Raw genomic sequence first — 121896 nt, 5'->3', positions numbered from 1 at the left:
TGGAATCTTTTTCAAAATATGTCTTATGTAAATTCTGTTTTACAAATTACAAGCAGTATTCATTGTTTTTAGTCCAAAAGTGCTGGGTGTAGAATTAATAATCATTCAATATAGTCCTAGTCATTTTCTATAATGATCTATTCTCTCTCAATTACGTCATTTTATTGAAATGCAATAGGAATAGGGAAATTATGAAGACTACTCTTCTTAGAATAGATGAAAATTTTGATTTTCAAACTTTCCTCCATAATTATTTCTCATACATTACATGTAGTGTACTGATGTATTTATAATAGTAGAGTTTATTAATTATTGAAATGAGAAATGATCTAATTGTGAGTAAATGGAACGAACGATTATCATCCATTATATTTTGACCAATACAAATATCAAACACAACTTTTTCTTATAGATTAATAATTCTATTGATAATTTTCATATAATTATAGAACTAGTTCATTCTCACCGGTGTATCACAGAGGCACTCCTTCTAGTTATGATACAAGTTATTTATAACTGTTTAAAACTTTAAATTATTTTAAGAAAGGTCAATGGAACATATTTGTGTGGGTTGTGTTGTGACACATAGAGCAGCTGCTGTTTTGTATCCCACGGCAGACCAAAAGCGAAGGGAAAAAGGGCGGGAAGGTGGGACCCACCCTGCACTTTTCTCGTGTAAGTCCTCGTTACTCTTTCTCAGTCTCTCCTAATTCTAATTGCATGCAAACTAATTCATTTATCATTGTTCATTATTCATTATTCAATTCACATGACTCCTTCACCAACAACAAATTAATATCAATAGTAATGACAACAAGAACCTATCAAAAATGGGGATGATTGCATCTCAATATTAAAGAATAGCTTTTCAACAACTATTTTCTTAATTAACATCCAATTTAAATATAAATTGGCATAGTACCGTCTAAGTAATATAGACCAATTTAATGACGTAATCATCATTTACACTCCTATTAATAGTTAATATTTTCTTAATCGGATTTGAAATCTATTCTTATTAGTTATTAACACAAACATCATGTGAATACTACAGCACGAATATTGAATAATTTTTTTTATACAAAAATTGCTATACTAAATATTCATTTTTTTTTTGTATTTGATATCCGTTGCTTTTAAAACAATGGTGGCATAAATTTATTTTTAGTATTTTTAAAAGTTAAATTAATATAAGCAAAATTCTACAATAATTAATCAATTATATATATATATATATATATATATATATATACATATTTATACTATTAAAAATATACACATATTTATCAATGAAATTAAACTAAAAATATCAATATTTTTTTATTTAAATTTAATTTATGCACATTATATTATATTAATCACAATCTCAAATATAAGGAGAAAAAAGAGATAATAATTAACAGTTGGAGAGAGTAACGTAATCTAGAGTGCCAATAAGGTAAGCAAAAGCTTTATACTTTTTTAACACTTGCACAAATTCCCTCCAAACCCAATCTATCACCTCATCTCTTCCAAAAACGAAATCCAGATAACATTAGAATCCACTCTCCGAACCAATCACAGCCCTCCACGTGTCGTACGGGCAACACGTCACATCATCCCTTGATGTTTCCGCGAAAAGTCGTCACCTTTTTGCTCACTTTTTCTTTCAGCCAGAAACTGAAACTCCAACAAAAAGACCCAAAGAGTGTGTTTTTGCGCATTCATTCATTTGGTGATGTGCAACAAGAACAGTCCTTCTTCTTCGGACATTCAAGCAACCTCTATTATGAAGAGGACGCGGAAGCCGAATAGAAGGTATCATCATAATACCACTTCTTCCTCTTCCTCTTCTTCTTCTTCTTCTTCTTCTTCTTCTTCCTCCACGACGTCGTTTAAGCCGCACCGGCGCGGGAACAGAACCAAGACGCGGAAGCCCAAGTTTGTCAGCCTGCGGCTTCAGTTATCCGATCCTAAGAAAAAGATGAAAACAACCCAGCCCAAGCCCAAGCCCAAGCCCAAGCCCAAGCCCAAGCCCAAGCCCAAGCCTAAGGCCCAACAACAAGAACAGCAGCAGCAACAGCCGCAGCTGAATCTCTTCCCTCTCCATCCGGACCACCATGACATGCACGAGGAGCAGAACGTGGCGCTTCTCTTTAGCTCCGATGGTGGGGCCACACTCAACGGCCTACTGGAGGAGGAGACGACTACGACGGAGGAAGGGTCGATGTCGGTGCTGACGTGTCCGGCGGAGGACACCGGGAACTGGCTGGTACGGAAGGCGATGCGGCGGAGGGAGAGCGAGGAGGGGAGTGAAGAGCGGTGGGTGTGCTACTCGGAGGTGGTGGAGGAGAAGAAGGAGGCCATGGAGGAGGTCACGAGTTATTGCGTCACGGGGGAAACGAAGACGAAGACGAAGACGAAAACGCCGTCGTTTGGATTGTTGTCGTTGAAGCTGGATCACCAGGGGATATTGAATGCATGGTCTGATAAAGGCTCTCTCTACGTCGCGGCGGAGGAGGAGGAGGAGGGGGGCCCACAGACTGTCCCTGACATATTCAATGGTTTCCTTTTTCATAATGTAAGTTTTTTCACTTCACTCAATCATTATTTCATGGGTTAATTGTTTTGTTATAAAATAATTATTTTAGAAATCATAATATTTGTTATGTATGTCCCAGGATTGTGATATGCCGAAGGATTGTGTTGGGAAAAATGTGTAAAAATTTTTATATTGTCCATGTGCATAACTTTTTTCATTTTTTTTATAATTTGGCAATTATTGATTTTTGTCCTTACGCTTTTAAATTAAAACCCTCACTTTTTGTTTTGCATTTTTTTAAATACCCAAACTTTCATCACATGGGTTTTGCCCCTTGTTGGACAAAGGCTATGTTTGGTTTCCTTCAACTTATTCAGGGTTGTGATATGTTTGATTTTCTTCAAAAGTAAATTTGCACAAAAAAATTTGGCTTGAAAGTTTGCTTCCAACAAGTTTGAAGTTTCAGTTGAAAGGTAATATCAAGACTGCTTTTGCAAAATTAATTCATTCAAATTTAAGTTTACAAATTTTAATTTAAACATGCACTGAGTAATTATACATAGATTTACTTGGATTGGCCTGATGGTGAGGGTTGAATAGATGCATGAGGAATTAAATTCGATCTTTATTGCTGTCAAAAACAGTAATTATACTGAAACTTAGTAGAGTAAGACTCATCAAAGTTTGAGCATTTAAAAATTATAGGGACAAAAAGTAGAACTTTCAATTTCGCGGGAATGAAAAAACATGATTAACCCTTTTTTAATTTGTGTGAATATTTTATCAATCATGTTATATGTTGGATCGCTAGATATGGAGAGATTACATAGACGGAGAGTAAAAAAATGAGGATGAGTCACGGTAGATTGTCACTGATTTGCTTTTAAGATTTGGTGGGCGCGTGTGAAGTACAGTTAGTTTATTTATTTATTTGTGTGTCGGATTGCGCCTTAGTTGAATTTTATAATGATGAGGGATCGATTTGGTATTCATAACTTTTTTGGGTCAACTTTGCGGTAAAGGGTGTGCTTCTATTATGATTTTTATTGGGGTACATTGTAGAGCTTTTCTTTTTTTGATTTTTTTACCTGGTTTGGAAGCATTGGCCTGAGGTAGATGAGCATGACCCAATTAAGTTACTCTCTCTGTTCACACCTAATTACTTAATTCATCAAATTAAAAAAAAATAATTAATTTAAATGATAATAAGAAATTTATCTTAAATTTATAATTTTTTTAAAAACTATCTTAGTCATTAATATTTCTCTCTCTTCTATTGATTTAATGTGGGATGTTTTAAATCTAAAAATAATTAATACAAGTAATATTATATATTAAATCTTTTAAAAATAAACAATCACTATTTCAAACTTGTCTTATAAATATAAATGATGAGAGTAGTTGTGGTGAGAGGGGTTGGGCACTGTGCACATATGTATCGATCATAATTAATGAATAATAATTAACCGTCAGAAAGGTAGATGCATGTTGGAGGGTTACCAGAAATTGATAGCTAGCTTTCAATGGAATGGCTAGATACTAGAGAATTTTATTTTTAGGTTGGGGTAGTATGCATGGACACATAAATATGTGATGTGAATGTGATGCTCTCACTCTCTGTTAATGGGTTAGTTGGTTTTAAAACAGGTTGCATGGGACGGGTTGGGGAGTGGTGGTGTTGTTGGGAATGCATGGAATGTTCCTGAAAATTGTGGGGCTAACAAGACTAATGTGAAGGAAGAAATGGGTTGGAAGTTGGGGCAGAGAGAGGCAAGTTTGCAGAGATACAAGGAGAAGAGGCAAAGCAGGCTCTTCTATAAGAAAATCCGTTATGAAGTTCGCAAGCTGAATGCTGAGAAACGGCCCAGGATGAAGGTACTATTCCCTATTTTTATTGTTACTTTGCAAGAGTTTGGTTGCTTCTATTCTTTTTGATCCGTAGGAATTGAATACGGTAACATTCACAACAAACTGAGATAGACTCTCTTGGTTGGTTGCTTCTATTCTATTGTTATGTAACTTCATCAGAAAGTGTTACTTTTTTTTTTGAAAAAAAATAGAAAGACGTTATGACCCTATATTAAAAGTTGTTTTAACAACAGAATAAATGAGTTTTTAGTTTAACCAATGGTAGTAATAATATGAAGGATGTTAACATACACATGAATAGGTGGAGGTTAGAAATCCCTGTGTGTGTATGTATTGGCTACAAATTCTTGATGTAGGACATTTGATGTTGGAAAAAAACATCTTCATGCCCTCGGTTATATTGATTGCAAAGATATATAATAAATTTAATCTATGTTTTGTCCATTAGGCATTAGGAATTCCTCTTTGGCCTAGGGTATATAAGACACAGTTACTTCATAATTGACTAATTTAGTGTGTTTGAACTAAGCTATTTTGTATTCAATATAGAAAATCAAAATCTTGCAAAGAGATTGAAGAAAGAAAAAAAGTAGGTATCTTCTAAACTTTAGCAAATCCAAACACACATGCATACTCATAAATTGTCAAAGTTTCAACATTTGCTTCATGAAACAATTGCTTATTTAATGACATACAAAACTATATTAATCTTTAACAGACACTCTAATTTATTTATAAAGATACATAAAAATGCATCTTTTTCTTGAGACAAATTTTGATGAAAGCTTTTGTATTGAGCTTATGGGTTGCCTAACATCCATTAATTCTATACCAAGAAAAAAAAGCTCATTTGATTTCTCTCTTTAGACGAATGGAAAAAATTCTTAACATATGAAAATCATACTATTGAAAGATTTTCAGATTCAAGAATTTACCTTACACAGTGTAAACATATTTTATAAAGTCATATGTGCCAATTTCCCTACCCTATAGACTTCTATGTACTAATGCTAGGTAGTTCTAGTTGCTATTAAGCAAATAGGGAAAATGTATCAAATACTTACTATGTATGTATTCCATACTATTGAGTATGACTAGATGGAGCATATAGGGGAAAATAAGGAGGGGGAAGTGTTAAATTAAAATTGTTCTGTTCAAGCTCCTGGGATTTAGGCTCACCTGATCCTAACTCCTAAGGTAGAGATCGAGAGAACTACAAGAGTTGCAGTGAGTAATGAGTTGAAAGTGGTATTTGCAATGCTACTTTAATGCTCAAATCAATAATATGTACAAGGAAAACATGTTTCTGGGATTTGATTGTTACTTGTGTTTGTCCATATTCATAGTACGACCTTCAACCACATGATCCATTTATCGATAAGTGAGACCTAAAACAAATTTTAAAATATATTTTTTACTTTGAATGTGTTGGACCTTTTTACTAACATATTTGACCTTTTTATCAACATATGAGATCTTTTTTATTTTATAAATACTAATAACAAATATTTTTTTGCTGGTGGGCCCAAAGCATAAGTTTTAGTTGTTTTGTCCTTGGGTCGACTCTTATCAATCATGGTCTTGTGATGATAGGATAGGGATATAATGTTACTCATGATTGATGGGAGGGAGGAATGCTTAGTGGTGAAGGTAACGATTTTGAGAATGTGGTCCTATCTTGTTTGGGCCAATTGGCATGTCCCCATGTGATGAGAGGTGGGCATGGTCTAGTTCCTAAGATTAGAAATATGTTGCTGACAGTAGCCTATAAGTCGTAACAGTACCAGCATTAGAGATCTCATGTAGTAGTGCAGTAATTTTTTTTTTTAATATAAATGCAAATTTGATCAAGTGGAAATTAACTAGCATACCTAGCTTGTTTCCATCAACCCGGTTAAGAATGCATTTATTTATTTATTGAGACTGTTTGGAAAGAATTTCATTATATGGCTTTCTGTTTTTGATATAATTTATTACTTTCTTCGGTACAGTCAAGAGTGAATTTTAATAATTTTTTTATAAGTGAAGGTGGACTACTAAAAAAAATGAGAAATTCTAGCAACATTTTATTTCTTACACATTTTCTTATTGGATGAAAACCATGTCGGTTTAATTTTTCATTTGGTGAGTCCTATTCTGAAACTAGTGATACTCACATGAATTCTAATTCTAAACCAATAAAATATAGTGTATTGTAAAAAGAGGATTAGAGAATGTGTTGATAGCATTATTATAAAGGATTAGAGGATTAGAGAATGTGTTGCTAGCAGTATTAAAACAAGATTTTGGGTGCTATACTTATTTGCTCGTTTGTCTAATTAAAAATGGGTTTAAAACATATGAAACTACTCATTCCTATTCTGGACATGCTGAACAACTTGGTCTCCCTGAACACTTCTGAAATGAATTTCTTTTTGTTACATTTTGCAGGGACGATTTGTGAAGAGGGAATGACAAGTGTAGAAGGATAGACACGGTTGATAATAAGAATGTTGTCATATTACAGCGTTGGAATAGAAGTTTTCGTGCCTTTGGTTTTGGGTAGTGCTGGGAAGCTTTTTCTTGATGGATACGATATAATTAATTATGCAATGTAAAATCCCAGTGGTACAAATATGAACACCCCGGGAAAATCTATATTCAGCTGCTGTGCGACACAACATGTAAGGGGCAGTTTCTAGACCTTTGATTGAATGAGTTTGACAAAGTTTTCACATGTGTTTTGATCTCAATCCAAGGCTTTAGAAACAGTCAAAAGCATGTTGTACAAGTACAACTACCAAAAAAATGTATAGGTTGTTCTAAAGACTTGTACAAATTCTCTCACAAAATTTAAATATTTGGAACATCAAACGAACTGGAAATTGAAACATTAGTCAGATCGTCAACACTAGGGGAGTGATCTCTAGGAGGAAGTGTTGTGTGACTACAACCTCCCACTGATATATCTTGGCATAAAATGAAATAAAAATAATGAGTGCATGAATGAATATTCTTTACTGTCATGTTTCATTGTAAATGAAGTTTTATTTTCAGTCAAATTTTTAGTTGAATTCGGTGTTTATGAAATTAAAGAGTAGAAGGGGAAGCAATAATATGCAACTAGATTGTTCTGTTGATTTTAACAGCTATTTTTTTAATATTAAACAATATCTGATTAAAGGAAATAATATTTATATAAAGGTGAATGTGAAATTTACCATTATATTGTACACGACAGAAATGTAAGAACTAAAAAATTGTCTTTTTCTTCTAAAGTAATTTTATATCTCTATTATTGTTTAATTTTTTTTCTTTCCATATTTGACATTTGAAGTTTGTTTGTTAACATTCTTTTTTACAGTTTATTCGTTCTAAGATGATCAATAGATTTATGAAGAGAATTTCGTTAAATGAGAGAATTCTACTGTTCTAAAAAAAAGTAACATTACTCAAATTTTTGGTCTGGCATCAAGCATTAGTCTTTGTTTTTTTTCTAAAGATGTTGATTTAAATATTTTTGATCTCTGTTAAATATATTGTTTTTTGTTTTTGCTTATTTTGATTGTTATAATGGCACGCTGTTCTGAAAGTATATTGTTTCATTAATCCATCAAGATGTCACAATTATAACAGCTGATTACATTGTTCAATTTATTTATTTATTAGTACATAGAACAATTGCATAAACAATAAACTATAAACTAATTTTTATTGTTTACCAAAAGAGGTGAAAACTGTTTTAAAATGATGTAAAAAACCAAATCAGTCCAATTTTTGTAAAACACGTTTTCATTTAGAAATTACATTTTAAAATGAATACTAGAAATTGACAATCACCCGAACAGGACCTTAATTAACATGGTTGGATTATTCTTCAAATAGTGCTTTGAGATTGTATGGGCCAGTAATTCTTTGGTTTCCACTCCACATAAGCTGGGAAATAATCTGATCAACCCTTTCAGTGGGATGAATGGAGTAAAAAAAAAACATAATTGCTAGGATTCTCACATAACTCGTAATCATTCACTGTTCTTTTACCTCCGCAACTGTAATCTCTCCTTCGAGGGTGAGGAGAATCCCAAAGCTATCTAAATACACGGGATTTATGATTCGGGATCAAATAGTCAAAGGATATCATTCAACAAATGGTAACAGTCATTCTAATTGTTGAAGACTCAAACAAATTTAAAGGTTCATATCAAATATTTTTTTATTTTTGTAATTTTATTTAAATAAATTAGTACCTTTTCAGCTACACCTCAATTACACTATAAATATTGAATTTATTTTGAAGAAAATGAACTTTTGACATATTAAAAAAATACGTGTGTATTTCGTAAGAGATTCAAACCAATTTCGGATTTATTAAGATTGAACCCGCTCCTAATATAATACAGATCACATCAAAGGGTCACTGCCACAGCATGTCACACCGCCTTCTTTTAACCCTTTACAACAAATTAAGGCACTAAAATCAGAACAGAGATATGAGATTAAATTTTCACTTACTGTAAATATCCGCAGTTACATAACATTACACCTACCATATTTTGAAGGGTTGTTTATAAGATCAAATGATAAGTTAAAAAAATCAACATATGAATATTAATATCCTTTTAGGTGTTTCTTTAACTTCTCAAGTTCCACTCCACATAAGCTGGGAAATAATCTGATCAACCCTTTCATTGGGATGAATGGAGTAAAAAAAAAAACATAATTGCTAGGATTCTCACATAACTCGTAATGTTTCCCTGTTCTTTTACCTCCGAAACTGTAATCTCTCCTTCGAGGGTGAGGAGAATCCCAAAACTGTCTAAATACACCGGATCTATAATTAGGAGTAGAATCAAATAGTTAAAGGATACCATTCAACAAATGCTAACACTGATATTTGACAAGACCCAAGTGAAAAAGAACAAAAACTTATAAACACTCTCAAGAATCTTAATTGCTGAATACTTAAACTAATTTAAAGATCCATATCAAATATTTTTTTATTTTTGTAATTTTAATTAAATAAATTGATACATTTTCAGTTACACCTCAGCTATACTATAAGTATTGAATTCATTTTGAAAAAAATGAACTTTTGGCCTATTGAAAAAATATTTATTTCGTGAGAAATTCTCTTTAGATTTCTTGTTGAACCAATTTTGGACTTATCAAGACCTGCTCCTAATATAATAAAGATCACATCAAAGGGCCACTGCCACAGCATGTCACACCGCCTTCTTTTAACTCTTTACAACAAATTAAGGCACTAAAATCAGAACAGAGATATGAGATTAAATTTTCACTTACTGTAAATATCCGCAGTTACATAACATTACACCTACCATATTTTGAAGGGTTGTTTATAAGATCAAATGATAAGTTAAAAAAATCAACGTATGAATATTAATATCCTTTTAGGTGTTTCTTTAACTTCTCAAGTTCCACAGAAAGCACACTGTTATGTAGTTTGGCTAGTGCTGAAGCTTCTTCCACGCAGGAACCTTCAGATCCATTTACTAGTGCCTTGACCAATGGAATACAACCCAAAACTGACTGGTTAAGAACCCCAAATTTCCTCCCTCCTGTCTTGTGAATCCCCTAATGTAATTAATGTTTCCGATTATATAAATCAATATTTAGAATTGTATAATTAATTTATATCAAGTTGAACATCTGATACTTGAATGTAGAAGTTTAGGGTATGTTCCGGTAATCTTATCTAGAAATACTTTTAAAAAAAGAAAATAAGAAGAAAAAAATAAAATAAATTTTTTCATAAATTTAAATTTACTTAATTATACATAGGTTAATTTATAGAAATTCTCTCATCTTTTAGAAGTTATACTAGAAAATTTCTACAAATTAGTTTATACATAAACTAATTTTAGTTTATGAAAAAACTCATTATTTTTTCATTTTTTTAGAAGTGTTTTTGGATAGGTTTATCCAAACAAACCTTTAAGTAGCCTCTAATATATACCTTGATCATAGTTGTAAGGTTACCAACAACCATGTCGACATATTTCTCAGCAGTAAAGACACTCGAATTTTCTGTAAGAGAGACTAAATATCATTGGTTCCAATGTTAATCAAGTAAACAGCTTTGGCCAGAAGAGTTGTGGTTTCTGCATCTCCTAGTTCCTGCCTCAATACCTAGCTGACTTTCTTGAAATAACTTAGTTGAGTTCTCAGATCTATCACCTGGAAATTAAATACCAAAACATATAGATGCCATAGGCTTATGCATGCACTTGGAAATAAATTAGTTAATGCCTAAGTCAAAAGAGTACAACAATATTCAATTTCATCCTTAATTAATTAATAATATAGTTCTGCTCCTATTTATATGATTAAGTTTGAAATGATATATATCTCTTTTTATAAGACTCAATCTATAATATTTTTTGTATTAATTATTTTTAGACTAAAAATACCTCTAATTTAAAGAAGAGATAAAATATAATGATAAATAATTAGAAGAGAAAAAAAATATTAATTAACTACCGATATAGTTCTGAAAAAAAATATTAATTTAAGATAAATTTATTATTATCAATTAATTAATCATTTTTTTTAATCTTAACAAGTTAGATAATTGAGTCTTATATAAAAGAATAAGAGTAAGAGTAATATACAACAGACCACTCCTTGATGAGTTTCAACCAAAGGCCCAGCTCCAGCTGATGCAAAAATGACTCCATGAACGTATCCTTGAAAACCAGGAAATAGATATGGTGGGCTTAGAGGCAACTTAGCATACTTACCTGCAATAAAGTTCTGATATTATTAGTATGGTATTGCTAGGTGCTAATTAATTAAGCTCATAGAACAAAAACTATTATATATATACCTATGAAATCTGGAATCACCCGACCATCAGAAAATCTACCACTTGAATAATTGAGGAAGGTTTATGTTAGAAAATTAATTATAGAGATTAAATATGATTTGGATTTAAAAGTTCTTACTAATTCTCTTGATAAATTAGAAATGTATGACATTCATGTACTTTAATAATTTTTTTGACAAGTTAGAAATGTGTAATATTAATAAAAATTATCATATTCTATTTTCTTAACAGTTTTTTCATATGGAGAGTAATTTGCCTGATTATCAGCAGTGGTATTGCTGTAATTATTGTTTCCAACATCAAATAATGAATCTCCAAAAACAAATAATGCTGCAGCGTGTTCTTTTGGGTGGCGTATATCACTTAGGCAGCAAGTTATGCCATAGCTGCTTACGAAAAGAACTAGGAAACAGAAACTGATGAATTTTGGGCTTGCCATCTGAGTTTCACTTCAATTTTCCAATGAACTCAATGATAATTAAGCAACTTGTGTTTATATAGGACATTTGTGACCACATGCAAAATGAAAACCAAATTTCCTGCATTATCTTAATAATTTAATTATTAAAAATGTATTGTGGAAATTTCTTCTGCATGTGAGACTTTTAAGACAAGAATACAGTGTACAAATCGTATATATTAACATTAGCATAGTTGAACAACGACGAGATATATCAAGCCTATGAAGACTAAATATCAAACCATATCTCTAATGAGAAATAAGAAATCATATATAGTTAAGGTATATTTAATAATAACCATCACTGCTTAAATAACATAATTATTTTTTTTATTCAGTGAAAAAAAAATAACAAATAAATTTAAAACACATGAAAAACGCAATTTAATTAATCTAAAAGTTTGATGCAGTAAAAAGAATTAATCTAAAAGTTTGATAAACATCAAAATTTTAAATTCAGTAATAGCATTGACTTTAGGCGACAACATTACCTCTCTGCCCCCTTCTTTTTTTTATTTTTTATTTTTATTTGTTAGAGCTCGAATTTCTATTTCAACGATGTTAGTTTTTAAAATTGATTTTATTTTTAAATATATATTTCCAGATCAAATATACATAACACTTTTTAAATTTAATTCTTAACAGCGTGTTTTCTTTATTTTTTTTAAAAAAGTAATTACCTATTTATATAAGTTATTTTAAAAGAATTTTAAAAAAAGTGATTTATCCAAATTTAAATGTTACAGCATGCATTAAGTGTCCATTTTTTAAACCAATAGAACAACTTATTAGATAACGATGACGAATGGGGTATGGTAAATTGGCAATTGCAAGCTCAGATAGAAAGTTTCGATAAATGATATTCTCCTCTTCCTGATTTAAACCCAGTTTGGAAAGCCAATCCAAAAGTTCATTCCTGATTTAAAACATTACTTTGACAAGAGTAGAAGAGTTCTACGCAATGTTCAGAAGAAAAAAAAAAGTGTCCTACGAATATCAGCAAAAGATTTCACAAATTGCTGAATATAGACATGTCTTGTCCTCCATGTTGCGGTGAAGAAAACATAAATCAAAATGATTTGATTAATTCCAGATTTTTAAAACTCATATTAATATACGAATTTTGAAAAAAAAATATTAAATATACGTGGATTAGCAACTACTATCGCCTATGACTATTGACTAGCTTTATACAATGAACTAAGTTTGAAAATTGAAAATACAAAATAAAAGATAGCATAGTCAATCAACCAAAATTTAAAAGATAGTTATACAAAAAAAAAAAAAAAACCAAAACAATAGAAAAAAAGATAGGATAGGTGACATTTACATGTCTTTCTTTTCAACATACAATATATGTTGACATTTGTTTCGTACAGATAATATATGTTGATATAAAAAATATAAAATGCAATATATCTAATATAATTTCATTACCTCTAATACCAATACTCTTTCAGACACTTTCTTTTCAATATTTTATGTGATTAAATTAAGAGATAAAATCATTAATAATAAATAAGACCTATCAAATCATCAAGCAAGTAGTGAAAAGAAAATGTGAGAGAGAGATAGAGTTTTGTTGACATTTCTCTAATTTAAAATGTTAATGTAATTTTAGATAAATTGTTGATCGGGTTAAATCTAAATTCCCCTACTTGATTTCATAAAATAATAAAAAATATTCATCCCAATATTTCATTTTATATACTGCGTATATAATATAGTTTATATATACAAAAAATTTAAATTTATTTAGATATAAAAGAAAAACTTGTAATAATTTACTTCAGTGAGAGTATAATAAAAAATAATAATAATTAATGAAAGATTCACTTATTTTAAGAGTAACTCTTTAAGAGTTATTTTTCATTTTCATCATTTTTTTTTTAAGATATAATAATTATAATAAGTAATTAATCCTAATCATTAAATAATGATAGAACGTGTAACCATAAGTTTTATTTTATATATATATATATATATATATATATATATATATATATATATATATATATATAATTCCATAAATAGAGATTGAATAATATTTTGCTTAAAAATTGGTTTCAAACATTAATTTTACTAATACTTCCTATAAACCAAATATTCAATAATAAGTTAAATGATAGTAAGCAAGAAAACAAATACACTAAATGAAAATTATTATAACAATAAATTAAAAAATATTTTTTAATAATTTAATATAACTTCAAGTTAGTTGTTCATTTCAATGAATTAAAGTGTAAATTAGAATTCAAGAAAATGAATGATGAATATGAAAAAATAATTCTAAAAGAATTATTCTTTCATAACTTGATTTCTTGTCATATACTTTTATTTTTACTTTTTTAAAAAATGTTTTAGCAGGTCACACTTTTAGATACAGTGTATTTTAATAAATCCAAAATTAGAGATTGATAACATATTATTTTTTGAAGAAAAAACATGTCTCTCTCTCTATATATGAATGAAAGGAGAGGCTGGTAGTAAATTTACCTATAAATTAAAACTGCAGGTTAAGGGAAATAGAGGAGAACTTAAGCCTGCTGCCATGCATGCTAATTTTTTTTTTCAAGAATTAAGTTTAGTTTGGAGAGTTCAGTGAGTGTTTCCAACCGGCAAGGAACTGATATGTTGATAGAAGAAAAGAGAGAACAACTGCTCATACACAAAGCCCTGTTGGGTATGTTCAGCTATGCTCTCTATCTTCTGTCAGCAGGCTCTATCTTATGCATGTGCTTGATCCTTCACTCTCTCTGCATAAAATACGAAAGAATATTATGCATTAGGATTGTCATCATATTATGATCATGAACCCCATATAACTAGAAGAGAAAAAAGCAATTAACAATATATATAAGATTTATAAGATTGGTTGGGTGGATAAGAAGGAAGAAAAGGTAAAAAAAGTCAGAGTTGCACTTGCTCCTATTAAAAAAAGAAACTAACAAAATTAACCTCTTCCGATAAAATATAAGTACCTCTACACAAGTTGTGGCATATGAACAATTAACATTTGTCGAGAAAATATAAATACCTTTACACAACTTGTGGCATATGGTGGATGTTCAATCTCACGGCAAGAGAAACCCAAGAGAAGATTGAGAAGAGGAAAATTACAAATTAAGTGTTTTTGGGTTTGGGAAATGGAAGTAATAAGAAATTAAGAAACCACGAAGAGGGTCTATTTATGGTATTATTGCAGGAGGCAACATGGAGAAGAATCAGGTTAACTGTTGAAAAAGTAGTTAAACAAAGTCTTGTCTGCTGAGATTTAAAAACAGTACGTAATTTCTAGACCTGTAGAAAACACGTGCTATGCCCAATTTTTTATATGGCTCATACGATTATAGGATTAAAATCATCTGTTTTTTTTAAATCATATTAAAAGTGCAAAATATTTACTTAAAAAAATTAAAATTCATTTAAACCAATATTATATTGATGAATTTATTTGTTTTTTTATTTTGTGTTAATTTTTCTGCTTTAAATTAAAAAATATTTTTTATTTTTGTGATTAATTTTTTCATTTATGTTTTTCCTAATATGTAAGTATTTTAAGATGGTCAACAATTTTTTTTAAATTAATTATCACTAAAATTAATATATTTACCGTACTTATATATATATATATATATATATATATATATATATAAAGAAAATACCATAATTATAAAAATAATATTTTTTATTCTAAAATAAGTGTGATTTTACATAAAATAAGAAAAATTAATAAATAGATAAAAAATAATAATATTAATATTAGATTTAAAAATTAAAATAATATTTATTAGAAATGTTGATAAAATATAATCATTAATCTTAGATTGAAAAGTTTAGTAAAAATTTATTTTGGGATGATTATAATAGTATCTTTTAATCAATTTAAGGGTCTACACCACAAAAAGCAAAGTGGTGAATTTAATGACAAGGATAGCAATGAAAGATTTAAAAGTTTTCTAAAGCTTTCCTTTTCTTGATTGTAGTACCTAAATGATAGATCAGACCATTATTACATTACAGTGACTAATATTATGGTAGTCAAACTGAATTTAAATATCTTAAACAGTAAAGGTTTAGGTTTGAGTTTTACCGAAAAATAATTAATATAGATGAGGGAGAGATTATATTGCGATAGGTCATCAAGTAAGTTATTAACGAAGATTAAAATTAGAGAATAATTCACACCTATATATAATATATAATATGATTAAAAAAATTCTATCATGTGTATCATAGGAAAAAAAAAGACTTATGTATCATCAAATTTTTATTATTTTATAAATTTTATTATTCAAGTTTTATTTTCGTAAATTTTATCATCCTATTTTTATAATTTTATACTTTTAAGAATTTGCAAATTTTATTATTTAATTTTTGTATTTTGTGCATTTTTATCATCATATTGATAATAAAACAATGGAAGGGATTTTCTAGATTTTTTATATATCAGATGTACTTATAATCGATATAGAAAAATGACTTTTTACATCGATTATAATTACAACTAATATTAAAAGTCAAAATTATCTATTTTTCATAAATAATTTTTAAAAACTCTTAATTTGATATATAGTTTTATAAAATCATCTAATTTGAGTAAAGTAAAAAATTCATCTACAATGATAAAATACAGAAAAATAAAAAAAAATTGATGATAAAATTCAAAAAATAAAATTTTAAAATAATAAAAATTAAGTGATAAATTTTATACCACTTTCATTTTCACACATTAAAAACTAACTTGAACTACCTTCATCATATCCTTCAACGTGTGTCTTCATCAATCCATTATCCATGTGACACAATGGAAGGGCTTATCTATTATCTACTGTAGATTTAGGTGCTAGTAATTGGTACCAATTAACGGACCCAAATTCCGGAATTTCAAAACCAAAGGCATCCTAAGGTCCCACCATTGTTTGATTCTGAAGGAGAAAACAAGCTAGTCAAACTGGCTTGGATATGGTTACGCTAAAGTACAAAGTTGGGGAAAAAAACTATTGAGTTTTCCCTTCTTTCAACATCTGTAGCTGATGAATGTCACTGTTAGGTTACTTAGAGACTTGCTACGTTTCGCAATTCTACGGGACAAACCGGAGTAGAAGGAGAGACTTGCTACGTTTCGAAAAATCAATGGGTGCCAACTAGTTATATTTTTTATCTTACTGCAGTCTGACAAGGGTAATTGCGTGGGATTTTATTAAACGTGAACATTAAAAAACACAATACTATTTGGCACCCATTGATTTTTCTTAACGGGGCAATATCATAGGGCCTGTTTTTAATTGGGTTAGTGAACCAATTCTACTTATCGAGTTTGATGATGATTAATATCTATCATGAAATTTGATTAATTATTTTTAATATTTTTTTTATTAAAGTATAAGTATGAGATAAAATCTTATAACAAAATAAAAAATGATTCATAAATCTGAATCTTAAGGTTCTGTGTTAAGATGTGATGTCAAGTTTACTTAATATTTATGTGAAAGTTATAATTATTAATTTTTCAAAAAATATAATTAAAAAATAATATTTGAAATGTGAAACCAAATATATAAATTAAATGATCTGATATAATATAGGAGGTTATTTTTTTTTCACTTATAAATAATTTAAAGAATTGGATCGGTCATTATAGTCAAAGTATTTGACCCGCACAAATTGGTATAAGTAATATAAGTATATATATTAATTTTGTCGTAAGTTTAATAATTAATCATGATAATTTGATAGTAAATTGATCTCCTAAATAAATTTTAAGTCTTTGATTCAATTTTTTAAGTGTACCATATTTTTTGTATTTTCATTAAATTATATTTAAAAAAATAATTAATTTTGATCGAACTGATTTAACCAAACTAGATCACTAGTTTAAGATAGAACTGGGGTCAGAGTCAATTATTGAAAGCATAATTAGCATAATGACGATCCTAAAATGCTGTAACAAGAGCTCCCCTTGTTCTAAGAAGAGTCTTTTCAATACAACAAACATATTCCTTGGATGGTGGGGGATTATAAACTTCAACTGCAAGAGTATTTGGATCAGCTTCAGCTTCTGCATCAGAATCCAATTCTTCAATAATGGGTTACACGTGACGAGTGAAGATGAAGAGGTAGTTGAACCATGAAAGAGAAGTTGCAATCAAACTCAGCAACAAAATCTCTCTTCCAAGGGAAGACTCTGTTGAAAGGAGTTTCAATGGTGAATAGGTATGATTCAGAGTCCTCATAGTGACACCCCACTTCATGTTGCCCTCCATATGGCGGCAACTTTTCATTAGGTTCAAGACTAGAGTAATGAGCTCTCAGTTTGTAGTATCACTTCAGAGCATACCAGTCTCCAACCGGTCATTATTGAATTAAATTTTTAGTTCTAAAAAAACATTTTTTTAACCATGTTATTGATACAAAGTTTTCACCGATTTTACTGATAACTAATCTCCATTCGAGAATCTTTAGTGAATTTTTTCTTTTCAATCATATTTTTTTTTCATCCACAAAGCTCAAATCTAAGATTCTTAGTAAAAAAATCGAATCTAATACCACTTAAACCAACGATTTGCTGGTAAAAAAAGTACACTCTCACTACAACCACCATAATTATTGGCACTAACATTGTTTCATTGTCACCACCACTTCTACAACCTTCATCATTAGCACCATAACTACTAGCATCGCTACCGCTAGACGCTAGTGTCACCGCCATGGTCATCGGTACCGGCCGACATCAACACCATCAACCACCACTACTAGAACCACCACCATCGACACTAGTATCGCCACCGTCACCATAGATACCACTATTGCTATCATCACTACCAATATTGTTATTATTGTCATCATCGTTGTTAAGCTAATTTAATGGGATTTAATAAACTTTCAAAACGAATTAATTTTGAAACTAAAAAATTGAGGGGGAAAAGGCTATAACTAAATTTTAACATCGGGTTTTAAAAAAAATTTAAACTAAAATTAGAAACTTGCTTTTAAAATTTTGGAAACTTAAAATTCTAGTTTTGAAACTTCCCTGTTTTCTGGTCTTCTAGTCATACTATCAGCTATATAAATCCTGCTATCGTGTCGAACTTCCATGCTTCAAAACCAAGAAAAATTAATCACAATTCCTGATCCTCGTCTGACTTTTTTTATATCAGCAAAAATATAATGATCAGTTGGTGTCCAAAAAAGTTTTATGCAATTGTGCTGCTTTTATGGTATGCAGCAGGATCCATTCATGGATTCTCAATGGTGCAGAAATAAAGTGCATAGAGAGGGAGAGAATAGCACTCCTCAACTTCAAAGAAGGCCTCATAGATGTCTATGGCATGCTGTCTACATGGAGTGGCGATGAAACTAATAGAGATTGCTGCAAATGGAAAGGAATAGATGCAACAATGAAACAGCTCTTGTACAAAAGCTTCGTCTTCGTGGTCAGTATACACAATATTTGAGAGGTGCAATCAATATCACTTCTTTGATTGACTTGCAAAATGTTAAACATTTGGATCTAAGCTATAATGATTTGTTCTTCAGTCACATTCCAAAAGTCATTGGCTCGTTCACCCACTTAAGATATCTCAATCTCTCATTTTCTTATTTTGGTGGGAGCATTCCTTGTGAACTCGGAAAGCTTACACATTTACACTATCTTGGTCTTGGTAGCAATGAATTTCGTGGAGAAATCCCTTATCAACTTGGAAATCTCTCACAGTTGATGCATCTTGATCTTGGGGGAAATTCACTTTTTGGAGCAATACCTTTTCACGTTGGGAATCTTCCTATGTTGCACACTCTGAGACTTGGTGGGAATTTTGATGTCAAATCTACGGATGCAGAATGGTTGTCTAATCTCAATTTCTTAACAAATATTGAGTTTAGTTCATTCCATAATCTTGGCTCCTCTCATCACTTCAAATGATTCGTAAGCTTATTCCAAACTTAAGAGAGTTGAGCCTAGTTGATTGTTCTGTGTCAGACAATGATATCCCATCTTTGTTTTATTACCATTCCAAGTTTTCCACTTCCCTTATCATTCTTGATCTTTCTTCTAATAAGTTGACATCCTCAACCTTTCAATTGTTGTTAAACTTTATCCTTAATCTCCAAGAGCTTTATCTTTCCCACATTAACATAGTCTTGTCATCTCTCGGTTCAAGTTTTCCTTCTCTTGTGATCCTTGACCTTTCTTATAATAATATGACATCATTAGTATTTCAAGGTAGTTTCAACTTCAGCTCAAAACTTCAAAATCTTTATCTAGAAAATTGTAGTCTAATGGATGCACGTTTCCTATGTCATTTACTTTCATTATCAATTCTTCATTTTCTCTTTTCTCCCTTGATCTCTGCTCAAATTTGTTGAAATCAGTGGCTATATTTAACTGGATTTCCAACTTCGCCGCCAATCTTCATAGCCTTTCCCTTGATGGTAACTTGTTAGAAGGTCCCATTCCAGATGGATTTGAGAAAGCAATGAACTCTCTTGAAGATCTTTATCTCTGCAATAACAATCTGAAAGGTGAGAGATTCCATCTCTCTTTGGGAACATGTGCACATTGCAGAGGCTATTCCTCTCACATAACAAGCTGAATGGGGAACTTTCTAGCTTCATTGAAAATTCTTCATGGTGCAACAGACACATATTTAAGATTTCGTATTTACCTTATAACCGGATTACTGGCATGCTACCTAAGAGCATTGGGTTGTTTTCTGAGTTGGAGAACCTTGCTTTGACAGGAAATTTTTTGGAGGGTGAGGTCACTGAATCACATCTTTCTACTTTTTCCAAATTAGAATCCTTATCCTTATCAAAGAACTCATTGTCTCTAAAATTTGACCCTAGTTGGGTTCCTCCTTTCCAATTACAATCCTTGGGACTAAGATCTTGCAAGTTGGGCCCCACTTTTCCTAGTTGGCTCCAGACTCAAAGTTCTTGATATTTCTGATAATGGGGTTAATGATTCCGTACCAGAAGGCTTTTGGAAAATCTTGCAAAATACGACAACGTTAAATATGTCTCACAATAATCTCTTTGGAGCAATTCCTAATAAATCATTTAAGCTTCGTAACAGACCGTCTATAATTCTGAATTCAAATCAATTTGAAGCAAAAGTTCAGTCTTTTTTGCAAAAAGCTTCGGAGCTGAAGCTCTCCAACAATAAATTTTCAGATTTGTTTTCATTTTTATGTGAGGGAAGGCCACTTTGGATTTACGGTTTAGGGCATCAAAATTCAGAAGTGACAGTGTATCATGTCTATCGGTTCAATAACACTTACTTTGAAGTTTATGGTACTTTCAGTTTGGGTGATTATATGCTTGACATAACATGGTTATGGAAAGGTGTGGAACGGGGATTCAAAAATCCAGAATTGTTACTTAAGAGCATTGATCTCTCGTGTAATAATTTAATTGGGGAAATACCAAAGGAGATTGGATATTTGGTTGGATTAGTTTCTTTGAATTTATCAAGAAACAATCTGAGTGGAGAAATTCCATATGAGATTGGGAATTTAAGTTCACTGGATTCCCTTGACTTATCAAGAAATCATTTCACTGGGAGAATTCCTTCTTCTCTTACTCAAATTGATGGTCTAGGCAAACTAGACTTGTCACAAAACTCTCTTTCTACCTTTGATGCCTTTAGTTTAGAAGGAAATGTTGATCTTTGTGGTGAGCAACTTAACAAAAGTTGTCCTGCAGATGGAGATCCGACAACAGTGAAGCCTCAAGAACCTGCAGTCCATGGTGATGATTCTGTTTTCTAAGGGATTATACATGAGCTTAGGGCTAGGATTCTTCACTGAATTTTGGGGCTTATTGGGGCCAATACTACTTTGGCTTCCTTGGAGAATTGCTTACATGAGGTTCCTGAACAGATTCACAGACTATATATATATATATGTATGGTTATAGTGAATCAGCTGGCAAAGTGTTGCTGATGGCTCAAAGGCAAAAGAAGATATGTTGTAGCTTCTATTTTTCAAATCCATGGTTTATCTTCTGCCCTAGTTGTATATATCACGAATTGCTTCACATATGAAAAAATGGTAATAGGTATTTTGAACAGAAAGCTCATATTAACAGTATTCTAATTGTTAGAAGTTTCCAAATTATTTGTTCATCGAACTTAATCAACAAATTGAAAACATTGTGTTTTTATTCGCTCTATTTTCAGTCAATCGTGATCGATGTCCTTATACTTTCATACTGCTAAATTTAGCAGTCAAACTTTATAAAAAATATGGGCATTTCAAATTTCAGAAAACAAGATAAATTCTTAGAGAAAAAAAAGACTAAATTCACATGTTTTTAAAAGTTTGAGAATCAAATTCATGAACGTGGAAATACATTAATCACATTTGACAAAAATTATAGACAACCTTATTACCCCTAACTATTTATTATTGCTTTCACTGGAGTGTAACTTTGAGAGGGGAAAATAAGAGAAAAAGAAAAACAGTTCATATTGTTGAAATGTTATTTTATTTTAATAATTCATCGATGCAATATTTGTAACATATTTTATTCAGGTGCATGTTTTGATGTCTTTAGATGTCTTTATTAATCATGTATCAAATTTTGTGAACAAAATATTGATCAGAGTTTAGAAATAAAAATTCCAGTCAACTCGGTCATAGGCCATACTTATATCTATCTTCACCGCTACATCCTTCTTCCACCTTTCCTTTTCCATTTTAAGTAGTGGATAATCTCCGTAGCCATAAGTGCATTGTCTATTATGGATGGACCTTGAATGAAGGCTGATTGTTCTTCTGCTACACATTTGTCGATGAATACCTTCAACTTGTTACTTAATGTCTTCGAAACAATCCTGTAAATAATATTGTAAAAAATTATTTTTATAGTCATATTCATGTATTTGATTTCAGTAAAACAAAATGATTCATTTAAAAAATAGGCAAGAATTTGTATGAGTTCTTGAAATGTAATGACTAAAATAGCTACTGATAATAATGATTAGCATAAAAGAGTTGCATAACTCAATACCATCATACTTACGTGTATCATTAACCAATGGGATTGTAAAGAAGGTACTAATATTAAGGTTTCAAAGGGGAATGGGGCGAAAGTCCCTTATCGAATTTGGGTGATCACACTTAGGAATAAGAACTATATTTGTATCATTAACCATGTTAGGATATTTATCTTCTTCAAGCCATTTGGAAGCAGCTTTGCAAACATCCTTGCAACATAGATCCCAGAATTTATGATAAAATGCCGCATTCCTCCCATCAGGGCTTGGAGATTTTTCTGGGTGCATATGAAAAAGTTCACATTTAAATTCTGCTTCAGTAAAAAGGGCTGTCAGCCTTTTGTTATCCTCCTTTGACACACAAGGTTGAACAAAATTAATAACATCACAATCACTATTCTGAGATGCATATAACTGGAAAAAATAGTTAAGAACTATCCGCTTTAAGTCTCCCTGCTCAGCTGCTCTTCGACTTCAATCCCTTGATCATCAACCAACTTTTCAGTTTTGTTCCTCCTCCTTTAATTTTGTTCCTCACAAGACTTACCAAAAGCAATACTATGTTTTTGTTTTTATTTTTATTTTGAAGATGCAGAACTACTTTGTTTTAATGTAACAATAAAGCAACTTTATGCTTTCCTAAATAATTAATTTTTTTATTAACAAATGTTGGTTTTGTTAACATAAAATATCAAATCAATAATTTTTTTTATTTCTTTTTTTCATTAACCATCTAACTCACCTTATATTTATATTTTCATCAATAGTTATGATTTGAGTTAAATCAAGCTTTTAAACTGGATAATTCATTTTAATCATGTAATTGAAATATTTCAAGATAAAATTACACGTTTGGATAAATCATTTAAAGAGAAATTGAATTCGGTCATTTTAATAAGGAATTTTTTTCAACAGAAAACAACGAAAGAATTGAAATTCTTTGCAAAAATGAGAGAATTTTAATTTCTTAGCAACTCCTCTCTACATGCTGGTCTCCTTCATCACTCTCCACCTACACCTCACTTGCTTTCATTCATTCCTCTCCACCCACATGCACTCCCTTGCGACCCTACTCGACTCTGACTACTTTGAATCAAACACAACGTCGATATCCGGCATCAAATCCATCAAGGCATCATGCAAATCGCCTCGGTGAAGTTGAAGAGTTGAATCGCGAGACCTTTCACCGTCTCCATGAAGCAAGTGTCGTCGATGAAAGTTCCGCGTTGTCGAAGATTTTCTCACAGAGCTTCTTCTCGCTCACGAAGAGAGTTCTGACGCAGACCTTGGCGGCTTTTATCTAGCGTCTGATTTTGTTCTCGAGCTACTCCCACTCGAGGCACTGAACTTCTTCGATGCTGAGCTTTTCAATGTGGAGCTTGCGGAAGCTCACGTCTACGGAGGATTTTCACACACTACCGTAGACCTGGATGTACTCGCGGAGGTAGCCAAAGGGGAGCATGCACTCGACGATGTAGCGGAGGTCGTAGATGGCGTCGGAGGGGATCAGATCGATCTCGCTGATGCTGCTAGTGGAACGGTAATTGCTGCTGTTAACGGAATTGAATGAAGGTAATATAAGAATTAAAAAATATAAGGAATTTAAAATTGTTTATCCAAACAATTAGTTTTAAAAATCCAACAATTTTAATTGATGCATTTTAATTTTTGTGAATCTTAAACTCCTTGAAATTTTAAAATACTCCATTCAAACATACAGTAAGTGTTGTTTGAAACAGAATTTAGCCTAATTTGAGGCATAATACTTGGAGATGCATTCAACCATATATGTTTGCTGAAATTGGTTGTTTACCAAAACCTTTAAATGAGGAGAGCCTTGGTTCAATCCATATTGTTAGCATTAAAAAAAAACCATTCGTATGTTCCGGAATAAATTAAAATTAAATCTCACATATTTTGTGGTATTTGACTATTTATGTATTTAGAGTACATAGATTTGCAGACAATTATTCAGAATGTAGGGCTGGTTACGAATAAAAAAAAGTATGTATACGTAGGGCTAGTTATTAATATCGCAAGGATGACGTATCTCTTTCAATTTTGGTCTCCTTCATGTTTTTATGTTTAGAGAGAATACTACAACACAACACATGGAATCTTTAATAACATTTTTAATAAGTGTGAGAAAAAAAATGTTGGCTAAAAATTATGTGTAATTGTGAAAATATAATAGTTGGCATAATGCAAGCAGGATTGGAAAATGTGTTAAGAACAGGATTCTCCCTCAACACAAAAATATACAAGCGCAGCGGAGTTTATAATCAACTTTGCAGATTGCTAGTTAGTTTTTTTTTTTTTTTGGGTGAAGAGATTGGTAGTTAGCTTGTAGTATATTTTGTCATACAAATCATTCATAAAGGACAAGTTTACATGTTCCTTTAGAATAACGCAACACAAAAAAAAACTATATTTTGGCATAATTTATTTTAATTCAATCATTGGTTCATTTATCGACACAGTCAATAAAGCATGGTTTTCCTGTTTTATATATAAATTGGACCAGGTATGGTCTATTCTTTTTTAGTAATGCCAATTTTTCGTGGAAAATTGCACTTTCCTTTTTAAAGTATTCAAATTACCCTTCTCTGTATTTTGATTCATTTTAATATAAATGACCGATTTTGCAGAGGAAAACAAATATGAATTAAATTATTAAGAGCATTTTTCCTCTCTTAGTAACTTTCATTCTTAAGATAACTATTTTCTGATAAGTCTTATTATTCACTTTAACATTTTATAAAATGAAATAAATTTTATAAATTTTTTTACTATTAACTTTGTGATTTTTTTCTTTAAAAAAACATGTAATTTAACGTACCATAAATATTGATTTTATTCTCTAAAGTCTCGGAGTTTATAATAGTGATGCAATATTGGTGTTTAATAACTTTGAGGGTCACATATTGAGAAAAAATATCTCTGACTCTGACAGTAGAACAAACTAATTAATGAAATAAAGTAACAAATTAAGTTAAAAGCGAGATGTAAATGCTTTAAAGAAAAATAAAATAACAAATTAAAATAATATAAAGACGGTGTACTCTTATTTAATAAAGAATTAACAAGTCTCATAAGGATATTTTAATGAATTAAAAATAAAAACAATTTTATAAATTAGAACATTTAATGCATTAAAAAATATTTTTAATTATTATTTTTTAACAAATACCATTTATAAGATTTACTTGTTTTAAAACTAGCTAGTGATTTGTTTTAATAAGAAAAATAAGTAAAATCAATTATTGTTAAGAAATAATTTTAATAAATTCATAATTATTCGGGTGATTGAGATTTCTTCTTTTTCTATCCAAAGTGGATAATACTTTAGAGGAATCCCAGTCCTTAGAAGTATCATTTTCCTTAACTAAAAATTTCCATTTCAATAGAAAAGTACGTAGACTAGCTAGTACTTATTGATATCTCACGAGTTTGTAATTAATAACACTTATATAAATAAAAGTGATTTATGTCTTTTAATTAAGTAGTTTAAAGTTGAAATTAGAAAGAAAAAAAAAATACTCATCTTAATCATTCAATTCCTTTCAACAGGAACAACGACATAAGCAACTTACCAATCGAAAAAGAAATTAATAGGAAAAAAAATGTTGAGTTTGGTCCACTAATCAAGCAAGCGTGTTCTCAGGTACCCACCACCCATGTGCCATAGTCATTCACAAAATCAGCAGAAAAAACAATGCCTCACTTGTCTTCCATGTGTTCCGAACTCATTGGCTTTTCCCGTTCTCTTAAGTCTTGCTTTTTAGCAACACAAGGGCATAACTTAATATTTTATTCGTGGTTTTCTTCGTCCTTATGCACGCTTTCTAGTATTATATATCTGCCCCAACTACTTCAACTCCTCTTACTACACTTTCAGTTCTTCCAAGAAAAGGAGATTCAGAAAGCAATTAAGATGATTAAGTTGAGGTCAATGAGGTTTAGCCGAAGCAGCTCCAAGCTTGGAAATGGTGGGCACAAAGCAACAACACCCACTGAAAAGGATTGCAGAAGCATTGGTGAAATCCAATGGGAACTTAGGCCTGGTGGCATGCTTGTTCAGAAAAGGGAGAGCAACCAAAGCGCTGGGGAGGGAATGATCACAATTATAGTGTCAACTGTTTCACAATCGCATGAAATTTCTATCGAGGCCACATCAACTTTTGGTAAGTCACACCCCTTTAATTTCTCTCATAATCACTCTCTAATTTCGCCAAAATAGCATGTATGTGATCACATAAACTTAAATTCTAACATAATATCATAACATATTTTAGTAATTATTGTTAGGTTTACGAAAGTGTTATTAGATCACTTGCAAATTTCGGTCATCAACATGAGGTGTGTTAGAAATCTGACTAATAAATATGATATGTTCTCCTGTATCATTTATAAGAAAAAAAAATTTACACTCATTAGAAAAATTAGTTAAGTTTATTAAATTGTGTGAATCTCAATTAAATCTTTTTTTTCTAAACTACCTTGCATTGGAATTTGATATCAAGCATAAATTTTCTATTGAATGAAGAATATTTTAAAAATAATCACATTAAACAAAACAAAAATAATTAAAACTTTCTTATATTTAAGATAAAGATAAAATAATTTTTTTTATATTTAAGACAAAAGTAGTATATAACTGGGGTAGTTCTCACCTTAAGTGTTAACTTTAGGGTTTAAGTTAGGTGAAAATTGAAATAAAATAAAAATAAAATGTTTATTTTCTTTCTAAGCTGCTCAATGCTTATTTATCACCCAAATTTTTTATTTTTTCAATTAATAGAGATAAACCTCATGTGGGGTATATGCAAGACAAAAGTTGTGAACAACTAATTATTTGCAGGAGAATTGAAAATGATTCTGTCACTGGCAACAAGTTTTGAGCCCCGAGAGCAAAGGCTTCTCTTCAAGGGTAAAGAGAGAGAGGATGATGAATATCTACATATGGTTGGGGTTAGAGACAAGGACAAGGTTCTTCTGTTTGAGGATCCAGCTATAAAGGAGAAGAAACTGCTTGGCTTAAGAAACCAACCCATTAACAATCCTAGTCGTACCATCAGTGTATGACTAATTAACCGAACTCGTTAATTAATTTTAATTAGTATTAATTAACCACAATGAAAGTTTGAGAAATTTAATGTAGTGATGAACCTTTTTTCTTTTTGCAATAGATTAGGATCTTAATTATGTCCCTATCTGTTGTTTGGAGCCTTCGCTCAATTAAAAATGTTGAGTTGATGAAATGCCAAGTCATTCTGCTTAGTATGATTACTTATATGTCTTTTAAGTGTTGAATATTCCTTTTATTATTTTAACATTTTCTTATTATGATGGTTTATGTACTATGTTCAAATATATAAACCCACGCGTGCCAGCCGACAAAAAGTAGATTAACAATGATAAAGGTAAAGTGCGAAGCTTTGATAAGGTTGGGACAATTTTTTCAGAAAAGATGGCAGATTATGTGTTTTAAAGTTCAGTTTGTGGGATCCAAAAGGCTATAGTTCAATCAAGCGTATACGATTAATTTTATGAAATAGAGTATAAAAAGAATTGGGGAAAAGTATTTACAGATGATGGGTTGAGATGGTAAAGTAATCTGCATGTTTAATTTGAGACGTGAATGTTAGTTCAAATCTAGAAAACATTTTTTTAAATGAAAATTGCATAACCGTCAAATGAAAATTAGTCCTAATCATGATTCAGAACTATTCAATTTTTCCCTTAAAAAAACTATTCGATTTTTTATCAGTAGAACTATTCGAATTTATATGTATGTGTAATAATAATAATAATAATAATAATTCGAAGCTTTATTATGGTCAGTCATAGAAGGGGCCCATCACAGACAAGGGGGCCTCTTTACTGGGAAGCAACTTGAATGGAATTTTGGATCTTGTTGGCTACCAGAATCAATTTCAAAATCCGTCAAATATTTTATTAATTTGTTCGGTTTAATGATCCTGTTCGCGTCCAGAGAACAAATTAGGCCATATGTTTTCTGTTTTTATTTTTATATTTTCAAGATTTAAAAAATATGTTTATTTTGACTTTTTTTTTTATATTCTGAAAATAAAAACATAAAATGTATTTGGTTTAATCAATTTTCATAAGAAATTGATAAAAAAAAATTGTGCATTTAATTTAACATAATAATAATATATTTTAAAAAAACTATTAAACATTTTATTATATATCATAATTAAAACAAAAAATATAATTATTTATTCTATAATATTTTTTTTGTAAATAATAAACATAATTAAAATGTTAATGAAAAAAATATAAAACCATATTGCATGATTATAAAACGATAAAGTGTATGATCTATCTTCCATCTGGATACCAAAAGTTTATTACAATCCACATAACAGTCTAAAAATACATTTCACTCTTAGCAATGTATTAAGACCTACAATAATTCTCCCACACAAGTAAAAATAAAATAAAATTATTATACTTTGATAAATCATGAAGCTGACGTATCAATGCTCTTACTATAAGATATAAAATATAGAGCAATAGTTCAAGGGCTTCATGGCATGCACACAACTAACATGGGTTTAAAATTGTTGCTTGAATCAAAGTCATGCATCACAAAAAGAATTTACATGGGTTCTTCCAATCACAGTCGTCATAAACCAAGTTCTATAACAACATGACAGAAACAAAACTTCATCAAGATACATGTGATGTCCCTGTAGGGTCAGATTTCTAATACCAGATTATTATAGTGTCAGATGAACCAAAAAGCCCCATTCTCTACACATGTCCTATTTCTTTTTTAATTATTTATCAATTTTGTAAAAACTTGTAATGGTAGACCTCACATTTCAAACTAATAAGATATAGCCTATACACTTTAACATGACAAATAAAACATCACAAAATAAGGTAAAAAAACGTACAGAACAAAAGAGAGAAGAGAAGCGACACCTACTCAAGTTCATGCGAATGCTCGAAATCGAAAATCAAATGAACCTTATTGGATTTCTGAAATTAAACAAAGAGATAAAAAAATAAAAACAAAAAATCTCAACATACATGAGTGAAGAGAATGGGATTACAACACAGGAGAAGAAAGGACTTCAGTTTAGAAACGATGTTGCTACTCAGCGAAACGATGTTGAAGGAAACCGAGAGTGACTCTTGTGTGAGCATAACAAGCTTCAATGTTGAGGAAGAGAGATTGATGATTTGTTGCTCTCATAGAACACAGAAGAACGGAAAACAGAAGTTGTAGTGCTCTAGAGAAAGAGGAAACGAAAGAGAGTGAGAGATGTCGTCGATACGGTTACGAATATTTTTCATGTCAATTATGGATATGCCACTAAATTTTCAATGTTTTCATTTTCAAAACGTACCAAAGAAAACACTGAAAACAACTCCACACCATTTTCAAAAAATGGGCTCAAATAGGAAACATTTTCTTAAAAAACATTTCCTAAAACCAAACCAAACATGTTTTAAGTTCTTGAAAATGAAAAAAAAAAAATACACCAACCAAACACCACCTAACGATTAATTTTGATTTTGGTTTAAATATTTTTTTTCATATATCTAGCATATTTCTTTTTCAGTTTCAGTTGCTATTTCAGATGACATACCATCCCCTTAGTACCCCTTCCTAGGACCTAACACTAGACTCTAGGATTAGCATGCCTCTAGCTTTATGTCTCTGCTTGTTAATGTCTTTTTTTTGCATTTCCTTTTCTGCAGAGTAATGGACTATGTCTCTTTGTTAATCATCTATCAATAAACTATCTTTTTGCTTACATGATTTGTTTGCGTAACATATGTTTGATTAGTTGATTGGATTTGGATTCTACTTGTTATTTTATGTCTTTCTGGCCTTCAAATGCCAAAAGGGGGAGAAAAGCATGATTAAGTATATGTGTTAATTGTTTGTACCTAAGGATTGTGTTACTAAAAGGTTTATGTTGTGGTTTAGAAACAGGTACAATTAAAGGAAAACATCAATACACATCATTTTGATTTGGCATTCTCAAAAACCAAAAAGAGGGAGATTGTAGATTGAAAATTTAGTCTTAGGAGTTTCATTTATGTAATTTTACAATATCAAACATGTTTTCATATATGTGACATTTTATATTGATTGTTTTTAGATCTAAGCATGTGTTCTCATAATTTACTTTATTTTGTATCAAGTTTAGACTGATGCATAAGTGATTCTGAATGCTAAAATCACTAAGTTTTTATGAACATAGGTGTTTAACATAGGGTAATTGATTAGATAATTTTTGTAATCAATTACCACATGTTTAAACCTTGGCTAGACTTAAATTCAGTTGAAACAAGGTTGTTCCTATCAAGATGATCAATTACAAGATATTGTCAATTGATTACCAAACTTGTTTTCAAGAGAAAGAAGTCACTATGATCCATATAATCGATTATCATAGGTTTGTAATTAACTACAAGTGTTCTTAAAAATTTGATTTGCTTTCTATGTGTAAATTAACCGATTACAATTTTATTGTAATCGATTACAGCAACATATGGAAGGCAAATATGACAAATTGCAAGCGGGGTAATCGGTTACCTATTACTTGTAATCGATTATATCTTATTGCAATTGGAAGATTGTTCTTTGTGATAAAACATAATTTATTACCTCTTTATTGTAATTGATTACCACGATTTGAAAGTGCATAACAAAGGATATATAATAATCACCAAATATGCCTTAATTCTACACATGATTTGAGGCGATTATATAACATTTTTTTATACATTGAACCTTCTTTTGACTCAAAGTTAGGATAAAATAAGGGATTACACGTAGATACTTTGGGTTTTTAAACTGTTAGGATTTTTTAATGTTTTATGGAGTTTTCTAAGAATTGAGTCAAAAATCACAAGTAGGGATTTGCTTGCTTAAAGGAGGCTTCTTGTGCTCTTAAGCGAGCCAAGACAAATGGATTTTGAGGAGCCACTGACATACCTCACTCAAGTGAGAGGATTTAGAAGTTGATTAATGAAGCTTGGCTCACTTAAGCATGACATGTTATGCACTTAAGTGAGCTCAGGCAAAGAGCACACTTGAAACCATTGAAGGCCTTCGCTTAAGCCTACCTTAGGGCACTTAAGCAAGCGAAACTAAAGCTAGGAAATTCATGAAGGCCTCACTTAAGGGAGGCTATACCCACGCTTAAGCGAGGGAGTCGTGTTAGGCCCAAAGCCCACAATAGTTTATAAAAACTTGGTTTGTGAAGGAAGAATCATCTTAGCACAAATTGAAGTTGCGATTCTTTAAGAGAGAAAGAGTATTATTTCTAGGTTGTTAGACTAAATTCATTTTGTATGATTTCTCTGAGCTATTGTACTCAAATTATGAGCAATCAATCTCCTCATTTGTTGAGGTTGAAAACGACAGAACCTAATCTCATGTAACTCCCCTTTTAATACAATTGTTTATGCTTTTATTACTCTTCTTCTATTCTTAATGTTTGTTCTAGAATGATCACCCATTGCTTGATCATAAGAATTGATAGTTTAGTTGACATACACTTTTTTGGTTCTTGAAATTGAGAAGAGTACCTAATTGAGATTGTCGCTAGACATAGGTCAATACCAAATAGGCTATAACTAATTCTTAATCGATAATTATAATCATTTAGATTAATTTGCCAAGACATTGAGAATCAATCTAAATAATTTAGGCTTTTTCACCTAAGACATTAAGATTAGAATATATTCGTGAATTGGGGATAAATTGCATGAATAATTAGATTAATTGTGTTTATTATATTGAAATAAAGGGAAACCAAGCTCAACCTTGCCTATTCAAACCTTTTAACTCTCACAATAATAATGTGATCAATCTTGCTACCTCATTTCTCATTACTCGTATTCTTGCAATCTTTCTTCATTTATTTATTTAAAAGTTGTGGAATCTATTCAACTCCTTCATTCTACATTCTCGGTCCAATTAACAAACCTGACAAGCTTTACTCACTTCATCACTATCTTTGTGTCTTCTAACTTCAGAAACCAACTTAATAATCTTCAAGGAAGGATGTCTCAATCATTTGTGCCATAGGTCCATGGAAAGCATTCCATTAATTTTGTAGGCTTTAACTTTTATATCTCCTCTGAAGAAATAGAACACATTTCTCCGTTCACCCGCTCCAATCAGCTGATAGGATGGGCTCTAGGATCAAAATTAAATGATCCAAGGATTATATAGAATGGAGTTAAATATGTTATTTTTAGTCATAAAATTTTGTTTTCATTCTTCATAATAATAGGTGAAAAAGGGTACATTTATATAGTTATAAGATTGTCAATCGATGGATAATAATTATTCAAGTGTCAACATTATATTATTATAAAATAAACTAAAATTATAAAATACATGTTTAACTCCATCCTATATAGTTATTGGTCCACTTAATTTTGGGCCTAGAGCTCATCCTATCATTACTATCCCCTTCAAATACAAACTTGTGATGCATGTTGAAGACTTCACACAATGGGCTAGTGTAATGCAATGATGTTGTGAAAAGTTTAATGATTTGAGGAAATTGAAATAAAGGGAAATTAAGAAGACGTGTAGGGGCATGAGTAAAGTTTGGATAAAATAAGAAAATGTTGGATGGCTTAGATAAAGTGTGTCCATGTGAAGTGACAGAAGGTGAGTGAGAATTGAGGGAAAAGGTGGAGGCATGGTGCAATAAGGAGGGGACGCATAATGTTTTTGTCTTGTTGTGGTGAACTTTTGGAAGCCAAAAGTGGCGTGGTTGGTATAAGTTGGACCGTTTATGATTTAAGGGTTGGTGATGCAACTAAGCAAGGGAGAATGAGAGCGAGGTGTTTTATGGGGAGTTGAAATGGGTAGTAATTGCATAGTATTAGGATTTTTGCTGGGGAAAATCAGAGATTGTGCAAAGAAGAAAGGTTGGACACATGGACGGTTGAGATTCTCAGTGATGTGATCTAATGTTAGTTGTGTTAATGAATGAGATTGAGGGTTTCCTAGATTAATGGTAACAAATGGTCTAGATGAAGTATGGAAAATTGGGTGGGAATCAAGTGATGGTGAGATGTTTGGAGGCAAAGTATGACTAAATGCAATAGAAGCACAATAATGAAACAAGGTCGTTGTGAACGAGAAATAAGTAGAGTGATATGGAGAGAGAACCAAGGGATTCATCTCCATCTTTGCAAAAGCCATGTGTGACGACCTTGAAACACTTCCATTGGTGATAGTGTGGGAGAACCAAGTAGTTGCGATGTAATTAGAGGATGGCAGCTAATGTGGTTGTAGGCTGGATGATGGTAAGGGTTGTTGCAATTGAATGGACGGTAACATCAGTGACGATTATGATTTTAAAGGCAAATGTTGACAGTACGATGAATGATAGTAATGGGATTGGGGTTGTGTGGTAGCATGTGGATGCAAAAGCAATTGTTAAAGGTTAGGTGGAGTAGGGGAAAGAACTGATGTTGAAGGCCATTGTGGCGGCGAGAGTGGTTGTTGCGGCGACGGGTGATGTGATTGTTGTTACCACTTAAACAATTAGGAAGGGTTTTGGGGAGAGGAATACCACCAAGGGGGTTGTTGATGGTGAGAACTTGTTATGTATGACGACGATTATGGTGGCAGGGACAACGACAACGACGAATGTTGTGGTTGCGGAGGTGGTGGCAGAAGGTCAAAATGGTAGATCACATTTTCGTGGACAAGCTAGGCATATCCAGATATGTTTGTGGAATTTGTTGGATAATTATAATGGGTGTTATGGGTGGTGGTTGATGAAATGGAAGGGCAGTAAAAATGGTCAAATACGGTGAATATAAGAGGGGAGTGAGCCGATGAAAGCACCGCTTGATAGGCATCAAGATGATAATCTTCCATAATTCAAGAGCAGGAAGAACTCTCTAAGAAACAAAGAAAAAGTAAACAAAAGTAACAAAAGATAAAAGAGATAAAATTCTGATTTCATTCCTTCGTATCAATAGGTGAAGAGAGGTATATTTATATAGTCCTAAAAATATCAGGATAATAACTATTCAAGTGTCAACATCATATTATTCTAAAATAAATAAAATAAAACTATAATTATAAAACACATATTTAATTTCATCTTATATAGTCGTTGGACCATTTAATTTTTGGCATACAATTCAATCTATCATCAACATCCTCGAAGCACAGTCCTGCATAACGCATAACTTATCAATGAGTTGAATAACACATTTTAATTCACCCATCATTTGTGAAATAAATATCAAATTGTAGTTTAATTTTGGCACATAAAGAACATTAATATGTTTAAGCCTCCATCTAACACTACACTTCCTTCTTTGATCACATATGTATGTTGTCCGTTAGGAAGTTTAACACAACAATTTTTAATATCATGTAGTTCGCTCAAGTAATCAAACTTCAAGGATTTCATTAGAATTCAAATCATAAAGTGATGGAGTCTTCTTCACCTTATGAGTCTCCTCTTCAAGACCAACCATATCCTCACAATTTCAAACAAAGCCTATAGGCTCTAATACCATAAAAGATTCTTTGACAGAATAATTTATGTTCTTTTATTCATGCTTTGCATATGTACAAATATATACACGAAAGTTACAACAAGGCAAAATCTCTAAGGGTGTGTTTGGTTTGCATTTTCATTTTCTGTTTTCATTTCCTGTTTTCATTTTCTGAAAACTGTTTTCATTTTCAAAAAATTTGAATTCTGAAAACATGTTTGGTTTGATTTCTTATTTTCTGTTTTCATGAAATAAAAATACTGAAAATTTATGATATATTGATTTATTGTCTTTTTGTATTTTTAGATTTGCTTAAAACTACATTCATTGTCACCACAATTTCATTTTAACCAAAATGAGGTTTCTGTAGTCAACTGAAAACGAAAATTTATTGTTTTCATTTTCTAGTTGTTTCCTGTTTTCATTTTCACTGAAAATGTTTTCAGAAATCAAACCAAACACATTTTCATCATCGTTTTCTGTTTTCAGTGAAAATGAAAATAGAAAACAACCAAACCAAACACCCCCTAAGTTTTGGCTATATAGATTGATTCCAAAAATAAACATATACAAATTGATTCTCAAAATAAAACTTCTAAAATTATATATACTAATATTATGGATTGATTCTACTATAATTTGATTATGAATGTCTTGATATCTCATATGATCTTGTTAGTTAGTTTTTTTCTTTCTGACCATGATATTGATATAAAATAATTTCTATTAAAAATAGTGATTAATCTTCATTAAGGATTGTGAGCATACCCAATGTGAGTATTTTTCTTCTAACACAGTTTATTTTATATCTAGAGATCAATCAGAATTCAACCCTTGAACCACTTAATTAAGAAATACAAGTCACTATCACTTGATCTCATTAGTTATCGATATAAAACTTTTTACTGAGCATAAAAATTAACTCTTAGTATATATTGTTATCATGTATCAATATATATGCATTCAATGTATGATAAACTAATACAAACAAGTATAATCCATTTTGTAGAACGGAAACAAAATTTATTACTCAATGTATTGGTTATCACATTATCAACTTAGAGGATTAATTTAAGAAGCATGATTTTTCTGGGGACAAGCTTGCGATGTCGTTGTTTTCAGTTGCTCCTCATAAATGCCAGCATTGCACATGTTAGCAAAGGCTCTTGTGTATTTTCTTCCATAGCTTGATAAGGTACCGCACTGGCTCTCATATGTTTTTACCTGCGTAAAATTTATTGCAAATGTATATCATCTACCATCCATATATACCATAGTATACAAACACTTTGTATGAAGTTCCTAAAATTCACTTAACTAAACTTTTAGTTTCTAAATTTTTTGAAATTTGATTTTTAGTCCTTAAAAATTTATTTGATTGATAATGGTTTTTTTCAATTTTTTTCTATTAAGATTTTTAGTTTTCTAAATTTTTGTTTGACCAGTCAATATTTTTCAATTTTTTTCTATTAAGATTTTTAGTTCCAAAACTTTTTAAAATATTAATTTTTTGTTTTTGAAATCTCATTAAATAAATATAAATAATGAATTCAGGAATTAAAAATTAAAATTTCTAAAAGTTGAGGAACATTCATCAATCAAACAAAAATTTATGAACTAAATCAAATTGTAAAAAAATTTAGACACTAAAAATTTAGTTCATTCTCTAAAATGTTATGATCAAAGAATGATTTCTTTCCATAAACAAAAAAGTGGAAATAATTAATCAACAATCTCATATTATGCACTTACAAGGGTCTTAAAACAATCCCAATCATCAACAAGAGGCTTGCCAGCTGGACGAACATGGAACATCATAGCAGAGCTATTCTCTTCTCCAAACAAGAGATCCCCTATGAGATGGACAACATTATCTACATGTTCCCTATGTGCAATTTCATCAGCTAACTCTTTCTGAGCTTTCAACTTCTCAGAACCATCTTGAGCCTTTTGCAACTGAAACAATTAATAAACAAACAATTAATACTTCTCTCCTAATTTTTAAAATTCTTATGGTCAAATTCAATGACATAAAGCAGGGAGAGAAAAAGAAGAAAATCTTTCCATTTCTCTCTATAATTAACATGAACCAATAAATGGGTACTTCACAAAAACATAAATATCCAACCAAGAATTACCTCGAGCCTGAGATGGAGTAAACGGGTATCTCGTTGGCTAATAAGTTTAGTTTGAGTAGTAGATTGTTCAAAGGAATGTGCATTTTCATTAAGACTTAGACTGGGGGCTAGTGCACCAATGTAGATAGCTAGAGAATCATTGTTCAACTCTTTATCTCCATATTGCATCACATGGGAAGTGGCATTAATATGACTAACTAACGTTCTTCGACGAACCTATACATAGCTCACAACAATATTTTGCATTAGATCAACATTTTAAATGTGTACAGTACAATATACATGTATAAGTGTTCGAATTTGATGGCTTACTGTTTCATACTGTTGTTGCAGAGTTTCATTTACCATATCATTTTTGTCACTGATCCATAAACAATTTCAAAACAATTAAGGCAGTTAATATATGAATAATGAATAAGAATCGACTTATGCATCTCTTCTATTATTTTTATATGAGAATCATCAAACAAACAATATTTTTATAGGTTTGGAGCTCTCAAACTCAATCCTACAAAATGACAAAATAAGTTTATATTATATTTTATTTATATATTTTATTTGACATTATTTTAATTAATATCTTAAATTTTTTTCAATAAAAATAAATAATCAAATAGAAGAACTTATATAATAAGCTTAACTTATTATAAAGAACTCATACATAATAATAATAATGAACAAATATTTCATTTATTAATTGAAGAGACGAAAAAGTCAAAAAAATATAATTATACCAAGAAAAAATAAACTGTGAATTAATTGTGTCCAAGTGTTTTACATTCAACATAATCATTAGACTATTGTATTAATACTAAGGATTTTTATTTTAACTAAGTTGATTAACAAGGATATGTGACTGATATAAACCTTTTAATATTGAATTCTCACATGTAAAAAATGATGATTATTTGAACAAATGCATACCTGTCTTCTAACCATGAAATGCTGTACTCATCTCCCAAACAAGTAGTGTACTCAGGCGGTGGAGTAGGGTAGAGATCAGGACAATAAAAACCATAACTATCCTCATCTGTGTTGGCAGCGGTGGTCGCATATACGTCTATGTTATTCGGAAGAATACCTTCAAACATGCTCCCAGATTCACATGCTTCCATGTATATCACCTTTTGTTTTCCGTTAATGAAAAATATGTGCATCAATTTAAATATCTATGTGAGGACATGAACTTTTTACATAAATTTAATTATAGGACTAAATAACTATTATTGCTAATTAAGTATCTTTATTTTATATTAAGAAATATATATATATATATATATATATATATATATATATATATATGTATATGAATAAAAATTGACTCAACTATATTTGTGAATAAATTATAACAATCAAAATAAATATGTAAATGATTTGGATTTTTCTCTTCATAATACTATATTCGTTCTTAAATATAAAGTTTTTTTTAATTTGATTTATCTTTTTTCATAATATTTTTTTTCAAGTTGTCATTTGCATTAATTATTTTTAGATCAAAATACTCTTAATTACTTTATAATTATTTCTCTTATAAAGATTGGAGAAAAAGACTACCATACATTAATTCATTAGATAGAAACTAATTAAATGGAAAGATAAATATGATGAGTTCTAATAATTTTAAGTATAATTTTGTAAAATATATATTATTCATAAATTTAATATTATTAATTAAATTAATTAACTTTCTTAAATGTGTGAATTAGTTTAAAGTATCTAAATGTTTTTATTAAAGTTGATGCCCTTAATTTAGAGGTTATTAATACGGACATGAAGATTTTACACGGGATATCAAATTTTGTACTCACTGTGTAATATTTTTTTATATAATACGAAATTAATAAATCCAACTATTGAATTGAAAACTACAATAAAATATATTAGATTTATAAATTTTCATTTAAATAACAATTAATTGCTACTCCATCATACTGTACTATTTTATTTCAATAAATAATATATTATTTAAAATATTAATAAATATGATCTGTTGTACGTTAGTTAAATAGCATATCAGCAAATATTTAATTTATTTTAAATTTTATATACAAAATTAAAAATATAATATCAAATCATTCAGCAGTTAAATTCCTTAATTTTGTATGTAAAAAAAAGTTATTAGATATATAGTGTAAGTATGAAACTTTAGCACGGTCTCAATTTTTCCTATCCTATTGTAAGATTATATATAATGGTAATTGTAAAATACTAATATACTAATGTTCTCAACAAAGTAACGTTCTATGTATGAGTGAGCTAGATAATTTAAGTTTATCGTTCTAGCAAACATGTAACATATATAACAACAAACAACATTAACGAAAAACTCACCATCTTTTTGTAAGATTTAGCTGCATGTTTCTTCTTCAACACATCTACGAAATCGTTGGCCATCACAAAATCCCCAACTGGCATGCCTGATTAGATAATATTTTACCAAATTAAATATTTGGGTTTCAAAAATGTATCAATATATACACACACATATTGTTTTTCTATCACCTCACACACTTTACACATCAAAGTGACATGAAACGTTAATTAGGAAGTATGGAATGAATAACTTACCAATGACACCGGTAGCACCATGGTCCGCATAATAAATGAAAATGGTGTCATTCGGACCACTGTCCACAACCTTGCCACTACCTCCAGAGAGAGCACTTCGGTTACCACTAATTACAGCATAAAAGTTTTCTGAAGTGGTGGCATTTCCAGTATAATCCTAAAAAAGTATACTATTAAGTTTTCCACAACATCAAAATGGTAATCTACTATGATTTATAAATTAGACTTAAATAAACTTTTAGTTCTTTTGGTTGGTTTAGATCATGTATGATTTTGGTCTTAAATTATTTTGGAGCTATAATTAAGTTTTTTTTTTAAATTAAGTAAATATGCTTCTATGTTTTTCTTTTTTCTATCTATAACTCTCAAAATGCTATTTTCAATACAAATATTTGAATGGTTATAATTGATTTGGCACATGAAGTGATTTCAAAAGTTTATAAAAAAAATAATAAATTTGGTAAACACTTAATTAATAAAATTAGAAGGTTTTATAACATGTGACTTAGGAATTTTAAAAAAGAAATATTTCATGTGAAATTTGAAGTTTTAATTTTTAAGTAAAAGATAATTTACTAAGTTTAATATGGGAAGATTCTATGTCAAAAATGAGAATTTAAAGATTTTATAACTAAATTTACTCAATTTTATAAATTAAAAGACTTAATTGCCTAGAAAAAAAAAACCTTAAAAGACCAAAATGTCAGTGAATATAAATATCAACTCGGGGTATTATGACACCATTTTTATGAGAGTGAAGAGTCAAATTTGATGTTCCTTTGATTTTATCGTAAATATTTAAAAGCTTGGTAGTTTTTCTCTTTTGTCTCTCAAACATTCTAAAAATACTCAAACTTTAATTAGTAAAACTATCATTTTTCTTCATGTACTCAAGGTTTGAGTATAAGGACTAAAACAAATGGTTTAAAAGTAAGAAACAAAAACCAAAATTTGGAATTTTTTTAAAGAAAAATGTATTAATCCATATTTAAAAAAAATATGAAATGTAATACAATAACAAATAAATTACTTGACAACTTATATGAATATAAGTATTTCGAACAACAAATCCAAGATTATCTCAAAAGGAGTTTTGATAGGCTTGCTTCTTCTGTAAAAAAAAAAAACAAAATAAAAATAAAAATACTAGGGTTGTTTCTATGGCGGCTTCTACGGTAGTTCATGGGTACACCACCAATGTTAGCTATTGAATTTATTATTAAAATATTTTAATGACTGATATTAAAATTAAATAATTCTTTAAGAATTAAAATAAAATAAAAATGTAAAATTGATAACTTAATCATTATCTTCTTCCATCAACCCCAACCCCAACCCCACCATCCATCAAATAGTTAGGAACATCGTCGTGCAACCTCTCACGGTGGCCTACATGGCCATTAACATTGACGACTCACATGTTATCGGAGCACCGGTGGTGCAGGCGTTCTCTCGGTCGGCGACACATTATTTTTGTCGTGCCGACAAACTCAAACAACACCACAATAGAAGGAGAAGGTGAAACCGGTCTCGACTCCGCCAATCACCGCCGTTAAGTTACAAATCTAGAATCAAAGCACAATTTTTCACCAACTTTAGATCTGAAAACAAAAAACTTAGATCTAAAAAGCACTCGAATCCGTTGATGGGTAGTGCAATTAGGCGATGAACTTAGTATTAATTAAAGTAAATTGTGCACCATTTACTTCGAACACAAACAACAAAGCTTGCGTGCTCGTTAATTTGTGTTCCGCCTTTCAATCTCTTAACTTTGAAGGATCTTGGTCCCGGTAGCTTCTCCTAAGTCAAGGTAAATTAAGGGTAAAATTAACTTTTAACTAAAAAAAAAAAAATTGGATGTGAACCACACTTATTTAATTGGTGCACGGTAGAAGCCTATACAAGACTTAAAGAACCAAATTTAACGAGGAATTCTAGAAACGAACTAAAATCTTAACTTTGTGAGAATAGCAAGAAGGCTAATCAGATTCAGAGGCATGCATACCTTGGGAACTCCTTTATAAACATCTGGACCATTTGGTTTATTGATTACAGTGCCAAGCCTAGGGTTTAGAGTATGGTTGGCAATGTCATCATACATGAAAACAATGATGTTTTCATCTTTAAGACCACCCTTCTTTAGTACTTGGTAGGCATGGCAAACATCTGCTTGGTGCCTATAATTATCATAACCCTTTGAACCAGCAACAAGAACGGCCCATCTTTTTGCCGTTGCATGCTTAACGTGCCCATGTGCCTCTATTAATGGATTAGGTAAAGGACGCACACCTTCCATTACACTCACTGTGAAGCTCATCCACACTGAGGCTATTAGTGTAACCCAATTTCTAATGTTGAACTTCATCTTGCGTATAATATGAGAAAGAGGAAAAACTTGCTAAGAAATCACACTAGAACTATCTATGCCAACATTGTATTAAGCAAGAGTGATAGTCCATCCAACCAAGTCAATAATATTTGTATATATATTGTAATTTAGTGTTTTTTATTTTTGTTTTTTTTTCATTTTAGTGCTTGAAAATATATTCATTTTATTTTTTACTTTAAATTATTTTAAATAATATTTTTTTATTGTTTAAAAGATTATATAAAGCATTTTAAAGATAAAAAAATAAAACAGATATATTTTGTAAGGATTAAAATGGAAAAAAATTATAAAAATAAAAATAAAAAAAATACTAAATTACAAGTAATAAAAATATATTTTAACTATATTTATATATACTGGTCAACTGAATTAGTCAAAATCACATTTGATGTGTATAAATTACTTATATTAATTAATGGGAATGCTTAACTGTACTTTAAAAATTTATTATGGAAACATATAATATTTATTGAAGAAAAATATACTTTTTTTGTTTACTTTGAAGAAAAATATTTGTTACTATCTCCTTTATTCTATATTTTAAGATGTTTAATGTTAATGCATATATATTAATAAATATTTAATGAAATATTTAATATTGTTTTAAAACTATTCCTGTGAATATTTTATTTCTTTTTTATAAGATATTATTTTTAAATTAAAGAATCAAATTGAATCAATGTTAAAAATTAGAAGATTAAATTTAATCCAGAAAGAATAGAAAATCAAATCAAACTTAAATAATTAATTAGATAAAAAAAATAATTTAAACTAAAAATAATAACAATAAATATGTATATTCAATGTCCGTTAAAAACGTCAAAGTAAAAATATAAAAATAAAAATTTAAACAAGTTATAAGTTAAAAATTCAAAAATCATTTAATGCCTTTATTAATTTGACGGTTTCACATTTATCCAATAGTACACATTATTTAATGATGCAACAAAAAAAGTCAAATCCTCTTAAAGAGAATCATAAAGAAATTATAAACTAAAGAACATTTATTATACTTTATTAAATACTACTCCGTTTCTTTTTAGATTTTTTATAATAGTTGTCCCTTTTTATAATTTTTTAAAATTATTTATTGCATTAATTATTTTTTAAGATACCCATAATTATTAATTAACAAAAATTATTGTCAAAAAAATAATAAATGCTAAAAATTATTGAGATAACAACCTCTTTCTCTCCTATATTAGGATGGGAGAACTGAGTAGCAATTAGGTTAGAAGAAATTCAATGAAAAGTGGAATGTTTAATTTTAAAAATAAAATTAAGGGTAATTTTAAAAAAATACTTACAAATTGATAAATTTAATTTCATTAACTAAATTAATCAATATTTTTAATACATGTGAATTAGTTAAAAGAATTTTATAAAAAGAAGCAAATCAAGAATTTCTTTTAAGGAAGAAAAAAATATTTTAGTCTCTATATTTTATAAAGTTGTTGATTTTAGACGATATATTTCATCTTCCAATGTTTTGTTCCTCAAATTTAAAAAATAAGTGTTTTTAGTTCCTCGCGCAAACATTGTTGAAATTGTTTATAAAGTATATATTATTTATAAAGTATAGGGCATTTCCTATTTTTTATTACTCACAAATTAGTTTTAAATACTTTTTCATACCATAATAATTGTTATGTAAAAAAGAAAAAAAATAGCTTCAGAATAAGTTAATAAAAAATTCAAAAATCATTTAATTCATTTACTATTTTTATTGTCTCATGTTTCTCAAATAGTACACATTAATTAACAAGGTAACAAAATGCCAAGGACTCTTAGTGAATATCTTAAATGTATTATTACTATTATAATTAAGCAACATTTATTATTATACTTTATCTTAAATGTGTGCAATGGAGTAAATACTATTTTGAATAAATGACAATAATTATTAAATACTCTCTCTATCCCATCATAAGTGTGTTGTGTAAAGATGAAGAGTTAGTTCTAAAATAAGTGTAAAAATATTATTTTTCACTAATATTCTTAATAAGTGTTACTTACTTTTTAATTTATATAATTAATAATAAAATTAATTTTATAAAATTATTATTTTCTTTTATCTATTTATTAACTTTTTTTTATTTGTGTAAAAAAACCAAAGAATTGAAAACACTTGTTATGAGACAAATGGATCAATTATAATGTACTATAATGAATATGTTGGTATTAACTTGACAAAGTGAGCCAACTTGACTTATCTTGATTGTTCATCTCAGTTGCTCAAAAAGTGAGTTGGTTCAACTTACCCACCCATCCACACACACATGCATGAACGCATTCAGATCCAAAATCTTAAGTCAATGGGGAGAATTTATTTAAAAATAATAAATTATTAATTATTTAAATTGTAATTTTGGTTTCTTTTTAATTATTGAATTGCAATTTTGGTTGATATAAGTTTTTGTCATTTTCGTCCAAATCTCAATTTTACATACATTTACTTATTTTCTTTCTTTATTTAATTAAATAAATTATTTTTTTAGGGCTACTTAAGTGAATATGTTACGCCTAAAATTCAACTACTCATGAACTAAAAGCATGATTCTGAAGGTATTTTATGTCAAGGGATGAATATCAAAAATTACACATGACTTAAGAATCATCCGATGTAATATTGAGTTAACAAGAGAAAACAAATGTGTTTACATAGTCAAGAAGCATGCATCATGTAGCAATGCACTACCTCCATGAAGCTCTATTTATGCACGGGATCTATTTGAAAAAAAGAGTGTATAGGACAACATTATTTTTTTAATAATTCAGTTCCATTGAATTATAATAATCAATTATTAATTAAAGGTAATAATCAATTCTCCTAATAGAATACATTTAATATTAAAATTAATATCTTTTACAATATAATGAATGATATTGGAGTGAATGATTTTTGGGTTGTCACGCGACAAAACCCAAAAAATCAAATACTCTTTTATATATACTAGTTTAGCGACTCATTTTTGCATGATGTTAAATTCACTTTATATAATTTATGAGTAATTTTTTATATTATTTAAAATTTTTAAAATATTATTAATTATTTAGTTTAAATTTTAATAAATATATATTAATAAATATGTCAATAAATATTTAAATATATACACACATACTCTACAAAATTATTATTATTAGAGTGTTATCCTAAGTAAGATCTTTTTTACTTTGATGATGTCTTACATGTTTCCTTTTGATTTTCTTAAAAAAAAAAACAAAATTTGATTCACTTTTTTTAACCATATTATTGGTAGGATGTATCTAATGACTTTGTTCATGGGGGTAAAACCTTCATCAAAGTAAACATTATAAATATTTTATACAATGTTATGTAAATATAAAGGAAAAATGTTGGAATTTTAATAAATCATATAAAACACCAAATGAGCCAAATATATTACGTCGGGTTATCAAGATAAGGGTTTAAGGAATACTTGAATCTATAAAATTTGATTAAACAAATGCAGTGAAACAATTGGTTTTATGATTTTCTTCTATCAAATTACCTTATTTCTTATGAAAGTGTCATTTTTTCTTCAAATGAGGAGAAAAGAAATTGTTTTGATTCGATATATTGAAGATCATATTTGTTTCTCAGTTTTAATCTATTAAGATTTTCATTATTTCCAAATTGGTTTATGCTCATTAAGTTCATGTCAATTTTTGTTGGTAGTTTAATGAGCTCACTAAATTAAATTATTTATATTGAACTCATATAAATCTAAATGTAAATAAGTAATATAAATGATAATATTATAAGTAGCTCATATTAACTAATTAGTAATTATAAAATTCTTAACAATCTCACACTTAAACTTTATATTAGCCTTAGACATTTATATCATAAAACTATTTACACTTACAACCGTATATTATTTACTTTTCAACCTCTCTTTAAATAATTTGATTCATATCATATAACAACAAATAACCATTATAGTTTTCATCACAACCTAACTTAATGATCATCATTATTATTTAACATAAATTTATTTAAGATTTGAATCAATCAGTCATTAATTTAAGATTTAATGGAATAATTAAATTAATTTAATATAACAAATATAAAATTTATATTAATTAATTGAATTATTGAAAGCAAATAAATATGAGATTATCATGTGACATCTTATAAAATTAAATCTTCCTATATATATATTATTTAACTTTCTTCTCGTTTTTTTTTTCATTTCTCTTTCTGTTTTTTTAACTCTCTCTCAAACTAAACATACTATAAGTGACACGAATTTTTTTTAAAGGATTTAATAACAAGAAAAGTACAAAAGTATTTAAAAAATGTAAAGTTATAAGAAAATAAAATATGATTTACCCAAAAATTATTTAATGAGAACAATTATAAATTTCATTCAATAATGAAAATAAAATAATAAAACTAAGTGAGCATTTTTTGTATAAATAAATAAATGCATTATTAAAAGTATCATTTTGAATGTAAAAAAATTAAAATACAATATTTGGTTTCTTATTTTTTCCCCAGTAAACTTTCAATCACAATTATTTTCCCGCAAATTATAACCATCCAAAAGATCAGATGATTCACACACTAATCAGTGCCTCGTTGCTTCGACTAAAAAATTGGGTCCTATTCTGGCAAATAAATAAGAAAAGAAAAGAAAAGAAAATCACACCTAACATAACAGCATTAATACTTCACATAAAGCAGAGACAGAAACTTTCGACTTGCTTTTGCTTTAGCCTAACCATAAAACAACAAAAATAATTTGTACACACTATCTTCAATAAGGGAAAGGTGTAAATGAATCGGAATATGAGGATTTGGCTAAGCATATTTATGTGATACTGATTCTTTTTCTGTGATATAAACTGCTTCATTTAGATTCCTCTGATTTTTAAGACTTGCAGATTTTCAACGGTGCCAGAAAAGTCACATTCCCCTTGTACCCTCGTCGACAAAGTTGATTTTTTTTTTTTTTTTTTTACCGTTATTAAGTTGGAGAAACCAACAGGAAGATCCACCACTTGTTTCTGTGCCCATTATCAAAAGCACAGTAAAGGGCAAGTTTGAGTCTTTATGCATGTTTATCGCTATGTGCTTGTAGAAAATTCGATTTTTGGCTTCTGGGTTTGGTTGAAACCTTTCTTATGTGCTGAGTGAAGGTTGAAGGGGGCAAAGATTGGATCTTTTCTACTTGAGGGTGGTGAGTGGGGAACTGAAAGTGTGATGAGTTTGTAGTGTTCTTTTGCAGAGATCTGAGTGAATGGAGCCTCCTACGGGGTTTTCTGCTTCATTGTTGAGTTTCATCCGGTTTCTTCCTTTTTTCATTGGGCTTCTGCTTCTAGGCACCACCAAAGGTAAAATGGCAATGGATCTGTTCTTTGTTCTTTTGGAATTTTTTTTTTTGTTTTTGTGAGTTTCTTGGTATGCTTTAGTTGGGAATTTACTAATAGAAGTTAAACAATAAACATCATGGAGGCAATTTCTAGGCTCTTTGGACCACCTTTGCATGTAGTTTTTTGCTATTTATAATTTGTTAAATATTCAGTGATTTTGAAGTTGAATATCATGAAGTCAATTTCTAGGATGTTATTTCAGGAAATGAAATACTAATGGACCACCTTTGCATATACTTTTTTGCTATTTATAATTTGTTAAATATTCAGTGATTTTGATGTAAAATTTATTGAATTTACTTTTCCTAAACCAGTGGTGGGGAGTTGGGGTGGAGCCTGATGTGGGGTTTTACACGTGTTCCTTTGTGACCTATGTTTGTTAACAAATTATTCGTTTTTATTAAATTAATTGCTGTCAAGCACGCCTTCAATCATGCTTCAAGTATCTTATTATGGGAAATAATTGAATTTTGTATGTTTTGTTACTGATTAATCTTATGGATTTGTATGTAATATCATAGGAACTTAGAAGAAAGTTGAAAGTAAAAAGGAACAAATTTAAATGACAACCAACTATATAATAGTTTAAGATCAACTTTGACATATTTCTAGGCAAAACCAAGGATTTTAAACAGTTTGTGTACTTGTTTCATTTTCAAGTTTCCACCATGGAATATATAATAGCTTCTTGTATGCCATGCTTTACTGTACTAGAGAAGAATTAAGGGTAGGGTTTTATGTGAGGAGTATGATTGTAAACCTTACTTACCATTGCTCAAACTGTGAAATGCCAATCAATTCAGGTATCCTTTTCTGCCCTTTGATATGCTTAATAATTGCAACTGGGAACACTGCTATCATACTTGGACTTTGGATAGTGCATGCTGTTTGGACATATTACTGCGTTGTGAGGTGCTTTCCTTGACTGCCACTCTTTCAAGTTTTCGCTCACTTTTCTATCCCTGTATTATGAAATTGTGATTACTTTCTCATAGTGATTTCCCTAACGGACAGAGCTAAACAGTTTGGGCCTATTCTGAAGCTTGTTATTGGCCTATGTGTACTACCAGTGCTGTTGGTTGTGTATCCGATTGTTGGTATTCTTGGAAGTATTGTTGGTGGAGCAGCCTATGGATTTCTTTCACCCATATTTGCTACTTTGGAAGCTGTAGAGGAAGGAAAAGATGACAAATTTTACCACTGTTTCATTGTATGTGTACTATGCTTCATTTCTTCTTGTTAAAATGCTTGTTATATCTGTTTTACTGTTATTAATTACAGAAACTTTATAATAAATCATCAGGATGGTACATGGAGCACTGTTGAAAAGAGCTGCATGGTTGTCAGGGATGTAAATGATGTTTGTTTTCTTTCATACTTCTCGGTTATGGATGACCTGCGACAAAAAGGACCTCCAAATGCAAAATACTATGAGATCAGGTTTTGTCATTGTATGCCTTACTATTTTGTTTATTTTTATGTTGTGTCTCTAAAGTGCGGGCAAGCATTGGTGCAAAACTTGTGACCTGGGAGGTCACTGGTTCAAAACTTGGAAACAGTCTCTACAGACTACACTTTCTGGGGGTCAGGCTGCATACACTTACCCTCCCTTGACCCTACTCAGTTGGAGCCTTGTGTTGGACACTCTTATGTCTTTAAAGCATTTCTCTGATTATTTTTGTATTTATATCCAGATCCAAAGTTTCATGTTGGTAAAGATGTTTTTGATTGAAAGGGTCACTCTAGTAATGCCAAATTGCCAATCATGTCTTTTGGGAGTTAATAGTGGTTTAGTTCCTTCTTTTGGTTCAGGCTCCATTTTTTTCCTGTTTTTGAAGAGAGACTATGTTTGTATTGTAGGTCAAACTTTTACGCTTTAAAGCTTTTCAAATTTTAAACCTTAGTTGTGTAGACATATGGTATCAACTTGAATACTAGTTATTTAACTTTGAAATTAAAGGAGCTGTGGATTGTGAATGCTAAATTGAAACAAATTAAAAAAAATATCAATTTTCCCTCAAGTTGAGAAGGCAGATTAGTTTCACAAACTATAGTTCAGTTGGACTTCTCGTAGATTGCTATCTTTTGAAAACATAACTATTGAAATCACAGAGGGAATATCTCTTCTGTATTTCATTCTTACTGAACTGTGTTGGTCGGGTTATTTAAATCTTGTATCATTTGCATGCCAAACTTATTAGCAAGCTTGAGCATATTATTGAAAATTTTGGCAGAAGACATTGGTCTTGGATAGAATCTTAAAGAATGGCAATTCTTTTTGTGGGATATCTTCTGGCTTTGGTGACATTTCAGTAAAAAGTAGGAACCAAACTATAGAAACTTTAGTAACCAAAATGATTCTCAGTTAATTGTTCTTCCAAATTTTTCTCTGGTTTTTGGTTCTACCAACATATGGTGAAGCAGATAACACTAATTGTTTAACTAAGTTCTTCTTTCTTATGCATTTTGTGTGCTAGTTGTACTTGTATCTTTAGTTTGTGATAGATTTACATCACATGCGAATATTCAACTGTACTTTGAAAGAAAAATAAGAATTGTTGTTTTTGGGAACATAAAAGCACGACAAAATGTGACTGTGAAGAATGAATTTTAGATAAACACCAGTCATAATGTGCCCAATATGATGTTGTTAGACGACTCTGACACAGGATTTGTGCTATATGACTTACTTTGATTTTTTTTTTCTGCTTTAGTGCAGGCTGCTTTATATTCCTGGTGCTTTAATAGCTGCAGTTATTGGAATCATTGTTGATCTGCCAATTATATCATTTGTTGCCCTATGCAAAGGTCCATACATGCTATTTAAGGGGTGGCATCGATTGTTTCATGACCTTGTTGGCCGTGAAGGCCCTTTCCTGGAGACCATATGTGTACCTTTCGCGGGTCTTGCTATCCTTCTGTGGCCATTGGCGGTTGCTGGGGCAATTCTGGCATCCATGTTAACAAGTTTCTTTCTTGGTGCCTATGCAGGCATTGTTGCTTATCAGGTCAATCCTCATATCTTTTCACTCCCTAGTTATTTTATACTACTATTGTTATTATAACCAATTATGATATACTTGGGTTAGACTATTACAAATATATACAAGTTTGATCGTAGGCTTTCTATTACTTGACTGCCCAATGCTTTTCTAGACTGGTTGCTATTAACAAGAAGGCCAATGCTAAATTGTGGAAGCAACACTGGGGATTTGGATGACAAACTAAATAAGTTTCAACATCTATTGTTGGTTGACATATCACAGCATCCAAGGTTCATATTAGGCAATGTGCCATGTATTTGGATGATTCATGTAAAAGGTGAAGGCCTATACTCAGTATTTGGTGTCCAACTGTACCCCTATACAAATATCAACCTTGGTCTGTTGAGACTTTGCCATTTCAAGCATACATTGTTGATGGATATGATCATAAATAGTGTTTGATAGATAGAACTTGAAAATTGCATTTGAAACATCCAACTAATAAAAATTAGCACTGCCATTTCTGCTTGGTTGGTGGAAACAATAGAATAACACAAGAACCTGAATCACAGTTCAACTTTTGTTTTGTCGACTGTTTGTTGGTCAATGCACAGCACAAGCAGTTGCAGATGGTATGTTGTTTCGTAAGCCATGATCAACGTTATTACTGGGGACTTGGGAGAGAAGATGCAGGTTGACCATTTCCTAAGAGAGACGTGTGGTGGTATATATCTTGTAAGGGCCCAAAATTGTCCTTCATCACCATCCAGAAATGGTTTGGAGATGGAAAATTGGAAATCACAGAGAAATAGTTGATCGATATTCTTCTTAATGGTGGGTGAAGGGGGCTCAAGGAAGTTCATGTTAATTTGCAAGAGACTAGCTGAGTCTATCAAGAAATAAGTTTTAAAGCGAGTTAACTAAATTTCTCTACCAAAAATCTTAAATTCATCTCATACCTACCATCCTCAAGAAGTTGTGTACTACTTGTGTGTGTGCGCATTTGTGGTATTTTAAAGTTACTAGGGGCTGTTCTTTGTGTTGCAGTAAAGCAAAATCAATTCAGCAATACAAAAAAGGAATGCATCAAGCAGGAAACAAATTAAGGAAGCATAGACACCTGTCCACTTGATAGGAAATTTTATTGAAACTATAGATCATAAGAGGATTGCTGACATTTTGTATTGGGAAGGCATGAAGGGTAATATTAAAAACTATGTTGCTTTCCTGCTGACACTTGCCTGAGGAGCATGTACCAAGGTTTATCTCCTGCTCATCTTTAGTACCGGCTCTATCTCGTGCCGGTCTTTTTGCTGCCTTTTCCAATACTGCATAGTTATGCTGTGACGTTTACATTGCTTTCCTGGATGGATACCATTTTGGTGGCAGTGGATCAACTTAACAAAGTATGGTCATTTTTTTCTTACCCATTGCCACCCATTTTCTGCTAAAGAGGTTGCTGACTTATTAAAGAAGTTTCAAGGCTTCATGGATTTCTTTTCATCATAGTTTCAGAAAAGAGATCACACTTTTACTAGAGAATTTTGGACTGAGCTATTTAAACAGGCAGGAACCATTCTAAAACTCAGCTCTGCCTATCATTCACTGTTGGATGGACAATTGGACATACAGAAATTGTCAAGGTATCTAGATGCTTTACAGGTTCTAAACCTAATCAGTGGCCCTGCTGGCTTAGTTAGTTGGGTTGAGTTCTAGTACAATGCTAACCTCCACATTTCTGCTAAATGTCTACTTTTAGGACCTTATATGAAAGAGACCCTCTAATGTTGCTCAAATGTACAGAAGATTTATCAACAGTAGAAGTTAAACAGTCTATGGCTAAAACGAATGTAGTGTTAGATGAGCTCAAATTATATTTGGTCCTGGCTCATAACAAAATGAAGCAGTACCCTGATAACGGATAGAAGGGATGTGAGGTGCCTGGAGACTTAGTCTACTTAAAGTTTTAATCATATATAAAGTCAGGATTTTGGCTAATAATAACGAGAAGCTAAATCTAAGATTTTACCTGTTTTTAGAGGTGATGATGATTGAGGATAGAGCAGGTTGCTTATAGGCTGAAACTTCTAGAATGCTGTCATTCTGATTTGGTCTTCCATTTTTCATTTTAAAGTAGTAGCTATAATTGTCAGAGCATCAACCATTACCATCTGCACTTTAACAGAAGTGGGAGCTAAAAGTACATCTTGCAATTTGCTGCAACTGAAACAGGACATGATGGTAAATGGGGGGTGCTCAATCAGTGCAACATCTATCAGTCTATGGGACAATATCTTCAAATTTCACCTTGAGGACACGGTGAAAGTGTTTGGCAGAGAATATTGATAGACACCCATTACTCAAGTATAGCACTAGGAAGAAGAAGCATGTGAGCAAGGAGAGGTAGAGTGAGAAAAGATGTCGTATATTTGTAGTAACAGAATGCTTTTAAATGGCAAGGAAGAGGGAGAGATAAAATGGGAGTTTCTTATGGATTACTGGGCTGAATGTAGTAGGAAGGCTAAGAGGTTGGTGTCAGTAAGTGTGTACTAACTTAGTCCTCCTAAGTGATTTGGGTGGTACAGAAATTGCATCTACTTGATCTATCAGACTTTTCCATTTTCTGGTTATAATTTCCTATAGTATTGATATCCTTCTGTTGTTTTGTTTTATTAACCTATAATAGTGGAAGGTGACCCCTGTGTGATTGCGTGAATAAACTAAACTCTGTTTCCTGTCCACACCTGGGTGCTGGTTGTTTATTTGTTCTTTTAAATGCAGGAGTCTTCTTTCTTGTTTGGCCTTTCGTACGTTGTTGCAGCTTTGGCCATTTATGATGAATACAGCAATGATATTCTTGACATGCCAGAAGGATCCTGCTTCCCTAGGTTTTTTTCTGCTCCCATGTGTTTATCACTATGACTTGCAATTAATGCTTTTATACTATGTTCTTATGCATTCGATTTCTGAATTCTAATAGGCCTCAGTTTCGAAAAGAGGTTGATACATCACAAAGAACTTCTAATTCAAATTCCGTATTAAGACCCAGCTCCTTCCGAAAGGCTCCTTCTCGCACATCTTCAATGAAGAACAACAACATTGCTGAGTTGAAATCATTTGAGGTATTATTTGTGGTATTTTGTGTTGAACAACACGACTCAAAATATCACCTTTATCTTCCTTGGATGTTCATGTTTTGAGACTTTTACGGTCTGTACTAAATAAATAATTGTTCATGAATTGTGTAGCTGTTGGATGCCTTATTCAAGGAATGTTTCCGTGTTGGAGAAAAATTGGTTTCTGAAGGTATAATTACAAGAAAAGACATAAAAGAAGCCAATTCTGGTAACGGGAGTAGAGTTATTAGTATTGGTTTGCCAGCATATTGCTTAGTCCAGGGACTCTTGCGCTCTGCAAAATTAAATTCCGTTGGTATAATGATTAGTAAGTGGAACCTTTCAACTTTTTTTGAGATTATTTTCTATTAGCCGTTTTGAAGAAACCATTTTGGTAACTTCCTCAATGTAGGTGATGAAACTGAACTAACTACCTCAAACAGACCAAGGGAGACATTTTTTGACTGGTTCGTTAATCCTCTTTTGATCATTAAGGAGCAAATCAAAGCTGAAAATCTTTCTGTCTCAGAAGAGGACTACCTCTGCAAATTAGTTCTCTTGAGTGGTGATGCAGACAGACTGAAAAATTCTAGCGTTGGCCCTGCACCAGAATCCGAGGTCAAACGTGCGGAACTTGAGGCATTGGCTAGAAGGTACTGAATAGACCAAACCTTGCTTAGTGTGTGTATTTGGGAAAACACTTTTAAACTTGATTTTGCAAAAAAATGATTTTGGTTATGACGTGAAATTGTTTATGATGGGAAAAATCAAGTTTGCAGTAACACTTAGAGCTATAGTTCACATAAATTTCTCAACAAATACTTGAAAAAAAATAAATCAAACTTTTCACATGTCCTAAAATCAAATTTATGAACCTCAACCTTTTCAAATACTACTCCCCCGTCCAACTTTTCCATAAACACCTATAAACTTACACGTATAAGGGTAAGGGCTTTTATTGTAACTTAGGAATCAAGTACTTATCTCAAAGGAAAAACTTTCATATGCCTAGAAGCTAATCCTAATTGGGGCTTAATATACCCAATTTACTTTTTGCCCTTTTTTTCCGAACATGCTTTCACTTCGAATAGGTTTTGTTCTGATTTTCCATTTTAAGGTTTGTTTTGTCTCATTTTGTTTTCATTTGTATACAGGCTGCAAGGAATCACCAAATCCATGTCAAGGTTCCCAACCTTCAAGCGACGCTTCGACGATCTTGTAAGATCGTTATCCGACGATCTGACGGAGATACATGGAGGTCCAATAATGACCAGATCAAAGAGTGCCTTTGCTCGGTTGATTAGTTTAAAATCTTTCAAGGGGACAAGAGCTAACGGATCTGCTCAAGGGTCACAACATGTTGCAAAAGACTTAGAAAATTCATGATGAGAATATCATGTAATTTACAAATCTTATGTCATAGGTGTAATCTCCAGTCCATTTTGGATGGAAAATTGAGGTGTTATTGACAATATAGTTAGAGTTTTGATTTCAATGTATTATCGGTGTAAATTTTTTTTGTACTGTTAACCAATTGGAAATTATAATTGGTATGACAGTTATTGTAAAAATAAAATAAATATATCATATATGTTAATTTTTTTAGATGATAGTGTAAAAAAATTATTATGTTGATATCTAGACTATTTTTTTCGAACTATAACATTGATAGTGTTATCTCCGCATAACATTGTAGTCATATCTTGTTATACTTCTCACGAGATCAATGAGTTTATTGGGAAACCTACCTAGAATTGAACATTCTCCCTCAGGCTTGTTCAACTTTTTAGTAGATTTCAAAGGGATTTGGTGTTGCTTGAGTAATAGTTTCACATTATTTTTAAATGCAACAAAATGGATCACCACAAAGTATTATTTTAATAAAAATAATTTTCGATGTATTCAGAGAGAATAGAGGATTGACAGTATATTTTATTAATATTATTTGAGAAAAACAATAAGTTTTGAAAGTTAATGAACTATATATTTTGAATATTAAAGTATCAAGAACCCGTTTTTGATAAACAATTTGATTGAGTTCTTATTGAATAGATACTTATTATATAAGTAATCATGTATAGACTTTTTCTATAATCAAGGGAGAAATAAGGTTAAATTATTTTTATGTAAATTATAAGTCGTTTTCAGAAGTTATCGTAAAGAACCTATTGAAATAAGTTGAAAGCAACTTATAAATATATCATAAACTATTTCATAAGCTCTTTAGACACTTTCAGAAGTACATAAGTTAAAATAACTTGTAAATATTTTTTTTCCAAACAAGACCCAAATGTAAGTGTTTTAAGTTATTGATATAAAATAATTCATACATTATGTAGGTATATTTATAATTTTAAAAGAGCTTATTTAAACATAAAAGTTGCCAAAATATATATTTTTTGTCAAAAAATAAAAAATCATACCATGGTAAAATACATTTAATCATTTATAATTTATTTACATGATTTAGAAGAGAGTATTATATATATATATATATATATATATATATATATATATATATATATATATATAAAACGCAAATACTGTAATAAAGAAACAAAATTAAATCAACTCATATAATCACTAAACTTCGAATGAGACTTTTTTATTATCTTTTTAAAATCATAAGTATATTTGTATTTAAAATAATTGCATTAAAATATTTTTAGAGTATTTTATCAGTTTTTATTAAAAAAAAGCTTAATAATAATAATAATTAAGGAAAGGTACTGTAAAAATCCATTTAATGGTTGTCATAAAAAAAACGGTTTATGATACTAGTACACCACGTTATTACACTATTTTTTTACACTTTTCTTGTTTGGCTAAAAGAGTTATATATATATTGCCTACTATACTATTAATTATTATCGAGGAGTATAAAAATGATTAATGAAAAGGATTTTTTTAAGAGAAAATGGAAAATTTTATCACAGTAAAACATGTAAATTATATAGATCATAGAAAGAAAAAAAAACTTATTGGAAACCTCAACCAAGATTCTCTCTCTACTAATGAAAGTAGTCTAGTAACATCCAAGATTGGTGATATATATTAAGAGTCTAGTAAATAGATCACTGGAAGCACAGAAAATGGGTCTTATTTCTGACTAAAGCATTGAGAAACCAAAACATTGGGCAGAAGAAGTCTATGGTGATGATCAATTTATCCTTCTGCTTAGTGATGTGGATATAAGCATTGCAATTAACTGATTCCCCTTCATAGTTTGAGTTGTGCTTTTGATGGCACATTTGAGCTAACAATTCTGTCAAATAAGGTGTAAAACTTCTGACCAAACAAGAAAGTGTGAAAAAATTACACTGCCCATAAATGATTCCTTATCATGAAGGAAAAACACAAAAGCACCAATTGGAAAAACCAGCAAAGGTTAATATGATACTAAAAACAATAATTGAACAAAGTGACTTAAAAGATTGCTAAATGTAAACTATAAGTCAGTTGCAAAAACTAAATTAATATGTAAAGGATTCAATTATTATCCTCTGATTAACAAATTTAGAAAGCAAGACAAACATCCTGTCATCACTTTTAAACAGTTGTTTTGACTTTAAAGTCAATAAGAGAAAACACATTGAAAAACAAAAATTCTTAAGAGGAACAAAGTTCTATGTCCTTCCAAATATTTGAGAATAAAAGTTCCGCAAAAAAGGGTTGCTAACAAAAGTAGAAGAAAACATATGACTGATTCTTTTACCTTCTTGGCCTACGGATACAAAAAATCTCCAGCTATGACAGAGCAGAATGTACAGAGGTTACATAATATTTGACTATGCTAATTTCAATGTATTAATTATTTATGGACTTTCTTCTGTCTGTGAGTGATAAATTTCATTTCTATCAAACGGTTGACTTCTTTTGGGAACACCAGCTAAGTTGTAGAATTCATTCAATGTTTTTCTAATTTGCACTTTCTTCTTTTTATCAACAGGGCGAGGTCCTAAAAGACCTAATTCAATGGTTGCATTATTAGCCTGAGAGGATTGGACAACTGCGTCGTAAGCTTTCGAAGAGAGGGTAAGGCCTTCGTTTTTAGCTCTCGTATATAACTGATATGCCAGCCTTGGCTTTCCATCATTTGCAAGGGCTACAATCAGCATTTCATAAGTTATCTCATTGGGAGAGATGTTCTGAACTTTCATTCGGTGAAACCATTCATACGCCACACTGCTCATACCATTATGTGCACAGCCAGTGATTATTGCATTGTATGTCACTACTGTTACCTCGATTCCTAATGTTACCATCTCCTGAATGATGGCGTCAACCCTATTAAAATTTCCTTGGGCAGTATGAATCGAAGCCATAATTGTGTAGGCATATGCATTTGGTTCAACCCCAACCTTGATCATATGGTTCCACACACGAAGAGCATCATCGTAGAGTTTTCCCTTTTCAAGAGCACTCAACAAAGCCCCATATGATATTATAGTGGGTTTTTCACCATTTTCCACCATTCTCTTGAATATTTGCACAGCTGCAGTAGTTTCTGAAGCCTTAGAACAGGCCACAAGAACTGCATTCCATTCCCTACATCCAGGTTTTAGGCCTTTATCCTCCATCTTGTTCAACAACTTAACACCCCATCTCCAAATTCCTTTCCTCTTGGCTGCACTGAGAAGAAAATTGAAGTGAGAGACAATCAGTTCATATGACAAGTTATTTGGTTTTGGCCCTTTGTCCAATAAATCTTCATATATCTCCAAAGCTGCCCACCATTTCTTTGCTTTTCCCATCAACCAAATTGCATGGTTGCAGACAGACAAGCTGATCTTATCATACCTTTCTCTTATCCGGTTGTACAGCTCTTTCACAACAATGTAGTGATCTTCACGGGTACAAGCCCACGCAAGCCGCTCAAGATCAGCCCGCGGTAGTGGAATCCCAACATTATCCATATCAACAAGAAACTTCAACACATTTTTGCTCAAGTTATCACGACTGACAAGCCAACAACGCATTACTTGATAGCAAACACGGATTGTGAACTTCTCTAGCTTCAAGCATTCTTTCTCCCAATCTTCTCCATCATCATCTTTTCCTATTTCACCTTGACGGTATTTTTCCCTAAACTCAACAAAGAAATTTAGAGCTCCGTAGCCATCTTCCATCCTCCGATATGCCAACAAGGCTTGTGAATAGGATACTGGAGATGGGGTAAGGCCATTCCTACGAATCTCCTCAAGCATATTGAGAGCTTTGTCACATTCTCCTTTCTCAATGTAAATTGCCATCAAGGTGTTATATGTCACCACATTGTAGGCAATTCCATCTTCAGCCATTTCATTCAAAATGACTTCCATCTCTGCAAATTGTCCAGATTGTTTGACAACACCTAATAGACCGTTATAAATGAAAAGGTTAGGGCCAAAAGAGCCATTAGTTTCTATCTTCCTCTTCTTCATCCAGTTGAAAAGAATCAAAGCAGAATCCATCCTCTTCTCTTTACCAAAACCACTGATTATTGTCGAAAACACCTGGAGGGGCAAGTCCCCCTTGTCCTTAAGAATACCCCCCACGTCCTCCACTGTCTTCACGGTCTGCAATGACAAGGCAAGTGCTCTCACATCAACCTTACCATCACTTTCTTCTTCACCACCTTCCTTGCTATTGTCATCACCACACATTTTTCCTTCACAATCACTGTCCTTAACTTGGTCCAAATTCAAAGACTTTACACCCTCCAAGTCACCGTTAACCAATGCATCATTAGAATCAGTCTGCTCCTCAACCAATTCATTGCCACCACTTTCCTTACTATCGTCATCATAACCACGAATTTGTCCTTCAAAGTCACTGTCCTGAACTTGATCCAAATTCAAAGACTTTACACCCTCTGACTCACGGTTTACCGATGCATCATTAGAATCAATCTGCTCATCAACCAATTCACTCCCAACACCATCCTCCTCCAATGCCCACCCTAAGGGTGGAGCTAAGTCTCCAACATGACTCTTGTGTGGCTTCAAAATGATACCCAATTTGGGTCTAGAGCATCCCAACAAAAACCCACATCTCAAATCCAACTTTGCATGTCCAGAAAAGACCACAGTCCCATACCCTCTTGAAAATTGAAAAACACTAACTTTTTCACTATGAGAAACGGAAAAAGCAAAACCCAGTTTCACCCTCCTTCTCCTATTCTGATCAGTAACACCAGAAGGGCCTATTTCAAAGCGAGGAACCACCAAGTGGTTAACTTTGGAGGGCCAAGTGCTAATCATTTCTTAGAAATTTCGAAGCCAGAGAGCAAAAACCCACTTTCAAATAATCGATGCTCAAAATAAATTAGTCACGGGAATAATTGAGGAAGCAGCATAAGATGGATGAGTTATTAGTTCTTACCTTCTTCCACTGAGGCTCGTTCGAATCAGTTGAAGAAGAATGGTGACTAAGGGCAAGCTCGCTTTGTCACAGCCATTCGTTTTTCAGCGAATCAAATGGATAAACTGAGTGTAGAAATAAAAATTATTAAAATTATATAAATAGAGCACAGTTACTGAGTAAACCGAAAAGAGGAGAGTATTATCATATAGGATAAATTGCTAATACAATTTTGGTAATTTCAAATCTTCAATTTTATTCGCCTATTTCTAAATTAAGTTCCTTTATTTTGTTACAATAAATATTTTTATATCTTTTTTGACCCAACACTTTATTAGTCAAGATTTATATAAAATGATATAAAATAAAATAAAAAAGTTTCTACGTCAATTATTTTTTTAGATTTATAAATCTTGTTAATTCGAAAAAATTAATAATGTGTTGGACTGAGTTAAAAAAAACTGTTATTTAACCTGTATATAATCATTATACATATCATATAATTAAATTTATTATTATATATAAATTAATTATTAAATAAAAACACATTAATTTTAACACACATAATTTATTAAATTCGACCACCTATATTTTTTATTTAATTTATTATTTTTATCTTATATTTATGCTTTTTCATGCTAATATAATATTTTATTTATATATAAAATAAAAATATTATATTAACATTAAAATTATTAATTTTATTAATTAAATATTATTATAATTTGATCTTTTTTTAATCTATTTAATCATTATATACTTACAAAACTTTAAATAAAAACAAATTATTATATTAAAAATTTAATTTTTACAAAATAAAAAATAATTTCTAAATATTTAAACCTCATTAATTCAACCCGATCCAATTCATTTATGATCGGGCTGGATTGAATCAAATATGTAAACAAAATTGAACAAATTCAACCCATAAAATTTTGATCGATCGAGTTGGATGATTGATTTAATCAAACCTAATATATAAATACGCTACATGTCAACACTAATATGTGACGTCAAAATCAATATTTAATTTTAAATAATCAATTAAAATTATTGATTTTGAAAAATAGAGAAACCAAATGTCTTAATTTAGAAATATGAGGACCAAAATCATGGATTTCAAGATATAAAAGAATCAAAATTACAATTTAACCTATTATATATTACCTTAAAAAAACTTTTTTTTAAATATCGTTAATTTATGAAGAGAATTATTATTCAGTTTTTAAAATTTAACATATTCATCTAACTAAATTATAATTTTGATCTCTCTTTAATTTTTAATCCATTATTTTGATTTCTTTATTTTTTCACAATTTTAATCCTTACATTTAAAAAAAATTATAATTTTGATTTAATCCTTGGTGGTGTTTCAGGATTCCAATGTACTACATCCAATTTATATTTTACATTTTAATTAATACAATTATTTCTTAATAATACATTTTAAATGAATTTGTTAGATATAGGATTTAATTGGATCAAATTAAATAAATAAAAAAGTATGTAAAATTGACGATTGAATTTAAATCAAAATTATTAACCAAAATTGATGAAAAAGCTAAAATTGATAACCAAACACAACCATGGATAAATCGTGGTAGACATGGTGACCATGAGGTTGATAATAAAGAATTTAAAATTTGGTTTTTCTATTTTTGTTTGGTTGGGCTTAGATGTAAGAACATGTCTTGTTGGAGCTAAAAGTAAACTTTTGAGAATCCTTCTTAAGGAATTTGTACAACTTAGAGGAAGAGTTTAGGAAAATAGTGGGTTTTTTTTTTTTGGTATAGAAAATAAGGATGTTTGTTTTTAAAGGTTTAATTCAAATTTCCCGTGAAAGGCTTGAAAAATGTGGTAATGTTAAAATAAAATCAAATGGATAAATGAAATAACTGCAGTGGCAAGTTTTGAAAGTGGATAAGTTGTCAACAGGTACATGTTCAACAATGGTATATAAATTGTTTAGAAATCAAGTAAACCAATAGTGTAAATAAAACTTGCTCAAGGCTTCAGCCTATGTGACCCTCGGGTACCCACTGAGTAGTTGTAGCTAAAGGCCTAAGAATAAAAATCAAAGTAAAGGCATATACCATTACAAAATCCTAGTATATATTTAGCCTAAAGCTCAATGTGGTATAATTTAATGCGTAAAATAAAGTAGCTCAGAAGTCACATGGTAACAAGGCAATGCAAGTGTTATCACCAAAAAACAAACATACTTAATAATAAGTGCCTATAGGTATGACAAACTGTACACTCTCACCTATAATAACTTGAGTTGACCGAACATAGGGACGAGTATTTTTAATACCTGAGTTTTATTTTCGGGGATGGGGATGTATAACCATTTTTTCCCGTATCCGTACTTGTTACCCGTCCCCTTAAGTCACAACTATATAAAATTAAGTATGTAGTCTCATTAGGGTTACACAAGTAAAGAGAATAAATATTGTCTAAATTGTTGAATATATCATTTTGTTCGACTAAATTTTTGTTACAGACCTTTAGTTTTATTTCTTTATGAATCTTGTTATCACAATGTCACTCACTTGACAAAGTATTTTATCTGCACATTGGTATCTTGAATGTTGTTTGTAGTGTCAATGATTGATCAAGTATGTTATTTGCACTGATATTTACTTAAAACAGTGTCATTACTGTGTAGCTTGTATATATATATAATTATGAACCACTTATTATCTTTGTATTACATTTGAATATGATAATTCTATAAAATTTATTATATATTTTTTTTAAAAAATATTTTGGACTAGGAACGAGAATACCTAATCCCAAATGGGGATGGGGATGAGAATGGATGTAAAGAATTAATCTCGTCAAGAATCAAGAAATATCAAACTCGTTCTTGTCCCGTCTCACTTCATTGTCATGAGAGAGGGTCTTTGACAAGGCTGTATCCCTACAAAGTATTATAATTGAGATGGAGAATAGAGAAGGAGGGGAAATCCCCAAGGTAGTACAATTGCCTCTTGCTCTAGCATTCTCATACTCCATTTGGCTGCATCTCTTGGTACTTGCCACCTTTGTCTACTATTCGTCATAAGATAAACCAAAACACAGAGAAAGGAGGAGTGAGGTTTTGTACTAAAGTACCATAGATGCGGGAGAGTAAATACACATGTTATCAAAGTCCTTTAACACATACACGTATATCAAATTGTACATCCAAACTATAAGATTGACAAAAACATCCAAATATATCACAAACAAATATATTAATAATCATAATAAAGTAGATTAATATCTCTCAAACACAGATAGTTATACTTACACTAATCATCACATAAACTCACTACAATCCACATATATCAATCACACATAAAACTCACAAAGTTAGAAGTCTAGTATGAATGCGATGCATGTTCCTAAGCTAGTTTTTATTACTCTTTCATATATGATGTCATACAAGAGGTACCCAAATAATATTTATATGGTGACCTTGACACTAAGCAGTGGAATAACCCAAAAACTTGGAGTGACACTAAGCTTGGTACGTAGTGGCACTAAGCCTGGGATATCACCATATTTGGGGAGACAATAAGCCGGACGAACACTAAGTCCTAGATGCCTTGATGCATGGTTTATTTTAGTTTCTTTCTCTTGGCATTAGAAATGAGATGGATGGGTAAATTTTCAAGAAAACACCCCTCATTTGTAAATCTATCTCTTTTAATTTGACAAGCCTTTTTCTCACCCATAAAACAAAATCATTAGTCTTTAAAAGAATAAGTGTTTAGTACTAGTTAAAACATCAAATATCAATTTTAAAAGTAAAGGATTTGGGATTTATACTAAGTAATATGATTATAGGTTCATATAAATCTAGATATAAATGTAGATAGTTAGTACTGAAGGAACTAAGTATGAAATTTTCTAAAACCAAAAAGCTGCAGATAAGAACCATACATTAGCTTGAAAACAATCTAAATCAATAAAAGGTAGTTGGGTGGGAAAATCTATAAAAAAAAAAGCAGAAAAAAATATTATTTGGGGCTAAGAATTTACAGAAAATCTCCCAATTATAAAGAAAGCACTGGAATTTTTTCAATAATTTTTCAACTACCATAGCTTCCTTAAATCAAATCTCATTCCATCTCTAAAGAAGAACAAATTGCAAAATTTTATTCCATCTCATATTCATCTTATAAAATTCATAATCAATTCTCAAAAAATGAACAATCAGAAATTTCAAAAAGACATAAAACCCTTATGACGTCTATTTCCCACTAAAAATACATAGCAAGTATCATGTCAAACACTACAGTTTATTGCTTTTATCACACAGCTATACGGCATGTGCTGAAAGGGCCTATGGAAACATATGAGAATGTGCCGGTGGTGAATCCTTGGTGCTCCAAAATTTGCATTTAGAAAGTTTAAGAATAGAAGAAGTTAAAGGGGTTGATGTAAGGTGGGGGTTTTGCTACATGGAAGAAAGACATAAGGATATTGTATTATTATAAATAAATTTGGAGAAGGAATTAAAAGAATTGGATGGCACGTTGCTGGCTGGAGGCATAAGGTTGCTAATTAATATAAATCTAAAATGAAATTGGGTTAGAAATTTAAGATGGTAGAAATAAAATTGGTATGTTTAGTTAAATAAAAAGACTAATTTAAGATGTAATTTAGGACACAATGGAATGACCACAATTAAAATTTGGATACAAAGGTAGTTATCTAAAATATTATGAACAGCTATAACAATTGAGTTTTGAGAAAGGAATTAGTAAAACAAACAATAGGAATTGTTATAGCAATAATTGGTTTCTTTAGAATTTATTTTGGATATACTAAGAGAACAAAAATAAAATTTAGATTTTATTGAGATTGTATAAAAATCCTGATACAGTTATTTTTTAACCTAGATCATTTTAAAAGATATAAATTGTGTTCTTTTTGCATGATTGATCATTTTGATTCTAAAAGAGCTCCAAAGTATTCAGTCCTTTACGCGACTAATTAGTGATTATCACTAACTGTGGCTATAAGCTAATCCGTCTAAGCTACAGGAATATGCATGTATGTTAATTAATAAAATACTCATAAAAGAGAACTTTATTTTAATAAAACTCTTTATTTGATAAACTTCAACATTTAATTATACAAAATAATTCACTATAAAGATCAATAGATTTAAACAATATTGCATAAAACACTTGAGATATAATTATCTCAATTTTAGAAACTTCAAATTACTTTGTTTAACCAATACGAGAAAATATTGCTATGAACTCATATTATGTTATCCTTTTTATGTTTTAGATGATATAATATACAAAAATAAAAATATATAAACATCTAATTGATTTTCTTGTGTTATCATCCTTAGGTAAAACTGAATATATCAATACACATCAATGTCATCAAAAGGAATTTAATACTACTATCATGTAAATAAGGCTCATAATATCCTAAAGAAATACTAGTATAATATGCTTTTCTTAAAATCATGAAAACTACTACTGCAAGTAATAACTTTTAATTTATAAAGAGCTTTCAACTATAAACATTTGTTATAACGCATTCATAGAATGAATATGATACTTTAGAAATAAGTATGCAACTTAGAAATAAAACAAATACTTCTAAATAACTTATTTTATAACTCTTAACAAATATAAATATAAGTATGCCTCTTAAATTAAATATGTATGCGAACGAATGAATTTATATACACGTGTGAGAATACAAGTTTGTCAACATTAAGTATCTATCCTTTAGGAAGGACATAAAGTACTTAATTGGGACTCTTATCCAAGGTCCTAAAATTAGGATGTTACATTAGACCCTAATTGTACCCTAACTTTCAAAATAGAGTTTTGAAACAGTGCGTATTGTCGGCTTAGGGAGTGAAGTGGATGTTTTTCTTGTCCTTGTTTTTAGTTTCTATGAGCTATACGTGAATAGCTTCCTTTATTTTAGGATTGAGGCATAACTATTGACCCTTATTGATGTTAATCTAATTGTTTTGGTGTTCTCTAAATTTCATTTTATTCTTCTCTTAACGCTTACTGTCATTTTCTATAATAGGGAAGTCCCAAGTGAACCTTAACTCCTTAAGTGGTTTTTTTTAGAGAAGTGAACCTTAAGTGTTGAATATATAAGAGAGGAACTTATGTTCTAAGTCATGACTATAGATTTAATCATAAGAGGGTAAATATAAATTAGCAAGAAACATAAATAGTCTAATTAAATTAAACATAGTTATACAGAGGACAAAAATCACCTTATATCAATTTGTCTTCAAATATAATTGACAAGAATATTGAAATAAGAAGTCTTGATGTGTAATATATTCCTAATCCGAGAAGCCTTTTAAATTTGAATTCATCCAATTTAATTTTTTTTTATTGTAATCTGATCCTTAATTATTTTTCCTTAAATCAATTCCATTTCAACTTTTTTCCCTTGTTAAATTTTGTTTAAATTGTGATAATTACAAAGTTAAATGCGCAGTTATTGTGGAGAGAACAATAATCTATCAAAAGAGCACGTGTACTTGTGGTATACTTAATTTATGAGAATCTTTTTGTATACTTAATTTTTGTTCTCTTTGCTCTTTGCTCTTTGTTTTTCCTCACTCTCTTAAACCAATTTTAACCTAAAAATGAAAAATCGTCAGATAATTTTTTCTTTATTCATTAACTTTTATTCTAAACTTTACTTTTAAAACAATTGTAAATTTTAAAAAATAGACATACCCGTGGTTTTATTTAGACAAACGTTTCTCTGAGCATAGTCTCACTTTTACGCTTAATTCTACTTTATCTCCTGTTTTTTTATTAAATGATTGCAAATTTTACCTTCACCTCTAGCATAATTACATTTTTTATTTTCAATTTTTTTACAAATTTTGCACCTATTTTTATTTTATTTTATAGCAAATTTTATTCTTAACTTTTATTTTTATTAATGAACAAATATAACGAAAGATAAAATTTTAATTTATTTTAAAAATAGAAGATAAAATAGTTAAATTAAATTAATTTATTAAAAATAAAAATTTCCCACAATTAATGAACCGAAAATAAAAAATATAATTAAACTTTGATTTTAAGATTTCATACACAACAAGAAGACCGAACAGGCTTATGGTGAACACGCACCTTCATGGCTTCATTTGTTAGAAAAATAAAATGCAGCACAAAACTTCCCACGTAACACCAATACACGAACGCTTCCCCTCCTGCCACGTCACCCATCACAAGTACTTTCCGTAATCAACATGAACTTCCCAATCTACCCCCACTCCCCCTCCAAATTCACCAACCCACCCTCCCCTCATATAAAAAAGATAAAACGCAGAACGCACAACACTCCCGAGGGACCCTAATACCCATTTCGGTAATAACACAATCGCAATCCGTTACTCACTCTCTTCCATGGCGACGGGGTTACTGAAGAGGGCGGCGCAGCGTGTCCCCTCCTCGCCGGCGTTCAAGCTGGCCCTTCTCCGGGCCCACGCGTCGGAGGCGCAGGCCCAGCAGGTGGAGCCCAAGGCCCGTGAAACCCCGACCCTCAAAACCTTCCAAATCTACCGCTGGAACCCCGAAAACCCCTCAAAGCCCGAGCTCAAGGACTACCAGATCAACCTAAAGGAGTGTGGGCCCATGGTCCTCGACGCGCTCATCAAGATCAAGAACGAGATCGACCCGAGCCTCACGTTCCGCCGCTCGTGCCGCGAGGGGATCTGCGGCTCCTGCGCAATGAACATCGACGGCTGCAACGGCCTGGCGTGCCTCACCAAGATCCCCTCGGAAAAAAACTCCGCCGCCACGACGATCACTCCTCTGCCGCACATGTTCGTGATCAAGGACCTGGTCGTGGACATGACGAACTTCTACAATCAGTATAAGAGTATCGAGCCCTGGCTGAAGAGGAAGAACCCACCGGTGCCGGGAAAAGAGATTCTGCAGAGCAAGAAGGAGAGGGAGAAGCTCGACGGGATGTACGAGTGCATTCTCTGCGCCTGCTGTAGCACCTCTTGCCCCAGCTACTGGTGGAACCCCGAGTCCTATCTCGGTCCCGCTGCGTTGCTCCACGCTAATAGGTAACTAACGCTTCTCCACACACACATACCCACTTCTCTTGTTGTCACCAAGTTTTTAAAAATCGGTCCGCCACCGTGATTTGGGCCACAACATCAAGGTATTTTAACCATCCGCCACCGCAATTTTGACCACATCGGCCGCATTTGTCCGCCATATCAACCGCAACGCAACCGCCGCCGATAATTTTGGTCCAGTTAGTAAGGACCAGACTCATATCTAATGGGTTCGATTCCCCGCTACTTTCCATGTGAGGACGCTGTTGGTGGGTAAATTGTGAGTAGCACTGGTTCTGATGAGCCCCTAGGACCCAACTCACTTAAACTTTTGGTTCAAAGAATAAATCACGTAATTGGGATATGCTGTCCTGTTCGGTTCTGAGTGTTTTTGTTAATTGGATTGGAATGTAGGATTTTTTAATCATAATTATTACAGTTTTATCGTGTTTTGTGATTTGGGGCGTATTGTGTGATACGGTGGCAACAATGAAAGTTTTTTGTTTTTGTTTTTCCTACATGTGTGTGAAGTTGGTTAAACGAGACAACGATGTTGTGAAAATCGTTTGTTGAGTTTTTATGAAAATTTGAAAATGATTTGTTGACTTTTTTTTATATATTTTCTTGTGTGATACTTCTACATCTGGCGAGGTAAAAAGTTAGTGTTTGTTTCCATGAACACCATTTTTTTTGCCTTGGTGGTACCACTTGAAGAGTAGTCTATTCAAACTGACTCTTGACTGCCATATTTTCCGGCTCTTGTCTTTTTTTATCCTTTTGTTTTATGTAAGTGACCAACTTTATGAAATTTCCGTTTGACTCTAACCTTCTCCTGAAAGCTAGTGGCCCACCACCAAGATTCTAGTAGTATGCATGCTGTTGCATTGATTTTCTTGGTTGAAATTGAGGGTGTGAGAGGAAATTGGTTTTGGAGTATGTGACTATGTGAGCATGTGTTTTTAGCTTTGTTTGTCAGTTAGTTGGTTTGCGCTAACTGAGTACGCTATTTGGTGGATTCTATCTGTTTGTTGTATTGTTATGATAATTCAATTTGAAGCTTGGGTTGAGAAAGGATTATATAGTTCACACCTGCCATGATATATGCATGGTGTTTTGTTGATTTACTTGTTAATACTAGCATAATATCTCAGCTGCTGTTCTTGGTGCTATGCTTTGTACTTCAGCTAGTATAAGAGAGCTCTTTGCTGAATTCTATGTTTGTCATTGTATTGTTAATACATTCTTTGATGCTATTCGCTGAATTCTCTGTTTATAATTATATCATTATGCTTTGCTTTTCAGATTGCTATTTTATTATACTCCAGTGACATTTTCCATGTGTCATATAATGGTTGGTGTTTTAGTAGTTCCATAAGCTTTTTTTATCTTGAATATTCTTCATTGAAAAAATTGTGAGGGTGTTGTTGACTTGAAGAATCTTCTGTTAGTGACTCCATTTGTTGATTCTCAATATATTTCTGTTATGCATGTTTCAAGATTTTATTTGGTAACTAATTTTAATTTTTGTCATTGATAATGGTTCTTTAGTTCTGCAAACATAGGAAGGTTTTCAATTTAGTTCTTTAAGAAAATGAGTGAGGCAAATGAGTTAGGAAATTCTGTACATTTCTTTTGGTAATAAGGAATTTCTGTACTTAAACTGAATACAATCTTCTAGATATGGGGCTTAGTTTGCCTCTTGTTTGTTTTAATGAATTCTTTTATCATCTTTTTTAGTTTTCTCCTTTCTATGTTTTATTTTATATGCTTGGGGATCTATCAGAATTCGCAAGTATTAAAATCTGTCCATTGTTATGCCACTTGTGCGTGACTTATTTTGGTTGATTAACATCATGGTGTTTCTCGTAAGAATGTGGTAAACGAATGATACCTGTACTGTTCTTGAAAGTGCAATACCTCTGCATTCTAAGTGTGTCTCTTTTAACCAACATGGCTGGTATTTACTGAATTATGTAGGGAAGTCAGTAATTACTTCAGATCTTGTCCTCCATATGTATTACCTTTTTTGGGATTAGTCATTTGGTATGATTATGTATACACTCACTGTTCTTCTGGCCTCAGGCATTATTAACTTTGAACTTCCCTGTCTTGTTTGTGTGGTTATATTTGTAGGAAATACAGTTTTAGTGAATGATAGGATAGGAGCGCATATCTTGATCATTAAGATCATGCTTGGTCAGGATTAGGAATGAATGAGTTCAAGTCTTCTTATTAGAAGATACTTTTTTTATTGAACTCGTTACATAAAATCTGCTGCATGCGGTGTGTTTCTGTTACAGATTGGTTATTCAAAGCTTTGAGATATTGTTTGTGATGGTATTTGCAGGTGGATAAGCGACAGCCGTGATGAGTACACTAAGGAGAGATTGGATGCCATTAATGATGAATTCAAGCTCTATCGCTGCCACACCATATTGAACTGTGCTCGTGCCTGCCCAAAGGGGTTGAACCCAGGAAAGCAAATCTCACATATCAAGTCACTTCAGCCTAAAGCTTAAAATTCTATTTTTAGAGGCATGATGATGTTTGCATTTGATCATTTGTGTTGGAACTTTGTATTTCTTCAAAGTTGGGGATGATTTAGCTATATTCTTGATTAATAAAACCTGAGCCCCTTTTGTAAAACTTGGGTTTTAAGTTTTTATTGACTTTGTGTTTCTGAAATAAATGTCAATAGCAAACAGAACCCCATCTCATAAAATTGGCTGTAGCTATGTTGGATTTAGATATACAAGCTAAATACACTCCCTGGATTTTCCCCCCCAAAAGATTTGCACTGGAAATTGGGAGGCACGCTTGTTTCTTTTTGTCTAAAATAAAAATTCTAAAGTTTTATTTTGTGTTAACTGTCCCTTTAGGTAATATGCATGTAAATGTATTGGGAACTTGAACCACGCCTCATGCTACCTAAACAGCCATTTTTGTTGCTTTAATGCTTTCCAATTGTGTTAAATCCTCGATCAAGATGATGATCAATATGGAGCTTAGAGTTGGACCCTCCTAAATTGTTACTCCCTCCCATCTCAAATATTAGAAGAAAAAGAAAACCTATTTTTTGTTTCAAATATAGGAAAATTTTAATTACCATTATCTTATTTAATATTATTATTGCTAAAATACTTTTCATTTAATTGAGATTGAGATGTTAGTTTTAATAATTCTTTTTGATTCTTAATACCATTGAAGGGTAAGTTAGAAAAAAATGTTTTTTAATTGAAATTGATGTAATTAAATGTAATTAATTATTTGTTTAATTAGCATGAATCTCTTTTATATATAGAGAAAGAGACTGGAGGGAGGGAGGGAGTATAAATTAGGGAATTGCGTTTAATTTGATCAAAGTTTTAAATTTTATTAGTATCAAATCATGAATTGACATAAACAAAAATGTGTTAAAATAAAAATCATGATTGTTGTTCTTATATGTTAGGAGTATGGTAGTTGAGTGCATTACATTAAGAGATTTGATCAAACTAAAAATATTGAATTTGAAACGCCTGATTCATAGAATTGTCATGAGGAATCTTCAATTTAGATAGGGTTGCAATATAATCAAAATCAGAAAATGTGTACTCACAATTAACACAACTTTAGAATGATCATTACTTCTAATCACAGCTTATATAAAAAGTATGAACATGTGAAAGAGATTTAATGATTTACATACATCAAAACTCTAGTTCTCTTATTAAAGAGTTTCAGTTGAGAACCATATATAACACACTCTATTGAGAAAAACTTCACATGCTATCACCATCACAATCATGAAGTCGTTGGCAGTAGCTTGGTTTATGGTTTTCATGATTTCTTCTGAGCATGGCATTAATGTTCAAGGTAGCACTCGCCTTTCAATTCTCAGGATTTCTCAGGGTATCCAACCATCTCAATATGTGACTATAACAGGTATTGCAGTAAAAAGTATAAGCTTGTAATACACATTTCATGCTACTTTATTTAGCAATGATAAGTAGTTTGGTCCAAATAATTAGGGTGACAATTACAGAATTTGCATATTTCCTAAATCCTTACAAGGTAGACAAATTAATGTTTCTACAGGATGCAACAATGACTGCGACACAGCATGTTGTAACTGTGACATCACTAAACAGCCTCCACTTTGTGTTCTATGCTGTCAGGAAGATCCTTAAAAGCCACAGGTATACTTGCCACTTGCAGTAAGGGATACAGTGTTAATCAAGTCTCTTATATTCAATTTAACTTGATGGTTATTTCTTCAGTTTTAATGAATCTTTAGCGCTTACTGGCGTGATATATTCACATAATCAAAAGGACTGCATCCGTCAAAGTAGTTATTCTCATGAATCTCATCCAAAGTATTCAGAGGATCTCCAGTGACTTTGATTCTCTTAGAACAATACCAGCTCTTTAGCCAATACGAAGAAAGGAAAAGGAATTCTATTTTCATTCAACCAAAGTTTCAATACATGAAACCAAGTATAAAATCATAAAAAAATGTTGTAAGTAATTATTCATATTGTACCGAGAAATTTCCAACTATAATATCAATTCAATCTCAAAAATCATGCTCGGAATATTTCAAATCTCAACAAGAACACTGCATATTTCGTAATCATCTTCCAATTCACACAACCCACAAATTTGTTTCCTATGAATAATGAAGCTGAAAGAAAACACTTGTACAAAGAATTTTACCTGTTATTCCAGTACAAATCAGGCCCTTTTAAAGCCATGTTTATAATGTTTCAACCCATGACAAAACTGTAACCATAAATAAAACTCTACAAAGCAAATTATGCGTACCCAAGAATATTTATTGTCTCTGGAAAGATCTGGATATGACAACAACCCCTGGTTTCCTATTCTAGTCTAGCCTGATAGCTAGTTCCTAGGATGGTAACGTAAACATGAAAGGATGTTAAAAGCCTATATGCATCTTGATAAACCAAGAAATACAATTGCTGACGAAACCTGCACCCTTAGATCAGCAATATCCACATCATGGCCACCTTCTACGAGGCCCCACCTGTCCACCTGAAACAGAGAATCAAGACTTTTATTTCACAAATCATGTCAAGATTATGTCCTGTACTTCAATATTTAAGCACAATATAGAGAGAAGATTTTGAATCAGGTTACGGTTATAGTAAGTACCTGAGAATCTTCTTCAAGTCTAATAAGTTCAATTGCTTCCTCAATTTGCAATTTCCCCTGAACCATTCCAATAGCTATAATTAACGAATGTGCTGATGCTGCAATAGCATCAATTGCTGCCAATTCGCAATCATCTGTTTTCTTTAGAAGGTTCTCAATAGCCATTACAAGACCATCTTCCTGCTTTCCACCAAAAAAGCTGGTGTAAAGAACTGGCTTAAAGCCAAATTCTGACTCCACCCAACGAAGCAATGGATCAATTTTCTCCACCTGACGAGCTGCAAAGATGAATTTTCAAATTCAAATCCATACATCTTATTACTCAAAAATCAATGAGATGTTTCTTAACCTAACCCAGATGACTTTGATCAACAAAAACATTCATGTTTGGGGTTTCAACAAGTTATGTGTTGGGTGTCAAGGGCCTATTACAACCATCCCCCTTTACCCGGACTGGGACCAACTATGAGACCACAGGTGGAGTTAACAAGAACATTGCAAGAAAAAAAAAATAACAATCATTCTAGGTAAGTAAAGCTAAAATATACTCTAAATGATGCACTATGTCTCGGATCAGCTTGCCAAACATATATAATCACAACAATACCAACCCAATGAGAAAGTGAAAAAGAAATGCTCACAGTAAAAAATTTAGTTACATACTGACCTAAACTGTGACACTGTATAAGAAAAAAAATGCTTACATTTATGCTTGCATTAAAGAAAATCATTCCCACAACTATGATAAAGCAGATTATTCACCAGACTTGAAGTTCATGATCATATTAGGCAATCATTATTATTTATTTTCATTGCAATAACTGCTGCCTAAGTTATAAATTTCAAATGGTTGCTACAGAAAAATCCACACTCCGAAAACCATCAATTAAAAGAGCTATACGAAAATGCTTTTTACAATTTAAGATGATGACTTCAATTCAACTCACAAAATCCTAATGTACTCATCATGTATTTATATGAGGCAATCATAATTTTATTAACTGAGATCTGACATGTAAAGACATACCACGCTATCAATTAATACCATACCATGTACATAGCTTGTCAGCTCATCGTCATCAGGTGCACGGCAAAATACTAAATCTTGATTAAATTTCTTCATCAAATTCTCAATAACTTTGCTCCTTGTGAGTGGAACTCTTTCCAAGGCAGTGCAAGCAAGTCTCATAAGAGGCATTGTGAAGGGCCTTATGCCATCCGTTTGCTACAACAAATCAAACTTCATTAGCAGCCCACTTTAAATGACACTCCTAAGCATCCATAACTATATTAAACTGAATATGCAGCTTCAAATGGAGATTATTTAAGTATTTTGAATGGCAATTTATGGGGCATATAATCATATTGAAGGGGAGGCTTGCATTAGCTATATCACCGCACCAAGAGACTTTAAATTATTTTAACCCTATTCAGAGGAAAATTTATGAAACAAAATTCACAGCTTTTATGAAAGCAGGAAATAAGCATCTTTCTTTGCAATGATGATGAGGGATACTAGGCAGCCCTGGCATTCAGGATAGTGAAAATTATGACAAAAACATCCATAAACTAACATTGAAGGGCAAAAGTGAGCTATAAATTTTCAAAAAGTGGACATTTTTCTGCCATCAGCTAGGCCTGCCAATCCTTTAGCAGTTCAAATAACAATATCCTCTACTTTGGATGACAATACAGATAGTCATGATCAAATGATCAATTAACGTGGACAACATCTGGACCAACCCTTTCCCATTGTTATCAGTGCATGGCAAATAATAAAGTCAAAATCCTAATCATGTCTCTATTTTATGAAAATGAAGATCTTTAAGTTAAAAGTTTCACAACAAGGTCATATTCAAATATTGTTTCTCTCCCTCTTTCTCCCTCAATGGACACTAAATAGGTCTCACCTATCTCTCTACACAGAAAAGAGACAGACAAAAAATTTGAACATAACCTTATTTCATGATAGATGATAGAATCCATTCCCCCCACTTGACTATATCTCCTCAGGGAAACTGAAAAAACACTTGCATTGTGCCTCGGTATTAACTCTTTATTTGGTGACCATCATATTGATATGAAATAGTCTCTACCAAAAGTAGTGACTCATCTTCGTCAGGGACCTCGAGCGCACACAAGGTGGGTATTCCCCTCACAATACGATTTATTCCATACCTAAGGGCCAACTGGGATTTGACCCATGGACCACTTGGTTAAGAGAGGGACCCAAGCCGCTACCACTTGTGTCAGTTAATTTAAAGCAATTGCCAACTAATCGTCAACAACACAACACGACACTCTGTAGCCATACATCAACAAAAGACACGCCTTTTCCCACTAGCTGGACTCTACATAATCAAACAACCTCACAATGTTCATTCATAAACCATGCCCAATTCATACATTCCTAATCCTACCACTCATCCAACAAAATATTTTAGTCCTGTTTGTATAAACTTCTACATTATCACTTAATAAGAGGGTATATTATTATTCATGAGATCCTCTAATAATTAAAATCAATTTATGAGCTTTAACTTTTAGAGAAGTTAAATGACAAAATTTTTATAAACTGGTTTTAACTTACAAGAGAAGCTCAAATTTTTTCACTAAAAGCCATATAAAAAAAAAGAGGGACAAAAAAACACGAAAATAAAACATAATTAACCACCAAGAAGAGAAGGGGATTATAATCAAGAGCAAAACCTGGTATTCCCATTCAGCAGCAATGGCTTTAGCAAGAGGAAGAGAGGGAAGCTTGAGGGGTCTCTTGGAAGGAGTCTTTAGGGTTCGGTAATCGAGCATAACCGTCCAGCCGTTCCCGTCATCGGCTTCGCGAGTCTTCACCTCCTTGTAGAAGCGCTTCCCCACGATGGACCCCGTCATGAACGACATCGGCATCGTCACCGTCGACGACGGCGACGGCTTCCACTTCCCCGCCGGCGGCTTCACGTACACCTTCTCCCCCTCCGACGAGAAAGTGAACGACGACGGCGATTGCGGAGGGTCCTCGTCCGCCGCTGCCGCCACCGACGCTAGCCGCCGCCGAATCTCAGGGACTGCGAGTGGTGTCAGGAAGTTGAGGGTTGCAGGTTTTATGCATTTTCTTATCAACGAGTGAGCCATTTTGAAGAAGTGAAAGTAGTTCGATTCTCAGTTCTTCGAGCTATGATTGGTTTTCAGAAGGGTTTTATCAGATTCTGAGAGAGAGAAAAGCAGTTGGAAGAGAGAAAGAAGAGAAACGAGGATCATGGGCCTTAAGGTCCATTGAAGGGGATTCCTGGGCTTAGATTTGTTTGTTTCTTACCATACAATTATTTAATACAACCCATTTTTGCTTGGTGCACCCATGAATTTCTAATATTTCCTTTCTATCCTTCTTCTTCCTCTCTCCCACCACCTCCATCAATCACACTGATCCACCACCACTCATCTCAGAATCACCGCAAGCCAAGATTGCCATCATCCATGACGTCCCCTCTCCCTCCATGCCTTGCCTTACCTACCTCATCTCTGGCTCTTTCGGCAAAGCCGCCACCCTTGTCCGCTACATCATCTACCTTGATCCCAACTCCTCACCACCCACATCATCGTCCTGAAATTCCACAATGTGAGGGTCGTCACCAAGGCAAACCTCATCACTACTATTGCCTTGACCGAGAGTGATGACTAGGATTGGTTGATTAATATCAATGCCCCTTGTGATATATTATAAATTGATCAATTTGTAATACGACTTGCTCAATTTATAATCCAAATGTATTATGGATTGATCAATTCACAATACAAATACATATGAATTATTTAATTTATAATATATTTTATTTTATTACTGATCGGTCAATCCATAATAAAAAAAAATACATTACAAAATGATTAATTCTTACTACAAAATACATTATAGATTAAACAATGTCTAATGTATATGCGGTTACATCTTTATGGTATGAGGTGGGCTTGAAAAGGGACGTACACAATGGGGTGTTAGGATTCGTAGGGGGTGTTTCAATACAGGAAGCAAGGACATTTGCATCTAATTGGGTCATAATTTTTAATTATACATGTTCCAAACATAGTTGGATATGCGGTTACATCTTTATGGTATGATAATTGTCTTTTTACTTCTTTTTTGCTTTTTGCATAGTTGGATATATTTTTTTAATTTTTTTACAAACATATCTTTCACCAAAACTAGTTTTCTTAATATAAAATTATAACAAAACTAGTTTTTATTATTTATATTAGTTGAAACGGAAAACTTAGTGGACAAATTATTTTATCCGTTCAAGATTGGTTGGTTGCTGTTCCCTATGCCTCTGATATGTCTCTCCCACCCTAGCAACAGAAGCTTTCAGACCTTCTTTATTTTTAACAGCTGCAACGTGTTGTGTTGTAAGGTCTGAAGGCAAAAAGGCTTCCGGATCATCGCAGCTAATAGAAGGATGAATGAGAATATAAAAAAGATTATGGATTCATGGGAAAGATAATTGGGAAATCAAGGTACCTCACTAATTAAAATTAATATTTAATCTCAACTATTAATTTTTTTAATAATGATTCAAGGATTAAAATTAATTATTCTTATTTTTTATTATAAAAATTATACATATGTGAGAGTGTGAGGGTGAAAGGATTTAATCTTAACCTTTAAATTAAAATAAATGAGTAGGATTTAAAGATTTATCAAACACCTCACAAGTCATCACTTTACACTTGAGTTTCCAATTCTCACACAAGTAATAATATTATTTTATGTAAAAATATGAGAATAAGTAATAATAATTATGTGATCAAAATTAAAAATAATAAAAAATTAAAATATTTAAAATTTTAAATCAAAATTTAATATATCATTAAATTTCTAAAAGATTAATTAAATAACTAAATATTTATATATATGAGGCAGCCTCTGGTGCAAACTAGCCAAGTCTGAGATTTTCTATAATAGAAATGTTTTCAGAGGAGGTTAGAGCTAATATCACTTTGAGTTTGAGGGTTGCAGGGCCCTAGTCGATATTTGGGGTATCTTCCTTAATTGGTTGGATCAAGAAAGCAATATTAGGGTATATCAGAGATCGTATGTGGAAAAGGATCCAATCCTGGAGTGAGAGATGGCACTCTAGAGCAGGGAAAAAGGTGATGATAAAGTTTTTGCTTTAAGCTTGCTATCCCAATGTATTGTATGAGCATCTATATATTACCTGATACTCTTATAGATGAGATTCATGGGATGCTCCATTCAATTTGGTGGGGAAGTAAAAGGGAGGGCAGAATGGGCGTGAATTGGCTCCGTTGGGACAAGCTAACCTTGAGGAAGGATCAAGGAGGAATGGTTTTTCAAGATCTAAAGGGTTTTAATTTGGCCCTTCTTGGAAATCAGGCATGGAGTTTTTGTGAGTAACCCTAGTTGCTCTTTAGCAGCAAGGGTGTTGAAAGCAAGATATTTGCCCAGCTGTGATTTTATGCATGCAACACTTGGACATCATCATCCCAGTTATTCTTGGCGAATGAAGGTTTTGGTCCTCTAGACATTTGTTGAAAGAGTGGATGAAATGGCGTGTGGGGAAGGGTGATAGTATTAATGTGTGGAAGGATAGTTGGCTTCGAGGGAGGAACATTGCCTTGCATGATCATGCTGGGGCTCGAGTAGCACTTGATTTGATAGTGCATGATCTTATAGACCAGGAGAAGGGAGTATGGAATGCATGAGTTCTAGCTAGCTAGAGTTCATGTTTAATGAGGAAGAGGTTTTAGCAATTCTGGAAATCCCCCTTGTTGATATAGGTTTGAATGATAAACTGATTGAGATCTTAGTAAGGATGGTTTTTGCACCAAGTAGTCCCACACTCAGTTAGTTGTTTCTGGTGAATGGTCCAACATCTGGAAGCTTAAAGTTTTCGTCCAAGGTCAAGTCATTTGTAGAGAATGCTTACCATATATCTAGGCTAGGGGCCCCTTTTGTTTAGAAAACCTGGAAAATTCGTGGCATGCATTGGTGGGTTGTGAGCATGAGGGAAGCAAGTATATGGGCACAATTGGAGAGCTTGATCTTAAGGTGATGGTTTCGCTCATCTTTCTTTGTTTTTTGATTTGCAGCACTTTCCTGAAAAAATTCGTCCCTAATTTATAGAATCTGATTGTCACAATCCTCACACTCGTTCAGAGTTTGGTTCGATTATTTTACTGTTTTTTATCATTTATATTTTAATTTTTTTAATGATTTTTTTATTTTTATAATTTCTATTTTAATTCTCTTTTATTCGGTATAATTTGAAAATAATTTTTTTAATTCCTATAATTTGAATTTTAATTACCTTTAAATTCTTACTAAAAAAGTATATAAAAATAATTAGCTAAAAAAATTATCAATTATTTTTTTATTATAAATTATTTTACGATAAATTAATTATGAATTACTTGTTAATATTTTTATAGTTAATTATAATTGATAATATTACTAATATTTTAATGACACTAAAACACTGCTAAAAAAAAGTCTTTTACATTGGTCCTAATCGACGTTCAACGATGGTGCTCGCCCGTCTTTGAATACGACGTCCTAGTAGATCTCGCCCCAATCTACGACGGTCGCAACACACCGTTTTAGAAAGCACTGAATCCTGCGACGGGGTCAGCCACGACAGTAATTGAATGTCAGCTTTCAAAGACGTTGTTGACATGAGCAACGACGTCAATACTTGTTCTTTCTATGTCGTGCTTAGGTTAGTACCGTAGTTGAAACCCCCGCTTTCTACGTCGTGCTTATGACAATACCAATGTAGTAATAGACGATTTCAACGACAATGTTTACTTAAGCACCGACTTTGAAATCCAGCATTATTATGTCGGTGTTGACGTAAGCATCGACCTAGTAAGAAAATTATTATTATTTTTTTATAAATTAGCTTTAATTTACTAATAAACTATTTAAAATATTGGTTTTTATATTAAAAATTTAAAATAAATGTAATAATATAATATTGCGTTAACTAAAACCTATGTATAAGATGAAAATTTATAAATTATTATTGTCAACTAATTAATATTATAAGTAAATATAATTTTTGTACTATATATTATGGTTTTACTTAATTTAATATTATATAAATAAGCAACATAATGATAAATAATTATCAACCAGTATTTCAAATATAACTTAATTACATTAATAAATAATAATAATTAAACATAATATAATATAATAATAAATAAAGTAAAAGATACTAATAAGCTGAAACTATAAAAATTTGTGTAGTATATATTATTGTTTTACTTAATTTAAATTTATATTCTTAAGCAACAAAATGATAAATAATGATTATGAATACAAATCATTTAATAATTATTAAAATATTGTAACTTAATTATATTAACAATTAACAATAAACATAATTATATTTAACACATAACTATTATCACAGAACCTGAAGAAAGATTAAGTTAATTGGTACAATACATGCATGCCATGTCTAGCTAGTCTAAAAATTGCCATGTCTAGCTAGTCTAGAAACTCATTAATTAACGAAAACCATTTTGTAGCCATCATATAGATTATATCTCGTGCAAGAATTATGTATCTACCGGAATATAGCTTCCTCAACCTTTCAGCAGCTGAAGCTGCCCTTTTGTTGGTTGGCTCAAGTACAAGGGCATGTTTTAAATCTGCAATGCAAGATCTTTGTTAGCAAACACTGGAAAATTTTTAAATGTTACGAAACTCAGAACAAAGCCAATACTAACATAAAAAGATGAACCGCGTTAATATGTACTTGTTTAATTAGAAAGAACAACCCAAATTTCATACTACATACACTGGGGAACAGTCCAATATGCACAAACATAGCACAAACCAGAAATCAAGTAAATATGGGCATTGGGACAAATTTAATTCCTAATATACCCAGTATGTGACTAAGAGTGTGTTTGATAGTACATGTTTTTCGTGGTTCATCCCAAACACTCCTGTGGGTTGGCATAGAAATAATTCTCTTCTTTTGGCTTGTCAGGGATTACAAACCTCTTGGTTTGGCTACCCATGCGATTGGCATGGGCTTCCTTCACCGCTGAAGAGAATTCATCCCAGTTCAGCACTCCATTATTGTATTCATCTATCAATTCGACTAGGAGATCGAGCTTTCTGTTCAACTAAATCGTTTTCTTGAACCCACTTGCATCGTAGCCCAATGTCCTTTTCACCCCCATTAATATCGTTATCAGAACTTCGTCTCTCTCTCTCTCACATATGTCCTACTTTGTTCCTGAATTTTTATTTTCTTTTGTTTTTTCTTTTAAAGTTAATGGAGCTTAATTCTAATTGTTATTCCAGGTTTATCCTTCCTATTTGATTCATCGCCAATGTATGCCACTAAACCAGTGCGGGTACAGGGATAAAAAAGAAAAAAAAAAGAAAAAAAAAGGACAAAGAAAAGTAAATAAAATATAAATATGGCACATGATGGATATAGTTTCTGATGCATAAACCACTATGGATGAAAGGTGGTATATACATATATATATGCTCAGCTTTATGAATTTTCTTCTTAATTTCTGTTGACATTTTCTTCCCTTCTCAGAACTCTTTTAGCTTAATTTTGTGTTACCCCCCACCCAGTTTTTTGTTTTGTGAAGTTGATTAGAAAGATGATCAGTTTTGGTTCTCTTTGGGGCCTTTTGGGTTTAGATTTTTGGCTTCTGTAAATAGATCTTTTGAAGGATTTGATCACAAAGAACAATCATTTTTGTCATGCAGTTGAGATAGAGGTTTTCCTTTTTTTATCTCTGTTTACTGCAACCAAGGATCACTTGTCTTTCTTTACTTCTATTTTGGCCTTTTCCTTCTATGAGCTTTTTTTTTCTGTTCTTTGTCTTCCCTTGTGTGTGTATATATGCATGTATGGCACACTTTTGGCAAGTAAAAACAGAGAATATGAAAATGCATGTATTTACCCGGAGAGGCAAGTAAGCAATGAATGTACAGAACAGAACCACTATTGGCAAGAATTTTTATACCCGGAGCGAATGTAGGCACACTTTTAGACAGTGAGCTAAGAATGAAATTGCTTCCTCCTATTTAACTGCAGGTCTACCTAGTAGGATATTGCTTTGGCATATATGAGCAATAGTTAAATCTTATCCATATCAGGTCAAAGTATCAGTAAGGATATTGGTACAGTGATATCAATTAATATTAATCATTCGCGTACCACAAAAAATTCAATTAATCCAATGTTTCTACTTTCTGTTTGAGACATTTGACAAATCCAATGAACCCTGTGTAGGGTCGAACCCTGTGTAGCCGGTGCTGATCACAGCAACCTGTACCTAAATGTTATATGTGATGCACCTAATTAATTGTTGAATTATGTCCCATGCTGTCTATGCTCTGTTGGTTAATTTTGAAAATCGAGATAATCCTGGATAAATCTGAAGTCGTGTATAAACACTTTCAGATTGAATCAAATTTCGGGGTTCAACCAAAATTGTTCAACCGGATAAAATCAGAAGATTATAATTCAAGAGTTTTGTTTTGGTCTTGTGAGTTTTTCACATGTTATGCTTTCTGAACCAGGATGATTATTTATAATCAAAGAACAGGTGGTTTTTGGCGGTTGAAGGAAGTTATGGAAGTTTTATCCTTTGAAAAAAAAACGGTTGACGGTTGATGGAAGTTTATCTTTTTAAAAAACTGTCTTTTCTTGAAAAATAACTTCCATGTAACTTCCAAAATTTGACTTCCATGTAACTTCCAAAATTTACCTAAACCGAGCATCTCGTTATTACATTAAAACAAGCGTGCACTCTTATTTTAACATAATAAAGAGATCAATTACACTAAAATGTCCAACAGACCTCCCCCATTTTAGTGTAATTACCGATCAAATCACCAAAGTCATAACATACAACAAACTACTGCATAGATGAAATATCGTGACGATTGAATTTCATCTTAGCAAATTACACGTTTCAAATATTCGAATATCAGGGTGTCACTAAGGATTGAACCCTTTCTATTCATAATGAATACATGAAGATAATCTGCACAATAGTTTATAACATTACTCTTGCTCGACACTAGTTTTACTAGCCTGTGTCCCTATCCTTCATAAGCATATCAAAGCCAAGTCCCAACTTCTTGAAGCGACTAAACTTCATGCTTATATAGGTAGTCCTTTTCTTTCTTGCACCTGTAAATGCAATTTTTCAAAAGAACCATTGAGAAGTTATACTTCAACCTCCTTAACTTACAGAACCGAACACATTCCTTTTGGGATACTTTCGATGATGTGTTCCAATCTCTACATGTTAAGCTTTCCACATTGAATTCAGCACCTAATGTCATATTAGATGGGAATTGGGTATCTTAACATAAGAGATTTCAGATGGACTTTAATCCTAATCCCACAGCCGACCTTTTTACGAGATCTCTACTTAACCCTTTGGTTAAATGATCGGCCAAATTATGCTGAGTTCTCACAAACTCCACTGATATCACACCATGCATGATTAACTCCCGAACCATGTTGTGTCTAACACCCAAGTGTCTAGACTTCCCATTATACACTTGACTATATGCCATAGCCAAAGTTGCCTGACTATTACACCTGATAGACATGGGAGGTATAGGTTTGGGCCACAATGGAATCTCATAGATTAGATTTCTTAGCCACTCAGCTTCTTTACCAGCTGCTGCTAAAGCTACAAATTCAGATTCCATTGTTGAATTTGTAATGCAGGTCTGTTTCTTGGATGCCCAAGAGATAGCACCTCCTCCAAGGAGGAATACCCAACCACTTGTGGATGAATAATCCTCCATATTGGTTATCCAACTTGCATCAGAGTAACCTTCAATAACCGAAGGAAATCCAGTATATGTCAAACCATAGTCAATGGTTCCCTTTAAGTACTTGAATACTCTATTCATAGCTTGCCAATGATGAGAACTAGGATTACTTGTAAACCTACTGAGTTTAGCAACAGCATAAGCTATATCAGGCCTAGTACTAATCATTGCATACATGAGTGATCCTATCGCCCTTGAGTATTCAAGTTGAGACACTGCTACACCTTTATTAGGTAATAGCTTCAGGTTAGGATCAATGGGAGTACTTACCGGAGAACAATCTTTAAAATTAAATTTCTCCAATATCTTCTCAATATAATGTGATTGAGAGATGGAAATACCATTGTTTCCACGTTTGATCTTTATTCCTAAGATCACATCCGCCTCCCCCATATCTTTCATATCAAACTTAGAAGACAAAAATGCCTTAGTTTCATCAACTTGATCTTGGTCGGTACCAAAGATCAACATGTCGTCTACATACAGACAAATGATAACTCCTTTGCCATGAGTATCAAACTTGCTGTATAGACATTTATCTGCTTGGTTTATAACAAAACCACTAGACAACACAACCTCATCAAATTTTTGATGTCATTGCTTAGGCGCTTGTTTCAAGCCATAAAGAGATTTCATCAGTTTACACACCTTATTTTCATTTCCTGGCATAACAAACCCTTCAGGTTGTTTCATGTATATCTCTTCATCCAATTCACCATTTAAGAATGCAGTTTTCACATCCATTTGGTGAATCATCAGATTGTGGATAGCAGCAAGTGCTAACAACAGTCTAATAGTGGATATCCTAGCAACAGGAGCATATGTATCGAAAAAATCAATACCCTCCTTTTGCCTAAAGCCTTGGATAACCAATCTGGCTTTGTACTTGTCAACAGTACCATCCACTTTCATCTTTCTCCTAAAGATCATCTTACATCCTAATGGCTTACATCCAGGAGGTAAGTCAACCAATTTCCATGTATTATTTTGCATGATGGAATCCATCTCACTTTGGATTGCTTCTTTCCAGAATACAGCATCCCTTGAAGCCATTGCTTCACTAAAAGTCTTTGGGTCTTCCTCAACATTAAGGCAATATTGATATTGAAATTCAATATCATTCCTTGACCCTTCAACCAAATAGAGTTGAAAGTCATCACCAAATGACTTAGCTTTTCTTACTCTCGTACTCTTTCTAGTTTCAGTACTAGTTAAAGGTATATCCTCAATATTAACTGAGACTTTCGACATGGAATTCATGTCCTTTGGCCTAGGTATAGATGTAAACCTTTGTTCATCAAAGATAGCATCCCGTGACTCTATAACCGAGTTCACAGCAACAGAATCATTAGATTCTAGCACATAGAATCTATATACTTTAGAATGTTCAGCATATCCAATAAATATGCAATCTATACCTCTTTCACCTATGGTTTTCCTTTTAGGTTCTGTAAGCCTGACTACAGCCCTACATCCCCAAATTTTGAGATAACTCAAATTTGGTGTCTTTTTGTGCCAAAGTTCATATGGGGTAACCTTATTCCTTTTGTTAGGAATTCGGTTCAACAAGTAACAGGCTGTCAACATAGCCTCACCCCAAAATCCTTCACTTAAACCCGAATAGGATAACATGGAATTCACCATTTCTTTCAAGGTTCTATTCTTCCTTTCGGCTACACCATTCTGTTGTGGTGTATAGGGAGCTGTAGTTTGATGTATTATTCCAGTAGATTGAAAATAAACCGGATCATAATACTCACCTCCCCTATCCGTACGAAGAGTTTTGATTAGCCCATTTTGATGAAGTTCTACCTCTTTCTTATAAATTTTAAATTTATCAAGAGCTTCATCTTTTGTATTTAATAAATATACATAACAATACCTTGATGCATCATCAATAAAAGTAACAAGATATTTTTTATGACCTAATGATGGAGTAGCATGCAAATCACACAAATCACTATGAATAAGGTCTAAGACTTTAGTCTCACTTTTAACATCCTTAAAAGGTTTCCTAGTGATCTTGGTCAACATGCAAGTTTTGCATTTTTCAATGTTCATATCAAAAGGAGGAATCATACTTGTTTTTGACATATCTTTTAATCTTTTGTAATGAACATGTCCTAATCTAGCATGCCAAATTTCTGATTTTGTCATATTAGTTATAGAACTACACGAGGCCATACAAACAGATTCATGAACAAAAGGAACATCAATGTTTAATTTAAACATTCCATTACAACGATAACCAAATCCAACAAACGAACCATGTCTTGACAAGATGTACTTGTCACTTTCAAGTACTTGCTTGAAACCACAATTATTTAAAACCATACCAGACAATAAGTTCTTACGAATACCAGGTACAAATAAGACATTATCCAAATACAAACTTTTTCCGGAAGTAAAAACTAAATTCACACAACCTAATCCTAGGATTGGTTCAGTTGCAACATTGCCTATCTTCACAATAGAGCCATCATCGATTGGTCTAAATTCCTTGAACCAACGACGATCTTTGCACACATGGCTTGTTGCTCCCGAATCAAACCACCAAGCAACGTCATCATCCTGCACATAGAATGCATCAGATATTAGTGATACATAATTTGAATTCGTATTCGAATTAAAATTATTCACTACAATCTGACCTTGTTGCTTTTCAGGATCATTAGACCCACTTGGACCAGCCTTGTTCTTTCCTTTGAACACCCGGCAATCCCTCTTTAAATGACCAGGTTTCCCACACTTCCAACATGACAATTTTGTCTGTTTGTTTGGACCTTTGTTCTTATTTCCTTGAAATTTTCGTTTGTTACCTTTAGCATTGTAATTTTGCTTAACTGTTCCACTTTCCTCTACCATATTAACGGAAGAGGAACCTGCTACGGTTTTATTATTGACTTTGTCAATTTCCTGAGCCCTCAGCGACTCCTCAATCATGAAATGACTGCCGAGTTGAACCAGAGTCAACTCTTCCTTCATATGTTTCAAGGTATGCTTGAAGTCTTTCCAAGAAGAAGGCAGTTTATCAATTATAGATGAAACTGCAATGGATTCATCCATTTTCAAATCATGTTGAGTAAACTGACCCAAAATCCGCAGCAGTTCATTATATTGCTCCATAACAGGCCTCGAATCAATCATTTTGTAATTAAAGAAATTACTAACTAAGAATTTGTTACTTGAGGCATCTTCTGCCATATACTTGGATTCAAGAGAGTCCCATAATTCCTTAGCAGACTCAACATTTTGATAAATATCAAAGAGAGAGTCAGACATACCGTTCAGAATGTGTCCACGACAAATGTAATCGTCGTTCTCCCATTTCGAACGCTTCCTTGTTTGATCCAGAGTTTCGCCTTCCATATACACCGGCATCGGTGTACTCAGCACATACACCACATTCAATGTTGTCAAGAGAAAGTGCATCTTCTTCTGCCATCTTCTGAAATCCTGCCCTTCAAACTTGTCCAACTTCGCAAACTTGCTTGTCATCTTCGAACGATCGTTCGTCATCTCGAAAGATTTGATTCAATCTTTTGTTGGTTAATTTTGAAAATCGAGATAATCCTGGATAAATCTGAAGTCGTGTATAAACACTTTCAGATTGAATCAAATTTCGGGGTTCAACCAAAATTGTTCAATCGGATAAAATCAGAAGATTATAATTCAAGAGTTTTGTTTTGGTCTTGTGAGTTTTTCACATGTTGTGCTTTCTGAACCAGGATGATTATTTATAATCAAAGAACAGGTGGTTTTTGGCGGTTGAAGGAAGTTATGGAAGTTTTATCCTTTGAAAAAAAAACGGTTGGCGGTTGATGGAAGTTTATCTTTTTAAAAAACTGTCTTTTCTTGAAAAATAACTTCCATGTAACTTCCAAAATTTGACTTCCATGTAACTTCCAAAATTTACCTAAACCGAGCATCTCGTTATTACATTAAAACAAGCGTGCACTCTTATTTTAACATAATAAAGAGATCAATTACACTAAAATGTCTAACATGCTCTCCATCAGGCCCCAAAGGGGCAGCAGGACCAGCGCCCCTGTGTTCAATTTAGTCATACTCTACACTCAGAAAACGTCTTTAAGTCATGTAATGGAGAATATTCTAGCTACCAACTTACTCAGTCAGCAAATTATTAATTAGGTTACATTGATAGCAACAGCAAATCAGAGAAGCAGGACAACACCACAACCCCTATAAAAGAAGCTAACAATAACTATAACAGGCCAACAAGAAATACAACAAAGGCCAATTACCTTTGAGAGGATATCTGAAATGCCAAAGCCGGGATAATGTATCAGCAGCCGGGAGTCATTAGCAACGCACAATTACAACCAATTCCACAAACTTGTTAATTCCACTAGGCAGCAAACAAATTCTGTCATAATAGAATTGCATTCAGTTACAATAAAATATTAATATCAATATATAAATAACAAATTAAATATGCATGAATGAAGCTGAAAGTTAGATCTATTAGCTTTGTTTTCCCCTTTAATCCTTTACCGCAGTCCTCTATGATGCATACATCAACACATATTAAACTTTTTTAATTTAGTTGAGACTATCATCATTGTATATTATATAGATAATTTGGCTGAGCTCAGAGTTACTTCGTACGCCTAACATGTTTAATTTCAGATTATATATATATATATATATATATATATATATATATATATATATATATATATATGTTGCAGCAACTACAAAATAACAAAATGAAGTTCCTTCACTCAAAGATTCACACCCCATGTTTATGCATATTCAAATTTCAGCACTTATGCAGAACGGGTTGAAATCAAAGTGATACACATGACAAAGCCATGAAATAGTTGAAAGGTTTTACAACCCTTACTAATGTTGGCTATGGAGATTTCTATGCAGTGAATTTAATAGAGAAGCTTTTCAGTACTTTATACATGCTGTTCAACATCGGCCTCACTTCATATATAATTGGAAACATGACAAATCTGTTGGTTCATAGCTCTATCGGAACATTTGCAATGGTAAATTTTATGAGAATTTCCATGGTCGTTTAACCCTTAGCTGTACATTTGATAACACTAGCATATCAAACCTAGCAGAAGATAAACAAGCTTTTGATAATTAAAAAAAACGCGTTTGTTTTCTTCCTAGAAGTCAAAGGAAGAAAACATATACTGACATTAAGCTATATTTGTTGACATCTGACATTCTCCCATTGACAATATCTAAGCTTACCTCCTCACATTCTAAAATGTCTTGTATTAAAAAAAAATCTAATTTAATATGTTTGGTTTATCTTATTTTTAAAACATAATTAATTATCTCTACCAGTCTCTTACAATTTTTTTAAAATTAAGCAATTATTTGTTAAATCCCCAAAACCTGCCACTTTGCAACAACAAACTACAAACTTAAGGCATGCTTAGTTATAGACTTACAATGATAGTGGGAAAGTGGGAAGTAAAAAGAAAAATAAGTTAGAAATGCATCTAGATATAATTAGTATTTACCTCCTCTCATTTTCCAGTTTTACATTTTCACTGTTAATTAAGGTTATCAAATGGCACTTATGAACACCAAACAGCTTGCTCTCTAACCAAAGCCAAAATTGGACAAGAATTTATTAGAAAGGTGCATGGATTGGGCAAATATACCCCCATCGAAGCACACCTGGTCCTAAAAAAGCATAAGAATGGCTATACCCAAAACTAATTTGTTTCCCCACCAAGCTTCACAGAGGAATGCCTTCAACAGAATATTACAATATGCAAACAAATATAGAATCCCGGAAGGCTTAAAAGAGAAAATGTTGGCACACATGCAATTGAAGTTTAAGACTGCAGAGTTACAGAAGAAGTGCTAGAATACCTACCTAAAACAATAAGATCCAATATTGCTCGGCATCTTTTCCAAAACATAGTTCGAACAACATATTTATTTAAAGGAGTCTCTGATGATTTTATCGCCCAACTGATAAAGCTTTTTCTTTAATTTAATTTTCTTTTTCTCTTGTAGGTAGCGATTGAATAGATTCTAAACATCATATTTAATAGTATTTTTCAATGTATTGATTACTAATGTTTTCATTTTTCACGTAACACTTACTATATAATTTAGTATTAAAAGGATTTATAGAAGGATATAGTAAGGGATTCATCCACTACTAAAAAAGAAACCATTTTACGGCTACTTTTTTTATTCTATACATAAGAAACAATTTACTTTTCACAAACCCAATATATGTAATTGGGACGTTAACCAGTATTTTAAAAAAGGACTAAACATATTCATCCCAAACGATGAAATGACATAACATCATTTTATTTCACTTCCCAAACAACTAGAAATGTTCAATTATAACCTGAATGTTTAACTACTATGGTCACTGTTTATATATATGACAAAAAATTGGATGGAGGTGATGGTGGCAAGACATTATCATTGTCATCGTCTATGGCTGCCTAAACTAACTAGTAAGTACGAGTTCGCACCAAAGTAGGAAAACCTGAGTACAAATCTACAGATATCTCCACTAAAGTATGCTAATAAGTGATGAATGTACAACTTGCCACTATCGCACAGGAGGGCAGTGTCAACTTGACAGCAGAGACAAATTTAGTTGTACCAACATTGGTGTTGGCTTAAGGAAGTTTCCAACAATGAAGTGAGAATTTTGTCATCAGGGAATTGATTGGAAAATTGGGAAACATTGGTGCTGGCTCTGATGAGATTGAGATCTGACCTCATTCTCAGCCTTTGGTTGGTGCATCTTCCTACATCAATTGCAATAACAACAGCACCAACACATCATGTTATACTACCCCTTTCAGTTCTTCTCCAAAGGTGAACATGAACAAGATTCCCACAATGGTGAAGCACTTGGTGAAAGAGGGCATGCCCCTAAGTTTGGGGACATCAACATCCTTGAATTCCACCGTGGCGGAATTCTCAACTGATCCTGGCTTTGCTGAGAGGGCTGCAAAGCTTTCTTGCTTTGGAAGTAGGAGTTTCAATGGCAGGACCACCCAATTGTGCCTCAACATTGCTGAATTGGCTTAGAGATCTTCTCCATTGGTGGAAAATGGGAAGAAACAGCTCCCTATAGTCTTAAGTAGTCCATCACTCAAAGTGTTTGGATCTTAAATGGGTACTTAGGAGAACAACAATTCTCCATTGCAAGACCTAATGGAAGTGGCCAATTCTCAAGAGGAGTCTGCAATCTCTGAACAAACACCAAATGGAGACACTGGGGAGAAACCTTCCCCTTATGTGAATTCTAGGAAAAGAAAAGGAAAATCCAAAGAAACTTCAACCTCTACCAACCCCCCTATGGTAAGCACTTTTTAATGTCAAAATTCTTTTGTTTTAACGCTTCTGTTTCAAATTGGCATTTCTTGAATCCCAAAGGGTCTTTCACTTCAAGCTGCTGAAGCTAGCGAAGACTCCAATGCAAAGCGCAACAAGCCTAACAAAGGTGAGGGGAATGAAAATGGCCAAGTGAAGGCAGAGGAAGAGTCCAAAGGATGTAATAATAGTAATGCAAATGATGAGAAACAGAGCAAGAGTAACTCAAAACTTCCTGAGCCTCCAAAGGATTGCATTCATGTTAGAGCAAGAAGAGGTCAAGCCACTGATAGTCGTAGTCTTGCAGAAAGAGTAAGAAAAGAATCATTGTCATTTTGTCACTATCTACTGATTGAAGTTTCCAACAAGCTAAGCGCAAGTCAAATTCATTCTTAGGGCAAGTCAACAATTCCACAACAAGTTACAACATTCCAACTTCAGTATACCCTTAATACTAACTTCTTCAACACCAAAGAACAAAAGGCAAAGAACACCAAGGAGCATAAACGCCTGTCCTCAACCTGGACTAATGGATTTGCTTATTGCAATACCATGTCAGTGGTTTTAGGTTCGAGACATGGACAAGATTAAAACCAAACCAAACTAGGGAGCATAAACACGAAAACATTATCTTAATGGGTTCCTAAACGCATACATTCAAACATTACTTTGTTAGGGCAAGGCAAGATTTGCACAACAACCTAGTTACAACAACATTCCAACTTCACTAAACCCTTAATAATTACTTCTTCAACACCAAACAATAAATTTCAAACATCGACAAGCTTACCTTGAAGAGAAGTTGTAGGGCACGACAACTCTGAAAAGGGAAACACTGTGGCTTGCGTGATGGCGCGACAAGACGCGACGCCGGACGTGCGACAATGTACTACGCCCTTCGGCCGAGGTCACGGGGATGCGACGGAGATGCAGGCAAACGGCAGAGGTCACAACAGATCGAAATGTCAAACAAACGAGGAAGCGGGAGCTCGAGCATGAGGTAGGAGTGTTCATGAATTAGCGCAAAAAAGCTTATAAACTTCAATGTTAACGACGGTGGTTCAACAAAACGTCGTTAACATTCAAAATTTCTAGTGTTTTCAAATACATCGTCTTAACTTACCTGCTGCGTAACCTACTAAGACGGGCTACCCAATGAACGTTGTTGAATGTGTCACGCGCCATGCACATGGCATATAAAAAGATAATATATTTATAAAAATGTCATTGCTAATCGTACTAGCGATGTGAAATGCGTGTCATAAAATAGCTTTTTTTAATAGTGAAAGAAAATTAAGATATAAAATATAACAATTAAAAAAAATACTTTCACATCATAAAGACTAAAAGAAAATTAAAATATAAATGATAAAATTAAAAAAAAATCACTTTTAGAGACTAAAAAAAAATTAAAATATAAATTAAAATTAAAATATAAATTATAAGAATAAAAAAAATCACTTTAAAACTAAAAGAAAAAAATCACTTTTAGAGACTAAAAAAAATTAAAATATAAATTATTTTATTTATATTTATATAATTGATTTCATTGATTTTATTTTTTATAATTGGATCTGTTTATGCTATGTCATCCAAGAAAAAAAGGAAAACTAAACAAGCCAACAATTGAGTAGATGAGATTTGACAAGACAAATATGTTGATAGCTTGAATCTGACCACAATAGCGTCCAAGAACAAAGATTAGTATGACCTTACAAATTGCAGCAGACCAATTGCACTTTTTTAGAAGAAAATTTGCAAACACGTAATTGCATTTTATTGGAATGTGTAATATAGTAGAAGCATATGACCGGAAAAAATTTCATGAATCAGAGAATAAAGTTATTTTTTTCTTTCAAAAAAGAATAAAATTATCTGTTTTAATTTTACTATCCAATAAGTTGGATGCCAATAAATACACTTCATCTCACTCTCAGTTTCGAAAAAAAAATTAATATATTTAAATAAAAATTTACTTGTTTTCTTTTCTTGTGATCTTATTATATAATTTTTTATAATTTATCTGTCACTTTAAAAGATTACCAATATTTATATAACGTCATGGGCAAAATAATAACTCAACCTTTTTTATACCAACAAAATAGAGTGCAATTAATGACTGAGTTCTTTATACCGATAGGAATTCGATTTCTTACATACGAAGAATAATTAGTTGAAAAAGATAAAATTGATTTTAATAATCTGTAGGCTCTAAAAAAACAACCATTTTTATGTTGAAAACGATTAATAATTAATTTATGAAGTTGATAAATTTTCAGATATTTAGAATAGATTCAATTGTCTACGTCAGCGTGGAAATCCTCATATTAAAGGAAGGCACCAATTACGCAATTGGTTATTGCTGTTGCGCGAGAGAAGAGAGGAACGAAGACTGAAAAATGGCGTCATGGAATTCATTTCCGCTTCAAGTTACCTACGAGGCTCTGGGTTGGTTCGCCTTCGTTTCCTGGTCCATCAGTTTCTATCCTCAAGTCATCTTGAATTTTCGCAGGAAGAGGTAGGTTGGGTATATTCTACCTTTGTTATTTCTTATAGTATATTGTTTAATTTAATTTAACTTTCAATATTTGATTTTTTAAAAATTTAGTGTGGTTGGACTCAACTTCGATTTCGTGGTGCTAAATCTGACCAAGCACAGTTCCTATCTCATATACAACGCTTCTCTCTACTTCAGCTCTGCTATTCAGAAGCAGTACTTTGAGAAATACGGTTATGGGGAGGTTCCTTCTCTAACTAACTTCAATCACCTCTCATTCTCAATTGAATTACAACGACACCGTTTCGTATATTATGCTGAACTCTTTTTTATCTCATGTCATGCTCAAAGGGTAATCCAATTTTTTGCACATGTACAAAGCCTGCCCAATGTTAAAACAACTAAAGTTTGAGTTTTGGGTCTATCAACATTTGTTATTGGTTTTTGTTAAAGTAAAAATATATGATTCTATTCTTTAAAATAAAAGATTTTTTTTTTCTAAATTTTTGATTTAGGCCTCCCTTTCTAGTGGGTCGACCCTACGGATGTATATATCTGGTTCATAATATGAGAACAGATTAAACACTTCTCTTCATAAATACTTCGATAATTGAAAATTTGGAATTGTTTGAGTGTAAGTGCGTGTTTGGATTCATGTTAGATGATCCAGAATCATGTCAAAATATCATGTGATGTGGTTTTAGGTTAATTTTCACATGTTTGGTTCCACATTGAAGAATTGATTCTGGGTTAGAATTGATTTTGAGTTCAAGCAATCTTAATAGTGTGTTTGGAAGGGTGTCTCATCACAGTGGACACGTGTCATACTTAAAGCTGCTACTACTAGTTACTTCTGCGTAAATAGTAGAATTGGACTTGAATTTTGACACGATGTGGCTCAATAGACGCCAAACCAAACATGTGTTAAGCAATTTTTGCTTTGGATAAAAAAAAACTATGTTGAGTTGTTTTTCTACTAACTTGGTTTTAGAATAAAAAATCCAATCATTAATCACATAATTTCAAAATTAATTTTACAAAGCTCATCCAAACACACACTAAGTAACACTAAGTAATGTCTGTTCTTATTTATATAAATATTTGGAATTCCCTAATGTAGTTTTAGTTTCATTTGTTTCAGATGATACCTGTTGCTGCAAATGATGTTGCTTTCTCGATCCATGCTGTTCTACTGACAGCAATTACATTGTTCCAGATTGCAATCTATGAAGTAAGCATGATATGTATTTGTCTAGTTGAGAATGTTGTTCTTTTTTGTTCTGTGGACTGAATTCTCGATTTTGCTGAACTTAGTGATTGTTTTGTTGTAGCGTGGGAGTCAGAAAGTGTCCAAGGTTTCTATTGGAATTGTCTCTGTTGCATGGCTTGTTGCAGCAGTTTGTTTCTTTATTGCTTTGCCGAATAATTCCTGGCTTTGGCTTCTCTCCGTCTTCAAGTATGCTGTTGTCCCTGCTTCTTTGGTTAATTGTTTTTGTTTCACGCTGCTTGGTCTTCAATTTAATTCCATAGAATATATGCATGTATGTACTTTTGGTATTATACCAGATGTTATTTGTTTTTCTGCTGGAGATTTGATATTTTTTATTCTTAATCTGTTTATGGTACCAATTTATGGAGCTCCCATGTGGTAATTTTCTCAGTGCTTTCTTGAGACCATCCTAATTCATCTCAAACTGGCATGCAATTTACACAACAAGAGAAAGCTTATTTCTCTTTTATCAATAATTTAGGAGATGATGTGCTCATTTTCAGCAAATATTTTCTGTTTATTTTAAATTTAGGTAGGAAGGTGCATATGAAATTGATGCTTTGACAGAAAATATTTCAGTTCTAATTTAGGAGCCCTTCTGAAATATTGATCTTATATATACCAGATGCTGAGTATTACCTATCATATGAGAACCTTTTATTATTTACTATTTTGCGACCACTTTGATGGTGGACAATTGCATTCTTTCCTGTGATGAGCTTCTTACCACTATGGACTCAGCTTATTGTATTATGTTAGTGAAAAGCTTAGGATCTTCTTCTGTATCTTGAACTACCTCAGACCCACCCTTGCTATAGTGCCACAGTCTATGTTCTGTATTATTAGAAAATATCAGGTTGCCTTAGTCTTTTGGATGTGATTAATTCTCTTCTAACTTTTTGTTTACATTGATTATGTTGCAGCACAATTCAAGTAGTTATGACTACTATAAAGTACATTCCTCAGGTTGGGAATTTTTTTCAATTTTAATTGTCTTTTTTTTCGTTTAGATGGTTATTGACATATCATTTTCTTAAACTAAAATTTCTTAGCAGAAACTAATTTATTGTATGTTGTCCTAAATTCCAATGAAACTATTTCCAAGTTCTTTTTTGAAGTCTCTGTAGTCATTACTACTTAAAATGAAGACCTTCCTGCTTGTGAGAGAAAAACCAATTTATTAAATATATAAACATATAATAAGGTGGTACTCAATTTTTTCTCTCTTTTCATGGTATCCTCTAATAGTTTGAAGTGCTCCTAAAGTAGTGTTAATTGAAACACCATTTTCTATTGTTGACATTGTTCAAAATTTCTTGTCAAAAAAGTCTCTGGTTTGGAAAAGTGGGCTATAATACTATCCAAGTCCATTACATTTTAGTTGAAAACACAACTGATCTAGTTCTAGATCTGTAATAATAAACTCTTAAAACATAAATGGATTGTTAGTCGATGAAGTGGTCCTTATTTGTCTTTTTATGTGAGTTTATTTTAATAATAAATTAAAGGACCTTTTAAAATAAATTAAAGGAAATTATATATCATTCTTTTTCTAATTTCTCAACAGATCAGGCTTATTTCACATCTTCTCGCTGCCCATTTAATCATGTGTGTTATGAATGTAGGCAGTCATGAACTTCCTGAGAAAAAGTACTGATGGCTTCAGCATTGGTAACATTCTACTTGATTTTTCTGGAGGAATAGCAAATTATGGACAGATGGTTGTGCAATCAATAGATCAAGGTTTGTCATCTCCTCACCTCTGCTGTTGATACTTCCTGTCATTTGATTATATATTTTTACATTCACTTATTTTAAATCCCATCTTTCCAGATTCATGGGTCAACTTCTATGGGAATATAGGAAAAGTGTTGCTATCTTTGGTATGGGAAGCTCTCTTGAGGAATATTTTACTTCTTTCTTACGTTAATAGTTGTTTCTTATTTTTCTTTTCCGTATATTTTGCATGCTGTTGTGATTCTAGTACTGACTACTGATTCTGGTTTTATTTTTTAATCATTATTTTAATCTTAGAATTTACTACTCTGTTTTTTGGGAGAAAATGAATTATTTTATTTAAGAGTGATGGCTTACTACTCAAACTGAGTAGTAGAAGCACTACTGAGAATCCAATTTTGCATTTTGCATAGATCTAGGATGGAGTTTGTGCCTGGTAAATTAGGTTTGTTTATTAGGTTAGTCAGACACTGCTGTTTGATGCTTTTGTGACATTGTTTTTTATGTAATACACAACTGCAGGTATCTGTATTCTTTGACATTATTTTCATTATTCAACATTATGTTCTGTATCGTGGTAAAAAATCCTCCAAATTGGAGATCACTACAGAGCAAGAAGATCAAATCAGAGAGCACCTTGTCAGACATTCTGATCAATCATCACCAGAGAATGTGTAAGATATGACTTACTTCATAATGTATATTAAACTTCCCATTGTATGTTATTTGTATCAAAATCCAATTAGGATGTTTTTCTTATCCCATACATCAGGGGCACCATTTTGATGGGAGCTTCAATAAATATTGTATAAGTTTTAAGAATTTTAGGCCAGCATTCTTTTATACTATTTTGTATTACAAATTTGTATATGACCAAGTGACTGGCATGTATTATCAAGCTACTCAATTACCTACTGGTGTTTGTGGCCGTTTGAAATTTTCCCACGATGTGAGTGTTTGAATTCAAATTAGATTATCTAAATTTTTGTTAAAATGTTGACTAATGTGATTTAAGTAAATATTCATATGTTTAATTTTACGCATGGTCCATTTCATTTATTTCAATTCTTTTTTTTTCTTTCTTTTTATCCTTATTTTTAGTTTAAATTATTCTTTTGGTCTTTTTTATTTATATTATTCAAATTGATCTCTCTATTTTTAAAATGTTGAATTTGATTTCTAAAACAAAAAATGCTCATATTACCCCTTTGTCTAAATTGACACAAATGATGTCAAACGAAAAGATCATATTGAATGAATATCTCAAAACAGAGGGATGAAATTGAATAATAATTAAAAAAGTAGTTCATGCCTAATATGGGCATATGAATATTTTGAATGGGGGAGTAGGGCCAAAAGCAATGTGTAAGGGCCAATAGTAGTTCCCTTAGAAGAATAGATTTAAATGGTCCATTCTGATTTTAATAACAATATTTAAAATTGAAAAGGAATAAGGAAAACATACTTAATTACTAATGCACAAAATATGGACTCACTAACCTTACCTAGTAACAGTAATGAAATTCGGATATGGTATCCTAGAGTTTAGTTGTGTTCAAGAAAATAAAATTAAAAACAAACAATAATTTCAATAAAAGATATGTATGAAAAGGAATGACTCAAATTATGATTTCGCATGAGAATACTGTTTTTCCTAAATTAATCATGCATTAGTCATTTGAAATTTAATGATGAATAACATATAACTTTGTAAAAATGAGATTGTTTGATCATATAAGCTTTATGAACCATTTCATTCTATAGGTCGGTTAATTATGAGAAGATGACCACAAACACAATTAACTAAGAATCAGAGTGATTCCAATATAGAAGTGAAAGCAATAGAAAGATATAATCAATTGAATAACTTTGAAGAACTTTATTAAAAAGAGAAATTAAAGTAAATGAGTATAGTTACATCACAATCCAAGTTCTAAGGGGTTTGACCAACCATGACTACATAATAGTTAAACAACATATAATATTGCATTAGAAATAAAAGAGATTGAAAACTCTAAACAGATTTGGACCGCGCCCAATTGTTTTCGATGTAGTTCTCTTCTCAAAAGTTCTTGTTGTTCGTAAATAAAAATAAAGCAAAACCTAAAAAGACCTTTTACACTTTTATTTATAATGCTTAAAATAAGCTACAATGTAAAGGCCAACACGGGTCCTACTAGGTCTGCATGGGTAGTGTTGGATGAGCATGGCCTTCTATAACCATAGGTTATGTTGGATCAATATGACCTATAGGTTCAGTATAGGCCGTGCTCAATAAAAAATTTCAGAATTTTCCTTTTCTTATCTCCTTTGGTGCTCTTTTCTCTTTATTAGTTGCTTTGCTCAACCGTTTACACTTAACACATATCCTTAAGTTCTACAAACAAAATAAAGTAAAAACAAGATAAAATGGGACAAAAATTAGGTTCCAAATAACTATTTATGGATTAACTCGGTAAGATTGTGGTGGTAAACAAATTGAGCACATGGAATAGAAAACGTATACAACAATGGTATTCCAAAGACAGTAAAACCCCCCTGATTGCCCATTCGAAGGTACCACAAAATGAGCATCAAAGCCAATTCTTTCAATCACTCTTTCCGCTGTATGAACAAAGGAACAAGTTTCTAAAAGAAAGCAAAGAGATAAATTGTACTCTCTTATTATTTCATTGATAAGAATGGGAAATCCCTTGCCCCTCATTCCTCTACAATTCCAACACATATTATTGGGAGACAATTTTGGTTGTGTAGGGTCTTATCCCACGATCTCCTAAGGACTCACAACCTCCTGTATAACACCACTCATAGCTTCTTCTCTAGGAGTATTAAAAGTATTATTACAGAAGGATATGTTAAAATCACTCATAACTTCTTCATTTAAAATATCTTGATTAATATGATACTAATGAAAGTTTGACATGACGGGTGATCACTAGAAAAATGAGATATGTTAAAATCACACATATTCTCAGATAAACTATATAATTAATGATCAATCTTTATTTTACAAGTCAAATTTTTAGGATTGACTTAAATTTAAATCCATTTTCTGACATGTTAGTTTATTATCAATATGTCTATAGATCTTATTATTTTTTTTTGTCCTATTAGTTTTTTTTTGTCAAAAACTAAGGGGTATTACTTTCATTCTGAAATGTTTTTTTTATTATTATTTTAGGGATATGTTTAACTAAAATTTAATGTTCTTTTTGTGCTCCTGCCATATACAAATTTTTTAATATCATTTGTTGATGATTTCTCTCAGCCAGCAACACTTACATTGGATAGCTGAGGTTACTGTCATATCTCTCTACTTCTTGAGGCTATTCTAACACGACTCGCGATGATAATGATATGTTTGCAGAATTTCATTCACAAGAAATCTACCTAACCTTAGTATTGATTTAACTATTATACATATTCTCGACTCGTATATGTTAGGAATAATTCAAAGTTTTAAAAAGCTGTAAACTGGTAGTTATAAGGTTGGTTAAGTTTGCTTTCTTATAACCAACAAGTAGTTACTATTAACCTGCTATATAAGCAAGGTTCCTCCTGTAATCAATAAAAAAAGTGAATAAGCAATTCAATTCATTTTTTCTATACAAGTGTAATAGTTAACATGGTATCTAGAGCTTATACGAACCTGACATGTGAAGATTAGAAAGAGGGAGAGCAAGCTTCTGTTGACACAAAAAAAAAAAAAACTGAGGAAACCCTTCTTCTTGAGATTCTTTTTGTGAGAACTGTGATTTGTGAGTGATTCTTCATTGTTTTCACCATCATATCTGTGATTGTGGTGGCTGAGTGGGGTTCTTGATAGTCAAGAACGCGGGTAGAGGAACCTTTGAGATAGCAATTGTGTATAGGAAAGTGAAGGAGGATCAAGGTGCAACATGGCTGGCTCAAACAGTATCATTCAAGGATCTTTACCGGTTTTCGATGGAAAACTATTTGATGATTGGAAGGTCAAGATGCTGGCAATCTTTGGCTTCCAAGATGTATTTGAAGTGGTGACATTTGGGTTTGAAGATCCTGGAAGGAAAGCCACTGAAGAACAGCAATTGGATTTCAAACAGAAGCAAAAACTTGACTGCAAAGCTCGATTTCTCATCTACCAATGTGTGAACTCAAAGATTTTCAACAAGATCTCGAAGGCCTCTACCTCTAAGGAAGCATGGGAGATTCTGATGAAAACATATGGTGATGGAGAAAAGAACAAGAAAGTGAAGCTACAGACTTTGAGAAGGCAATATGAATTACTATGCATGGAAGAGAAAGAATCAATTTCAGATTACTTTGATAGGATTCAAGAACTGGTTAATGCCATGAGGTCGTGTAACGACAAGATCCTCGATGAACTAGTGGTAGACAAGATCTTGAGAACATTGCCACCACGATTTGATCATGTGGCTGTTGCAATTGAAGAGTCAAGGAACTTAGATGACATGGAGATTGAAGAATTGCAGCACTCCCTAGAGGCACATGAAATGAGGATCAATGAGAGAAGATCCAATCAAGAATAGGCACTTCAAGCAAGATCCAACTACAAAGGAAAAGGGAAAGGACCATGGAAGGGAAATAAGCCATGCAGTAATCAGAAACACCAAGATCAAGGATATAATGCAGGCAGTGAATTCTTTAAAGGAAAGAAAAGTGATCAATCACAGAAGAAAAATGACAGCTCCAATGGCAGCAAGGAATGGAAGTTTGATAAGAGGAAAGTGAGATGCCACAACTGTCAAAAACTTGGTCATTATGCACGAGACTGTTGGCAAGGAGAAGGTGCTAAAAATAAGCCAAAGAATCAGGCAAATCTGGCACAGGATGAAGGATCAGATTCTGAAGCTGTAATGCTCATGGCAACCACAAGTAAGGAATCCTCCATTGACACCTCTTGGTACTTGGATTCTGGATGTTCCACTCACATGACAGGGAAGAAGGAATGGTTCATCAGTTTGGATGACTCATCAAAGAGCAAAGTCCGGTTTGCAGATGATAGTAGTCTCACTGCAGAAGGCATTGGCAGAGTGGCTTTCAGAGACACAAATGGAAAAGAAACAGTCATTGAGGAGGTTCTATATGTGCCTGGCCTAAAAACAAATTTGTTGAGTCTTGGGTAACTACTGCAAAAGGGATTTGTTATGACAATGGAAGACAATTGCCTCAAGGTATTTGATAGAAATCAAAAGCTGGTTATCCAAGCAAATCTGTCCCAGAACAGGACATTTAGGATTGGGATGAATATTCTGAAGCATCAATGCTTTGCAACCTCTGAAAATAAGGAGGAATGGTTGTGGCACCTCAGGTTTGGTCATCTCAACTTCAAGGATCTACACCTACTTACTAGCCACAAGATGGTTGAAGGATTACCCCATATTGTAGTCCCTAATGAGGTGTGCAGAGAGTGCATTGAATGCAAGCAAACCAGAGGAAACTTCAGCAAGTTTGTTCCTACCAAAGCAACTGAGAAGCTAGGGGTCATCCATTCTGATGTGTGTGGTCCTATACAAACAGAAACTCCTGGAGGCAGCAGGTATTTCATCTCTTTCATTGATGACTTAACTAGGAAAGTTTGGATTTATTTGATTAAAAGGAAGCATGAAGTCCTAGATGTCTTTAAGAAATTCAAATGCTTAGTTGAAAAGCAAAGTGGAAAAATGATTAAGGTACTAAGAACTGATGGTGGGGGTGAGTATGTGTCAAAAGAGTTCAAGGAATTTTGTGAAAGTGAGGGGCTAATTCATGAGGTCACACCACCTTACACACCTCAACACAATGGCACAGCTGAGAGGAGGAACAGAACACTGCTAAACATGGTGAGATGCATGCTTAAGAGCAAAAACCTACCATGTTTCTTGTGGGGAGAAGCTGTATCAACTGCTGCATACATATTAAATAGATCTCCCACTAAGAGATTGATAGATACTTCACCAGAGGAAGCATGGACTGGAGCCAAACCAAGTGTTACACACCTGAGGATCTTTGGGTCAATATGCTACAAGCATGTTCCTGATCAACTTAGAAGAAAGCTTGATGATAAGGGCATGCCACATATCCTAATTGGTTATCACTCAACTGGAGGCTACAAGCTATATAATCCAGAAAGTGGTCAAGTATCCATCAGCAGGGATGTTATTTGTGATGAAACTAGAAGCTGGAATTGGAATTCAATTTCTAGTGAAAGTCAGTCCAGGATATTGTTAGAAGAAGAAACACCTCCAGCTGCACCAACTACTAACCAAGTTCCTAGTGTAAGGAAATCATCAAGGACAAGTTAGCTACCAATAACTTTGAGGGACTATGAGCTGTTTCAGGATTCAGAAGTCAACTTAGAAGGAGAATTGGTCCATTTTGCACTCATAGCAGAAGCTGAACCTATCGAATTTGACAAAGCAGTGACTAATAAAATGTGGGTGAGGGCTATGAAGGAGGAGATTGACTCTATAGAAAAAAATCAGACCTGGGAATTGGTGGATCCTCCTTCAAACAAGAAGCCTATAGCACTAAAATGGGTTTATAAAGTGAAGGTTAACCCAAAGGGGGAAGTGGTGAAACACAAGGCCAGACTTGTAGCAAAAGGTTTTCTGCAAAAAGCTGGAATTGATTATGGTGAAGTCTATGCACCAGTGGCTAGGATTGAAACTGTCAGATTTGTTGTAGCCATTGCAACTAATGCTAACTGGTCCCTGCACCAACTAGATGTTAAATCTGCTTTCCTAAATGGTCCATTAGATGAAGAAGTTTATGTGCTTCAGCCACAAGGGTTTGTAGTGAAGGGTTCAGAAAAAAAAGTGTACAAGCTGAAGAAAGCATTGTATGGCCTAAAACAGGCTCCAAGAGCTTGGAATAGGAGAATCAATAGCTTCCTGTCACAGATTGGCTTCAAGAAATGCACCTCAGAACATGGATTGTATGTGAGATGTCTGCAGGACAGCAAATCAGAGACATTGATTGTATGTCTATATGTTGATGACCTCTTGATTACTGGAAGCAGTGAGGAAGAGATTACTGCATTCAAAAATCAAATGATGAATGAATTTGAGATGAGTGATCTTGGACTTCTCTCATATTTCCTTGGAATGGAGTTTAGAATGACTCAATATGGTACAGTGATGCATCAGTCCAAATATGCACAAGACCTACTGAAGAAATTTAATATGCAGCAGAGCAATCCAGCAAGAACACCAGCAGAGGTTGGCCTTGTGTTAGAGAAGGAAACTAATGAAGAACCAGTTGACCCCACTCACTACAGGAAAATAGTTGGGTGCTTGAGGTACCTATGCAATACAAGGCCTGATTTAAACTTCAGTGTTGGGCTAATCAGCAGATTTATGCAAGAACCAAGGCAGTCTCACTTGCTAGCTGCTAAGAGGATTATGAGGTATATTCAAGGGACAACCAATTTTGGAATTCTATTTCCTAAAGGTGGAGCTGACATAGGACCAGAATTGACTGGATACTCTGATTCTGATTGGTGTGGGGATAAAAATGATAGGAAAAGCACTGCAGGATACATTTTCTTTTATGGAGGAGCACCAATCTCTTGGTCTTCCACCAAGGAACCAGTGGTAGCACTATCATCCTGTGAAGCAGAGTATATTGCAGCCTCAAAAGCTGCATGCCAAGCTGTGTGGTTGGATGCCCTGATTAAGGAGTTGCAGCTGGAAAAATCAGGAAAGGTGAAGCTGTTGGTAGACAATAAATCTGCCATTGATTTAGCAAAGCATCCAGCTTCCCATGGAAGAAGTAAATACATAGAAACAAAGTTTCACTTCCTAAGAGAGCAAGTCAATAATGAAAAGCTGAAGATTGAGCACTGCAGAACTGAAGTTCAGCTTGCAGACATACTCACTAAGGCTTTGAAGCTAGAAAGATTTAGATGTTTAAGAGATTCCATTGGAGTTGTTTGTGTAAATGCAACTTTGAATTAAGGAGGAATGTTAGAAATAATTCAAAGTTTTAAAAAGCTGTAAACTGGTAGTTATAAGGTTGGTTAAGTTTGCTTTCTTATAACCAACAAGTAGTTACTATTAACCTGCTATATAAGCAAGATTCCTCCTGTAATCAATAAAAAAAGTGAATAAGCAATTCAATTTATTTTTTCTGTACAAGTGTAATAGTTAACAGTATAAAGTCATACTACGGTATATATTTCACCTTTTTTTTAAGTACCCAACGACAATAAAGTTTTTCTAACTCAATTTGCTACTCAGGTTTGTGTAAGTATACTGGACATTTTCTCTTAAAAAGATAAAGTATCAAATTATTAACTTTTATGTCCACTTTAGGTTGTCCGCCATTAACTTTTATTATTAGTAATTGTTTTTTTTTCTTTTCAAATAAAAAAATTACAACTTTAACCCACTAAATAGTATATGTTTGTTTTATGTGCTATAATTACAAGCATATTCACTTTAAATAAAAGGAAAGAGAGGAAGGAACGATTGTAAAAATCGCGGGTTTGATTTTGTCTTAACATTTGCTTATATAAAAAAACTCACTTTAAATAGATAATTTTTTAGGTTACAAACATTTAATAGAGCGTGGTGTAAAACTAAAAACACGAAACAAATAAGCTAATAAAGTGACTTAATTATGCAAACAATATTATGTTAATTTGGAAATGAAATGTTATGACTCAAATTTTCAATTGGAGTATTTTGAACTAATTTATACGTGTGTACTGTAATTAAGGGTGGAAATCTAGTACTTCAGCAATGGTTAAAAATTTGTCATAAAAAATAATTTATAATTAATTTTCATAATATCCTCTATTATTAAATTTAAATACTATATTTATTAATTTTAATAAATGTAACGTATAACTTTTCACCTGAATATATTCATGTAAAAATCTATTATTAAATAAAATTTAATTAGACCAAAATTAAGTACTAACATAAACAAATAAATGTGTGTAATTGTGTGTATACAGACATTAAAATTTTATAATTGTTTTAAAAAATTAATTATCAAACATTTTAAAACGAAATATCCAAAAATAATATATATATATATATATATATATATATATATATATATATATATATATATATATATATATATATATATTACACTCTCTTTACCCCTTCAAAGGCAGGTATTATACTTCATTCTCCCAACTTATGTAAAATATAAAATATATTATACTATTCTCTTTTAAGAGATCGTCTAAGTATTGCACTTTTGTGCAGGTTTTTTTTTCTCCAGTAAATACACCTTTTTTTCTTATTTTTTTTCAATATATATTTTGGGATTTTTTCTCTTCTTTTTGTTTTTTTAATTAAAAATATTATTATATAAATATTATATTATATAATTTTTTAATTGGTTTTAAAATTATTTATTTATTAAATTAAATTTTATAATTTTGTTTTTTATTTTTAAAGAAAAAATATACAGATAAAGAAAAATAAAAAAAAATTGAATAAAATTAAAGTATAATTTTTTAGTTACTTTATATGTACTTTTGTAGTTAAATTTATGCATTATTGATATTTTTTTGTTATGTTCGTTAATTAAAAAAATAAGATAATTAGTTAGTAGTATTCAAATAAACTAAAAAACACAGTAAAAAAATAATTGATACATCTATCTTATATTATAGATATAAAATTTCAAAGAGTAATAACTGCTATATTGAACATATCTTTAAATTTTTTTTGAAAATATCTTTAAATCAAAATATATTAAAAATATCTTTAAAAATATTTATTTAACATATATCTTTGACTTAAGTGATAAGAATTAATATTTTTATTATTTATGGTTTACAAAAGATTAAGATATGAACAGTAAAAGAAAGAAGACGATAAATGGTAGTCCGATTTTAACTGTGAACGAGAAAGTATTAAAAAATGTGAATTTTATGATACATGATTATAACAGAAACAATTGTTCTAACATATATCTATTTTTTAGTTTTTCCTTAATCAAATGTAATTATTTAAATATTTTATTGATAATGCAATATAATGTTCTTCTATGAATAAACGGTTAAATAAAAAGTTTTTTCATTTTTTAATTAAATCTAATGACATAAACAAATTAATTATATTTAATAATATAATTATATTAAAAATAATTATATTAAAAAATTCAGATTTTAAATAAAAATATTCACCTAAAAAATATGTTAAGTAAATTAAATAATAAAACAAAAATAATTATATTTCATAATATCATTTTCTTTAAAAAAATATATAAAATTTAATTTAATAAATAAGTAATTTTAAAACCAATTTAAAAAATTATATAATATTTATATTTTATAATATTTTAAATTAAAAAAAAAGGAGAAAGAAAGCATCGAGTAAATAATGTATATTGAGAATTAAATTATAAAATAATGTAGATTGGAAAAAAATAAAAAAAAAATGTATTTACGGAAAAAAAAAAACTCACTTTTACTCCTCATCCCTTATGATAAAATATATAATTTAATATATTTTTTTTTATCGGTTCAAAGAATATGGATTTCTTCTAACTACTAATCTAAAAATTAATTTTATTCATTATCCATGTCTGTCATTGAAATAAAAAAATTTACACATAAAAAAATTAAATAAGAGTTTGTCTACAAAATAAATCGTTTTCCTACATATAAACATTTAGGATTAACAAATCTTACTAAACAAATATTCTTTAAAATGTATATTTTAGTAATTGCATTTTATTTAATAATAATTTTTATATATATAAATTCATTTAAAAATTTGAATGTCTATTATCCATATATTAACATTATATTTATTAAATTCAATCAACACATTATATTTAATAATATTATTAAAATTTATCATGTATGATTTTAACAAATATAATAATGAATATTATATAAGAAAAATGCTAGATTATTTAAATATTTATATAAATATGATTAATAACACTAACTAAATACTACATTAATATTTGTATTTAATTTGATTTTACTTATATATACGTATATCATTTGTAATTATAATTTTAGAATACTAATTTGCTAAAATAATAATTAAAATATTTTTTAAATATATAAAACTTTATTTATAATCATAATAATTAATTTTATAAGTTATACAGTTAATTTTAATAATCTAAAATATAATTCACTACTACACAGTGACAATTAGTAATATTTTCTATTTAACATTTAGTAAAATATTACTAAAAACTTATAGTAACATTTAAAAAATATCACTAAATATAAATATATATTATTAATATATTTTTATGATATTTTATGAATATATAAACTAAAATCTTTAGTAAAATGTCACTACTGTATTATTTTTTGTAAGAGCATCATATGTGACTAATAAATTTTTTTCAAAAAAATTATTAGTAAAAATAGTGATTACTAGCGTCAAGTGCTTGAATTAATTGGCTTGGGTATCATTTTGTTTAACCAATAATAGTTCTAAAGTTAGAACCTTGTTAATGTAAAAAAAAAAATATAATTAAGAGGAAAGATTTTATCAATGGAGGTGCCAAAAAATATAATAATAGAATCACGCTTCTCTTGCAACAAAAGATGTGAAAAATAATATATAATGGAATCATCATGTATATTTTTATTCCATGAGAGTAATTTTAAAATAAATAAAAAATTCTCAACTATTTGATAGTTAGGAATCTATAACAATTTACATGAGGTCTATAGTAACTCCCCTCCACTTGTATCAAAAGTGCAACTCTTAATTGCACTTAAAACACATGATTAAACTTATTATATTTTTAAAACTCAATGATTTATAGCATAAATTAAATTAAATTAAATTTCTTTTATATTTTAATTAGAAAAGTTATTAAAAAAAGACAAAATTATAAAATTGGTCTTCTACTTTATCTCCCGTTTCGGATTTGGTCTTCTAATTTTTTAATTTATAAATTTGACCCTCTTATTTTGTAAAATCGTGCAATGTTGGTACCTCATGTCACAATTGAATGTTAACTGTTAGCCAGTGACGTTAATTGCCACATGTCACGTTATTATTGGATGATGACTGTCACGTATCAGGTTCGTTCTAATTAGATGTAAACTCCATGAAAGATGAAATACATTGTTGTTTTTATTGATCAATCAAAACATGATACATAACAATCATCATCCAATAAGGACGTGACACGTAATAGTTAATATTTCTTTGTAACTATCAACGTTTAATTGTGACATGAGGAACCAACATTGTAAGATTTTATAAAAGAATCAAATTGGTGAATTAAAAAAGTGAGTGATCAGATTTGAAAGTAAAGATACAATAAAATACCAATTTTATAATTTTACCTTAAAAAAGTACAGTGTTACATAAATGGTTATGTGGAAGTTTGAAATTTGCCCATGCATTATTACAGTACGGAAATTTCTGCTTGCTAACAGTAACAGTTTTGTAGTTTTGTAAAGTAAACGCGTACAACATACCAAGCTAGACTTCTATTGACCCCACTGATCGGCTGTCTTGTTTGATATTTTCTTTCTCACGTTAATTACTTCCATATTATGAATTTATCGCTTCTCTTCAGTCTTCATCCTAATTAGTTTTCAATATTATAACATTTAAATGATTTAATATAATTAAAATGTATAAGGGACTGCAACAAATTAATATTTTTTTTATCTAAATTATATATTTAATAATACATAACTTTATTACAGTAATGTTTTTTTATAAAACTTATATATATTTTTTAGCAGCATTTTTTAAGACTTATATAATATATAAAGCTATTTATTAAGATCATATAATCACAATACCAGAAAATAATAATTATATTTAATTTAAAGTTCTATTGCCCTGAAAAAGGTTCTATTGTGTTCATTAGAAATAAAAATTAGTTATAAATATTTTATTTAAAGTTTCTCAAGGATAATTTGAAATTTAATTATTTTAAATAAGAAAAAAACCATTTGGAATGTAAATATTATTGATTAATGTTTCCTAACATTTATTTTCTAAATTAATTGGTCATAATTAAAAGATAATGATTTAAAAGTAAATTTTAATTTTGATTTTGTGAAGTACGATAATCATATATGTGATAACTGAAATCAAATTGTAATTAATCTGCAATACAAATATAAATGGAAAATATAAAAAAAGTAATATAGAAAATGTTTCACTTATCTATAAGTTATTGATTTAAGTGGTATTACACTATTTCTCTTATTCCCTTAAGTAATTAATGTCTTACATTTGAGTTTTATGGATAAAAAATATAATTAGGACAAGAAAAACCACAAAAAATAACCAACCAAAATAATTCTCAACCAAGATAGAGAAGAAAAAAGTTTTTTTTTTTAAAAAAAAAATAAAATTGGATTCTTATCTATATTTTAAGTTTTAGTTTGGGATTTTTTTCTTTTTAGTCTATCACATGGGTTAGACCAAATTTGTTTTTTACACTAACAATGTCAATTTTAGCCCATATGATATCTCTTACAATTTATTCATGTCACCAAACTTGTTTAACAAAGAGAAATTTTAATGGTCTAAACTAAAGTAAAAAAATTTAAATTTAATGGACTAATTAAATTAAAACCTAAAATATAGATAATGGACAAAAAATTCTAATTTACTCTTACAATTTAAATATAAACCTAACTTAATCTTATAAAGTCAATTTATAAAATTATAATTACTTTTCAGTTATATATTATATTTTGATTATATTTTTAGTTGATGCGAGATCTTTAAGTTTTTAGTAAAAAAATTATCATGACGATTTAATGTTCATAGTAAAAAAAAAAATAGTGAGTGAATATGTGAATCAATTAATGTGAGTTGTTCAAGCTTAAGTAGTAGTTTCAAGTTTGACTTCTGATTATTCATAATTATGGTATTTGACTTGAACAACATAACTTTCATTAAAGAATATCTATAGTTAGACAAAAAAAAATCTATACCAAAAAACACGGGCTTATTTTTAACTCAAAATAAATGTTTTATAAAAAATTATAATTATTGAATTATGTTTTAAAAAACGTCAAAAGCTTAAAATAAAAAGGATAGCTTCGAAAGCACAGTTGCAAAAGGTTGGAGATTAAAGGTGTAAAGCTTTTCTATTTTGAACCAAGCTGTAACATATATTTATGTAGATACAGTAAAATATCTCTTGACTTCAACGAAAGAAAAGTACAATATTTCTTGACTCTGGTTCGTGTTTCATGATGTTTTGCATATGAGTATGCATATCCCATGAATTGCTTGTAAGTACTTCTCTTGCATTTTTTTGGTATCAATATATATGTGTTACACAATATAATTAATATTTTATTTTTTTAAAACTAGCAGACTTTGATTACACACTAATACTTCATACCTTTCATTCCTATAATCAAATAATTAAGATTTTAATTATAATTTAAATGGTGTGAGTCATGTGTTGATTGTCGTTTCATTCTTTTGACTAATTTTAAGAAATTCAGTTCATTCCTTTTATATTTCTCATTGTTTTTGTTGGCTTATTTTCCTATTCCTTTTAACGTTTCTTTTGTTCCTGTTACGTTTAAAATAGAGAATACAACTAATAAAAATGGCAAAGCAAACAAAAATCGTATCATTTTCACTTCAAGTTTTGATAGAGGTAAAATTTCAAAACCTTACCATTTTTTCTTTCATCTTCTTATTCCTTTAACAAGTTTTATTATGAGTCTTGATTTAGGCATGTTCAAGTTGCTTTTTTATTATTGAGTGATATATGATTTCTATCAATACTTTCTTGCATGTCATTATAACTACTATATTTAGATAGCTTTTTTATTACAGAGGGCAATGTAATGTTGGGACATCAATTTTATTGGTTCTTCTTGTTGTTGTCCTATGTTGCGTCATGTTTGTTAGATTAAAAATTAAGCCAAATTATATATTAAGGCATTGTTTAGCCTAGAAGGTGTGCTATTTTTTTTGGTAAAAACAACTATTAAAGGAATATTAAAGGTTTAATGTGAAAAAGAATGTGAAAAGGTTTAATGTGAAAAAGACTTTTAATGTGAAAAAGACTTTTAAAAAGGTCAAATCAAGCTAAAATAAAAGCTTTTGATAGACTATAGGATAAACTCAGGCTTAAAAAATTTATCTTAGACTAGGCTTAGACTTTTAAAAATCTGGTCTAACCTGACCTATTCTCCACCCCTAATGCTGGTGAGCATGATCTTCTATGGATTTAAAGTATTGATTTACTAGGTGTGTATTCAAACATTAAAATTTTATAACTGTTTAAAATAATTAATTATAAAATTTTTAAAACGAAATATCCAATATATATATATATATTATATATATAAGCGCACATTAGTTAAGGGATGAAGTATGTATTTTAACACAAGAAGGGAGTGCAGTGAAATATTTGCACCTTAGAGGTGGTGGTGTAAAGAATATTTTAGTAATGTAGTTTATTTTAATGGAAACAAACAGAATTTTAACGCAAAATTAAAAAGAAACAAAGTGTCATGTATTAAAATTTGTTAGGAAAAGAGAGTAAAGTTTTTAATATAAGAGGAGATGATAGTGTGATATTCGCATTTTTTAAGAGAGGAAGTGTAATTTATTCTAGTAATATTGCTGTTAATAAATATTTTAATACTTAATTAATAATGATAACAAAAAATTAAGAAGACTAAATTGGGTTTTAGTAAAATCTAATGCAATGATAGAACATTAAAATTATTTGTATGAGTCATTTTAATAAATTAATTTTAACCCTTGCCTTTTAGTACTGTAACTAAACGGGATGATAAAGGGTTAATGAAGTAAAAAATGATATTTTACTCTAACGTGTTTGCTGTTTTACATTAATTTCTATAAAATTTAGGGTTTTAATAGCGTTTTTAATTCTTTTATTGAATAGTAATTACATTGATATATATTTTAAAAAATAGGAAGGAAATTCAATATTTTTCATTTGAATCGTTAATCTAGAAGCACATCAAATCAAATCGTGATCATGTAACCCTCCCTAAGGGTTATTACTTATTAGGGCTGGTCCTGGATGCAGTGGACATGCTTGGCTTTTCTTATATCCGCTTTCGTAGTCTTCCTTTGTTTTGTCCTTTTTTTTTTTTTGTATCTTTCCCTTTACAAAGGCAGGTATTATACTTCATTCTTTCTTCTTACGTAAATATTACACTATACACAGAAATTTTGAGGAAGGCAAGGCACGCTCCGAGGAATAAGAGAGAAAAATTTTGAGGATTTAAAAAATGAGAAAGATATTCTTTGTTATTTTGAAATTTTTAAAAAACATAATTGCCCAATCATTATTTAGGGAACATATTTCCAAAAAAAATTTCACAACTGAAAATCTGAATTTGAAAAAAAGGATCTGTTGACAATTTTTACTTTTATAAAAGTTAAAAAAAAATAACCAAAGACTCTTAAAAAATAAAAAAAAAATATTTTTCCAATCCATAAAATAATAAAAGATGTTTTGGACTGCATTTCAACATATCCATTATACTTTTCTCTTTTAATAGATTGGAAGTATTGCACTTTCGCTGCTCATTCCTTATGATAAAATATATAATTTAATATACTATTTTTATCCGTTCAAAGAACACGGATTTCTTCTACCTACTCCGTCCGAGACTAGTTTTATTTATTATTGGTGTTTGTCATTGAAATAAAAAAATTTATACACGAAAGAAATTAAATATAAATTTTTCTATTAAATAAATCATTCTCCTAGATATAAACATTTAGGATTAACACAATTTACTAAAAAAATATTCTTTATAAGATTTTAAAATGTATATTTTAGTGATTTCATTTTATTTAATAATAATTTTTATATAAATAAATTCATTTAAAAATATGAATGTCTAATATTCATATATTAGCATTACATTTATTAAATTCAATCAACATATTATATTTAATAATGTTATTAAAATTTATCATGTATGATTTTCAACAAATATAATAATGATATTATATTAGAAAAATATTAGATTATTTAAATATTTATATAAATATGATTAATAACACTAACTAAATCTACCTCAATATTTGTATTTAATTTGATTTTACTTATATATACGTATATCATTTGTAATTATTCTTTTAGAATACTAATTTGCTAAAATAATAATTAAAATATATTTTAAATATATAATATTTATTTATAATCATAATAATTAATTTTATAAGTTATACTGTTAATTATAATAATCTAAAATATAATTCACTACTACACAGTGAAAGTTAGTTATATTTTTTATTTAACATTTAGTAAAATATTACTAAATTTTTTTGGTAACATTTAAAAAATATCATCAAATATAAATAAATATTATTAATATATTTTTATAATATTTTATAAATTTTTTGTTGGTGCTGAGATAATGATAGTGTGAAGTCGTATTTTTTTCATTAATAAAATTCAAAAACATGATCGATCGCAAGGACTTCACAATCATTATAGACATATAAAAATTATTGTGCAACATATCCGTTGCAACAAAATGATGTGAAAACAATGCATAATACAATCATCATGTATATTTTATTCAACGAGAGTAATTCCAAAATAAATAAATAAACTCTCAATCTCTTGATAACTAGGAACCAATAACAATTTACATGGGGTATATAGTAACTTCCCTCCCCTTTAATCAAAAGTGCAACTCTTAATTACACTCATCTACAAAAGAAACAACTAAGCTAATCTAAAACACATAATTAAACTTATTATATTTTTAAAATTCAATGATTTATAGCATAAATTGAATTAATTTTCTTTTATATTCTAATTAAAACAGTTGTTAAAAAAATAGTGTTACAGAAATGGTTATGTGGAAGTTTGAAATTTACCCATGCATAACACTATGGAAATTTCTGCTTGCTAACCGAAACAGTGTTGTAAAGTAAACGCGTGCAACATACCAAGCTAGACTTATATTGACCCCACTGATCGGCTGTCTTGTTTGATAAGTGTGCATATCTCTTGACTCTGGTTCGTGTTTCACGATGTCTTGCATATAAGTGTGCATATCCCATGAATTGCTTGTAAGTACTTCTCCTGCATTTGATTGTATCAGACAATCTGCGATTGAATCCTTCCTCAAAATTTCCTCATGGTGTTCATATTTCCAACGCTTCTGTCCATGAAGCTCCAACCACTTTTGCTGCTTCTTGTGATGTACTTCTGTGCATTTGCTGCTTCTTCTGAGATTGCTTCAGAAGCAAATGCTTTGTTGAAGTGGAAATCCAGCCTTGACAACCAAAGTCATGCTTCTCTTTCTTCATGGAGTGGCAATAATCCTTGCAATTGGCTCGGAATTGCATGTGATGAGTTCAATTCTGTTTCCAACATAAATCTTACAAATGTTGGATTAAGAGGTACGCTTCAAAGTCTCAACTTCTCATTACTTCCAAACATTCTCACTCTAAATATGAGTCACAACTCCTTGAATGGAACTATTCCTCCTCAAATTGGTTCCTTATCCAATCTCAACACTCTTGACTTGTCCACTAATAAACTCTCTGGGTCCATTCCTTTCACCATTGGAAATTTGTCAAGGCTTAGTGTATTATTTATATCCTCTAATGAACTCATTGGACCAATCCCTGCTTCCATAGGCAATTTGGTCAATTTGGACTCCATGCTCCTTCGAGAAAATAAACTCTATGGGTCCATTCCTTTCACCATTGGAAATTTGTCAAAGCTTGCTGTATTATCTATATCCTTAAATGAACTCACTGGACCAATCCCAGCTTCCATAGGCAACTTGGTCAATTTGGACTCCATGCTCCTTCGGAAAAATAAACTCTTTGGGTCCATTCCTTTCACCATTGGAAATTTGTCAAAGCTTAGTGTATTATCTATATACTCTAATGAACTCACTGGACCAATCCCAGCTTTTGATAACTGCTAAATATGAGTTATTTTGATAGTAAAAATATATTGAAAATATCTTTAAAAATATTTATTTAACAGTTATCTTTGGCTTAAATATTAAGATTTGATATTTTTCTTATTTATGTCTAGATATGAAAAGGAGAGATTAAAGGAGAAAAAGATCTAAAAAATATCCAAAATATCAAGAAATCTCAAGAAGATATGATTACATGCAAAACAAATCCAAAAGATATCAAAAATATCAAAAAAGAATTTTAACATCAAGCTCAAGTCCACTACAACAACTACAAAAAGGGAGTCAAGTTAAGCAGAAAAGAGGAACACACAACAACCCCCTCTCCAATGGGTTTCATTTACTCCGTCTCTTTCTTTCACCCCTTCTCATTGTAAAGCCTTCAATGGCCATGAGTGGCTAAGCCTCTAGTTAGGGCTTGACAGGCCTAAAAGCCAAGCAATGTATGATGTACTCACTATTTTATCAATGCAAAAGTGTTTTCTATTCTATTATCTTTTCTGCTTTTATCTTGCATTATTCATCTTTATATTCTGTTAGGGGTTAGACGCTCGGGAAAGGGTAACTTCTAAATAAGATTTAAAGAAGGTTTGCATGCATTGGTTTTAGGGGTTAGACACTCGGAAGAGGATAACTTCTAATAGAACAAAAAGAAAGGATTTCATAAGAAAGTCATTGCTAGGAATAGAATGATTATTTTATGCCCATGCATTCTTGCGAACATCTAGAATTCATACTTCATGCATTTCATTTTATTTGTTGAGTCTTTGCAAAGAATTTGGAAGATAGATAAATAAAATAGGCTTGTCATCGTGAGGAATCAAGGGCAAGTAATTGAACAGATGTGGGTAGAATAGAGTCACCTAAATTGATAAAGAAAAATCATAAACTCATACATACTAGGCAAACAAGGCAGGTCAGACCCCAACCTTATCATATTTTGATTTTATTTTATTTTTATCTTCTACTTTTCTTATCTTATCTTTTATCCTCTATTTTCTTTATCATATCTTAATTTAAATATTTTATGTTCTCTATCTTCTATTTTTATCTTTAAATCTTTTATCCTTTCTTTTAAATCTTTATCTTATCTACTATATTTTCTTATCTTTATTTGAAATTCTTTATCTATTGCTTTTAGATTGAGTTTGCATTAATCTAAGTACAAACAAAGTCCCTGTAGATTCGACACTCGGACTTCCGAGTACTTTACTACTTGTGACAAATTTGGTACACTTGCTAACGAGTTAACAACTTACATAGGGAACTTGGTCAATTTGGACTACATTGGCCTTTATGAAAATAAACTCTCTGGGTCCATACCTTTCAGCATTGGAAATTTGTCAAAGCTTAGTGTATTAGCTATATCCTCTAATGAACTCACTGGACCAATCCCAGCTTCCATAGGCAACTTGGTCCAGTTGGACTCCTTGTTCCTTTATGAAAATAAACTCTCTGGGTCCATATCTTTTCACCATTGGAAATTTGTCAAAGCTTAGTGTATTATCTATATCCTTTAATGAACTCACTGGACCAATCCCAGCTTCCATATGCAACTTGGTCAATTTGGACTACATTTGCCTTCATGAAAATAAACTCTCTGGGTCCATTCCTTTCACCATTGAAAATTTGTCAAAGCTTAGTGAATTATCTATATCCTTAAATGAACTCACTGGATCAATTCCTTCAACTATTGGAAATTTATCAAATGTCAGGAAATTATTATTTTTTGGAAATGAACTTGGTGGCAAGATTCCAATAGAAATGAGCATGCTTACTGCTCTCAAAAATTTGCAGCTAGCTGACAATAATTTTGTAGGCCATTTACCTCAAAACATTTGCATTGGTGGAACGTTGAAAAATTTTACCGCTGGTAATAACAACTTCATAGGCCCAATTCCAGTGAGTTTGAAGAATTGCTCCAGCCTTATAAGAGTCAGGCTTCAGAGAAACCAGCTAACTGGGGATATAACAGATGCTTTTGGTGTACTTCCAAATTTGGACCACATCGAATTGAGTGACAATAACTTTTATGGTCAACTTTCACCTAACTGGGGAAAGTTTCGTAGCCTCACAAGCCTCATGATCTCCAACAATAATTTATCAGGTGTGATACCACCAGAACTAGCTGGGGCAACCAAATTACAACGACTTCACCTGTCCTCAAACCATCTTACAGGAAACATTCCACATGATTTATGTAACTTGCCCTTGTTTGATCTCTCACTCGACAACAATAATCTTACAGGAAATGTTCCCAAAGAAATAGCATCAATGCAGAAACTTCAAATTTTGAAGCTTGGATCAAATAAGTTGTCTGGCTTAATCCCAAAACAACTAGGAAATTTACTCAATTTATTGAACATGAGTCTGAGCCAAAATAATTTTCAGGGAAATATTCCTTCAGAGCTTGGCAAACTGAAATTTCTTAGGAGTCTTGATCTTGGTGGAAATTCATTGAGAGGAACAATACCTTCAATGTTTGGAGAATTAAAAAGCTTAGAAACACTGAATCTCTCTCACAATAATCTTTCAGGTGATCTCTCTACCTTCGATGATATGACGAGCTTGACATCTATTGATATATCATACAACCAGTTTGAGGGTCCACTTCCAAACATTCTAGCCTTCCACAATGCTAAAATTGAAGCATTGAGAAATGATAAAGGCTTGTGTGGCAATGTCTCTGGCTTGGAGCCTTGCTCAACATCAAGTGGGAAATCTCATAATCATATGAGGAAGAAAGTAATGATAGTAATTTTACCCCTTACTTTGGGCATTCTAATACTGGCATTATTTGCTTTCGGAGTCTCGTATCATTTATGCCAAACCTCAACGAACAAAGAAGACCAGGCTACAAGTATACAAACTCCTAACATATTTGCAATATGGAGTTTTGATGGCAAAATGGTATTCGAGAATATTATTGAAGCCACAGAAGATTTTGACGACAAACATCTCATTGGTGTTGGAGGGCAAGGATGTGTTTACAAAGCAGTGCTGCCTACAGGTCAAGTTGTTGCTGTGAAGAAACTCCATTCAGTTCCAAATGGAGAGATGCTCAATCTGAAAGCTTTCAGATGTGAGATCCAAGCTTTGACAGAAATTCGACATCGTAACATTGTAAAGTTATATGGGTTTTGTTCACATTCACAATTCTCATTTTTGGTGTGTGAATTCCTGGAGAATGGCTGTGTTGAGAAGACTCTGAAGGATGATGGACAAGCAAGGGCATTTGATTGGTATAAGAGGGTGAATGTCGTTAAAGATGTAGCAAATGCTTTGTTCTATATGCACCATGAATGCTCACCTCGAATTGTTCATCGTGATATATCAAGCAAGAATGTTCTTTTGGATTCCGAATATGTAGCTCATGTCTCAGACTTTGGAACAGCCAAGTTTCTTAATCCAGATTCATCCAATTGGACCTCATTCGTAGGAACCTTTGGATATGCTGCTCCAGGTTAATTACCTTTCTTTATACTAAATTGAGGATATCATATTTTTTAGTTTGCCTTTCTTAGTCACAATTGTCCACATTTTGCCTTTGTCACTAGAATCCTATTTTGCGTATGATAGCACTTTTATTTTGTTACAGAACTTGCATACACAATGGAGGTGAATGAGAAATGTGATGTGTATAGTTTTGGGGTCCTAGCATTGGAAATACTTATTGGGAAGCACCCTGGTGATGTTATATCTTCTTTATTGGGATCATCTCCATCTACCCTTGTGGCCTCAACACTCGATCACATGGCATTGATGGATAAGTTGGATCCACGTCTCCCTCATCCAACAAAGCCAATTGGTAAGGAAGTGGCATCAATTGCAAAGATAGCAATGGCCTGCTTGACTGAAAGTCCACTATCTCGCCCTACCATGGAGCAGGTTGCCAATGAGCTGGTAATGGGAAGCTCATCTTCAATGGATTAGCTCTACATTGTCACTTATATATAGCTGAAAGATTGAACTTAATAAACATGCTTGAGTTTTAATTGTTCTTTTCTATTTTTGTATTGTATCTTTTTTTTTTTATATTGTAGGTAATTTTATTTTAGTTTTTTGGGTTTCTGAACTTTAGATACCTTAACCAAATTAATGATAACATTTGTAAGCCTTATTTTTTTCCTATCAAATAAAGGAAACAAATATAATGTTATTTTTTGTTTCAGAAAATATAATAATTCAAATCAATTGTTCCCTTTCCTTCAATTAATTTAAAATTAACGACAAGTCAGCAAAGTAAAGGAAAATGCATGAACTACTTATAAGGAAGCTTGAACTGAAATTATTTCAATTTTATCTTGAGTTTTTTATTGGATGTTTTACGTAAATTAAAGCATTATGCTCATGATAGAATTGTCTAGATATCATGTGTTCTAGAAGAAAAATGTGTTATGCTCCCAACACTAGCATGAGAAACATTTTTTGAGAATCACCTTTACATATGACCCATAATAATGTATTTTTAGAACTACGATGTTGGGGTCTTATCCTCTAGAGTGGTCTAGTCTTAGATAACTGAATAGCATTCCACATTTAGATTGATAGGCTCTGCTGCTAACTAGACTAAGAAAGATAAATTGCAAGGGGACGATAAAGGAAAACTCAAAGAAAACTGCTTCTACATTTAATTTCTGATAACCCTAGTTCCTACGAAAGTGTGTTAATATACTTGGGCTATGGATTACAATTAAAAAAACCCAAAATATACGAAAGTCCATAAAAGTCCAACAAAAAACATTATTGGTTTGGGAATTGCTACGTGCACTATTTGTTTTTCTAGTATATCCAAGACAACATTGTAATTCCCATATTACAGACATTGTTAGTATGATACTTTAAATCTATTGAGCTAATAAGTCAATCATGTTAAAATAATTAATGTCGTTATAGATAACACTAAAAATTTTCATGTATACTTAATGCATATATAAATTTACATAATAAATTTTGTGACAATTAATTTTGATCTAATAATTAATTTGTTTACCTATATAAATTGTAAATAAAAATCGTAGATTTAATAAAAAAATTATATATGTAAAAAATACATTATTAACATAAATCTACTAATGTATTTTGATTTAATAGTATATATATATATATATATATATATATATATATATATATTTTAAATAAAAATTATAGGTTTCATTTACAATTCATATATGTAAAAAAATTAATTATTAAATCAAAATTAATTGTCACTAAATTTATTATTTAAATTTATATAAATATTTGGAATTCCCTAATGTAGTTTTAGTTTCATTTGTTTCAGATGATACCTGTTGCTGCAAATGATGTTGCTTTCTCGATCCATGCTGTTCTACTGACAGCAATTACATTGTTCCAGAATGCAATCTATGAAGTAAGCATGATATGTATTTGTCTAGTTGAGAATGTTGTTCTTTTTTGTTCTGTGGACTGAATTCTCGATTTTGCTGAACTTAGTGATTGTTTTGTTGTAGCGTGGGAGTCAGAAAGTGTCCAAGGTTTCTATTGGAATTGTCTCTGTTGCATGGCTTGTTGCAGCAGTTTGTTTCTTTATTGCTTTGCCGAATAATTCCTGGCTTTGGCTTCTCTCCGTCTTCAAGTATGCTGTTGTCCCTGCTTCTTTGGTTAATTGTTTTTGTTTCACGCTGCTTGGTCTTCAATTTAATTCCATAGAATATATGCATGTATGTACTTTTGGTATTATACCAGATGTTATTTGTTTTTCTGCTGGAGATTTGATATTTTTTATTCTTAATCTGTTTATGGTAGTAATTTATGGAGCTCCCATGTGGTAATTTTCTCAGTGCTTTCTTGAGACCATCCTAATTCATCTCAAACTGGCATGCTATTTACACAACAGGAGAAAGCTTATTTCTCTTTTATCAATAATTTAGGAGATGGCGTGCTCATTCTCAGCAAATATTTTCTGTTTATTTTAAATTTAGGTAGGAAGGTGCATATGAAATTGATGCCTTGACTGAAAGTATTTCAGTTCTAATTTAGGAGCCCTT

At 31.5% G+C, this 121896-nt stretch overlaps 11 protein-coding genes, 1 long non-coding RNA gene and 3 pseudogenes across 14 annotated transcripts in view; 10 read left to right on the top strand and 5 right to left on the bottom strand.

The window, feature by feature from the left end:
- Nucleotides 1-1642: 1642 nt before the first annotated feature.
- On the top strand, nucleotides 1643-7395 carry LOC114391269 (protein AF-9-like). 2 transcript variants are annotated; one of them, XM_028352345.1, is made up of 3 exons: nucleotides 1643-2560; nucleotides 4166-4396; nucleotides 6821-7395. In XM_028352345.1, exons 1-3 carry the CDS (start codon nucleotides 1718-1720, stop codon nucleotides 6842-6844), a joined length of 1098 nt encoding a protein of 365 aa, XP_028208146.1. In that variant the 5' UTR covers nucleotides 1643-1717; the 3' UTR covers nucleotides 6845-7395. The 2 variants fall into 2 exon arrangements, with proteins under 2 accessions (XP_028208146.1, XP_028208147.1); XM_028352346.1 differs by having other exon boundaries at nucleotides 1644-2560; nucleotides 4169-4396.
- Nucleotides 7396-9763: 2368 nt separating this feature from the next.
- LOC114391118 lies at nucleotides 9764-18388 on the bottom strand (annotated as a pseudogene).
- Nucleotides 18389-18762: 374 nt separating this feature from the next.
- On the top strand, nucleotides 18763-20271 carry LOC114390486 (annotated as a pseudogene).
- Nucleotides 20272-20683: 412 nt separating this feature from the next.
- Nucleotides 20684-21472, top strand: LOC114390484 (receptor-like protein EIX2). Its single transcript, XM_028351222.1, has one exon. It carries the CDS (start codon nucleotides 20694-20696, stop codon nucleotides 21444-21446), a length of 753 nt encoding a protein of 250 aa, XP_028207023.1. The 5' UTR covers nucleotides 20684-20693; the 3' UTR covers nucleotides 21447-21472.
- A 5013-nt stretch (nucleotides 21473-26485) lies between these two features.
- Nucleotides 26486-27970, top strand: LOC114390172 (BAG family molecular chaperone regulator 2-like). Its single transcript, XM_028350872.1, has 2 exons — nucleotides 26486-26859; nucleotides 27537-27970. Exons 1-2 carry the CDS (start codon nucleotides 26610-26612, stop codon nucleotides 27758-27760), a joined length of 474 nt encoding a protein of 157 aa, XP_028206673.1. The 5' UTR covers nucleotides 26486-26609; the 3' UTR covers nucleotides 27761-27970.
- An 8237-nt stretch (nucleotides 27971-36207) lies between these two features.
- LOC114390342 (vacuolar-processing enzyme-like) lies at nucleotides 36208-42369 on the bottom strand. Its single transcript, XM_028351048.1, has 8 exons — nucleotides 41918-42369; nucleotides 39913-40069; nucleotides 39676-39761; nucleotides 38269-38468; nucleotides 37657-37705; nucleotides 37345-37560; nucleotides 36959-37162; nucleotides 36208-36430 (listed from the first exon to the last, which is right to left on the bottom strand). Exons 1-8 carry the CDS (start codon nucleotides 42275-42277, stop codon nucleotides 36278-36280), a joined length of 1425 nt encoding a protein of 474 aa, XP_028206849.1. The 5' UTR covers nucleotides 42278-42369; the 3' UTR covers nucleotides 36208-36277.
- Nucleotides 42370-46987: 4618 nt separating this feature from the next.
- Nucleotides 46988-55385, top strand: LOC114390760 (uncharacterized membrane protein At3g27390-like). Of its 2 annotated transcripts, none has more exons than XM_028351637.1 (10): nucleotides 46988-47641; nucleotides 48484-48592; nucleotides 48695-48890; nucleotides 48984-49120; nucleotides 50400-50688; nucleotides 53446-53552; nucleotides 53645-53786; nucleotides 53913-54096; nucleotides 54193-54433; nucleotides 54935-55385. In XM_028351637.1, exons 1-10 carry the CDS (start codon nucleotides 47548-47550, stop codon nucleotides 55164-55166), a joined length of 1731 nt encoding a protein of 576 aa, XP_028207438.1. In that variant the 5' UTR covers nucleotides 46988-47547; the 3' UTR covers nucleotides 55167-55385. The 2 variants fall into 2 exon arrangements, with proteins under 2 accessions (XP_028207438.1, XP_028207437.1); XM_028351636.1 differs by having other exon boundaries at nucleotides 46989-47641; nucleotides 53913-54108.
- A 1376-nt stretch (nucleotides 55386-56761) lies between these two features.
- Nucleotides 56762-60288, bottom strand: LOC114390655. Its single transcript, XR_003661984.1, has 2 exons — nucleotides 60144-60288; nucleotides 56762-57045 (listed from the first exon to the last, which is right to left on the bottom strand). It is a non-coding gene; the product is annotated as an uncharacterized LOC114390655 (long non-coding RNA).
- On the bottom strand, nucleotides 57410-60145 carry LOC114390654 (pentatricopeptide repeat-containing protein At3g46610-like). Its single transcript, XM_028351469.1, has one exon. It carries the CDS (start codon nucleotides 60020-60022, stop codon nucleotides 57596-57598), a length of 2427 nt encoding a protein of 808 aa, XP_028207270.1. The 5' UTR covers nucleotides 60023-60145; the 3' UTR covers nucleotides 57410-57595.
- A 7001-nt stretch (nucleotides 60289-67289) lies between the features above and the next one.
- Nucleotides 67290-70943, top strand: LOC114390696 (succinate dehydrogenase [ubiquinone] iron-sulfur subunit 2, mitochondrial-like). Its single transcript, XM_028351535.1, has 2 exons — nucleotides 67290-68199; nucleotides 70541-70943. The coding sequence occupies exons 1-2, from the start codon at nucleotides 67532-67534 to the stop codon at nucleotides 70710-70712; spliced, it is 840 nt and encodes a 279-aa protein (XP_028207336.1). The 5' UTR covers nucleotides 67290-67531; the 3' UTR covers nucleotides 70713-70943.
- Nucleotides 70944-72769: 1826 nt separating this feature from the next.
- Nucleotides 72770-76564, bottom strand: LOC114391174 (ATP synthase mitochondrial F1 complex assembly factor 2-like). The gene is made up of 4 exons (XM_028352189.1): nucleotides 76057-76564; nucleotides 74398-74572; nucleotides 73348-73625; nucleotides 72770-73227 (listed from the first exon to the last, which is right to left on the bottom strand). Exons 1-4 carry the CDS (start codon nucleotides 76474-76476, stop codon nucleotides 73120-73122), a joined length of 981 nt encoding a protein of 326 aa, XP_028207990.1. The 5' UTR covers nucleotides 76477-76564; the 3' UTR covers nucleotides 72770-73119.
- Nucleotides 76565-89879: 13315 nt separating this feature from the next.
- Nucleotides 89880-91927, top strand: LOC114391117 (annotated as a pseudogene).
- A 1946-nt stretch (nucleotides 91928-93873) lies between these two features.
- On the top strand, nucleotides 93874-98003 carry LOC114389196 (cystinosin homolog). Its single transcript, XM_028349818.1, has 8 exons — nucleotides 93874-94049; nucleotides 94140-94272; nucleotides 95170-95259; nucleotides 95360-95484; nucleotides 96222-96264; nucleotides 96924-97041; nucleotides 97132-97181; nucleotides 97558-98003. The coding sequence occupies exons 1-8, from the start codon at nucleotides 93931-93933 to the stop codon at nucleotides 97711-97713; spliced, it is 834 nt and encodes a 277-aa protein (XP_028205619.1). The 5' UTR covers nucleotides 93874-93930; the 3' UTR covers nucleotides 97714-98003.
- Nucleotides 98004-115044: 17041 nt separating this feature from the next.
- Nucleotides 115045-120008, top strand: LOC114391020 (probable leucine-rich repeat receptor-like protein kinase At1g35710). Its single transcript, XM_028352010.1, has 4 exons — nucleotides 115045-115873; nucleotides 117136-117349; nucleotides 117423-119351; nucleotides 119487-120008. Exons 1-4 carry the CDS (start codon nucleotides 115091-115093, stop codon nucleotides 119819-119821), a joined length of 3261 nt encoding a protein of 1086 aa, XP_028207811.1. The 5' UTR covers nucleotides 115045-115090; the 3' UTR covers nucleotides 119822-120008.
- A 1138-nt stretch (nucleotides 120009-121146) lies between these two features.
- The window catches only part of LOC114391019 (cystinosin homolog), a 2841-nt gene continuing 2091 nt past the window's right edge, over nucleotides 121147-121896 (top strand). The window contains exons 1-2 of the mRNA XM_028352009.1: nucleotides 121147-121259; nucleotides 121360-121484. Of these exons, the coding sequence (XP_028207810.1) occupies nucleotides 121170-121259; nucleotides 121360-121484 (215 nt within the window). The 5' untranslated portion in view covers nucleotides 121147-121169. The remainder of the gene's footprint in view (nucleotides 121260-121359; nucleotides 121485-121896) is intronic.

The sequence above is a fragment of the Glycine soja genome, chromosome 16 (assembly GCF_004193775.1).
Source record: "Glycine soja cultivar W05 chromosome 16, ASM419377v2, whole genome shotgun sequence".
Taxonomy (NCBI): domain Eukaryota; kingdom Viridiplantae; phylum Streptophyta; class Magnoliopsida; order Fabales; family Fabaceae; genus Glycine; species Glycine soja.
Note: the sequence above shows the minus strand (reverse complement) of the source record. Positions and strands in the feature narration are given on the sequence as shown.

Bases quoted from the DNA above. Each gene is read 5' to 3' on its own strand.
- LOC114391269 (XM_028352345.1), top strand. From the start codon at position 1,718: ATGTGCAACAAGAACAGTCCTTCTTCTTCGGACATTCAAGCAACCTCT. The intron at 2,561-4,165 runs GTAAGTTTTTTC...TTGGTTTTAAAA, and splicing joins ATGGTTTCCTTTTTCATAAT to CAGGTTGCATGGGACGGGTT. The intron at 4,397-6,820 runs GTACTATTCCCT...TACATTTTGCAG, and splicing joins AGAAACGGCCCAGGATGAAG to GGACGATTTGTGAAGAGGGA.
- LOC114390484 (XM_028351222.1), top strand. From the start codon at position 20,694: ATGTCTCACAATAATCTCTTTGGAGCAATTCCTAATAAATCATTTAAG.
- LOC114390172 (XM_028350872.1), top strand. From the start codon at position 26,610: ATGATTAAGTTGAGGTCAATGAGGTTTAGCCGAAGCAGCTCCAAGCTT. The intron at 26,860-27,536 runs GTAAGTCACACC...AATTATTTGCAG, and splicing joins CGAGGCCACATCAACTTTTG to GAGAATTGAAAATGATTCTG.
- LOC114390342 (XM_028351048.1), bottom strand. From the start codon at position 42,277: ATGAAGTTCAACATTAGAAATTGGGTTACACTAATAGCCTCAGTGTGG. The intron at 39,762-39,912 runs GTAAGTTATTCA...TTATCTAATCAG, and splicing joins TGGTGCTACCGGTGTCATTG to GCATGCCAGTTGGGGATTTT. The intron at 37,706-38,268 runs GTATGCATTTGT...TTTATGGATCAG, and splicing joins ATTTCATGGTTAGAAGACAG to TGACAAAAATGATATGGTAA.
- LOC114390760 (XM_028351636.1), top strand. From the start codon at position 47,548: ATGGAGCCTCCTACGGGGTTTTCTGCTTCATTGTTGAGTTTCATCCGG. The intron at 49,121-50,399 runs GTTTTGTCATTG...GCTTTAGTGCAG, and splicing joins GCAAAATACTATGAGATCAG to GCTGCTTTATATTCCTGGTG. The intron at 54,109-54,192 runs GTAAGTGGAACC...TCCTCAATGTAG, and splicing joins TTCCGTTGGTATAATGATTA to GTGATGAAACTGAACTAACT.
- LOC114390654 (XM_028351469.1), bottom strand. From the start codon at position 60,022: ATGATTAGCACTTGGCCCTCCAAAGTTAACCACTTGGTGGTTCCTCGC.
- LOC114390696 (XM_028351535.1), top strand. From the start codon at position 67,532: ATGGCGACGGGGTTACTGAAGAGGGCGGCGCAGCGTGTCCCCTCCTCG. The intron at 68,200-70,540 runs GTAACTAACGCT...TGGTATTTGCAG, and splicing joins GCGTTGCTCCACGCTAATAG to GTGGATAAGCGACAGCCGTG.
- LOC114391174 (XM_028352189.1), bottom strand. From the start codon at position 76,476: ATGGCTCACTCGTTGATAAGAAAATGCATAAAACCTGCAACCCTCAAC. The intron at 73,626-74,397 runs GTATGGTATTAA...TCATCTTTGCAG, and splicing joins GCTGACAAGCTATGTACATG to CTCGTCAGGTGGAGAAAATT. The intron at 73,228-73,347 runs GTACTTACTATA...TCTCTGTTTCAG, and splicing joins GACTTGAAGAAGATTCTCAG to GTGGACAGGTGGGGCCTCGT.
- LOC114389196 (XM_028349818.1), top strand. From the start codon at position 93,931: ATGGCGTCATGGAATTCATTTCCGCTTCAAGTTACCTACGAGGCTCTG. The intron at 94,050-94,139 runs GTAGGTTGGGTA...TTAAAAATTTAG, and splicing joins TTGAATTTTCGCAGGAAGAG to TGTGGTTGGACTCAACTTCG. The intron at 97,182-97,557 runs GTATGGGAAGCT...ACACAACTGCAG, and splicing joins GAAAAGTGTTGCTATCTTTG to GTATCTGTATTCTTTGACAT.
- LOC114391020 (XM_028352010.1), top strand. From the start codon at position 115,091: ATGGTGTTCATATTTCCAACGCTTCTGTCCATGAAGCTCCAACCACTT. The intron at 115,874-117,135 runs GCTTTTGATAAC...CTTGCTAACGAG, and splicing joins AACTCACTGGACCAATCCCA to TTAACAACTTACATAGGGAA. The intron at 117,350-117,422 runs CCATATCTTTTC...AACTCACTGGAC, and splicing joins TGAAAATAAACTCTCTGGGT to CAATCCCAGCTTCCATATGC.